Source organism: Arachis hypogaea, chromosome 11 (genome assembly GCF_003086295.3).
Source record: "Arachis hypogaea cultivar Tifrunner chromosome 11, arahy.Tifrunner.gnm2.J5K5, whole genome shotgun sequence".
NCBI classification, from domain to species: domain Eukaryota; kingdom Viridiplantae; phylum Streptophyta; class Magnoliopsida; order Fabales; family Fabaceae; genus Arachis; species Arachis hypogaea.
In genome coordinates this window covers 7,775,601-7,919,779 of record NC_092046.1, presented here as the reverse complement: position 1 = coordinate 7,919,779, position 144,179 = coordinate 7,775,601, and the positions used below count along the sequence as shown (strand labels likewise).

Sequence of the window (144,179 nt, the reverse complement as noted above, 5' to 3'; positions counted from 1 at the left end):
AACAATACTTGTGCTCGAGTTTGATAATAGATTGAAAACATCTCTTGCATGCTCACTTCATCAGTGACATACTTTGTTTGAAAAGAACAAATCCACTAAATATTGATACAGAATGTCGATACAAAATGTTTGATACCGTCTTTGATATATGCGGATCTACTCTTTCATAAATAACACCTCTTAGTTCTTCAAATGGTAATGTAAAAGGAACAATAAACACTACAACAATATAGATTATTTTTTAGGGTTATAATGTGTAAAAGAAAATTAAAATTTGTCAAAAAAATAAATTTTGACACTATTTTAACTATAAAAATATGTTAATAAAAATTTTATCAAAAATAATATTTTTAACATATAAGTGATTGTGAAAAAAATTTAAATCTTATTTTGATAAATATTGGCTGTCAAAAATAATTTGTTAGAAAATTTTGAGAACATATTTTCTGTGATACTTATTAATTGTCAAAAATATTATTTATTTTGACACTTATTGACTATAAAATATTTTCAACAAAAAATTTTAACAAAGAATGAAATGAGATCTTGAAACTAAAGAATAAATTGAGATTTTGAAGATAAAGAATGAGTAGTATAATCCTAAACTAAGAGAAGTGTGATGTCAAAATTAACAGAACCCAAAGAAGAAGAAAAATAGTGGAGTAAATTGAAAACAAATGAGTATCAAAATTGAGGAGTAATTTTCTACGGTCAAATTATTCATAAAAAAAACATAGAAAATTTGACATTTGTGATATTTGTCAAAAATATATATTAATTTTGACATTTAATTATGGTGTTAAAAAATAAAATGTTAAAATAACTCTATTTTCTTGTAGTGAAACTCACATGGACTCTCCCATATAAATCTTACGCCCTCAAATATTTGTAACAAGATTTGACTATGATAGTATAATTTTAATATAACCTTATCCTTCATTTTTTTTTTAAATAATGTCTCAGCATTGGTTCATATTGCTAAAAGTGAAAAGGGAACAAAATGAAAACTGTAAAGAACGAACAAGAAGATGAGTTGAAAAAGATAAAGTTTTCTCAAGTGGTCAATGGGGTATATATATATATATATTAACAAATCTGACCCTCGGATTTAAATTTTTATAAAATCATTTTTTTAATTTACAAAACTGACCCACTGATTTGGATTTTCATATTTTATATCTTCTTATTCTTCAAAATTGATCCACCAATTTGATCCAAGTGAAAAAAATTTGTTATCACACAATTCAGAGGTTCCGATTTGTGAACCCTCGAAAATTTAATTCAGCTACCCTCAAATCGAACTATTAGTTTTCCTCCTTCAAATCGGTGTCTCTAATTTATGGTTTGGAATTTAAAAAAATTCGGTTTCATATTGATTATAAACACACCAGCTCTCCATAACCATGAACAACGCATCCTGGGGATTATATCAAAAACAAATGAGCCATTTATTTTACTGTTTCATCGTAATTATTTTATTTTTAATTTATTTGAATATTTGATATTTAATATTACATAATTAGTTTTTATTGTTTATAATTTGACCACAAATTAAAATTAAAAAAGAAAAATAAAAAAAATTACATCACAATAATTTAAAAAAAAATGATATTACCGTCAGATTTACTGAGGGCATAATTCGACAGTAATAGTTCGTGAAACAAGATATTATGGCACCAACCTTACTATTGAAAAAATCCACCAGTAACCAAATAGTTTTTCGGATAGATAATCCGTTGCAGAATTCGACAGTAATTACCATCGGATGCAAAAATTCGACGTAACTGGTTACCGGCGAGATTTATACCATCAAATTTCTTCCGACGGCAAATCTGTCGGTAATTAACTTACCGTCAGATTTTATTCTTCGTTTTTTGACAGCACTCAACATTTTTTTTAATAGTATAAATTATAAACTTAAACTCTAAAATTGACTAATGTTGATTAACTAAAATCTATAAAATAATAAAATATAGATACTTTGCTGAATTATTGTGTCTACGTGTCAGACACATTATTTTAGACATGATACTCGTCAACACTCGTCTAATACGTATATTTTCTGTATCCAATCATATCTAAATAAAAAATAAAAAAATCATATTATATATTATTTTTTAAAACAAAAAATATTTTAATACTTTATATAATTAAAAATATTAAAAAAATTAAAAAAATTAATTTATATTTTAATATTAATAAAATATTAAAATATTATTATAATTTATTTAAAAAAAATACTTTATATTTTATATATATGTTATATCTCTGTATTTTATAAAAGTTTAAAATAAATATATCCGCATATCTCGTATCGTATAATTTTTTGTATCCGTATTAGTATAGTGTATCGTAGACTAATGTTTAATTTCCTATATTTTCTCTTAATTACATGACAGGGGTTATATGTTGATTAATTCTTTGTTACATTACATTTGCGGGAGTTGGGGTGTCTTTGTCATTCTCAGATCCATGACATAATAATATAATAAAAATGCAAATTTTTTAATAATAATGATAAATTAAACTATACTAAGAAACATGTTTAGCATATGCTTAATACTTTGATAAAGTTTGTTGAGCATTTTAATTAATTTATGAAATAGAGAGTCTAAAATAGAGGATCTGGTTTTAATTTCTTATCAACTTGTTAAGCCTAAGCATATTATTAAATTAAATATATTTCTTAACATAATAATATAATATTATATATCATTATTACTTATTCATTTCTTGCGTTTGCGTGGCGTTGGTTTGTCTTGTCGTTCAAAGTTTTAATAAATGATACTTTGGTCATATATGGTGGTTGGTTTGTAATTTTGTATTCAAGAATGTCCAAATAAAGTCAATGAGAAATGGCCACTACGATTGCAATGACAATTATCCAAAAAGATTGAAGAGTTTAAGGGTGAACATTTCTTGTATTTTATATGGGGCGTACTACGGTACAGATGTTAGATACAGATATTCTTTTTAGTGTTTTTGTTTAAAGACACGTGTCTCTGCTCTTTTCTATAGCGATCAGAGCTTGTGATCATGGCTTATGAAAAAGCTGGCTTGGCTAAAAGCTTGAAATATACACCGTAACGTGATTTACATTTTTTTTGGGACCGTGTAATTAACCGTTTACTGCCCAGTTACTTTGTTTGGATTATTGGACTTATTTTTGTTTTGTTAGGCAAGTGTGACTCAATGTTATTACATTTTTTAATAGATAAAAAAAATTATTAATATTATTATATGCTGAATCATTGATTAATTATATTAGTATATTAGACATAAAATAGGTATTATTATTAGTATATTAGATATAAAAAAAATTATATGTAAATAACTCATTATGTATAATGTATATTGTAATATAGTAGTAGTAAGTAGTTTAAATAATAATAATAATAATAATAATAATAATAATAATAATAATAATAATAATAATATGTAATAAATTTATAATAAATATGGACTAAAATCAAAATAATAAGTTAGTCTTTTTTATTAATTATAATAATAAATATATACATATTTTAATGATTCTGTCACTAATTTTGAAAAAATATTCTTACTTTTGATTGAGTAATAAATTGTATATAAAACATTTTTAAAATAAAAACGTTTTGACAATTTGTGCTCTTTTTTAAAATTATTAAATCACATAAGTAATTATCAAAAAGATAACTTATGAACTTATTTGACCGTTTGAATGAAATAAGTAATTATAATGATAATTGTGATTTAAAATTTTTTACTAATCATCAATAATTATCATATAACATTTTTTTAAATGAGGATTATTTCGTTAGTAGAAATCTATGCGCAGTTAAATTAATATTTTTTATTGCTCACAAACTCATAAATTTGATAACTTTTTTAACTTATTTATGTCATTGTCATATTTGATTTATTTCAACTCTTTCTATCTTTATCTCTTATTTAGTTGTGTCATATTTGATTTATTTCATTTGCCTTGTTTTAATATTGTAAAAACTTATTAAAATCATCTTTATCGATTCACCTCTTCATAAATATTTTGTACTTATTGAGTAATAGACTTTAGATTTATTTCAATTTTTTTTCACTTTTATACTTAGCATTTATATGAGTAATAAAAGATTTCAAATAAAAAGATTAATTATTTAATTTTATTTAAGTTTTTTTTTTAATTACTTTGAACTTTTTATCAATTATAGAAAATATAATTCACAGTGTATTATATTAGGGCAATTTATATAAATAAATTGTTTGTCCTTTAAACTTACGTAACTGCATTTTTTTAAATATGAAAACACAAATACATTGTTTCATATATCTATAGAAACCGCTACTGGCAGTAGCGGTTTACATAAACACATAATCCGCTATAGCTAGTCGCGGATTATATGCAAATGGGGGAACACAGAAACTGTTAGAGGCTGTCGCAGATTCTGTTTATTGATGTTTGGCCATAAACAGCTACTGATTATGTGTATTGGAAGACGTACATAAACCACTGGAGGCAGCAACGGTTTAATATAATTTTGGATAATATTACGATATAATATAATGATACAAGAAGCATGTAGGATAAAAACAAATGTAATGATTTTAAATAAGATAAAAAATTAAAAAAATAATTAAAAATGATGAATTATGATTTTAAACAAAACAAAAAATAATTAAAATTGTAAGTCATAATTTAAATTTTTTAATTTAAAAAAATTATAATTTATAAAATCGTAAATTATAAATTCTTTTGTCATATAAATTGGTACTCACAATTTATATTGTATCACTTGTGGAATACACCAATTTAAATTTATATTAATGTATTACACAATTTTATCTATGATATAAAAAATAATTAGCATCCTAAACATGTTATATTGTTTGAATATTGTAAACAAAATAATAAACAAATGTTATAAATAAAATATTTTTAACTCAAAATTAATCAATTGTCCTAATCTGAAGTTTGATATATTCATATTTTAATTTATTTTTATATAATTCGTTGCAAGCCGGTACGAAATGAGTTTTTAAACATAATTTGTTGAATCTTATATCATATTATTTAAATTAACAAATCACAACTAATCTTTTAAAGCTAAAAATAATTTAGTAGGGTCAGAATTATTAACGACATCCAATCACAAATAAGTATAGAAGGGAAAGAGTAGTTTGTGACAGGCTCCTGCTACTTACGTGAAAGCTATCATCTAACTAACTTGAGAATGAGTTACATTAATTCACTTAACCTTGTATTGAACTAATAGGAGGAGAGAGTTTAAGTTTGTGGTTCTTAGTGACAAACTACCATTTCAAATCTTTTCTTTTAAAAAATTTTCAAAGAACTTATACGATTATCGTGTAAAAGTAGAATCCTAAACAAAATATATCGTTTTTATTGACTAGACGATTTCATCTATTTTAATAGACACATTAATAAGGAGGTTAGTTCATTAATTTTTACTTAATTTAAAAAATTTCATGTTAGATTAGAAATGAAAGAATTATTATTTATTATTAGATTTTGAATAGTAATATTATTTGTTCGAAATAAACTTTAAATGGTAATAATATTCTTAATTAATATTAATGAATATAATTTAAAGTAAAATGATAGGAATAATAATTATTAGAATTAGATAAAGATAGATTAAGATATGTGTGAACACTGGATTATAATTTATTTAGGCATTCATTCTCCACGTAAACCGTTATAGCCTCCAGCGGTTTACAACGTCTCAATACATATAAAAATGGATAAGTTTTAATCATGCATAATAGCACCTAAAATTTAACTCTAAACATAATTTACAAAAAAATAAATACGTTAATATTTTTTTAAAAAACAAAATATATCATTCAGTGAGACATCTAAAAAATTTTATTAATAAAGACAAAATATACATAACATAATGATTAATTTTATAATTATATTTATTATTATAAAATATAAATAAATTAGAATAATAAAATAATTATTTAAACAATAATCTATTAATAATTCAACAACATAAAATTAAAATTAAAATTAAAATTAAATTCACTAATCAAATACAATTTTAAAATCAAGTCATGAAATAAAATAAAAAATTGCTCGTAAAAATAGTAGTGAAACTATATATACACAACATATTACTACTACTGCTTTGGCTATAATTTGTCTTTGATTTTCATGAATAAGGGAAAAAATGTAATAAGATATAAGAGTTTAATATTTTTTCACGTATACGAATTAACTCTCATTTCATTAAGAAGATCTTCAATAAAATTATATAAAAAGATAAATTGAAATTGGTAGAGTGAAATTAACTGTATGTGAATTTTTATTTTATTATATTTAAGCAGAAGATATTATTCTTAGAAATAAAAACAACAATCACGTATTTATACAGTTAGTGGAGCAAAACAACGTTTAAGAAAAAAACGGATGATAACATTAAATATTTAAATTACTTAAACAATTTTTAAATTAGGAGAAAGAGAGTTAGAGAACAAAGAGAGAAAAGAGTGAATAGAAACAAAGCTTTGAAAATTTAAAATTATTCAAATTGATTAGGTTACTATTATTAATTTTTATATTATTTATTTAATTATTTTTATTAAATAATTAATATAATATTTTATAATATAATAAAATTATTTAATCCCTTTTCTTTTTATTTGTCTATAAATGTTGTGAATAAAAAAAATTAATAAAATGAATAGGGTCAAATTTATTTACTTTGTAGAGGTAAAAAAATATTTTTACTATATATTATATATAAAATTTTTAAAATTCAGTGACATTAGCCAATATAAATCTGTCCCTATATATATCATCATGCTTACTAAAATATTTTTATAATTAATTAGTAAATGATAAAAATATCTTTTTATTAGATGTGTAATTTAAATATAGATTATCAAACTTAAATAGAATTTGTGTTCTTTTTATAAATATATACAATGAAGGATGATTCACAAAAGTACTGCAACAAAAAAAGACAACGTGACTATGATAGTAGTTGAACTCAAGAAGCATGATTTTGTAAAGAAAAAGTATATGGTATCAATATATTATCTGTTAATTTATTGTCAATAATAATTAATTATTATATTTTAAATACATGTATAAGGGACTATGGTCACGGTTTTTCAAAAAAGAGTGACCTAAAAAGGTTTATGGTCACAGTTTTGGTAATATATAATGTATCTCTTCAAGTACTTTATATTGTTTTATGATGTGTCATATACTATAATGTGGATGTGTGTTGTATAATGTGTACTAGCTATTATATGTGTGATGTATATATGTTTTTATGATTTTTTTTTCCTAAGTTAAAGAAGAATAAATGTAAGTGTTTATGTCTAATGTGACTTTATTTTGCATGTTAATGAAACAGGTGCTGAGCTTTCAAATGGTAAAGTGGCTGAAATAAAAGTTTTCGAGCGTTGAGAAGAAAGAATAGCAATACCAGAAACAATCTATCCTAGCAGAGTCTAAGTTGTATTGCTCTCACGCCTGTGGAACAACTCTGTTAATAGTGTCTATTTAGTGTTACTGTATATATCACTGTGTATAAAACTAAGATTGAGACAAGTGTATTCACTCAACTATATTGATATGTTAGCTGGTTACTTTAATTACAACTTATCTTAATTATTGATTATCTTTTTTATTTTTAGATTTATTTTGTAATTATCATCATTTTGGGATGTGATTATGCTTAAAAAAAATTTAAATCTCATAAAACAAAATTGGCTATGGTCACGGTTTTAAGGTGGGGTGACCATAGAGACTATGGTCACGGTGAAAACCGTGGCCATAGATAGGGCTATGGTCACGGTTTTAAGGAGGGGTGACCATAGAGGCTATGGTCACGGTTTTGAGGTGGGGTGACCATAGATAAGGCTATGGTCACGGTTTTAAAGAAGGGTGACCATAGAGGCTATGGTCACGGTCAAAACCGTGACCATAGATATGGCTATGGTCACGGTTTTTATACGTGACCATAGATTGCCTTATAGTCACAGTTAAAAACCGTGGCCTAAAGTGTCAGAATTTGAAATTGTAACCGTGACCATAGAAACCGTAATTATAGGTAAAAAAAACCGTGATCATAGGTTCAAAACCGTAACCATAGATCTATGGTCACCCTTTTCACTAGTTATGGTCACGGTTTTTTACCGTGACTATACGCCTTTTTTTTTTATAGTGACATTAATAAAAAAAGTAACTGGTATTTAAAAAATATTTGAGGCGATGGCATCCCATTACCTCAAAGTTGATTTTAAAAAAACAAATTTGCATCTCATCATCATGCATCTATCAATATATTCTGATTATAAACTCAACTTGTGGTCAACTCAATCCCAATTCCCACCACCTTCGTACTAGAATTCTTTTTAAAATATTTAAAAAAAATGAAATGCTAGGAGGTCAGTAAATTTTATAATTTATAGTCATTAATTAGTCATTATTAGTATTTTTAATAATGTAAAATTATATCTAATAATATAAAATTATTAACTTTTTTTTTATGGTTAAGTGCTAGCTCCATAGACTTTCTCTTTAGAAAAAAAGACAAATAAGTATTTGTCCTTTTGGTCTATGAACATTTAAGTTCTTGAAAATTTAAAAATACATTTAAGTTCTTAATTTTCTCTGGACACATCGATCCCTCTGTTCTTTTAGATCAGTCAGATCCAACGGAAAAATCAAATATAGCTTCCGTTGTCCTGATTTGGCTAATACAGATATACATGTGAGAGAATTTTTAAAATGAGACAAATTAGACTCAGGAATCGATATGTCCAGGTTTTGAGAAGGTTAATAACTTAAATGTATTTTCAAATCTTCAGGAACTTAAATATCTGCGGACTAAAAAGTCAATGATCTATTTGTTTATTCACATAGCTAAAAAGTTTGATGTCAATATTGCGAACTCCTGTGTTTGATCCTTTGTTAAAAATGGTGAATTTGAAAAAAAAAAGCTGACAATATTTTAAAAAATAAAATCTTTTTATGCCATAAATTTAAATATATTGCCATTGCTTATAATAAATTTAAAATAAAAAAAGAATAAAGCTCTACATTCAAGCAAAATATTTAACTAAGTCTAATTAAGTTGTTATAACAACTTTTTAAATCACGCACCTCCTTCTCCTTCTCTGTTTCCTTCTCCTTTTTCTTCTCTATTTTTTCTCCTTTTCCTTCTCCTTGTCTTTCTTCTTCTTCTTCCAAATTCGCACAGCAGTTCTTCTTCTCCTTCTCCTTCTCCTCCTCCTCCTCCAATATTGCGTCTTCTTCTTTTTATTCTTTAAGTAATTTTTTAACTCTTTGTTCAAATATGAATCAAATTCGATTTATTTGTGAATTGAGTTAGGTTCACTTGATACTACTTTTAAGTATTTATCAAATTTGTTATTCCTCAAAAAATTTGGTTCATCTCTTAGTCTAATTGACTTCATTTGTATGCAGAAATGAATTAAAATGTGATTTTCTTGCTGATTGAATGTTTATCACTTTTTGTTCAAATCTGAACCAATTCGGTTCTTTTGTGAATTGAGTTAGGTTCACTTGATACTATTTTTAAGTATTCACCAAATCTGTTATTCCTTAAGAAATTTGGTTCATCTTTTAGTTTAATTGAGTTCATTTGCATGTAGAAATGAGTTGAAAATATTCTTTTCTTGCTGATTGAATATTTATCACTTTTTGTTCAAATCTAAACCGAATTCGGTTCATTTGTGAATTGAGTTAGGTTCACTTGATACTACTTTTAAGTATTCACCAAATCTGTTATTCCTTAAGAAATTCGGTTCATCTCTTAGTTTAATTGAGTTCATTTGTATGCAGAAATGAATTGAAATGTGCTTTTCTTGCTGATTGAATATTTATCACTTTTTGTTCAAATTTGAACCGAATTTGGTTCATTTGTGAATTGAGTTAGGTTCACTTGATACTACTGTTAAGTATTCACCAAATCTGAATCAAATTCGGTTCATTTCGATCCAAATAAACCTGAATTAAAAGGAGGAAAAGAAAAAACGTAGTAACAACAACAATAATAAAAGAATGACGATTGAGAGAAAACACGCAAAGAAAAAGAAGGAACGCAAAAAAGAAAAAGGAGGAAGACGAAAAAGAAGAAGGAAGAATGCGAAGACGAGAAAGAAAGAAAGCGAAGAAGAGAGAGGAAAAAGCGAAGACAAAGACAAAGAAACGTTATTGAAACGCGCGTGTGTGCACGTTGGTATAATGAAAATGGTTTTTATTGAGTATAGAGTTACTTGATTGGACTTGGATAACAAAATACTTAGATATGTAATTAGACTAAAAAAAAAAAATTGCATATGACAACGTTATCATGCAGGTCAAAACTTGAATTAATATTAGGTGCCATAAAAAAAAAACACGGGAGACGTATTAAGTTTTGCTAGATTAAAACATCTCTTTTAATTAGAACTAATTAATACAAAAGGTAAAACAACATCACTTTAATAGCATCTAATTTTATACGATAACTAATTTTTTTTTATCAGTTGTGATACAAACTTGACTTAAATAGGGAGAAAAATTTTTGAGATAATTTACGTACAGTCGATATTTTTTTTGGTATCTTCATAAAAAATATCAATCATTCAAAAGACAACTTTAAAAAAACTTGCAACTATATAAAAAAGCCAACAAATTCAGTTACATCTAATAACATATCTAAGATACTTATTCTATATAAACATTAATAATTTCTTACAATTCAGCCACTTACATAACTATTCAAAATTCTATAAAATTCAATAATTATTTCTATTTGGTGCCATCTATTTCTATTTGTCTTTATATTTAAAGCTTTTGTCCACCTCTAAACAACTTTAATATTAGAGAATAGAATAGATGTTTCATATTCTTTGTCTTCTTTTTTAAAAATCTTTACTCCCAACTTATTTCATCTTTTTCACTAATCTAGTTTACTATTCTTTTATAGTCCAAAATCATTTTTATATATTCCTCTTTTACATCAAGCTCCTCAATTAAGAATTGAACAATTTTTTGAATGTCTTTAAATACAAATTCTCCTCTTATTTTTTCAGATGTAATATTGTCTATAAAACATTTAAATTCATCTGCAAAATTTGTTATATATCCTTCTATTATATACATATTTTTCTCTATTTTATATGTCACACACCGTCATTACACCCACTTTTTTCCTTCTCTAACATCAATATTAACAATCTTACGTAATCTATCCTTTTTTCTTCTCACATTTCATTGTGAAACTAGATTTCTAATTAGTTCCCAAGCACAATTTTAAAGTAGTAACTTATTTTCAAAAATCATTTCATTTCTACCCCTCCAAACAGTCTATATAATACTAAAGAAATAAATTATATATTCAGCCCTTTTTTATCTATTTTGGACATACATTGATCTATCCATCCCTCAAACCAAGTTCTAATGTCCTAAGATCCCACCGGACACATATTTTTTCAACATAAAGTCATCCACCACAGCTTAGATATATACTTACAATGTAGAAAAATATGGCTCACTGTCTCTGGTTCATCACCACAAAGTACACAAATATCTTGACTTTGATTTATGATCCTCCTCCTCATGAGCACATCTTTAGTGTTCAGCGCTTCCAAGATCACAAACCATGTTAGCATTTCTTCTCTTAGTAGAACAACACCTTACCAAACATAATCAAAAATATGTTTCATCTTCCGCTCTTTGTATGTCTTTCTCATGACACTGGTCATAAAACTCTCTGTTGTGTATTTCTTATCTTCTTCAAATGTCCACACCAAGCTATCCCTATAACCTGCACAAAGAGACACTTTTCAACAAATATTGTAATTCTGTTAGTTGTATTTTTTCTCTCTCAAAAAATTTTCTTTGTCATTGGAGGTTTCAAACTCAAAATGTTTCCATCCACACACCATAATCATAGATGTAATAATTTTTTCAAATTTGACACACTGAACCGTCTAAGAAATCTTGCCTGTAATACTATATCTCCCATCCATACATCCATCTAGAATTTGATCCTCTAAAAAACCTATACTTATTTCATGAAAAACGTCACTTTTATATGCAATGTTAATAATATTCTTCCATGGTCCTGTCGCACCTTTATAATCATGCTCAGGCACATGCGAATTCATCTCAACATCATAACACGAACCTACCACCTTCTTTCACAAGGGCTCATTCTCGTAAGAAAATCTCTATCACTATTTAAACAACATAGCTGCATTTTGCATTACTAAATCCCCAATGCCCAAGCCACCGTGATCTCTTGGTTGTTGTATTGTACTCGATTTCATTGTCGGTACCACTTTTTTAACATCCTTGCTCCTCCCAAAGAATCTAGATTGCATTGATATTATCTTCTCCACTCCACTTTCTTTGGACTTAATTATAACTACCCCTCACTTTCTTATCACCCTTTTTCACTTGCTTTACACGATAACTAATCCAAGCCATCATATTTTTGGATAGTGTTGTATTTTAGGTTGGCTCGTTACTTCAAAATTAGTCTTGGCCACCCTTCAACCCCAAAGCCATGTGACAGAGCTATCGAATATCCGTACCAGATATTTTAGAGCATAACGGTTACAAGGCTCCCACAAATCTAAGGGAGAGTGGATTGTCCACTATCAGGACTGACCCACAAGACGACATCTGATATATAAGGGAAGTGACCAACCTCTCCAAAAGTAACATCTTTATCCTAACACTTTTTATACTATTAAACACCTACTAACTTGAGCGTCAGAATGGCCTCACAGTCCTCGGATTTTCCTACGCACTCGACCCGAGCAGGTAACGACTTAACATGATGTTGTTCATTGATTTTAAACCATTCTCCCACTTTTATATTTCAAATATATAGAGCTTGACTTGATACTAATCACCTATGAGAAGCTTTAGTCTTTTAAGAACAAATTTAAATTCCAAGATAGATGAGATGGAGGTGAGAGTAAATCGGTAGAGGTAAGGATGTTAAAAATCAAATAAAAGCAAAAAAAAAAAATTGATAAATTGAACTAAAAAAAGAACAAAAATCAAATAAATCGAGAACAAAGGAAATGAAAATTTGAGATTTTGTTACTTTATTTTATCTGTTCAGTGTGATTTTCGATTCTAAAATTAAAAACATCAACTAAACTAAATCGATAATATAAGTAAAACCAAAAGATATCCTTATATCTAAACTAACTCTACCCCTGCTAGCATGAATTGAGCCCCACTTTGGTACTTAAAATTGGCAAGTTACACTGCTTTAGTCCCTGACCTTTTAATTGCTACAATTTGGTCCTCAAGGTTAAAAAAAGTGCACCAATATAATTCCTCATATATTTTAAGTTGTCGGAGCTCAACGCCGTTATTGAAATGGCTTAAGCTTTGCCACGCTTGATATATTAAAATGACGTTGTACGCGTTTTGGTGCTAAAAAAAGACACTAAATAACATCGTTTGAGGATTTAAACAATTAGTATTGTTCAAAAGGGAGGATGTAACATTTTAGTATTGTTTAAATTCTCAAACAATATTGTTTAGTATCTTCTTTAGCGCCAAAACGTGTACAACATTATTTTAATATGTTTAATGTGACAAGGCTTGAACCACGTCACTAACAACATTAAACTCCCACAACAGAAAATACACAAAAAAAAAATTATATTAGTGCACTTTTTTTAATCTAAACTACTAAATTATAATAATTAAAAAATTAAATACTAAATCAATACAACTCGTCAATTTTAAACATTAAAATAGAACTGACTTAACTCCGCCAATAATAACACACCCACCCAGCCTTTCACATTCTCACTCCCCCAACCCGCCCTTCACATTCTCACTCCCGCAGCAAAGTACACACTACATAGCCTTGTGCAATGATCATGGATTGCGATGCATTGGTATACGTTTGTCTTTTTTTTTTTTAAAATAATCATAACATGCTAAATTACATTTGTTATTTAGAATAATTTTAAGTTATAAATTATTAAATTTTACAAAAATGTTTTTTTTTATTTAGAATATTTTTCATTACTAAAGTTCAATATGCGGAACATTGAATTGTAGAGTTGTAGGCATTTTCATCTTATTTTTTATTTATTTTTTTTAAACTCAGGTTAAGCAGAAAAATTTGATTTTAAGTTAAAAAAAAGTGGATACTACAATGAAGATAGCAAAAATATTTTTTCATAAAGATGCTTTGGTTAAAAGTGTGGTTTATTTATTTAGCCACATTTTAAACAAAAACAACACTTTTATAAATATCAAAATCTAACTATACAATCTATCATCCAAGGATTAAAAAGAAATATATTCACATGAGGACAATTATAAAATCTTCATTGTAGTATCCATAAAAAAAAACTTTGTTCTACTCGAATTTCAGTTTATAAAATTTCAATGTAAGTTAGGTGAGGTGCATTTTTGGTACCACATTTTTAGGCGAGATGGGCATGCCCGTTTGCCGCCACCAGATGATTGTAATGTCTTTAAGAACGTATAGGGTTTTTACCTTTTACCAATCTTTTTTTGGATTTACCAAATTTATTATGGGCTTATGTTTGTTGAAGCCCATTAGAAAGGAGGTTCTCCAGTTTTTTTCTCGGTTTTTGCTTTATGGAGCTTTTCTTTGTCTGGGAAAAGAGGTATAAATTCGGAGACCTTTCAAAAAAAAAAAAAAACAGAGTAACCCTTATATTATTAAAAGAAACCAGTTAACCGGGGAAAAAAAAAAAAATCAATATATTTATATGAAATTATAAACAAAAACCTATTTTTTAATAAGAAAAATAAGTATATAACCATATGTTTAATTTTTCTTCTGTTCTGTTTGTATCTATTAGGGTATATTGTTACTGCAACAGTTACATTAATATCCCCACTTATATATCACTATATAGTCTTAAATGGATTTGAATTTGTCAAGTAATTAACTCACTTATACTATTAAATAAGTAGTGAAGATTTAAAATTTTTTTTATACATGTAACAATCCATTAATCACTAACGAACTCTTACTACAATATCTAAACTACTATAATCACTATTTTTGGATATTGTCTAAAGTACCCCTTATCATATTGATTTATTTTTATCATTCTTTTTGTCACTATTCAATTTTAAATATCTTGATCCTCATGAACTCATCTATGAATCCATAACTTAAACCAATTAGTTCAACAGAAAAGTGATTGTACTCATCCCAATGGATCACTACTTTTACCTATCATAATGACCCGAAAGAACGCCACCACTAACACTACTATATTATCATGACCTCATCACCATAATTGCTTGAATGCTTGCTACCAATTTGACTATTCATGGTGGAACCATTTTCCCCTGATTTTAGGTTTCTTGATGTACGGTTTTTGAAATTCACATGTCGGTCTTAAATTAAATCCTTGTGGTGATAGTTATACCAACTCATTTAAAATTTTATGTACCGTACAAATAAGAATATTTGTTAAGAACGTTTTCTAAAAGAATATGGTAAATTGTATTTACTCGAGGGCTTTTTAGAAATTATATTGTGCTTACTAACTAATTTGTAACTTTTTAAGTCTTGTTGGATATAGGTTTGCTAATAGTGAGTTTTTTATTTTTAATATTGGGGCTAGGTTGGTATAATTCACTGAAATGTCTAAAAATATGTGTTTAATGTCGTTGTGGGGATTACTAACTGCTACAGAAAAATATCACTGTCGTTTTCTCAACCACGCCACTTTCGTCTTCAACAAAACATCGGCGACGTTTTGCACAAAACGTCAGTGACGTTTTGTGTGTGCATGGTTAACACGTGGATGAAAAGTTCTCCTTCATTCTATTGTGAAGATTTTTAACTTTAGTAACTCCTTCTCTTTCCCATTTCTTCGTCTTCTCTTCTCAGTTCCATTCAAAACGGCTCGCCTCCATCCTTATCAATCTTACCCCACCAAAAATAAAGAAACTCACAAAGCAAAACGGCAGCACTCATACTGAGGATCAGTCACCACAACTAAACCAAAGTCATTCAGGTAAATGATTTAGTAATTGAAATTTTTTTTTTGAACTGAAAGTATGAACAAAAATTGTTAAAAAATAGACTAAGATTTTGTAATTTTTTAGGTTATTTTACTATTAATTAATAGTAAGTTAATTAATTGTTAGTAGTAGTAGTATGGCATTAGTATAGGACTATAGGTGTTAGTTAGTGTTAGGATAATTAATTATGGAAAAGTATAGATAATCAACAATATTTTTGAATAATGTGTGAACAATGTGAATTAATAGGGTTAAAAGAGTATATTAATTTTAAATTTAATTTATAGCATTAAATTAGGGTGTAGTGCATTCTTATTTGATTGGTGGTTATTCATATTATTTAAGATCATCATTGTTTACATAGCACTCCTCATTAATTATTATTAGTGACTTAGTTACTGTTAACGTTAGGTTAGGTTAGTGTTATTTAAAATTTGAAATAGCTGTTTTGAAAAACAGAATTACTTATGTATTAATAATTGATTATTATTGATATATGTTTGGTCTTTTTTTTTCTAAGAAATTTTTTTACTTTATAATTGATTTATAACTTTATTAATTTAAAAAACAGAATTAAAAAAAAATAGTTAATAATTTTCAGAAATTTTTTTAACTTACCTAAAATATTAGTTTCAGTAATTATTAATTTATATTTTAGTTTTGCTTAAAATATTTAATTAAATATGAATTATTATAAAAAATATTTAAAGTATAATTATTTAAAAAATTATTTTAATTTTTTAAATTTACATAAAACATTAGTTTCAATTATTATTAATTCATGCTTTTAGTGATGTTTGTTTAGTTTTGGTTGAAATATCTTTTAGTTAAATTTGAACTATTATTAGAAAATAGAATTAATTATATAGTTACGTTACTTTTATTACTATTAATTTTTAGAATAGATTTAATCTTGGTTTTATTTTGGAATGTGTTTTTAATATAAAAAATAGAATTATTAAAGATATATTAATAATAAATTTTCATTCATTTCAAATTTTTTTAAAAAAAATATTTTAATTATTCAAATATGTTCTTTCTAATGCAGAGTTTGAAAAAGAGGAAGATAGAAAAACGTGACATCATACATGCTGAAGATCATATTATAAAATATCTTTGACATCCTGTATATGTAAGTAATTTTTATGTTTATTGTAGTAGTTAATAATTAGTAGTTTATTTAGTAATAATCAATTATTAGAATATTTTGTGATTTAGTAAGTGTTGAATATAATAATAGTCATGAACTGGTTATAGTAATTTACTATTAATGATTAATTTTTGTTTTCAGGGTTCAAGAAATTTGCACATGAGACACTTACACGAAATAGACTCATATAATAATAGAGTGGAAGAACAATTGAGGGCGAGCGGGTTCTATTATGTTTCTCAAATTGGGAGGATCGTGTCTCATAGGCCGACTGTAGATGCACTGATTGAAAGGTGGCGTCTGAAAACGCACACGTTTCATTTTTCATATGGTGAGTGCACGATCATTTTGGAGGACGTCGCAATGATTCTTGGACTCAAACTGATGGTTTGTCGGTGATTGGATCAACCGATCATAGTACAAGTGGGTTAGAAAACGAGTGCTTGGCCCAATTTGGTGTTGTTCCTGGGCCGAACCACCACAAAGGAAGCGGAATCAAGCTGGCATGGTTCCGCACCTTAAAGCGGCGCCAACATTTGACTGATCAAGTAAGTAAGGAAATTTATGTGAAATGTCACATAATGTGTCTATTTGGTACGACGTTATTTAGTGACAAGCCTGGAATTTCTGTGCACTAGAAGTATTTGCCGTTGTTTTGTGACTTTTCTCAAATTCATAAGTTTAGTTGGGGTTATGCTTGCCTTGAAGTTACACTTGAATTTTAAAGTGATCTTTGAGATTAATAGTTACTCAATTTTATCATTGAACTTGCATTCCGGAACTCATACTAGTCCTAAGGCACTTTCTGTTTATCGGAATACTGAAAACGACGTCGTTTTATATTTATTAAAAAAAAAAAGAAAAACACGCTCTCCTTCTCCTTCCCCAACACGAGGTCCTTTCCTTTCTCCGTTTCCTTCACCTTTTCCCAATTTAAGGCCCTTCCACTTCCCATTCTCCTTTTCCTCTTCCTTCCCCTTTCCTTTCCTCATTCTGAGGCCCTTCTCCTTTCCTTTCCCCTCCCCCCTTTCCAACTGCAGCTTCTGCCATCGTCTCTCGTCGGCTTCCGTCACAGCTTCATGCTGCTCACCCCTTTCTCAACTTAGTCTCTCTTCTTTATCTTTTTTCTTTTATGGGTTCTTTTTTTTTTTCAATTTTTTTACTGCAACGAAATTTGTTCTGGATGCTTGGATGCATTGATTCTGACATTTGTGTTTAATCCTATTTTTGCCGTCTCTTTCTTATTTGATTGAAATCTTTGTTTTATTAGTTTACTGCATAAAGTCCACATATTTTGAAAGCATATATACGGTCTCTATGCATTTGTTGTTCTGCACTAGGTGTATGAAGAAAAATAAAATGAGATAATGAAGGAATTAATTTTGGGACCAGAGAAGTAGAAGGAGACAGAGAAGAGACAAGAGAAGAAGGAGAGATAGAGAGATAAAGAGGAGACAAGAGTGTAAGAGACTAGGTTGAAGAAGAAGGCGTGCGGTGTTAGGTACCAGACAAATGACACAGCAAAATATAGAGATGAAAAATTAGAAATTTGTATAAAATATGGAAACAATTGAATAACTTTCTTTAAGAATTACAACTTCTCTCTATCACAAGGAGACTACAAAACACTCTCTCTTGACAAAAGGAGAACACACTTCTCTCTATATATATAGAAGAAAACTACTCAAAGAAATATTATGTTATTCTCTTTGGATGACTTGATTGAAATGAATTAAAGAAAAACTCAATTTATAGGTGAGTCTCTTCAATATGAACCATCCGTCAATTAGAGGTATATAATTCTTCTCTTTTTCAACCACTAAAATTCTAAGGTTATAAACTAAGATTGTTTATTACCTCTCATTTTATTTAGTTATTATTTATTTATATATTTTCTAAAATTAGCTTTACTAATTTTACAATCTCCCACTTAAAGCTAATTTTTGATAAATTTTCAAAATTTATGTTGTTCATGTATTCCATAGGCCGTATGAGGATCTACACCATTTAAACTTTTCTGTGTTGATTGGTTTTGTCATGGCATCTGCTAGGTTATCTTTAGTGTGAATCTTTTGCATATCAACACTTCCTTCTTCTACTACTTCCCGAACAAAGTGATATTGTACTCCAATGTGTTTTGTTCTTGAATGAAAGGCAGGATTCCTTGCAATGTGCAAGGCACTCTGACTGTCACAATACACAGAAATCTTCTGTTGTTTGTGCCCGAGTTCTTCTATCAACCTTTGGATCCAAATAGCTTCCTTGCATGCTTGTGTAGCTGCCATATATTCAGCTTCTGTAGTAGATAAAGCTACAACAGTCTGTAATTTAGATAGCCTGTAGTAGATTTTCGTTTATCAAGATCACCTGCAAAGTCTAAGTCGACATATCCATTGACAATGAATTCTGATCCTCCAAAACATAATGCAACATTTGAGGTTCCTTTGATGTATCTCAAGATCCTCTTAACAACATTCCAATGCTCTTTACCCGGATCTGCCATAAATCGACTTACCACCGCAACTGCTTGAGCAATATCTGGCCTTGTACAGATCATGGCATACATAAGGCTTCCCACCACTGATGCATACGGTACTCGAGACATTTCTATCCTCTCTGCTTCACTACTAGGGCACATACTTGAGGATAATTTGAAATTCATAGGAAGTGGGGTTGAAATTGGCTTACATTCTTGCATATTGAAGCGTTGCAAGATTTTCTTCAAATAATTCTTTTGCGATAGCCAAATCTTCCTATCTTTTTTGTCTCGGTGAATTTGTATCCCTAAAATCTTGCTTGCTGGTCCCAAGTCTTTCATATCAAACTCCCTAGCCAACTGTGCCTTCAATTCTTGGATTTGATCTTTGTTGGGACCTACCACTAACATGTCATCCACATACAACAGCAGAATGATGAAATCATTATCACCAGACCTCTTGTAATAAGTACAATGATCTGAACTAAGTCTGTTGTATCCAAGGCTAATAATGAAAGAATCAAATCTCTTGTACAAACACCTTGGCGCCTGCTTTAGACCGTACAGAGATTTAGTTAACCTGCAAACCAAGTTTTCTTTTCCTTTTTCTTCAAAACCTTCTGGTTGGAGCATATATATCTCTTCTTCAAGTTCTCCATGAAGAAAAGCAGTCTTTACATCTAATTGCTCTAGATGTAAATCAAATGCAGCACACATAGCCAAAACTACTCTAATAGTAGTTAGTCTCACCACTGGAGAAAATATTTCATTGAAGTCAATACCTTCTTTCTGAGCATATCCCTTGACAACCAATCTTGCACGATATCGTTCCACCTGATCATTACTATCCCGTTTGATCTTGTAAACCCATTTGTTACCAATGGCTTTCCGACCTGCTGGAAGTTCAACAAGTTTCCAGGTATGGTTCCTATGTAATGCCTCAATTTCTGATTGCATTGCTGTCATCCACATAGAAGCGTCTGGATTGCGCATAGCCTCCTTAAAAGTTGTTGGCTCTCCATCTTCTGTCAAAAGACAATATGCATCATGGTTTGTCAAAACATAATTTGAGTGCCATGATGGTGTTCTTCTTTGTCGAGTGGATCGACGAACTTCTATGTCATTAGCCTCTGCTTCTTGTTCTTCGTGCTGTGGTTCTGCTTCAGAAAGATCACCTTCTCTGCATTTTTCATCTATTTGAACAGTGATTATCTCTTTAATAGTGCTGTCATTTTCTTGTTCTTTTTGCAATTCATCTTCTGCAAATATCACATCTCTACTGACAACTACCTTGCGGGCAGTGGGATCCCACAGGCGATACCCCTTAACACCGTCAGCATAACCCAAGAATATACATTTTCTAGACTTTGGGTCTAGCTTTGTTCTTTCTTGGGAATTGTACATCACGTACACAGGACAACCAAATATATGTAAAGAAGAATAATTAGGTGGCTTACCTTGCCACATCTCCATTGGTGTCTTTAACCCAATTGCAGTTGATGGTGACCGATTTATCACATAACAGGCGGTTTTAACAGCTTCTGCCCAAAAAGACTTGGCTAAACCTGCAGTTTGCAACATAGCTCGTGCTCTTTCTAGGAGAGTCCTATTCATTCGCTCTGCTACACCATTTTGCTGAGGCGTATATGCAACAGTGAATTGTCGTTGAATACCTGCTTGCTTGCAAAATGTTAGAAAATCACCATCAACATATTCTCCTCCATTATCTGTCATTAAACACTTGATCTTCTTTCCAGATTCAAGTTCTAACTTTGCTTTGAACTCTTTGAACATCGCAAACACGTCTGACTTTTTCTTGATTGGGTACACCCATAGCCTCCTAGAGTAATCATCAATAAATGATACAAGATATTTTGCTCCTCCTAGGGACATCTCCGGCGATTCCCACACATCAGAATGAATCAACTCCAATATGTGCTTGCTCCGAGCAGTTGATCTACCAAACGTCAATCTATGTTGTTTGCTTGTAACGCAGTGCTTACAAAATGGTAACTTTACCGATTTGAGCCTGGGAATGAGATTACGTTCTACAAGAATCTTCAAGCCTCGTTCTGACATGTGGCCTAGTTTGCAATGCCATATCATCGTCATTTCTTCTTGGCTTGTTGAAGCAACTGATGCCTCTGCCTCTTACAAAGTATCTCCCATAAGCATGTATAGATTTGCTGCAATCTTTTCTGCTTTTATTACCACAAGAGCTCCTTTAACAACTTTTAAAATCCCACCTTCAATATGGGTCTTACAACCAAGTTCATCCAATTGCCTAATCGACAACAAATTCTTCTTCAAGCCTTTCACGTGTCTTACCCCTTGAAGTGAACGAATAGAACCATCAAACATTTTTATTTTGACAGTAGCCATTCCAACAATTTCTAAGGCATGATCGTTTCCCATAAACACAGATCCTTCCAAGACAGGTTCATATGTACAAAACCAATCACGATGAGGAGTCATGTGCCATGTTGCTCCTGAATCAACAATCCAAACATCAGTGAGCTGTTTACTGCCTTTAGAACCAATTGTTGCTTCGCCATATAGGATTTCTCCATCATCAGAGGTACTTGCAACACATCCTTGAGAACTTGATCCTTCTGGAACCTTCTCTATACTCTTCTTATTCCAACAATCTTTCTTGAAGTGCCCTCTCTTACCACAATTGTAGCATTTGACCTGCTTCTTACTTTGTGACTTTGGTCTACTTTGACTCTTACTGAAACCACGCTCCATTGATCTCCCTCTTGTCATCAACAAAGCCTTTGCTTGTTTTGAGCTTTCTAATCTATCTTTCTTATTCTTGCGCCTAGATTCTTCTTCAAGAACCGCAGCAGCCATGTCATCAAAAGAAAGATAATCAGTCAAAACATTATTAGTTAAGTTAATGATAAGCTGATCATATGAATCTGGTAGACTTTGAAGTAAGAGCTCTGCACGTTCGTTTTCTGCTATGGTATATTCCAACGATGAGAGTTGGAAAAATAGTGTATTTAGATTGTTGATGTGATCCGTTGCCGATGTGGATTCACTCATTCGAAGAGTATAAAGTCTTCTCTTTAAGAATATCTTGTTGTGAAGTGACTTGACTTCATATAATTTGGTGAGAGCATCCCAAATTTCCTTTGCTGTCTTTTTTTCTGCTACACTTGATAAAACTGAATCAGCTAGTGCCAAGTGTAAGTTTGCAACAGCATTGTTGTCCATCTCCTTCCATTTTTCATCTGTAATTCCAGTGGGTCTACCTTCAATTGCTGTCACGCAATTGTCTTTTCTCATAATGGCTTTTATCTTCAATTTTCATATGAAAAAATTACTCCCACTGAATTTCGGAATTTCATACTTTGCTGCCATTTTTTTTAGACGGTAACTCGCAGCAAAAAAAAAAAATATTAATCAGCAACCTTTGGCTCTGATACCACTGTTAGGTACCAGACAAATGACACAGCAAAATATAGAGATGAAAAATTAGAAATTTGTATAAAATATGGAAACAATTGAATAACTTTCTTTGAGAATTACAACTTCTCTCTATCACAAGGAGACTACAAAACACTCTCTCTTGACAAAAGGAGAACACACTTCTCTCTATATATATAGAAGAAAACTACTCAAAGAAATATTATGTTATTCTCTTTGGATGACTTGATTGAAATGAATTAAAGAAAAACTCAATTTATAGGTGAGTCTCTTCAATATGAACCATCCGTCAATTAGAGGTATATAATTCTTCTCTTTTTCAACCACTAAAATTCTAAGGTTATAAACTAAAATTGTTTATTACCTCTCATTTTATTTAGTTACTATTTATTTATATATTTTCTAAAATTAGCTTTGCTAATTTTACATGCGGCACAGCGCGGTGCCGTGATGGAAGCCAGTGAGAAGTGGCAACAGAAAGAAATGAAAAGGGAAGGAAAGGGGAAGGAGCTCGGGTTGGGAAAGAGAAAGGGAAGGCTTAAGATTTTTTTTTTTAATGAGTATAAAACGACTTCGTTTTAGAGTTCTGATGAACGAAAAGTGTATTAGGGACTAGTATGAGTTTTGACAAAATTAAGTAACTATTAATTTTAAGGACTACTTTAAGACTCAAATGCAACTTCAAAAATTACTTTAATAACATATATTTTATAAAAAAATAATATTTAAATTATTAAATTATTTAACCGTTTATAATATTATTTTTCCGTAAAGATATTATTTCAAAAGTATTTATTTTATTATTATCATGCACCACTCAACAGGTTTGCGAGATGAGAAAGTCCAATAATAATAAATGGGATTTGAAAATATATATATATATATATATATATATATATATATATATATATATATATATATATATATATATATATATATATAGGGGACAATTCATGCAATATCCGGTAATGGAATAAATATACAATCCAATTGCAGGTCAAGCTGACTATATCTATCTCTATATCTACATGTTAGATTAGAAAGCGATGTACAACGAAATAATATTTCTACATACGCGCTTTCCTATTGTGCTTTCCGCCCCCTGAAGAACTCTCAATTTAAACCATAAAATAAATAATAACAATTAGAAAGAATAGAAAGCAATCTAAAGACTGAAACCATAAAGAAACCCTTGGGAATTGTTCACCTACTAGACAATGCTTACTCTGTCTATTTTTGCAAAAGAATTGAAATATCAATATATTACATGACTAAATTTATTATTTTTAATTAATATTTGATTATTATTATTATTATTATTATTATTATTATTATTATTATTATTATTATTATAATTTTTTAATTTTAATTTTAATACTATAAAATAAAATATTAATTAAATATTGATTAATATTAATAAAAATAATATAAATATTTTTTTTTATATTTTTTGATATATTCCTTGTAGGATGACTCACTCCCCAAATGGTTGGATAATTCATGTTTTGTTTTGGACATTAGTTTTAAGATTTGATTGGATGAATTTTTATAAAAATATTTTAAATAATTTTTAAAAAAATTTAAAAAATAAAATAATTTTATATTTAAATATTTTACATAAAAATATATTTTTTAACAATTATTTTTATATACAATAATATAAAAATATTTATTTATTTATTATATTAAAATAAAAATATTTTAAAAAATATATCAATTATAACTTATAAAAAAAGATCTTTTTAATTTTTTAATACTTTTATTTTTATTATTAATTTTTTTAAATATATTAAAAAATAAAAAATATTAATAAAAATAATTTTTTTCAAAAATTTAATAATATCCAAACAAACTCTTAGTCCATTAAATTATGATAATATAAAAAGGAATGTCAATAATATTGTTGTTGTCGCACATATTTGCTTGTGGAGTGCAATAGTATAAAAGATCAAAATTTTAAGCATGCAATTTTATAGGTGGATGTGTAAGCCTCCACCTTTCATTGCAGTGATTGAACCTTTTATGAACAGTTGTAAATTGGTAATATATAATTGCAATTTAAAAGAAAAGAAAAATAATAACTTCATATCAATAAGGGAAAAACTGAAAAAGACGTTAGATTTTTTTTTGAAGAAAAAATATATTTAAATTAAGGATTTAAGTAATATATATCTTAAAAATATATGATAAAATTACTATTAATTAAAAATTTTAAATGTATTTATTTAATAAATAAAAAAATAAATTAATTAAAAACTTAAACTTTTGTATTTTTAATAATTTTTTATTTATAATCTTGACATATTCTTTTACGACAGAAGTTAGATAAACTCTTAAATTAAAATTTTGAAGAATAATAATTCATATTGAAACATATATTAAATTATAAAAAATAAATCTAAATTAAAATTAATTTTCAGAAGACTTATTTATTTATGGAAAATGTCATAATTTTCCTATAGACTCCTAAGTTCAATCTTTTCTGAATTATTGGAAGACAAAGTTAGAAAAACAAGGATGAAATGCCTTTTTGCTGTCCTAACAATTTAACATACTTTTCTTTCTCCGTCACTCTCTTTCTCTTTCATTTCCTTTGTTTTCTTTTGCTCAGTCATTTCTAACCTTCCGGGACTTGTTTATTTGGACAGTGTGAAACCCGTGACGCGGTGCTTAATGCGTGGTACTCCAAGGACAGAAAAGTCATTTCACTCAAACTCAATGCCCTCAAAGCAAGGAACTTGTACTTTCAAATAGAAACGCCCACACCTGATTCCACACACTCACACCTCGCTGAACCTGACTTGAGCTGATACAGAAATTTTTGTCTTCAACAGCTTTCGGATTTTCATTTTCAAACCCACCCCATCACTTTTCTCTCTCTTCTCTCTCTAGATAGTAGATACTCAATAATACTAGCGATTGATTCTTATTCTTCTAGTATCTCGAGATTTTCAGTTATTTTCAGTAATCATCCCTGAAAGGTGATTGTTTCTTTTTTTTTTTTGAATGAATTTTGTTTGGGAGGGTTTAAGGTGAAAGTTGAAAACTTTTGTTTGGTTTTGGGATTCTGGGTTTTGGAAGTATTTTAAGGGTTTTATTTTATGTGTTTTTGTTTGAACTTGTCGGAACAAGCTACTACTACTACTACTTAATTACTTTGTCATTGTTCTCTGCGTTCTTCTTTGTCGGTTGTCGTTTCAATTTAAAGCTCTGTTTTCCGTGTTTCGATGATTTTTATGTCGTTTTCAGGTCGTTTTGACCGCCGTGGAGGACTTCGAATTTGAAGTGCTCTTTACGCTGCCGTGTGTTGGTGAGTATCGAGAAAATCCATTCAAGATTTTAAATTCTTAATTGTTTGGTTTTACTATTAGTTTGGAAGATTGTGCTTAGAAGTTTGAACCGGAATGTCCTTGGAATCAAATTAGAGAGTAAATTTTGAGCTGTTGGTGTTTGTGATAGTGAAGGCACTATAGTTAACTCTGCAATTTTTGGATGTGTTTGGGCTCTGAACTTTTTGAAGAATGGGTTTTTGTATAGATATAAATAACTTGCATTATTAGAGTGCAATATAATTTGTTATTTGTTGTTGGGGTTTATTATCTGATGGTGTTATTTTTCGTGGGGGAATGGTTCATTGGTTCTGTGTCTTTCATAATGTCAATGTGAATGGTTATTTGGTATCTTGGGCAATGATCTTTGTGTAGGTTTGTAAATAAATTTCTGTCACATGGCATTGTTTTGAGTTTCATATTTTATATATGCTACCAGTTCATGATGATCTATATTTCATTTTGTCTTCTTTCTTGTAACATGTGTTTTGTTCAACAGGTTTTACAGTCATAATATTTAGATATAACGGACAATGGTAGCTAAAATCCGGCAAAGTGCTACCGACTCACCCAACCCAACAAAGCCAGAGGTTGGAGAGATTGACACCAGTCCACCTTTTCAATCTGTTAAAGATGCTGTCTCTTTATTTGGTGAAGGTGCTTTCTCTGGTGAAAAACCTTTCATTAAGAAGGCAAAACCCTATTCTGCTGAGGTAATTGTCAATTTTTGTAACTTTATGCCTTGTAAGGGTACAAACTTCAAACCCCTTGTGGTAGGCAGAACTAAATCTGAAAGTTGCATATCTCCTAAGTGTATCCTGTAAAGTTAATGAAGTAGTAAGTAGTAACTGCAGTATAAATCTGTTATGGTTTTTAACATAGGTACTCGATTTAATTCTTAAGCCAAAAATGGAAATAAATAGTATTAGTAATTCTTTACTAATACATATTTAGAACAGATTTGCCCAAAAAAACAGCCATATTTAGAACAGAAAAATAAATTTTATCCCGAGAACTCTGGGTTATATGAACTTTAGTCCCAAAACTAGAATATAATTGTTAACCTCGTGGGTCTGGCATGGTGGCTCATCACTTGGTCCCTTAATCAAGAGATTGGGAGTTCAAATCCCACCTTGGGTATGGAAAGCATCCTGTGGTCAGCCTTTGCCGTTGGGAAGGGATTAGTCACTACGTTCAGTGTTAGATACCCTCGGGAAACCAAAAAAGAAAGAAGAAAATATTTGCCATATTTGGAACAGAAAAATGCATTTTATCACATGTTGTTCACGTCTACTTTTTAGGAGATTCCTCCTTCCTCCCCAAATCCACCCGCTTTGAAATCTCAAATTTGAATATCAAACTGCCACCATTTTCAAAGAAGTTAAGAGGCTAGGACAAGAGACAAAATGACTGGTTGCGTGACCAAATTCACATACCAAATCCACCTAGAAGTTTGAGTGTTGAATAGATCTAAATGTGGGTAGAGGAGGTGCCAAGAAAGGAGAGAGACATGAAGACACCAGAGGAGAACAGCATGTTCTTGCAACTAACTGAGGATACAACTACTTGGCCAAGACAATCTCCTCCACTGATCAACCCTTGGAGAACAAGGAAGTTAGATAACCGGTGATGATGGTATATTCTCACACTTCAAGCCCTTTTCAACTATGATAGTGGCCTATGTGGGTTCATCTCATGCCTAATCCTTAAAAACATTGCAAATGTTGTTGGAAGTGGTGGTGATACCTATGTTGCACTGTGTTCAGTGCAGTGCAATGTTGGCTGTGCATCTGTGAAGAGGCTGATGAAGGAGTCAGAACAGCTTGGAGGAATTGAGTCCAATTGCAATCTCTTATGCATTTCTTGATTGTGGAGCCTAGAGGAGGAAGGCGTGGAATCAGAAGTCCCAGAATCATTCACATTTAAGAAAGTTCAGGAATTAGGTTACATTTTCTTTTAGTTCAGGAAACAGTGCACGAGCTTCTTTGACTCCACGGCAGTGCCATCTTTTTTGTGCTTATGTTGAAATCATGAACATAATCAATCATATCAAACTCACCTTTCTAAGAATGGTTTATATGCACACGACCTTGGACTTCTTTTAACATGTTGAATTCTTTCCTCCTTTTGTTTATACATGAGCTTATTTTCAGGTTTTATATATCTCTGGATATTAGTTAATCAAATTCAATTCCGGAAGGAATCTTTGTTTAACTGAGCACCACAAATCTCAAGTTTTCTAATTACTTAGGCTGTTCTAACCACAAACTAGGTTATCTGGTTATGATTTATTTCCCTTCCTTTCAAGTTTAGTTGAATTTATTCTGTTCCTCTATTTTTTGCTATTTACAAACCTTGTTCTTTCATCAGAGTGTTTTGGCAAAGGAGACACAACTTCATATAGCCCAGAAAGAGTTGAACAAACTAAAAGAACAAGTAAATAATGCTGAAACTACTAAGGCTCAAGCTCTTGTTGAGCTTGAAAGGGCTAAAAGGACAGTCGTGGAACTGACGCAAAAGCTAAAAGTTGTTGATGAATCCAGGGAACTAGCGATCACAGCAACAGACACTGCAAAGGATCATGCGAAACAGCTTAAAGAAGTAAAGTATGGCAACTCTGATGGAACAAATGGTGCTTGGAAAGAAGAGCTTGAAGCTGCAGTTAAGAGGCATGCATCCATCATTACGGAACTCAATGCTGCAAAGCTAGAACTCAGCAAGATTCGTCAAGAATATGATTCTTCCTCGGATGCAAGAGAGTCTGCTTTCAAGCAAGTGGCAGAAGCAGAAAATGCGATGAAGGAAAACTCAGAAAGAGCATCTGAGCTGTCTAAAGAAATTATTGCTGTAAAGGAATCAATTGAACAAACCAAGCATGCATCTGTTGAAGCACATCAGCAGCAAGCAATGGTGCTAGCTGAGAAAGATGTTCTAAGACGATCATATAAAGCCACCCTTGAACAATCCGAAAAGAAAATGCTTGATTTAAAGAAGGAGTTCAATCCTGAGCTTGCCAAAAATCTTGAAACACAGCTGGCTGAGACATTGAGTGAAATTGGTGCTCTGCAAAAGGAAATGGAAAATAAAAGGACGTCGGATTTGGACTCCGTGAAAAGTGTCACTCTGGAACTTGATGATGCCAAGGAGTCACTGCATAAGGTAGCAGATGAGGAAAGCTCTCTTAGGAGCTTGGTGGAAGCTCTTAAGGTGGAACTTGAGAATGTAAAGAAGGAACATTTGGAATTGAAGGAGAAAGAGTCTGAAACTGAATCTGTTGTCGGTAATCTGCATGTCAAGCTTCGTAAAAGTAAGTCTGAGCTTGAAGCCTGCTTGGCAGAAGAATCTAAAGTTACAGGTGCATCTGAGGAAATGATCTCAACGCTGAACCAGCTGCAATCTGAAGCTGAAAATGCACGGCGGGAAGCAGAAGACATGAAGAACAAAGCCACAGAATTGATGAAGGAGGCTGAAGTTACCAAGCTTGCATTAGAAGATGCAGAGGAAAAGCTCAAAGTTGCACTGGAAGATGCAGAAGCAGCAAAAGCAGCAGAGGCTAGTGCCCTTGACCAGATTACGGTGTTAACTGAAAGGACAAGTGCTGCGCGCGCCTCAACATCCGAATCTGGTGCTAAAATTACAATCTCAAGAGAGGAATTCGAGTCGCTAAGTCGTAAAGTTGAGGAGTCTGATAAATTAGCAGACATGAAAGTAGCTGCTGCCAAGGCACAGGTTGAGGCTGTGAAGGCAAGTGAAAATGAAGCTATCAAAAGATTAGAGACAGCTCAAAAGGAGATCGAGGATATGAAGACGGCAACACAGGAGGCCTTGAAAAAGGCCGAGATGGCTGAAGCGGCAAAGAAGGCAGTGGAGAGCGAGCTTCGGAGGTGGCGTGAGCGGGAGCAGAAGAAGGCAGCAGAAGCCGCTTCTCGAATATTGGCCGAAACTCAGGTGTCATCAGAATCATCTCCTCAGCACTACAGGATTCAAAAGCAGAACCCTCCTCCTCACAAAATGGAGGCAAATAAGCTCGAGAAAGAGAAGGTCTCAGTTTCAAAGAAAGTCCTTGTGCCTACCATTAGCGGTATCTTCCACAGGAAGAAAAACCAGGTTGAAGGTGGATCTCCGTCTTTTTTGCCTGGTGAGAATCTTGCATGAAATTTGAGATTTGTTGTGTAGTTTGTGCAGCTCTTGAATGGGAGAGAAACAAAAAGTGATCTGTGTGTAGTAGATGAGAAATGAATGGATTATGGGAAGTGTTAATAGTGTAAATTGAACCAAGTAGATTATGTAATCTATTGTATTATGTTGCTTATGTTGAGCTTTCATGTTTGGTGGTAGCAACCCTTCCACGGGAAGCAATATCATTTAAATATGCATGCATACTTTGGAAACTTGTAAAGCACAGTGTGACTTAACACCACATTTAACATTTGGCTTAGTATATAATCTTTGTTACATAAATGCATAAATGCTTGGAAAATATCTATTACAGCCACATTTCCCGTTTGACAGAGATGGTAGAACCATAATGTATGTTTGTGGTTTGTAGATGTCAAATGGTGAGTGTATCTGTATATCGTTAGCATTGCTTCTGTTGTAACATTGTATTATGTTGAAAAATGGAAATAGTGAATCTTTTCATTCTTCTTTTATTTTTATTTATTAGAGTATTAATTTAACACATTGTGCAAAGTCATTTCATACAGTCATTTGCTTATGCATTGATTAAAACTGGCGCAGCATGTCAGAATACTATTCTTAATCGTGTAAAAAAGAATCTTGAGTGTTTAAAATAACTAATAAACAAGTTATAATAAGAAAATGCTTATAAAAGTCTTTCTAAGATTATTAAGCAATGCTGTTTTTTAAAGTGGAAACACAATATTATAGATTCTGATAGATTAACGAAATAATTCATTTCCAAATATTAACCTCAAATTAGAGGCAATTTCTTTAAGTGCATTAAAAAGTATATTTTCCAAGATTTGAGACACAATTCGTCAATTCCAATAAAAATAATTAAAAACATGAGAAAACAATTATCTAAATTCCTAATCCGTCTTGTTGAAGAAAATCTAACAATGAATCTCATTAGTTGTGCAGTGTCTATATGCATGTGAGAGATATTCTTAATCATTCTACCTGATACCTGATATATTTTTGTTTTCCATTAGTAGCAATGAATATAAATAAATAAATACAAACATTAATATCGTATTTATCAAGTAATTTTACCTGTAGCATACTGACACTGTTACAATAAAAGATCATGTTTATTACACATTATAAACAAAAACAAGAAGAGAATTACACAAGTAGCAAAATTTTCCTGGCTTCTTTAACACAAGACCTCTTCGACACAAGACCAACTTAGTTACTGTTTGAACAACGGACTTTAACAAAGACAGTTGATATTAGTAGGGGTGGCAACGGGGAGGGTACCCGCCCTGCCGTACAACAACCCGCCCTGCTTCTATCCGTGGGTAGTAAAACGTTGAACCTTAACCCGCCCCGCCCCTACCTGCCCCTATAATTATTAAAATTCAATAAATAAAATTAAATTTCAAAATTTATATAACCATCATCACATACATAACATAAATTAAAGTAAAAATTTAAATATGATATAACATTATTAATTATTTACTAATTATTTTACATATATTATACATATTATATATTAAAATTATATATATTATATATATAGCGGGACGGGTATTACCTAAACCCGACCCCGCCCCGCCCCTCCCAAGAACCCACCCTGGTACGGAGCGGGTAGGGGCGGGGTGGTACCCGCGGATTTGGGTGGTATTGTCATCCCTAGATATTAGAAGCATAGTTGTTAGAATCGAACCGGTAATTAAATCGGTAAGATTATTAGGTTATTGATTTATTAGTTCAACCGGTAAATTATTGGTTAAATTGATAGAACCGGTTCTATGTAAATAAAAAATTTAAAATAATCAAAAGTCTAAAATTAAAATTTAAAATATATATTTTCACTAATATTTTAAAAACAATCAAGTTTCAACAAATTGTAATCAACAAATTATAATCTAATTATCATTAAATAAGTATATAAAATACTAGTATTTTTTCATAATAAAAATTTTTTAATTTTATTTTTATACTAAAATAACTAATTTTTATTTCAGTAACTAACTAATTAATTTATATTTATTATATTCTTATATACTATATGTATTTATTAAAAAATAATATTTAATAAATATTATATAATCATAAAAAGAATAATAATAATAATATTATAATTAGTAAAAATATTTAATATTTTTCATACATATTTAATAATATTTATATTAATAATTATAAATAATAAAAAATATAATTAATTTAAATATAAATAAATATAAAATTAAAATAATATTAATAAAATTATTGTATATTTTTACTATATAATTAATAATTAGTATATAAAATAATAAAGAATAACATAACTTAGTAGCACGTATAAATCTTTTGCTCAATGAATAAAGCAGTTGAGCATCTCTTGGCAAAATCCCGTCTAAGTTTGTTTTTTGTAGGTTCCTTTCATTTTGTCTTTACTTTTTTTGTGTTTATGTAATATTTTTTTCTGTAAGTTAGTTTATGTAATCTTTTTGCAAATTTAATTTCATTTTTTTTCCTTGTCAAATTATGTTATTGTCAAACCTAAGTTCTTTGAAATTCTTTGAAAACTTAACATTTGTATTAAATACTTTGGTATTTTGGAAAGTGTTAGATTTATATATTCATATTATTTACGAGTTACATTTGCAGATTATTTGTTTGATGTTTATAATTATGCCAAATATTATGCTCTTTCATTATTTTCGTCTTTGTTGTCAAATAAGATATTTTAATACACTTTAAAATTGGTACTCACAAAGAGAATTGATTCTGCTTCCAGATAATAGATTTTGAACTAAAAATTTATGTTGATATTGTCAAACTACCATAGTTTTTCCTTTAATCATATCAAATAATTGTTTTTGACGTCAAAATATAAAATCCTGCATAACGCATACTACATTACCACTACAATATTAGTAACAAATAAAACATTTGTTAAATACTTATAAAAAATTACTATTAGCCACTTAAAAAAAAAACACATATGAATATGTAAGATATTCTACAATATGTTCTTTATTATTAATAGTATCACAAACTATTTTCTACACTTCTTTCTTATGAAAGAAATAAATGTTTTGTTTCCTATACGTAACCACATTACACAATACAACTACTTCTCTTCTTCTCGTATATATTATTAAAATTATTCAACTACTTCTTTTAATATAAGTTGAAAATGCACCGTATTTTGGAGGCATTAACTTTCAACAAATTCGTAAAAAAATACAAACAATTCTAAATAAATTTTTGACGTGGTAAACTACACCCCCTACACCCGATGGAGCTACAATAATTCGCCCATCAAGTTAGATGGGAGAGAATACAGATGATAACGGGACAGTATAAAGCAGGATAAGAACGAAAGATGTCTCCTTTGCTTCTCACAAAACATTATTAATTTATTATAAATATTATTACAACATACAAATAGAGTATTTATCTAAGATTACGAATTCAAAAATATAAAATAATACACCATATAATTATGGAGAGAAAGAATTAGAGAGTAGAATGACGCATTGTTAATGTTATGGAGAGAAAGAAAAATGCTTTTAAAATTAGGGTTAGATTTTTCGATGTGTGTTTATAAAATGACTAAAAAATCTATATAAGAAATAAATTACTAAGAATATTTAAATAAATTTAATAATTCGGGGATTAGTGAGGATGGGTGAAGATTTTTTCTCAAGTCCCTGCTGCGCCTGTTTCGGAAAAATTTTGTTTCCCATTTCCATTCTTGCGTCATATTTACAGACTATTTGTTTTATGTTTAAGATTCTGCCAAATGAAAACTACTCAAATAAATGTCAAAAACATTCTTTTATGAAGATGTTTTGTATAAAAGTGTAGTTTATTTATTTGGCCATATTTTAAATAAAAATAACACTTTTATAAATATTAACATTTAACCCTACAATTTATTATTTAAAGATAAAAAAAAAAAAATTTCACATGAAGACAATTATAAAATTTTTAATAGAATATTCACCCTGTCAAATATTATGTTCTTTCATATTGTTTTTGTTGAGCAATAAGATATTTTAATACATTTTAAAATTGGTACTCGAAAAGAGAATTAATTCTGTTCCTAGATAATAGATTTTAAAGTAAAGATTATGTTGATATTGTCAACCTACCATAATTTTTTTTCCATCATATCAAATAATTGTTTTTGACGTCAAAATATAAAATTCTGCATAACACATACTACATTACGACTACAATATTAGTAACAAAATATTTATTAATTACTTATAAAAAATTACTAGTAGCTACTTAAAAAAAAAAACTCACATATGAATATGTAAGATATTCTACAATGTATTCTTTATTACTAATAGTATCATAAACTATTTTTTACACTTATTTTTTATGAAAGAAATAAATATTTGTTTCCTATGAGAAACCACACTGCACAATACAACTACTTCTCTTCTTCTGTATATATTATTAAAATTATTCAACTACTTCTTTTAATACAAGTTAGAAATGCACCGTACTTTGGAGGCATTAACCTCCAACAAATTCGTAAAAATATTACAAACAATTCTAAATAAATTCTTGACGTAGGTAGGCTACATCACTTATACCACTTTTTATTTTTATTATTGAGATTGTGGTGGTGTTTTTGAATAATGTGGAGAGTTGGTGTGTTTTTTTTGTATAGATGATCACAAATTTGAGGGTTAGATTTGTGTTTTAACGTTAAAAATTTTTTGAAACATGTAAATCGGACCCTCCGATTTGGAGAATTTTGATTTTTTTTATTTTTTTTACTCAAAACTTGCCCTCGGTTTTCTATCCCTACCCAAAACTAAGGTTCAGTTTTTTACTCTACCCAAAATCTGATCCTCAGTTTTCTACCCCTACCCAAATCTGAGCCTCCGATTTGTAGTTTCTAATTTAAAAAAAAAACAATTATCTCCATATCCATAAAAAATACATCACCTCTCCATAACTATGCATAACACACCTCTCCAATCCATTACTAAAAAAATTAGCCCACTTATACCCGAGGGAGCTACCCAACAATTTGCCTCATCAAATTATTGATGGGTAAAAATAGAGAAAGCAACGAGGCAAGACAGGAACGGAGATGTCTCTCTACTTTTTGTTTTCGTCTTTAGATTTATTCTCTATCTCTATTTTCGATTTCTGTCGTAGAAAAATATTGCTTTCCATCAACATTTTTTGTAGAGTCCCGTTTCCTGCGGGAAAATGATTCCCTGTGAGGATCCTATTTTCCATCTTCTTATATTGATAATTTATATGAAAATTCTAATAAAAAATAAAAAAAATCACAAAATATTATTACAAACATTATTTTTTTTTTAAACAAAGCAAGCTCAACACATTAGAGTGGAGCAAAACAAACAAACATAAAATAACTGCATACAACAATCAATCCTCTGGCATCTTCGGTATTGTCATCAACCACCAAAATGATCCCGTTCATTTCACTCTTTGTAACTCAACAACGTCCTTGTTAGAATGCTCTCGACACCTGCACTTTTATTATTGAAGACTCTAGCATTACGTTCCAACCAGATGTTCCAAATCACTGCAAAGAACGCTGTCATCCATGACTTCTACTCCTGTTTTTTGGCGTGCATGCCAATCCAGCTCACAAACAGTTCTTTCATGGTTCTCGGAAATACCCACGCTCTACCAAAAGACCTCGGCCAAGTGCACCACACCTGCCATGTTATCTCACACCGAAAAAATAAATGCTCAACCGATTATATCTCCTTGTTACACAGTACACAAAGATTATCACTATGAATAGCTACACCTAGTCTAGTCAACCTCTCCTTGGTATTAACTCTACCAACTAGCACAAACCATCCAAAGAACTCAATTCTTGGAGGTACCAAACCTCTCCAAAGTGAACTTGTGAAGCTATAGCTCGTGATCTCGTCTGACAGCATTTCCGATTGTATGACCTGCATAAAGGAGTTTGTAGAAAAAACTCCTTTATTATCAAATTTCCACACAACATTGTCCTCGCTCCCAGACGACAACTTCACTGGCCTTAACCTCACATGAAGCTGATGGACAAGCTCCAGCTCCCATTGGAACAACTCCCTCTTCCATTGAAAATTCCAAATCCACTCTAGGCCATCCAAAAACCGCAATCCCCAATGACAACTCCTTGTTGGCTAGAAGTAGATAAGAGTCTTGGAAAACTCACTTTCAGCGGACCACCTTGAACCCAGTTATCCTCCCAAAACCGGGTTTTCCTTCCATTGCCTACTTTCATCGCCAGGCCACTAACCATTTTTTCTCGAACCCGTTGGTCTGTTATATTCAACTGAAAAATGTCTTTCCAGGGCCCTCCTTTTACTGGTAAAGGCTGATTTGCTAACATTATATTAGGGTTCAACTTGTTGCAGGAACAAACAATCTTCTTCCACAGCGGGCAATCCTCCTTTGAAAACCGCCACCACCACTTTTAAACAAGAGCGTTGTGTTTTTAATCACTGCATCCCCAACCCCCAAGCCCCCAGCCAATTTTGGAGCCTGGACCAACTCCCACTTGACCAAAGGTATACCAAAATTACCGTCCTCCTTGCACCACATAAAGTTCCTTTGTAATGCAATCAGCTTGTCAGCCACCGTCTTCGGCATCTTGTACAGACTTAGGTAATATATGGGTAGGCTATTCAGTACCGATTTGATGAGGACAAGCTTACCTGCTTTATTTAGGACCTTCGCTTTCCATAAGCTGAGCTTCTGTTCCAACTTATCTATGATTGGTTTCCAGGTCTTCATTAGGCGCGGATTTGCTCCTAAAGAAATTCCGAGGTATCTAACAGGTAAGACAGCTTGCTGGCACCCCAGTAGGCCACACGCATGATCAATCCATCCTTGCTTACAGTTCACCGATATCAGATTCGATTTATCAAAATTGATGCTCAGCCCAGACATCAGTTCAAAACACCGCAACAGCCTCTTATAATTTATGATCGTCTCAGTCTCCGGTGGGCAAAACAGAATAATATCATCTGCAAATTGTAGGTGCGATAATGCAATATGATCTCCCCCGACCAGCAGCGGAGCAATGCGCCCATTCCTTATGGCTTCGCCCAACATCCTATGCAAAACATCGACCACTAGCACAAACAAGTGGAGAAAGGGGGTCTCCTTGTCTCAGTCCCCTCTCCATCTTGAACGGCTTGGACGGTGACCCGTTTACCAGGACTGACATAGTAGCCGTACTAACACACTCCTTCACCCAATTCCTCCACCTTTGGCCAAACTCCATATTCTGTAGCACAATATCTACAAAGCTCCATCTTACTCTATCATAAGCTTTTTGAAAATCCAGTTTGATAATAGCCACCGTCTTTTTCCGCATTTTCAACCAATGAACCGTCTCACAGGCTATGAGCGCTCCATCATGGATTTTTCTACTCTTAACAAATGCAGTCTGAGTCTCACCTACCAATCCCGGCATAACGGATCTCATCCTTCTCACCAACACCTTCGAAATCACTTTATACACACACCCCACCATACTAATCGGCCGAAAGTCCTTCACCTCCTTTGCACCTTCAAACTTTGGGGCTAGCGTTACCCACGTGACATTCACATCCGTTGGTAACTTAGCACTTTGAAAGAACCCCAGCACCGCTGCAATGAATTCCTGACCGATGTCCTCCCAGCATTTCTTTATGAAGTTCATATTGTACCCATCACTCCCTGGGGCCTTAGAAGATTTGCAGTCCCACACTACCTCCTTGATTTCCTCCTCAGACAGCAAAACTTCCAAAGCTTCAGCCTCCTCTCTAGGGATCTGTTTCAGTAAACCATCCCTGACACCAATCCTCGGAGCATATTCCTGTCGATAGAGATCCTTGTAGAACCCCCTGATTGCAAATTTTATTCTTGCCTGGTTCCGCACAAGTCGTCCATGAATCATCAGGCATCGATCCTATTATTCCTTCTTCTGGACGAGGCAATGTTATGAAAGCATCTGGTATTCTTATCCATGTTGGCAGCATGCTGGGACCGAGACATCTGTTTCCAGTGGATTTCCTTCTTGATGTACCATTTTTTGCAAAAGCTCACCAGCGCCTTCCTTCTAGCCTCCGTTGTACCATCATAGATCCCATCGCTGACTAGGTTGTCCAGCTTTGTGATCTCCTCCTCAAACCGCAGCAGTCTCTTATCCATGTCACTAAAGTTATCCTTGTGCCATTGTCGCAGTGGTACTGTTAAAGCCTTCAGTTTACATGTGAATTGAGCATCTCCCAAGCTTCTCCATTCATCTTTCACCATCCTCAGAAATCCCTCATGCGTAAACCAGGAGTCCAAACTTCTGAACGGTCTAGGTCCCCCTCCTATCCTTGTACCTTCCACAATCAACGGGCAGTGATCAGACAAACTCCGCGGGCCACCTTTTAGTCGCATATCCGGAAACTTCTCGGTCCATTCAATATTGACCAAGACCCTATCAATCCGACTGCACGATCGACTCCTGAACCATGTGTACTTCCTATTAGCAAGAGGTAAATCGATCAACTGCATGTCATTCACCCACCTCTTAAACTCTTCCGCTGATGGCGGCAAGCTAGTCATCCCTTTGCGATCCTCAACTAGCAAAATTTCATTAAAGTCCCTAAAAAGCAGAACGGAACCTAACATAACCCTACAACATAACTCAGTTCTTTCCACACCTCCCGCTTCTCCTCCTTCCCATGTTCCCCGTATACCAAACAAAAATCACAAAGAAAGTTGGTCTTTGTTAACACTCCTTTAACGCACAACCACCGCTCACCTTTATAATAATTTCGTATTTTAAACATTACATCATCCCAAAGCAGTAATAGACCCCTAGCCATCCCTACAGACTCCACAAACTCCCAACCAACAGTACTATGTCCCCAAATTCTTGCAACATCATATTTAGTAAGCATCTCTCTTTTTGTTTCAAGCAAGCCTAACATGTTCAAGTTATACTTTTTCTTCAAAGATTTTATCATGCTTAATTTTTCGTCTCCCCTCAACCCCCGAATATTCCAACAACTCACCATCATTTAAACAAATTTTTACTCACCTTATTTTTATTCTTCGGCCGACTCCTTCTCGCCTTTTCTCTTTGCTTCGCCAACTTTCTCTTCGCTGCTATTTCTTCATTCTGTGCTTGCAAAATTCCCATAATATCTTCTTCTACATCATATAAAACAGCGCCCGATTCCTCCGCGAGAGTCCAGGTTGCTTTATTTTCCTGCATCTGCTCTTCCTGCGTAGCCATGTATTCATCTCCCCCTGAATGATCCCTCCCTGTCTTATTACAAACATTATTATAATATACAAATAAAGTATTATCCAAGATTACAAGTCCAAAAATATTAAATAACACATTATAGTTACAGAGAGAAAGGATTGAAGAGTAGGACAGCGCAGTGTTAGTGTTATGGAGAGAAAGAAAGACATTTTTTAAATTAAGGTTAAGTTTTTGATAGAGAGAGATCCCTGACCTTTTGTCCCGCAGACATTTTCGTTCCTAACCATTTAAAAATACTTTTAAGTCCCTGTGCAAATGCTTCCGTCAAACCGAACAAAAAAGTCCCTGTGCACATGTGGCATACGAGGGAGAAGGACTTTTTTGTCGAGTTTCAAACTACCATTCCACTCAAGCTGTAATTCACCCTAAAATGAAATTCACCACAATTTTCCTGGACTGCTTGAAAAGCTCGGGCAGGATTGCTCCCGTCAGCTTTGGTGTTGAGATCCAACCAAATCAAGCTGAGGCAGTCGCCTAGCTCTGGCGGAATGCTGCCGAAGAATAAGTTGTTGCTAAGCTTCAAGATCGGCAAATTCGAAAGCTTTTCAATTCAGAGGAATCTCTTTTGTGAGCCTGTTGTTCGAAAGGGAAATCTAATTCAACTCGTGCAGTTGCTTAAACAGGCAGGGATGCTTCCTGTTAGCTCATTAAAGTTCAAGATCAAATTCTGCAGCGTCTTTATGTTATCTAGCTCCCGTGTAATCTCACCGGTGAGTTGGTTCAGCCATATGATCAAGTTTCGAAAGTTGGAGATATTTTCATTCAGGTAGTTGAAGCTCAAATCCAATCCCACTAGGTTGAAATAGTTATTGAGAGTAGACGGAATAGAACCCGTGAAGTGACTATTCCGTAGGAACAGTTCCTTCAAAGGATTCCTAGAATCTCTTCGAGATTGTACCATAGAAGTTGTTCGAACTCAGATCCAACAATTTCAAACTCACCATCTTCGTCAATGACTCCGGAGCAACCCTTCGAACTGGTTGAATCCAACAGAAAGCTCCCTCAGCCCCTCCATTTTCACAAAAATCTCAATCCATAACTCATCGGAAAATCATCTGGTATATCGAACGAGACGAGAAACTAGCATGACGTGAACTCATCGGGAACGGTACCCGTGAGGTTGTTGGACAAGAAATTGAGTTAGATAAGTGTAGAGCAGAGAGCGTCCGTGGCGACCGGAATCTGACCGGTGAAGTGGTTGCCAGAAAGGTAAAGGAACTAGAGCGAACGAGTGGGGAGTGAGAGAAGGGACCGGAGAACTGGTTGCCACACAAAACGACGTAATTTTTGAGGGAGAAGGATTTTTTGTCCAATTTTTAAAATTATAATTCCACTCATATGTCAGTGTGTCACTTTTAAGGAGATGAAAAACTTAAAAATATTTTCAAATGGTTAGGAATGAAAATATCTGCAAAAAAAATGAGAAACTTATTTATTTTTTTTCATATATATATATATATATATATTTATTGTGAAATGACTAAAAAAATCTATATTAAAAATAAATTATTTAAAATATGTAAATAGATTTAATAATTTAAAAATTAACAGGAATGTGGTAGAATTTTCGTGCAAGACTCCGCATTTATTTTGGGAGAATTTTATCTCGCATTTTTATGCCTACGTAAAAAAATTTATCATCTTTGGATCTCATTCAAATGGTCTCTGCGAGAATTTTCGTGCTTAGAAAAAGTTTGCCATGCTCAGATGAGAAAATGTAAAATAAAAAAAAATATATATATTTATGTAATTTCATGTTTGCACCACATATGCGTAAAATACATTATCCATAATCACATAAAAATTAAAAAGCCATGACTGGTTACTTTACTATTTTAGCATATTGTTGTAGACTTGTGGAACTAATTGAGACATGACACGTCATTTCACCCACATCGAAATGGTTGACCTTTTTGATTCCCACACAAAGAACATTCTACACCCTCTCTCTTTTATATATATATATATATATCCTTGCTCGATTCACCGCATCACATTCATTCTCTCTCCTTTGTCACTTCCACACTCCCCAGCTCCCACACATCAAAGACACGCCGCTCTCATCGTTAACCTCAAAATCCTCGAACTTCAAACGCTCTGAAGTGACCTAAAAAAAAAAAAAAGAAAAAAGAAAAAGAAGATTTGAAAAAAATGTTGTTAGGTAGAACAAGCAGCAGCATTGGCATCAACAGCAGCGACCGAAAGGACACAGAATATAACGCCTTTCTCGCACCCTTCACATACCCAGCATCTAACGATACCTACCTAACCGACTCTTCTTCTAGAACCTTCCAGAACAACAGCAACCACGACGACGATCTTCTTGAGTTCGGGTTTACCAGGCCCGATTTCCCGCCGGGTCAACTCGCTGGCACCGTCGAGTTCTACCGTCGCCACGTGTTCCTCTGCTACAAGAGTCCCGCTGCGTGGCCGCCGCGGATTGAGGCCTGGGAATTTGACCGATTGCCGCGGTTGCTCCACGCCGCCGTCGTCTCCGGTAAAGGTCGCATGAAGAAGGAGGTACACGCTTCTAATGTGACCGTTTCAGGGATTTAATTTATTTGCTTTTTTTTTAGTACATAAAATAGAAAGGGTAAAGTGAGAAACACCATTAACTGATTAAGATCTGTTTGGTTTCTTTCATGTTTAATCACGTTTTTTTTTTCTGTTTTTAAAATCCTGTAAAATAGAAAACTGAAAAGAGTGATGACATTTCAGTTTTAATAAACAACCATTTTATTTCTAAAAGATTCTTTGACAAAATATCAAAGGAAAAAAAAATTGACTTTTAAAGATCTAATTTCGACAAAATGATTTTGATTCTATAATTTTTTTTGAACGTTAAAATATTATTTAGAAGATACATTAAAAAACTAAGAAATATTCTTTTTTTTTTTAATTTTTTTCCTGAATATTTCGCCATTCTGGTTAAAAAAAAAATGGAACAACAAAAACTTTACTTAGCTTAAAAAGTCAGCGAATTTGGATAACGCTTTCAAGTTCGAGTTATGTGTTACTACTTACTAGTCACTCGATTACTCGAACTACATAAGTCAGATTTCCAGTATCATGATACTCTTATATCAATAACTTCTATAACTAAACAACCTAAGAGGAATTAATCTCTCGTTTGCAGTATTGAAATCCAATTTATCATCTTTGATTTTTAAATTTTTATTGTAGTCCGACCCCAACCCTAATGCCTTTAACTCTTGTTTTTCACTTAGATTAATTTGGATGCCTATGGACACCTCAAAAAATTATATCTCTGTTTCTTAGATGGTTGTATACAAATTAAATTCTACTTAGTTCTTTATAAGACCACGAGTATTCTTATTGTTTGGGTTCATTTGCACTGCTCAGAAGATTAGTCTCTCGAAACTGGACTAAAGCCTCAAAGTGGTTCTGATATTGGGATTGTGCACCGAATTGGTCTTTGAGGTTCCAATTGCACTATTAACATTTTTGAGATTGATTTCTGGGCACCATAATGGCCCTCGACTAGTTGACTCCTTTTCGGTAGTAACTTAGCAAACGGAGTGATGTGTTGACACCACCAATACCATGCTGGACACAAGTGAAACAATGTCGTTTGGTTTTCGTGCCCAATAAAACAATGTCTCATATCGTTTTGTTATATTTTGTGCAACTCGTTTTGATATCCAACATAACAAAACAATGTCTCATATGCTCTCATTGGGCATCAAAACCAAATGAAATCGTTTTACTTGTGTCCAGCGTGGCATTGATGGTGCCAGCACATCACTCCATTTGTTGAGTTGCTGTCTAAAAGGGATCAATGGACTATTATGGTGCAGGGAGATCAATTTCAGGGACGTTAATAGTGCAACTGGAATCTCAAGGACTAATTTGGTGCACGGTCCTAACCTCCGGGACCACTTTAGGGCTTTAGTTCATGAAACTGCAACTCTGCATACACAAATTATTCATATACATGTGCGAATTTCTGATTGATGGTACTGACAATTATCTTTGATAATCAAGTTTGGTTCAATCTTGTTTCAATGAAATAACATTAGGATTGTTCAATCTTTACTAGACCCTCTTAACAATTTGCGAGGGACATGATGGGACCGAAACATCCAATGGTGATATGCTAATTTTTCCAGACATGGTCAGATACAGGTTGGCATGACTTCTATTTTGTAATTTTTTCAAAAATTTTTCTCATTAGCAACAGCAATTATTGGTGAAATTTCAGGCGATTAACACATTTTGATGTGGAAACATTCGTCGAAGAAGTTCTTGTCAACGATGGAGAATGGCGTCCTGGCAACCCCGAAGCCTTGTTGGCTTCATATGTGTTCGTGTGTTCACATGGATCCCGGGACCGGAGATGCGGAGCTTGTGGACCTGTCTTAGTTAGTAGGTTCAGGGAAGAGATAGAGTTACTTGGTCTTCAAGGTAAAGTGTTTGTTAGCCCATGCTCTCACATTGGGAGGCACAAGTGTGGAGGAAATGTCATTATATTCGGGTCAAGCATCAATGGAGAAGCCACTGGCCATTGGTATGGTTGAACTTTCTATCTCTTCTTTGAAGCTGGAAAAGAACATTTTAACAGTTCAATATTTTGAGCTGACAAGTATTCATTTTCAACTCAATTATGTAGGTATGGATATGTTACTCCGAAAGATGTACCTTTGTTGATTCAACAACATATAATTAAAGGAGAAATTTTGGACTCGTTATGGAGGTAGTTATCTTCTGTGCAGTTTCTTCTTTAGTATTTTATCCATGACATTGTTTCTGTTTTTTGTTTTGTGAAAGAAAAGGCTTTACACACTGTCATCACTGGTTTAACATTTGGTCTCTCATTTTGTCCTGAAATTTGTAGTATAGCATATTGAGCTTTAGTTATTATACTTATTAGGTTATGTGGTTTTTACTCCATAAAACTCTAAGTAGCATGTTCCATTTATGGTTTTACCTACTCCCTTTATTCTCTTTTACTGTCATCTGGTTCAATACATCTTGAATTCTTGATATAAAATGTATCTAGATATATTGATCCAAGGATATATCAAAAAGTGATATTAGCATATACAAGGGAACAACAGAGTGAGTATTTAAACTTCTTACAAGTTAAAAGCACAAATGGTGCTCTTCTGGGCAGTGATTTAGCTCTTAAAGTTTAAGCTGTTGGTATGTTACTGGAGATTTGCATCCGTGATGAATAACGAAACGAGCCATATTCCCTTAAGCTCTATGATGTCTATGATTTGTATTTCTTGTGGTATATTCCCTCTCTGCTGAGACCTGATTTTGGCATTCTGAAAAGTTGGTAAAATATAATGACATGTAATGAGAGTTAAAGTATGCTGATTTGATTTGCTAATTTTAATGCATCATTTTTCAATATTGCCATCAAGGGGCCAAATTGGTTTGACAGAAGAAGAACAAAAAAAGAGCCAAGAACAAAGGATTCGTCAGAACAGTGTAACAAATTTTAAAGAAAACACAGAAGAGTTCATGGATACAAACAATCATACAACAGGCACTGTTGCGTTTCAATTCCAAGAGAGCATTGCAACCTGTTGCCAAGATAATGGATATTCCTCTTGCCATCAGGACGATCATATGTCGTTAGAAAAGACGAAGATCGCTGGAGCCATTGAGACGGAGGCAAAGCTCTTAACTGATGATGATGAGTTCAGAGAGAATGTACCGTCTCGGGTAAGTAATGGCAAAGCAGCATCACGCAAATTTTGTTCCATTCCAACATGGCTTGACTACTGGGAGCAAGAAGATACTTATGCTGCTCTTTCTGTCGTATGCGCTGCCGTGTCGGTTGTTATTGCCTATCGCTGCTACAAGAACAGCTGAGCTTAGTGGAATCAATAATTTGTTGGCCACTGTATTTAGCTTAGGCTCACATGTTAAATCACATTTCATATCTGTTAATTAGCTTCCTTTTATCTGAAGCTAGTACAGTCAGCAGAGGAGGTTATGTGGATACTATGTTGTATATGATTCTTGAATTTACAATAGTCTGAAGTAGGTAGAATTTTCATTTTTTATAATGCACATATGCACAAATAGTTTGCTTGTGTGGAAATTGATTTGTTACATTTTGCAAATCCAATGAAATGCTTACAATTTTATATTTTATTAATATATGTCCTGCATCTCCTTCAGAATTTCTATTGAGTTTCAAACTAGTTTTGACGCGTTATTATGAATTCTTGAAACCCTTTGTAGTGGTTTTATCTAAGTCTCCTTCATTGAGGGTTATTTTCATCGTATCATGGTTGCTGTTATAATGTTCTTTTGTCAGGTATGAATCCTGCTTGGCCAGTTTTGTGAAATTGCAATTTGCCGTCAGCAATCAACTGGATTTGTTCCCGGAATCCGTTGGTTCAATGCCGACCAATCGTTCTTTTTTTCTTTTACCCCACAAATCAATTGTTTGTGTAAGAAAATAAAGTTTTATTTTCGCTTTCAACCAATTGATTTGATTTCTGCACAAAAAAAATGCAGGCATGGTATAAAATAGATTGGTTTTGTGAAACATAAAGAACGATTTAAAGTAGTTTATAATAAATTATATATTTCTTAACACTTGTTCATCCGTTGGCCTAATAATATGGTCCATCCCATAGTCTCCGTAACAAACAAATAAACCAAATTGGCCGCCCCTAAGTCAGCCCAACAGTGGCGAACCCAAACCAAGTTGGAAAACAAGTTAGATGTTCATCTCACTATTTCGATTATCACCTCTCATGTGACAACCAATTCAAACATGGGGGTAGAATACAGGTTTATAAAAATTAAATATACAGTGAAAGAAGTAAGAGAACTCACAATTTTTCTTATGTAATAATTTGTAATAAGTGAATAATTATTAAACTAGTTTGTTAATTCAATAATTTAGAGCATTTATTAATATTTGTGAAATTTGGAATGATTGAATTTTATATTTGTTTTGAAAAAATTTGATATTTTTGCGGATAAGATAGGGCAGGGTTTAGAACTTTAGGGTACGGGTAGGGTTAGGATAGAAAGATTCTCAACCCTCGAATTAAGTAGAGTAGAGTTTTAATAAAATTTTCAACCCGCGGATAGGATTAGGGTAGGATCCAAATCCTATCCTACCCTATCCATTGTCAGTCCTAAACACATATTGTTACGTTGGGTAACCGGAGATTAATGGGCTGGACTCGTGGGACAGGCCCAATCGTTGGAAGGAGGGAGCTTGGTGAACATATTCGCGTCTGGGGCCACCGTCCGACTTGCATGTGTGCGAGAGGATGGGGGTGGTACCTGCAAAGACACTCCGATGCCTAAGTCAGCAAGGGTCTAAGCAAGTTTTAGAGAGTATTGGGACTTAGAGATACCTGAGGGGTGTCAGTGTATTTATAGTGGTGAACCAATAATCACCATTTGAGTAGTTTCACCTTTTAAGGAGGATAACCGTCCCTTTATCTTAGGGAAGTTGGGATATGGCTCCTGGAAGTAGGTTGAGAGATTTTAGGGGCAGTTACTTATTTGAATATGTGTTATCTGCCAGCTAATCTTCTTTCCCGACTTCCTTAGAGCAAGCCGTGGTCAGTTCCGACTTCTTAAGAGAAGGTCGGTGTCGAATGAGGGCCAATCTTTGGATTGGACCTTTCATTTGGACCTGAGTCTTTAGTGTTGGGTCAGGGTATGAACAGTGCCCCTACTCGAGTACAATCTCTTTTCTTTAAGATCTGGACTTGAATATTTGGACTCGGGCTTATGACCGACGTGATGAGGAACCGACGTGTTTTTTCGAAACCGACGTGATTCAAAATTTCTCAACATTCGCGTCTAATCAAACGTCGCGTCCGTTAGGAGTTTGCGTATTTACACACGGGGAGCAATTACATTGGTAACGGCGCATCTCTTTAATGACTGCTTTGACTTTTACCATTATGCCCCTGACGTATTTATAAATACTTTCCCTCTCTTTGTTTGTTTCGTTTCTGAAAACTTTTGCACTTACACTCTCTATTCGAAAGAGACTTCTTCTGTTCGAAGGAAAACTTCTTCTTTCTTCGAGTCACTGCTGCCTCTACCATTCTTCAAGCAAAGGTTAGTTCTTTTCTCTTCTCTTTTTCTTACAAGTGCTTTTGCATGTTTTTTGAGAGAAGTGTTGACTGCAGGCTTAGTGACTCTGTTTTGTTGAGGATCTGATCTTAGGCCCCTTAGAGACCCTTGTTTTTTTTTATCCTTTTTCCTTTTTCCTTTGTAGGTTTTGCCATCATTTTTATTAGGAAAAGATGTCTTCCCTAGAGTCCCTTGCACAGTGGGTGGATGTCACTGTTCTTGGGGAGAGACCTTTAGTGGATACCGACTACATTACCGATCTCCGTACTCACCATAGAATCTGTGTTCTTGATGAGGATGAGCCAAAGTATGAATTGGTTGTCCCGGGTCCAAAAGACCGAGTCTGTTTTGGGAGGGCTTCTGATGAGGACCCTCATTTCTTCTTTATGTACGAAAGCCTTTTTACTCACCTGAGAGTTTTTCTATCTTTTTCTGATTTTGAGATTTCTGTTCTATATCACTGTCGTGTCGCTCCTACCCAACTTCACCCCAACTCTTGGGGTTTCTTGAAGATTTATCAGCTTGTCAGTCAAGCCCTGGATTTTCCAACCTTTTTGAAAATTTTCTTTTATCTCTTTCATATGACCAAGCCCTTTAGTGGGCAAAACAATAAACAACAGTGGGTGTCTTTTCGGGCTATTCAAGGTCGGAGAGTTTTCAACCTTTTCGATGAGTCCTTCCATAATTTAAAAAATTTCTTCTTTAAAGTTCAAGCTGTAGAGGGTCACCACCCCTTTTTCCTGGATGAAAATTCTGCTCCTCGCTTCCCTTTATACTGGTTGGAGGCTTCTCCTGTGGAGAAGTATGGTTTGGACGATTTAGATGAGGTCGAAGAGGCTGTCGTGAGGTTCCTCCGAGAAGTTTGGGGGATGGCCCCTTATTTGGATACAAAGAAATTTCTCCAAGGGTCTCCGAATTTTGTTCGGACCCAAATAGGTAGATATGATTGTTTTTTTATTTTCTCCGACTTGTTTTAATCATTTCTGACTTTGGAATTCCGATTTTCTTGTAAATAGATTCTTTGCCTTCTTCTTTTTCAGAAATGGTGAAGAAAGCTTCTGCCTCTTCTTATCAGAAAGTCCAAGATGCCAGGAAGAGATCTCAGGCGCGGGTGGATGCGGCAAGGGCTGCTGGCACTCTTCCTCCTCCTCCTCCCCCTCCTCCTCCTCCTCCTCACAACTTGGGGACTTCCTCCCGCCTTATCATGGTATCTTCTTCCTCTACTTCCTCTCTTCCTTCTCCTCCCCCTCCGCCCCGATCTTCCCTTGAGCCCGAGAAGAAGAAGCAAAAAACTTCTGGCTCTTCTTCCGGGGTTACATTCGATGGTCCTCAATTTTTCCGGAAACATATTTTTCCCCATACATCAATTAGTATGGATGATGCTATGGTTTGGAACCATCTGAATGTTATAGTTCAGGGGAGCGTCCGGGCGGCTGAGGTGTGTACAAAACTCCTGGATATTTTGGAACAGACTCCCCTTAGCTCTTTGGGTTCTACCCAAAAGGTTGAGGAGCTCGAGGGGAGAATTTTCTTATATCAGGAAGAGGAGAAGAGGTTAAAGGAGGAGGTTACCAAGTTGAAGGAGGAGAAGGATCAGCTTCAGGAGAGGGAGAAGAAGTTGATAGGCCAGAATGCCATGGCGGAGGGCCTCAAGGAGAAGGCGGAACAGAATTACATTAAGCTCTTTGGGGAGAATCTGGATCTGAAGAAGGAGCTCTCTGGTGTCGGGACGCTTTCCAGGATTTGGAGGATTCGATCGCTGAGGGTGCAGAGGAGGCATAGAGGATCTTTAAGGAACAAGTCGGAGTTATCGCTCCCGACTTGGACCTCTCTCTGTTGGATCCTGGCAAGATCGTAGTGGATGGTGCCATTGTCTCTCCTCCCCGACCTGTGACTGACTTCGAGTTGAAGATGAAGGGACAAAAGATGGTGGAGTCTCCTCCTCAGGGAGACGTACCGAGTTCCTCTGGAGTTCCTTCTCAAAATCCTGATCAGCCTGCTCCGTCCCCTCCTGGTGCTGCTCTGACTTCTCTACCTGTGGATCCTTCTTCTGGCGATGGTGGTGACCTTCCCTCTGAACTCCCTGCAAACTGAGATTCGGATATTGGGGCCCGGCCTGTGGGCCCCTTGTTTTTTGAACAATTTATTATTTTGTTTTGTTGTGGTGGTTTGACATTTTCTGGCCTTTTATGGCCGTTAACAAAATATTTTATTTAAAAATACCCTTTTTTGGATAAGGGTTTAGGATACCTTTGTTGCGTGCATGGTTTAGGTTTTGAAGAAATCTTTTTCGATCCTTTTTGAAAACCTTTTGACTTGGCTGGCTATCCTTTGTCTAAGTTATTTTCTTAAAGACTTGGGACAGCCTCTGTCTTTGATTTTTTGACGAATTTTCTTATCTCTTTTTGTTATTCCTCGTGCTCAATTTCTCTTTTATTAAGTTTCCATAACTTAGGTTATTTTTGCGATGCATTTCATTTCTTCTCGGTTTTTTCGACTTGTAAGTCAATTAACTTCCGAGTTCTTTTATGATCTGCTTTTATAACCTCTTTACACCGACTTGTACCTCGTCGTTTTATCCTGACGACCATCTAGGTTGGTTCATAAGATTTTCACGTTTTGTCGAGTTTAAGTCGACGCGTTTCATAGAAAGAGTGAAAATAACGTAAAAAGGAATTTATATAGAGATATGGAAAAGATCTTTATTTATTTGAGAGGGTACTTTTTTGCTACTAAAGGTTTTGGCAATTTGTTCCCCCTTAGCCCCCACTTTGATGCCTCGTTAAAAACTCCCCTTCAGGAAAACCCTTTCTTTTGGAAAAAAACCATGAAGTTGGGAAAAGAGTACATCAGGGAGTGGAGTTCGCTTTTAACTATAGTACCTTTTCATATTACAAGCATGCCACGACCTAGGTAGCTCGGTGCCGTTTAAGTCGGTCACCTTGTAGTAGCTTTTTCCTAAGACCTCACTAATTTTGTATGGTCATTTTCAATTGGCAGCAAGCTTTCCATCCCTAGATTTGTTGACTTCAATGTCGTTTCTAATCAAAACTAAGTCGTCTGGGGTGAAACTTTTTTGAATGGCCTTTTTATTATATCTATTTGTCATCCTTTGTTTCAGCGCTGCTTCTCTTATCTAGGCTTGTTCTCTAACTTCAGGGAGTAGCTCAAGTTCTTCTTTGTGCCCCTGTATGTTTCCAACCTCGTCGTAGAAGCTCACCCTTGGACTTTGCTCGTTGATTTCAACTGGTATCATGGCTTCTATGCCATAGGCAAGTCGGAAGAGTGTTTTCCCTGTGGCAGACTGAGGTGTAGTCCGATAAGCCCATAGTACTTGAGGAAGCTCTTCAGTCCAAGCTCCCTTTGCATCTTGCAACCTTTTCTTCAACCCTGCCAGTATAACTTTGTTGGCCGCCTCGACTTGTCCATTTGCTTGCGGATGTTCTACTGAGGTGAACTGATGTTTGATCCTCATGCTGGCTATTAGGTTTCTGAAGGTTGAGTCGGTGAACTGAGTGCCATTATCAGTGGTAATGGAGTGAGGTACCCCATACCTTGTGATAATGTTCTTGTAGAGGAACTTCCGACTTCTCTGGGCGGTGATAGTGGCCAAAGGTTCTACCTCGATCCACTTTGTGAAGTATTCTATCCATACTATTAAGTATTTTACTTGTCCAGGCGCATGGGGGAATGGTCCTAACAAGTCCAATCCCATTTTGCGAAAGGCCATGGAGGAGTTATACTAATGAGCTCCTCGGGAGGAGCGACGTGGAAGTTTGCATGCATTTAGCATAGCTGGCATTTCTTCACAAATTCTGTGGCATCCCTTTGCAAGGTTGGCCAGTAGAACCCAGCTCGGATGACTTTCCTAGCCAGGGACCTTGGTCCGAGGTGATTTCCGCATATACCATTGTGGACTTCTTCTAGGACCTCCGTCGTCCTTGAGGTCGGAACGCACTTCAATAATGGTGTTGATATCCCCCTTTTGTAGAGGATATTTTTCACCAAAGTATAGTTTTGTGCTTCCCTCCAAATTTTCTTGGATTCTTTTTCCTCTTTGGGTAGGATGTCGAATTTTAAGTATTCGATTAAAGGATTCATCCATCCGAGGTCTAATCCAGAGACTTCGAGGACATCTTGCTTGGCCTCTGTTTTTGCTACAGAGGGTTCTTAGAGAGTTTCTTGGATCAGACTTCTATTATTCTCCCTGGCTTGGTACTTGGTAACTTGGAGAGGGCATCTGCTCTGCTATTGAGATCCCGAGTTATGTGTTTGACCTCGGTTTCTGTGAAGCGCCTAAGATACTCCAAGGTTTTGTCCAAGTATCTTTTCATATTGGGGTCTTTGGTCTGATACTCTCCATTTATCTAGGAGGTCACCACCTGAGAGTCGCTGAATATTACTACTTTTGTTGCACCGATTTCTTGTGCCAGCTTTAATCCTGCAATCAAGGCTACATATTCTGCCTGATTGTTGGAAGCTGAGAATTCAAATTTGAGTGAGACTTCTATCTGCACTCCCCCTTGTTGACCAATATTATTCCCTCAACGCTTCCTATTTTGTTTGAGGATCCATCTACATATAACTCCCATGTAGTGGATTCTTCCTCTCGGTCTCCTGCATATTATGCTTCGAAGTCGGTGAGGCATTGGGCTTTTATTGCCGTCCGAGTTTCATACTTCAAGTCAAACTCGAACAGCTCTATCACCCATTGAACCATTCTACCCGCAATATCCGTCTTCTAGAGGATTTGCTTCATAGGTTGGTTCGTTCGGACTCTTATTGTGTGAGTTTGAAAATAAGGCCGTAACCTTCAAGAGGCTACTATCAAGGCATACGAGAACTTCTCGAGTTTTTGATACCTTAATTCAGGGCCTTGTAGAACTTTGCTGGTGAAGTAGACAGGATGCTGCCCGACCTCGTCTTCCCGTATTAGGGCCGACGCTACAGCTTTGTCTGCTACGGACAAATACAGGACGAGTTCTTCCCCAACTTTAGGTCGGGTCAGAATGGGAGGTTGGCTTAAAAACCTTTTGAACTCCTGGAAAGCTTATTTGCAGTCAGGAGTCCATTCGAACTGGCATCCTTTTCTTAGTAGAGAGAAAAGTGGTAGGAATCTTAATGCTGGTCCCACCAAGAACCTGGAGAGGGCGGCAAGTCGGCCGTTCAGCTGCTGAACCTCTTTTAAGCAAGTCGGGCTTTTCATTTTTAGGACTGCTTTACACTTGTCTGGATTAGCGTCAATTCCTCTTTGTGTAAGCATGAATCCTATCAATTTTCCAGCCTCTACTGCGAAGGTGCACTTTGCGGGATTCAATCTCTTCCCATGCAACCTTATGGTGTTGAAAACTTGCAGGAGGTTTGTCAAGAGGTCGGTCTCATCCTTGGTTTTCACTAGCATGTTGTCTATATAGACTTCCATAAATCCCCAAGGTGAGGTGCAACACCTTATTCATCAGCCTTTGATATGTGGCTCCAGCATTTTTCATCCCAAAAGGCATGACCACATAGCAATAGTTTGCTTTAGGCGTGATGAACGATGTTTTCTCTTGATCCTGCTTGTACATCGGGATTTGAATGTATCCCGAGTATGCATCCATGAACGAAAAGTATTGATACCCTCAACTAGAGTCTACTAGGGTATCAATGCTTGGGAGTGGATATGGGTCTTTGGGACACGCCTTGTTCAGGTCGGTGTAATCGACGCACATACTCCACTTGCCGTTTTATGTTTTGACTAGCACCACATTTGCTAGCCACGCCGGATATTTGACCTCTTTGATGAACCCAGCTTCTAGGAGGGCTTGTACTTGCTCTTCCACTACTTGAGCTTTTTCAGGTCCGAGCTTCCTTCTTCTTTGCTGAACAGGTCACGAACCGGGGTACATCGATAGCTTGTGCGATATGAGCTCGGGGTCTATCCCCGGCATGTCGGAAGCTTTCCAGGCGAAGATGTCGGAATTTTCTCGTAGGAGCCTTATGAGATTTTTCTTCAAATCTTCTTTCAGGTTGGCTCCTATGTTGGTGTTTTTTCCTTCCTCTTCTCCAACCTGTACTTCCTCAGTTTTTTCCCCTGATTGTGGTCGCAATTCTTCCTTGGCTCTGACTCCTCCGAGCTCAATTGAGTGCACCTCCTTTCCTTTTCCTTTCAGATTCAGGCTTTCATTGTAGCATTTCCTTGCCAATTTCTGGTCTCCCCTAGTGGTTGCTATTCCCTCTGGTGTTGGGAATTTCATGCAAAGGTGAGGGGTAGACACCACCGCTTCGAGTCGATTAGAGTGGTTCTACCGATTAGGGCATTGTAAGCTGAACCCACATCAACGACTATGAAGTTGATACTCAGAGTCTTGGACTTTTCTCCTTTTCCGAAAGTTGTGTGAAGGGGTACATATCCCAGTGGTTTTATTGGTGTGTCCCCTAGGCCATATAGGGTATCAGGGTAAGCTCTTAATTCCGTTTCATCCAATCCCAGCTTATCGAATGCCGGCTTGAAAAGGATGTCGGCCGAGCTTCCCTGATCTACCAAGGTTCTGTGAAGATGGGCATTGGCAAGGATCATGGTTATCACAACTGGATCATCATATCCAGGAATGATTCCTTGCCCATCTTCTTTGGTGAATGAGATAGTAGGGAGGTCAGAAGCCTGGCCCCCGACCTGGTAGACTTCCTTCAAATGCCTCTTGCGAGCTGACTTTGTGAGGCCACCTCCACCGAATCCCCCTGAGATTATATGTATATGTCTTTCTAGAGTTTGTGGGGGTGGATCTCTTCGGTCCTCGTCGTTTCGCTTCCTTTTCCCATGATGGTCCGACCTTTCCATAAGATATCTGTCAAGCCGACCTTCTCTGGCCAACTTTTCTATCACATTTTTGAGGTCGTAACAATCATTCGTTGAGTGACTGTATATCTTATGGTTCTAGCAGTAGTCGCCACGACTCCCCCCCCTTTTTTTGTTTTTGATGGGCCTAGGGGTGGTAGCCTTTCCGTATGGCAAATTTTCCTGTATACATCAACTAGGGAAGCTCTTAGAGGAGTATAGGAGTGATATCTCCTAGGCCTTTCAAGGTCGACTTCCTCTTTTTTCTTGGGCTCTATTTCTTTCTCCTTTAATGAATGAGAGTGCTCAGGTCGCCAGTTCTGTTCTCGCAGTCTGGCATTTTTCTCCATGTTGATGTACTTCTCAGCTCTTTCCTACACATCACTCAAGGAGGTCGAATGCCTTTTTGATATGGACTGGGAGAAGAGACCTTCCCTAAGTCCACTTACTAGGCCCATAATTACTGCCTCTGTGGGAAGGTCTTGAATCTCCAAGCACGCCTTGTTGAACCTTTCCATGTAGTCCCTCAAAGGTTCTCTGACCTCCTGTTTTACTCCTAGGAGGTTTGGTGCGTGCTTTACTTTGTCCTTCTGGATGGAGAATCGCATCAAGAACTTTCGCGAGAGGTCGTCGAAGCTAGTGACCGACCTTGGGGGAAGATTGTCGAACCACTTCATCGCTGCTTTCGTCAAGGTGGTCGGGAAAGCCTTGTAGCGAGTAGCATCAGAAGCGTCAGCTAGGTACATCCGACTTTTAAAGTTGCCTAGATGATGCTTCGAGTTCGTGGTTCCGTCATAGAGGTTCATATCAGGGCTTTTAAAGTTTCTTGGAACTTTTGCCCTCATTATGTCCTCGCTGCATGGGGTTGTCCTTCTTTTCCTGACTCGTGCCCTTCAGATGAAGAAGATTTCGGTCAGAGGAAAAAGATCTCAGAGGGATGAATCATCTCTGCTTTTGTGTTCACTCATCACAGAAGGTAGCTAGGGTGGCTACGTGAAGGAGGAAGCAAAAGTAGAGCAGGAGGAGCTGTCATACATCAAGAAGCATCAAGGGCTAGGAGTCCATCTTGGAGTGCAAGTCAAGATGGATGGCTCGGATTGATAAAGCTTGGTGTAAAGGGAAGACTCAGAGGTAATTGCATTTTGATTTTAGCATTTGGTTACCTCTCCTCTCTCTCTCTCTGGCCGAACCGGTTTTGCATGAAGAATAAGAAGTTTAGCTTGGTTCAGTTGGTTTCAACCGTGGAGGCTTCCCCCTCTATATAAGGGAGAATAGCCAGGGCTTGAAGCAAGGAGTGAGAGTGCAAGGCACAGGATTCTCATAGTTACCTAAGCTAACAGAAGTTCTTTTCCTTCAATGTTTTCTGTTTTGTAATTTTCTGTTTAATTTTGTCTGTCTTGAGTCTCATGGAAAAAGGCAAATAGTGAGGTTTGTAAGAAAAAGCCATAGAGTGAAAAAAGGCAGAGAGTGCAAAATTAAAAGAAAAAAGCAATATATGTCCTTAGAGGTCCTTTGTACATCTGTGTTGTGTTTTATGATTCTGTGGGAATCCCCTTGCAAGTTGGGTTAGCACTTAGCAGTTGAAAGCTTGGCAGTAACCAAGTCAAGTTCAGGATTAGGGTTTAGATTCTGAACTTGTCCCAGATAGGAAGGATAGTTCCTAGGGAGAATTGGTGTTTGTAATCAAGGATGATTATAGTGAAATTCCATCATTGTTGTGATGGAGATTGGATGTAGGCTGCATTGCACTTAGCAGCTGAACCAAGATATATCTTGGTGTAATTCTCTCTCTTCTACTCCATTTCTGTTTCTGCTGCACAGGAGATAAAAATAAAAAATATCTCGTGCCGGGTTACGAGATAAAAAGAAAAAGTCTCGTGGCTGGGTACGAGACAAAAATAAAAAAGTCTCCAGAAGTTGTTTCAAAGACCAGCAAGTGTTATTAAGTGAAAAAAGGGGCTAAGATTCAACCCCCCTTCTCTTAGCCACTGAAAACCATCACAATTAAACAAATATTAACATTAATTGATAAAGTAATTTATTAAAGATTAAATATTAAATATTAACAAAAAGAAACTCACTTTTTATTATTTGATTTTTCATAATAAATTTTTAATTCTATATACTGATTCCTTTTTATATTAGGTTATTTTCTGAATTATTTTTCTTTTATTTGGTTATATTTTAATTTTTTGCTATGAATTAAATGTGTTTATTTTTTGTATGATTGTACTTGAAGTAATTTGTAGGAAGAAAAACAGAAATTTTGAGCAAATGTAAGATTAAAATTTTGTTATATTAATTTTATTGTTGTTACTGATCTGATGCTAATTGCTCGCGTTAAGTCTCAAAATAGTCCCTAAACTTGCACTCGAGCCTCAAAATAATCTCTGAAGTTAATAATTACTCAAATTCGTCCCCAAACTTGTACTCCAGGACTCATAGTAGTCCCTAAAATATTTTCCGTTCATTGGAATCTTAAAACGACGTCGTTTTGAACAAAAAAAATTTTAAAAAAAAAAGAAAAAAGAAAGCAACGTCGTTTTGAAAAAAAAACAAAAAAAAAAGAAGCGTACACGTCATTTTATATTAGAAAAAAAAGAATTCCCTTCTTCTTCTTCTTCAACTATGTTCTTCTTCTTCTTCAACTCTGTTTTTCTTCTTCTTTTTCAAAAGGTCACAAAAATAAAAACCAACACCACAAAATATCACAAAAAAAAATCAGCATTAATCAGAAAAGTTTAATTAACTTAAATAGCATGTATCAATCAACTTAAACATCAACAAGCACAAAAAATAGCAACAATAAAAAAACCAATAATAATTACAGAATAGAAAACAACTAAAATTAACCATTGTTGTTATATTAAAATAGGATCAACAGTAGGGCTGTCAAACGGGCTAGCCCAGCCCATTTAGGCCCGGCCCGTTAAGCCCGCGAGTTAAACGGGCTAGCCGTTTAAGCCCGCTTTATTCGCGGGCCAGAATTTTCTAGCACAGACCGTTTATGGTCAGCCCGATGGGTTAAACGGGCCAGCCCGTTTATCATTTTATTTTATTTTTTGAAAAATATTTTGACAAAAAATACCACTTTTAGGTAAAAAATCATTAAAAATATATTTTTTAGTTAATGGGTCGAATTTTCGGGTCGGATCGGGAGAAATATTAGCTAAAAGTGCTACTTTTTTAAAAAAAAATGTTAAAAAAAAAATTAAACGGGCCACCCGTTTAGCCCGCGGGCTAGCCCGTTTAATCCGTCATTTTTTCGGGTTAATCGGGCTCAGCCCGTTTAGCCCGAAATTTAAACGGGCTTAATTTTAGAGGCAAAGCCCGTCCATTTAAACGGGTAAACGGGCTGGCCCGATGGGTTTAGTCCATTTTGACGGCCCTAATCAACAGCAACAATCACCCAGAACATTAAAGAATAATGATTGAATAACTAAAAAAATTAAAGAAAAAGAAATTACCATGACTGAGAGAAAGAACCGTGCCAGAGGAGAGAAGAGGAAGACCGAGCGGAGATGGAGGCTGTCGAGCAGCGGCGGCAGTGAAACGAAAGCCGGTGAAAGGCAGCGACAGCGAAGGTTGAGGAGAGCTCTTATGAGTGTGAAAGTATGGTTGGAAAAAGGGAAGGCATCAGATTAGAAAGGAGAAAGGGAAGGGAAAGAATCTTAGGTTGGGGGAGCAGAAGAGGAAGGAGAAGGAGAAGGACGTTGGGGAAGCAAAAGAAAAAGGAAAAGGGGAAGGGTTGGAGGAGGGAAAAGGGACGGATTAGAGATGGAGAAGGGAAAGAGAAAGGTTGGGAGAGGGAAAGGGGTTGGGGATGGGGATAGGGAAGGGAACAGATTGGGAATTGGGAATTGGGAGAGGGGTGGGGCTGGGGCTGGGGCTGGGGCTGGGTACGCTACGCGTTCTTTCTTTTTTTGGATTGGGGGTTTTATGCTACGTTTCTTTTTTTTAAATTTTTTTGTTTAAAACGACGTCGTTTTAAGATTTTGATGAACGGAAAATGTTTGAAGGACTATTATGAGTCCCGAAGTACAAGTTTGGGGACTATTATGAGTCCCGGAGTACAAGTTTGGTGACGAATTTGAGTAATTATTAATTTCAGGGGATTACTTTAAGACTCGAGTGCAAGTTCAAGGACTACTTTGAGACTTAACTCCTAATTGTTCATATTTTTGTGCCAGCTCAATAGAGTTTCAACTGCTTGAGGCAAAAGCAAGAGCAATATTATCATCATCTTGTGTAATATGGTGTTAATCTTATACTTGAATATAATGGATTCATATGGGTTGGAGAACATATTGAAGACATAGATGATTTTATGTATAATCGGATCGGATGATTATTTTTCTAAAAATTGAACCAAATTGTAAACCGAACAACACTGTAAATAACAATATTATATTTAAGAAACTATAACCTCTGGTACAAATCAAGATTGTTAGAATATAATTAGGATCAATTAGTATTATTTAGTATATCTGGATATTTATTATAAGAGATTACGTCTTTATTATTACAATTCTCTTAGCTAGTACCTATAAATACACTTTTATATTGTATCATTCCAGACAACTTGAATACACTCAATAATACACAAATCCTTTCTCCCGTTAAGTCTCTTGTTTCTAACATGGTATCAGAGCCATTGTATCGTATTTTTTACATTTTTTTCTATGCCATTCTTCTTCCCTTTTGTCACTCTTTTGATATTTTTCATCTCACCGCTATTTTCTCTGTCTTGTGTTTTTTTCGAGTCGAATGATTAAACACCATTGTCATCCGCTGCTTACCCATTCTCATGAAGAAATATTATAGTTTTCGCTTTCTTTTGCTAGTTCCGTCTGCGTTCTCTCGTGGCAATTTCGTTTGTGTTCTCTCGTGGCAGTTAGTTTCGTGTGCGCTTCCTTTATGCGCTTCCTTCAAACAAGCCGCAGTTTTGCCACTTACTTCAGACAATCGGCAGTTTAATCTGCGCTTCCTTACGCCAGTTTTTATGCAGTTTTTTTCTCTTTATTTCGTTGTTTTAAATAAGTTTCAAACTCAAGTTGTCATTTGAGTTTGAGGGGATGTTAGAGTATAATTAGGATCAATTAGTATTATTTAGTATATCTGGTTATTTATGATAAGAGATTACGTCTTTATTATTACGATTCTCTTAGTACCTATAAATACCCTTTTATATTGTATCATTCTAGACAACTTGAATAGACAATTTGAATACACTCAATAATACACAAATTTTTTTTAGTTTAGTCTCTTGTTTTTAATAAAGATGTTGAGAATGTTAACGCTATGAGACTGCATTGAGAAGTGAGATTAGGTTAAAACATAATTAATTTGATAAAATTGAATAAAAAAATTTATGAATTATTTATTAATTAAAAAATTGACTAATTAATAATAAAGATATAATTCAAACTCAAAATTAATTTAGAATAATTTTCATATCTCAAGTTTTAATGACAAAAAAATTTATTTTATTCAATATTTTAATAAATACATTTGTCTATGAATCATGATATGTTATATTATTGTTATCCCCATAAATGATGTGATCCAATTTTTTAAAATTTTACTAAAGGTTAGGAAATGAGTTTACTATGATATAAGTGTATGATATTATAATTTAAAAATAAATTAACCATATTTAAAGTAGCCTATTATAATTTAATAGTCGAATTAGAGTTGTATTGTATTATTTAGCCTTTATATAAAAGTTCATGTTATATTTTGTTTTTATATATATATATATTCAATTGAGAATTAAACATGGTCTAATCAAGCTCAAAGTATGTAAAAAGAAAATAATTCACACGAAAAACTGAATAATTTTTTTAATGCAAATAATTAAAAAAAAAATAAAAACTCTCTCACTAATATATTTATTAACACCACCACCCTCTTCATTTCTCCAGAGAAAAAAAAAACTTTCATTTCATTAAGGACACTGGATAGCAAGACCCGGTAAAGAGGAGTCTCTTAGCATATCTTAATGTCTTATAAGTTTGTTGAAATGAAAATTCATAACTTTTGTTCAATCATATATTTTGTAAACTGTTGTTTGCAAAAATCCATATATAGGTGGTTTTCAACGGGATACAGTCTCTGCTTGTTTGCATGAGTGGGTGGTTAAGAATTGAGGCCACAACATATTATGAGCATACCAATGGTGTGCTGGTGGCATTGCATTGCATGCCATATGTGGTTCCTTGGCGAAGTTGCTATCAGATTTTGGGTGATAATTTTTGAAAAAAAAATTATTATTTGTGTATATTTATATATTAATTTATATATTTTTTAACTAAATAATTAATCACTTGATAATCAAATATATTATATTAGGATAATCAAACTTATAATAAATGACTAATCAAACTTATTTATATAGTATTATGCTTTGATTTTGATCTAACTTCGACAATCTCAATTCGAAAAATAAATACAACTTCTTTTAGGAGAATTCGATTTAAGACTTATTTACTAAGAGTCAAATTTAACTTTGTTGACAGTAAAAAATAAATAAAATTATATAATTGAGTAGAACTTTTTATAAACAAGATTCCAATAAGGTTTGAACACAAAAATGAATCAATACATAAATGAACTTGAAATTAAAGTGAATAAATAATCTGGATATTTAAAAATAATTAAGAACAATGAAGAACAAAAAACTTTTAGAAAATTAAGGATTAACAAATAAAATTGGGAAGAATCCCACTAGGGAGCCAATGGAGTAAATATACAATGTATACAATAGATTGATTTTTTGGCCTAATATTAATAAAAAAAATTAAAATTATCCACATTTACCCATTCCAAAAGTGATGTTCATTTTTGAGATAACCACCACCACATATTCAGTAATCCTAATTTTCTCTCAATCACCCTTTCTTCCGTTACTGTGACGTTTCAAACCAAACCCTTCACATACAATGTTGAACATCCCACCGTCTCCCCCAATGGAACTCTAATCAGCGCTGAGCATCCTTCACTGCTAGCTTCCGTCGCGTGTCTCTCGCCCACCAGACTCCAGCAGCTCGTCCTCAGTCACAGGTGTACAGGACGACGGCGGTTCAACCGAAGCTGCGCCATCCAAGTTAAAATTCTTGTATAAGATCACACACAATAAGCCATGACAATTTTATAAAAACATCTGTGTATAAGAAGTAACCATCCGCTATTGTACACGTTCGAACATTTAGGGTAAATTACTACTAATTTATCAAACACAATACACCCATACTATCCAGAATAACTATCCGGGTACCAGGGATAATAAACATCTGATATCCTACTGAATCGAACATCCAATTTAAAATACTTGAAATTGATCACACGACGACCGGAACACACAACGGGTAGGTGGTGCTGGACGAGGGCCTGTGCAGACGACGACGCCGGTGGGAGGAGAGTCCGACGGCGTGCGATGACAGGTGGGAATGTAGTTTCCGATGAGAAACGGAGATGATGGAGATGATACCGTATTGAGCAAGTGACGTCTTTGTTGTGATCCTATAAATGACCCTAATCCTATTTTGTTTCAAAATTTAAATTAGAATAATTTTAAATTAATTAATTGTCCATAATTTAATTTTAATTTGAAATTAACGCCATTGTATGCATTGTACGGCACATGTATTGGCTCTCTATACTTCTTCTTATATAAATCACTACACGTATTAAATTTGTACTTAATTGAATCTAACTAAGTGGAAGTGGAAAAGAGCACATGAGAGAGAGCGAGAGAGAGCAAGGTGGGTGGGAAAACATAGGGTGGATAGAGCTAGGCAACCATTTCACATAAAAGATCCGCGGCAAATGATGTGTTGAAAAAATAATTGTTTCATCTATTTAAGTGGACAGGCCGGATAAACGACATATACCTGTCACGCAAGGAGAGGTATGGAAAAGTCCATTTATTTGGTTTTGTTAGGTACACGACAAAAGGAGGGGTTTTGAAAGCAATAAAAGAGATGAACCGGATGTGATTGTGGGAAAAAGAGATCTTTGTGGGAGAGGTTAAGTACAAAAGACACAGTGACATAAGGGCAAAGAAGGATACCGAGGGTAAAGATAGCAACAATCCATTGGAAAAGGAGTATATTGACGGTGGAAAAAGTCACGTAACCGAGGTGAAAATCTGGTAGAGGACAGAATCGGTAACAGAAGGGGGAGTTGTTGTTACACAAGGATACAACAAAACTGGTGAAGTAAGGGGGGAACCTTCGAAGGTGGGTTGGGACATGGCGGCGAAAATGTTGACACAGGTGCCACAAAGGGACGATCATGAAAAGGGTAGAAGCGTCATTATTATTCATGAGTTGGATGAATGGCAGCAGGGAAATTCAAACCAGGAAACGGCAAATCCTATGATTAGGAAGGAAGTTATGGGGAGCGCGAATTCCACAGGATCTTCTTCAGGCAGTGATGGCACCACGTCTGAGAAGACGGTATCTTGGGATTATGGGAGAGAAAGATCTGGTGGGGCTACTTTAGTGAAAGGGAGCTCTATTTTGGGCTCTTTAAATTATAAGAAGCCCAATAGTAGTGCTAAACATGACGAAGAGGAGAGGTATGGTATGGGCCAAAACCAGATAGACCCAATTGGTATAGAAGGGCTTGGATTACTGGCGGGTCAGATAATCACTCAGGAACAATTTAGCGGTGCCCTACACGGATAAGAGAGGTCAGCAGGTTCCTCCTGGGGAGGGCCATGGCGTCGTTTGCGTCATAGGGATTTTGAGGTGGCGTGCGACGGAGAATACATTGTCATGCGTTTTTCTAAGTCTACTCTAGCGGAGATCATAGGCGCCGGTGCAAGGGGCTGCGCGAGCTTGGGAGAGCGGAAGGGGGAAGGTTCTGGCCTTCGCGCAAGGGTTGTAGAGGCTTCGAGGCCCAATAATAACGAGGAGATTGGTGGGAGAATGGGAGGACAGGAAGTGGGGAGGCCGGTTGCTGGTGGTGGCGGCTATGAAGATCGTCGGGCTGAGGGCGAGGAAGTTGAGAGTATTAGAGCGCAAGGAATGTGTCGCGCCTCTACTAAGTTGAACGGCACAAGGAAGGAGTTGATCCAAGGTGCTGGGTATAAGGTGAATACGGTGGCGGTGAACTGCTTAGCCAACGAAGCAACTGGTGTTGGGATGAGGGCAATTTTTGTTGAGGAACTGACAAAGAGGACATTTGAGGCTGGTGCAGAAGATGACGCTCTGCAAGGGAGGCAATAAAAACAGCACCTAGGAATGTGAGTGGCATGAGGACCTCTGAAATAAGCCTGGTGAGGAATGATGAAGAGGAGGGATCAAATTCAGGGGGTGAAAATAATTTGATAGAGGAAAATTGTGTCCAAGAGGAAGAGGCTGTAAGGGATCTGGAGGAGTCTGGATGTTCGGAGAATGACGTTGACAGTGAGCCGTACCAGGTAGAGGAAGGAGGAAGCTGGGATGCAGACTTAAATGAAAACAGAGTAGCTTGGAATTTGGCAGCAGAATCAGGAATTGTTCCTTATGATGAAGAAGAAGATATTATGGCTGCTCTTCAAGCTCAGAATGAAGTGATTGCGCAGAAGAAAAAGCTAGCAAAACAAAAGGCGAAAGTAAGAAGGAGTCGTCCAAGAAATCAAAGTAAGGTGTGTAAAACAGTGCTTAAATGATCTTTAGTTTTTGGAATGTGAGGGATTTAGGGGGTATCGAAAAAATAGGTATGGTGAAAAACTTTAAGAAAAAGAATAGTTTGAACATGTTAGGTTTAATAGAGACAAAAAAGGAGGTAGTTACGAAGTTTGACGTAATACAAATTTGGAAAAATGATGCGGTGAGCTGGGAGTTTGTGAGATCTGACGATGCTGTTGGAGGTTTATTGTTAATGTCGGACATACTAATGTTTAAGTTGAGTAATTCTTATAAAGGGGAGAGATGGTTGTATGTGGAAGGGGTGTTGATGAACAATAACTTTAATTGTGCATTCTGCTTGGTGTATGATGCGCATACCAGAGAGGACAAGCTGGCAGTGTAGGAAGAGTTGAGTTTTATCTCTGGATTATGTCAAATCCCTATTTGCTACATGGGTGACTTTAATGAGATTGTGCAAGTGGAAGAAAGAAAATGAGCTAGTACGTTAACAGCATCAGCAGAAGAATTTAAAACCTGGATACAAAAGATGGAGTTGGTGGATTTAGAGTTGAAGGATCGGAAGTTTACTTGGTTTAGGGGTCAATCGTGCAGTCACATTGATCAGGTGTTGGTTAGCGTAGAATGGGTTGAAGTCTTGAAGAGTTTCTTGAGACGAGGCTGAAGAGTGGGCAACGAGGTTTATCTGATCATTATTCGTTGATTATGGAGGATAGTAGATTGTGAGAGGATCCGAGGCCGTTCCAGAGTTTAGACTCTTGGTTCACACATGAGGGTTTTCTCATAATGGTGAAAGAGGAGTGGAGGGGGGTAGGAGAGGGTCAGTTACTGAAAAGCTTAAGGCTTTGATAGTTCCCTTGAGTAAATGGCATAAGGAGAAGTTTGGTGATATTGATTTGAGGATTAACAAGTTAGAGGATGAGATCAGGAAGGTAGATGATATGGCTAGTGAGGGAGTTTATGATGGAGCACTGGAAGCAAGGAGGAGGGCCCTAGTTAGCTTTTGTAAGAAATGGTATGTTAGGAAAGAAATTCATTGGAAGCAGATGTCAAGGTCTCGTCATGCAAAGCATATGGATAAAAACACTAGATATTTTCATAACTTAGCCTCTGCAAGAAGACGGAGCAATTGGATTGATGCCTTAGTGATAAATAGAAGATTAGTGAGGAATCATGCCAGGATCAAACTCGCGATAAAAGGTTTTTACAGGAACTTGTATCATCAGGAAGCGTCACCTTTGATAGGTTTCCGTGATGGACTAGTTAATCAGATACAGGTTGAGGAGTCTGAAGAAATAGAGAGGATCCCTTCAGTAGAAGAAATCAAAGATGCAGTTTGGGATTGCGAGTCGTCTAAGACTCCGGGTTGTGACGGCTACAACATGAACTTCATAAAGAAGTATTGGGGAGAAATTGTGGCTGAATTCACAAAAGCTATTATGGATTTCTTTCGGTTGACGGAGCTACTAAGAGATTCTAATGTTACGTGGGTGGCCCTGGCTCTGAAGTTTGTTGGAGCTAGGGAGATCAAAGATCTTTGGCCAACTAGCATGGTAGGATGTGTTTACAAGGTCATATCGAAGGTGTTAGTTCGGAGAATACGGAAGGTAATTCTAGGATTAGTAGCGAAAACTCAGAGCGCTTTTGTGCAGGGGAGGAAGATACATAACGGGACTTTGATTGCGTGTGAACTGTGCAGTGGCTGAAGACGAGCAAGAAGAGTTCGGCGATTATTAAGCTAGATTTTCAAAAAGCTTATGATAGAGTCAAGTGGACCTTTGTGGATGTTGTTCTTCAGAAGATGGGTTTTGGGCAACGATGGAGAGGATGGATCAAGGAATGTGTTTGCACAGCGTCGATGTCGGTTCTGATAAATGGTTTGCCTACTAAACCGTTTAAGATGAAATGGGGCTTAAGACAAGGTGATCCTCTTTCTTTGTTTCTTTTTGTTCTAGTTGTTTATGTCCTTCATAGGATGATAGGAGAAGCAGTAAGACATGGAAGGATTGCTCTTCTGTTGGTAGGTAAGAATAGTATTTAGTTATCACACTTGTAATTTGCAGACGACACCATACTCTTCTGCCCACAGGAAGAGGAAACTGTCAGAAACTACAAGCGGCTTTTACGGTGTTTTGAGCTGATGTCGGGTTTGAGTATTAATTTCGATAAATCTAGCCTGATTTCGGTTAATTGCGAGCAAGGGTGGTCTTAGAGGATATGTGTAGAGTGTTGGGGTGTAAAGAAGTTTCGTTGCCAGTCAAATATCTTGGTATTCCTTTGGGGGCGAATCCGAGATTAGTTAAGACGTGGAAACCAGTTATTGACAAAGTGGAAGATAAACTCAATTTGTAGAAAGTAAAACGCTTAATAAAGCTGGTAAGCTTATCCTTATCAAATCTGTGTTGAATAGTCTGCCAGTGTACTACCTTAGCTTGTATAAGATGCCCAGAGCAGTAGCAGAGAAGTTGATCTCTCTGCAGAGGAGGTTCCTCTGGAGTAGAGAGGATGGCAAGTAGGGGATAGCTTTGGTGAGGTGGGAAATGGTGCAAGCTCCAAAACGACTAGGGGGATTGGGGTTGGGTGATGCAGTAATTCGGAATACAGCATTGTTATTTAAGTGGTGGTGGCGTTTCTCGAAGGAAGATTGCTCATTATGGAAGAAGATTGTGTGCTCGTGCAATGACTTGAATCCAAATATCATTCTCTCTTGTTAGCCTATACCTAAAGGAGGCGGTCCATAGAGGGATATCTGTCAATTGCAGATAAAAGATCAGCGGGTGAGAGATAAGATGGTTAGAGGGTTGGCTTTGGAAGTAGGAGATGGAAGAACAATTCGATTTTGGGAGGATAGTTGGTTGCCCTGTGGTATGCTGAAGGACAATTTTCCACGCCTTTTTTTGCTTTCAAACTAGAGCGAATCTGTAATAAGAGATTGTGGGTTTTGGGATGAGATAGAATGGATATGGAATTTTCAATGGAGAAGGATTTTATTCCAATGGGAGCTAGATTTAGTGAACTAACTCCATGAGGTGCTACAATCTGTCAAATTAGCATCAAAGAGAGAGGATATGATAGTGTGGAAATTTGATAGGTCAGGCGTTTATTCGACTAACTTATTTGTGCAGGTCTTGCAGGCTGAAACTGTTCCAAAGGACATTACAGGCTATAGCTATACTAGTTCTATTTGGAGGAGGTTGGTACCACCAAGAGTTGAGTTGTTCACCTGGTTTGTGTTAGTTGGCAGGGTCAATACTAAGGAGAGATTGAGCGAATTGAACATAATTGATCAGAATGATAATCTTTGTGTTTTATGTAAAAAATCTACTGAGAATGATTACCAATTGTTCCTTGGTTGTGAGTTTACTTGGCAGGTGTGGTGTGCTTGGTTGGTTGCCTATAACAAACCATGGTCTTTTCCAGGGTCAATTAAGCAGCACTTTGAGAGTTGGACAGGGACTCCTGTTAGGAAGGAGGACCGGCATAGGTGGTTGATTGGCTTCTGTGCTATTATTTGGAATACTTTGATGGAAATGAATGATAGAATTTTCAGGAATCAAGAAGCAGGTGTTGCGGAAGTTATTGACAAATCGGTTAGGAGCTACAAAGAGTGAACTGAGTTTGATCATCTTAGTTGTTGATGGCAATGCGGGAGATGACTATAGGGGGTTTTTATGTCACTAGGTTCTGTTTGTTGTTTAGTTGCTCCACCTTGTTGTGTTGAGCCTTTTGCTTTAAAAAAAAAAGTTTCAGCAATTTAGTAGTATAAATTGGCAAAACGAACTAAATTCACCATGTCGAAATAAAACCCATCAAAAGAACGGGTCGGGTTAAAATTTAAAATTAAAAAAAAAAACTAAATTTATATGATCAAATTCGTGAATTTTGGCAGGATGGGCTAGTTTCCAACCCAAAAGTTTTTTTTTTTTAAAATAAAAGAGTATTTAGTATTATACAAATTAATAATTATATAATTTTTAAATATATTTTTTAAATTTTTTATTTTTTATTAACTTTATTTATTTTATTTTATACTTTTATATATGTGTTGAAATTATGTGACTTGTTTTTAAAATAAAAATTATTATAAACAATTTTGTTAAAATTGAAATTTAGAAGATAATGAAAAAAAAATATATTGTAATTTGTTTATTTTTTATTTTTACTTATTTTTAATTATCATTTTTTGGATTAATTTTATTAATTAAAAAAAATAAGTGGACTAACCCGTTAACCATCCAAAAAGCGAGAGGAACTAGCATTTTTGGCTAGGGGTGAGCATGGGTAGCGGGTACCTAATTACCTATCCGAACTCGAACCGAACTAATTAAATTGGTTCTGGAACCAACGGATAATCGGGTCTGATCCGAACCAAATCAATGGCTCTCTCTAGTAATTGGTTCGGGTATCTGTTTTGGGGGCGTGAAATTCGAACTAACCCGTGGACCTGACCATATATTAATTACATAAAAAAATAAAAATTTAAAAAATATATATGCCTTTTAATGATTTTGAGTTTCTCTTTATTGCACTTTTGTATTTAGTTTTTAATGTGTTTTGTGTTTAATATGTTTAGATTATAATGTGTTTAGTATTTAACATGTTTGGATTTTAATGTGTTTAGCTTTTAATGTATTTTATGTTTAATATGTTTGGATTTTAATGTGTTTAGTTTTTAATATATTTGGTGTTTAACATATTTGGATTACTTCTATTGATTTTACATGTTTATTATACTTACAAAATTTTTAAGATAAAAATATCATTTTTTTTTATGAATTTCTGTTTCATCGGGTACCCAATTACCCGAACCGAACCAATCTGTTTTTAATCGGTTTAGTTTAATTCGGATATATACACAAAAAAACGTAAATCCGAATCAAACCAAACCAATTACAATCTAATTGGTTCGATTCTAATTTCACTCTAAACCCGAACCAACCCTACCCGTACTCACCCCTATTTTTGGCTAATTTGGCAGGATGGGCTGACCTGCTCTGTTTTAAGCCTGGGCATGGCGGGAAAGGTTACATCACTTTGCCAACCTAAAAAATCATTTAGTCTTTAACCAAAATTCCAAACATCAACCAAATTTTCAAAATTGCAAAATACCATACTACAAAAAAATTGGGGCATATGGAAGAAAGTGTGTGCTCAATTATTGTTTAGGATCTCACTTAGATTTAAACAAGAATTTGTGAAGTTTGATTCTTTTGTGATACAGCAAGATAATGAAATAGGACTATGTTTCATTGTTATGTGAGTTTTTTAATGATTCGAGTGAAGGATTTGTTTTCCAAGTTCGAAAAATATGCAACCAGCTTTGGAGGATATGCTCTTAATCCTCATTCTATTGGCATGGCGAAACTTGTAGTTTAATTCTTGTGGTTTTAGCTCCTATATTGGTGGCACCTCCTTTTTTTTACAGTAAATTTAAACCACAACATTGATGTTGCAAGTGACATAGGAACATTCCAGTTAAACCCATCCGTCGAATTCGGAATCTTGGTGCCATGACTCAACAAGGTTTTCAGATTTAATTAGACTCTAGATTTGGCATGATGATTTGTTTTCAGATTCGTACACCAAATAAGTTCCAAATATAATGTTTTCAAAAGAAAGGCATGCTCTCTGTAAAATTATAGCATCTGATGTGGTTTAAGTATAAAGCGTTAGAGTGAGATCACATCTTGTACTATGGAAACTACAAGAAATTTGGAGATTACAAGGTAAGCTTAGTCATCGTCATGTGTGATGTGTCTCCATTTTTCTAGACATACCGATTCCTCATGTTCATTTAGATCTATCAGACTCAACAGAAAAATCAAATGTGACGCTCGTTGTATTGTCCTGCTTAATACAGATGCACACATGAAAATGTTTTTAAAATTAGACAAATTAGGTTCAAAGATCAATGTGTCTAAATTTTGAAAAAGTTAGGAACTTAAATGTATTTTTAAATCCTCATAGACCTAAATGTCCGTGAACCAAAAAGTTAGGAATCGATTTATCATTTTCTCTTAAAAAAATAATACCAATTGGCAATTTTTCTTCATTGAGCAAGTACAGCTAAACTATAATTTTAGTATATACTTCATTGTTGGTTTATTATCTAAAGTTGTGTTTGTTGAACCAAATACAACTGAGTTTCTCATTTGCTTGATAAATCTAAAGTGAACAAGAGGAGATTGAGAATATTAAAATAAAACTAAGTGGTTAATTACAGTTAAAACAAATATATAAGAACAAGGCAAAAAATAATAAAATCTGGTGTATGTTTTCAAATAATAGTGTACACTGAGGATCATAAGAACTGATCTCGGGAGGAAAAAAAAAGTGTGATTTTCTTTTTCTACATGATCCCATACCATATACTCATCATCCCAAATTGGGTTACAGAAATTAGATAAAAAAAATTTTATCTCAAGAACTTTGCATCAAGCTAACTTGATGCAAATATTCAAGTATTACATCTAGTATAACCCCTTAAAAGGGATCATAAAGTAATAATAATAGCATATGAAGAAACTGACTCACAAGGCTGAAGGAGAGACCAGAACCGGGCTAACCATGTCTTTAGTGTCCATTAACCGCAACACCATTCATTGAACCATTCTGAATTTCCAACTTGTGGAGCTCGGATTCGATGGTCTTGGCAATCTTGGCGTCGTCGGGGTCTGGCTCGGGTAAGTCAACATAGAAGGATCCCTGTCTGATTGGTGATATGGTTTGCATGACGACGGCTTGCTGCTTGATGAAGTTGTAGAGATGTTGGTGGAAGTTGCTGTCGAAGGAGAAGCAATTTTCAGTGTCTCCTGCTACGCGGTGTTTCGAGGATCCGGAACCTTCTTTTCTGCAGAAGTGTGGGAGAGACTGATAGTCCATTACCTGCTCACAAGTTTCGAAAGAACTTTTAAGGTGATCAAATGTTCTCCGGTTATTTCGTTAGAAAAACGTATTTTTCTATTGAAAAAGATCAGTTTTCACACAGTTGAATCAAGTTTTTAATAATCACGATTTCATTAATATCAGATTAATGACAGGAATTTAGGACGGAAAAACATGCAAGATTTATGATATATCACATCATATATAATACAGAGGTAGGACAAAATGTTGATCTAATCAATTCCATTTTCATTTAATGCATGTCTAGCAAGAGTAAATTCACAATTTAAAATTAAATGTTAGCATCTTCATTAGATTGGGGATTTGGAGATTTCATAACAGTGAATAGGAAACTTGACAAACTATGTTTCTTATTTTCAAGATCTTTTTGAAGTACAAAGTGAAAAACAAGAAAACACACCGAAAACGAAAACAATAAATGAAAATACAAACCACATGGACCTAAAATCCATGAGGATGATAATGTGTAGTGAGTTAAGTTGCACCTAGCTGTGTATCCAAATACAACTGCTCCATTTATGAGTAATGCTACACATCCAAGTCTTTTTATGAACCAAGTCTAACCAAGTTAAACAATAAGACTTGAAATAATGCTAGTCATAACTGATTTTTGTTATGTTAGACCAATTTGGTCGGACTTGGTTAACAAAAATACTTAGATGTGTAGTAGTATTCTTACAGATTATATGTTTGAAGAAGTAAATGTGATTTTTACCTTGAGTAATTCCTCCTTCCCACATCCTTGCAGCACCTGAACTTTCTTCCTCGTTCTTTCTTGCAAAAGGGGCTTTACAACCTGCCAATTGTAATTGAAAGGAAAAAAAATCACTTGCTAGTCTTTGGATGTTGAATGATGTATTGAACTAAAGCAAAGAAGTTTAGTAGTACACAAACCTTCCAACACGCCGAGAATACATACGGCACGTTAACAATATAATATGTGTCTGTCTTTTCCGGGTAGTTCAAGTCGTCAATTGTAGATATAGCAGTCAAAAGCTGCAGGTGATATGAACCAAAAAATTCCATAAAAGGGGCCTTCATAGAATTAAAAGAATGAAGAGAAACAAAGAAATTGTTTCTCTAAATTATGTGCATACCCTCAGTTGGTTCAGCGCTGAAATTTTCAAACCAGTCATATCCAAGACTTTCACACAAGTGCCAATGTAACGTCCTTGCTTCTTCGAAGCTGTTGGCTAAAATAATGATTTCAAATAAGCAAAGCCGGGCATAGAAAATTTATGAAAAAATGAAACTGGTAGAAGGCACTCACCAAGACCACCCGATCCCTATATTCGTTCATTTGGATGTGCGATTGCACATAGTATTTGTCCTGAACAACAAGAATCAGCTATTTAATATTAAAGAGAATTTGTACATTGAAGTATTTCATGCAAAAGACATTTAATTTTAACTTGTTAGTGTCAATGCAGAAACTTTTTAATGAAATGAGGTTCCTAAGAAATTAAATATCCCAGGAAAAGAAATAGTCTAGTTTCGAGATAGGGATGGTACGCAGAAATGAGACAAAAATTGAAGAAAAAATAGTTGCTATGATATTGTTTGGAAAGTCCGTCTTTACGGTATTCTAGAGCCCTTTACATTGTTGCTATGATATCATTTAGTAAGTAATCTTCAACAAATTAGTTCAGTTCAAATCATAATGTTATGAGATCCTTACGGATGCTTTGTCAAATGTGCTGAGCCCAACACCAACAGCGATGACAGGAAGGCCCTGGCATAGATAAGACAAAAGAGAAATAGAATTAGCAATCATAGATAGTACTAAAAGCATATTGTATTATTAAAGATGCCAGTTTACAAACTATAATTACACCAAAAATACAGGGTGAGGACAAAGAAGGGAAGATGAACATAAAGCTTAAATTTATAAACTGACATCTAAATTTCTTTGAAGATCTGTCTAAATTACAATAGTACCTCCTTTGAGTAACCAGACATTCCAATGAGTTGAGAATCTCGCACGGCTTTGTACACATCTACGGGGATTGGCTTCTGCAAATAAATAAAACAAGCGAGATAAAGAGAGAGAGAAATCAACAATGCATCACAATTATAGGCATGATGATCAAATGAACATCTAATTTGAACTCAAACCCTCTTCCGTAGATAATCGAGGTTAGTAACCATCGCAACCAACATTTGACCATTTCAAAATTTAAATATATTTTCAGCTCTAGATTCATCAGAAACATGAGAAGGTATAATATACAAGATTTCAGCATAGAAGTTTCAGGAATTAGTATTCTATCAACAGAAAAGAGAAAACATGTGAATACATACATAGTGAAGGAACTTACTGATAAAACATTGTCAATCTCATTTTCAACTCTCCATTGTAAACAATCGATTATCTGTAAAACTTTAAGTCGTCAGCAAAGTATACACATCGAAAGAACACAACTCGAGTAATTCTAAGAACAATCAAACAACCGAACCAACTAAAGGCCTTAAGCATAAAAAGATCTAGCTAACCATTTTATGGGCTTTGGCAACATTCCAGTCCCTTGCTTTGAGAAATCTGGCTAGTGTTTCAGTTGGATATCCCTGATGCATGTTCTGAAATATGAAGTAAAATATTTTAGGGGGGAAAAAAAGAGGGATTTATTAAAATAAGAGTAAAAAACAAGAAAAGGCACTTATTGGTTTAATATCACTAAAATTCAGGATGATGATTCTTGAAGAGTGTTGAACAAACATTGAAAAGAACAATTATTCATTAAAAAGTACATTACTTGAATTCAAATCTTGAATTCTTAATCCCTTCAAATGTATATTATAACCACCAATAAAAACACTCTTTAGCAAATGCGAGGCAACAAAAGTGATCCAGGTCAATTTAACCAAAAAAAAAAACTGATGCTTATCAAATCATTTGATTCTCTTAATTTGGAATTTCAAACAAACAAACAAAAAGAAAAGCTTTTTTCTTTCTTCTCCTTTACCAAATCAAGTTGCAGATCATGAATCATAAGTTAAATTGTTTCTTTTTCCTTTAAATCTTTTCTCAATATCCAAGATCAAACATATAAGAATCTAAGCATATTAACTAAGAAAAAAAAAAAAAAAAAGCAAACCTGGAATGTGATCTTCTGCTGCTCATTCACTGGAACGAGACAAAAAAAAAAAAAAAAAGAAGAAGGAATCTTTATCAATTAGAGATCATGGAAGTAAAACAAGAATGCAAGATGAGACTGATTTATTTATTTATTTTGAAGGTTGTGAAGAACACACCATTTTCCATCATGGATTGCAACTGCTTGATTGCATCCTGGTTGCAAATACCCATCTTCAACTGAAACAAGGACAAATCTGCAACTGGGTTCTTGAAAAAGTGTGACCTTTAACACTAGCACAGGAAGATTCTACCCATTAAAGAAAGAGAAACTAAAATTGATTGATTCAGGTTCCCCAATGGGTTAGAGAAGAAGGTGAGGGTTGCTAATGCTTCTCCACCATGAAAAGATTCAAACTTTGTTTTGTTCAAGTCATGTGAAAGCATGGAAGGGAGGGTGGTGGTGTTGTTTTTGGCCTATGTTTGCTGCTTCCTATGTACTTGTAGGAAGGAACTGAGTGGTCAAAACACAAAGAAAAAGGTAGCAAAACTGTTAAAAAAAAAAGCAAATCAATAAATAAATAAACAATATTGTGATTCACGATACTAACACGAACATGGGACATACCATCGGAACACGTTGACATGCGAATTTTAAAATATTATAAGACATGGAAATACACATACATATAAAATATAAATTATTTTTTAGATAAATCATACTGATATTTTAATATTTTATTGATATTAAAATATAAATTAATTTTTTTAATTATTTTTAATATTTTATTTTAATTATATAAAGTATTTAAAATATTTTTTGTTTTAATAAATAATAATATATACTATATCTAATTTATTTTAAGAATAAAATTGGACACGCTGATACATAATAGTATTTAAATGTGTCTAAATATATTCAATTTAATTCTTTTAGTTTAATAATTCAATAATATATTTCTAATATACATTTTCAAATATTGATGATAATTGATAATTAAAACCAATAAATCTTCATCCTCCTCTAATATTTATCTTTAAAAAGATTCTAACATTTAATTTACATCAATTTTAATTTCAATATTTTCAATAAATTTAAAAAAAATAAATCAGTGGGTGTTATTTGCTTTTTTTTTCTTCTTAGTTTTTGAAGGACATTAATTTTGCCGGTAAAAATGTAAAATTATGGGAAAAAAAAAATATCACAATTATCTAATACTTTAAATTCTGAAAAATTTTAAGCGTGAGCTTTTATATGTTTCCTTAAAGGGGTATATGTTAGGTTTAATCGTGCAAAGAGGGCTATGTTAAATGCCCTTTGCTCTAGAATTTGGATAATAATTCTTTAAATGTCAATAAATTAAAAGATAATTTTTAATAAACTTTATATAATTTTTTATTTTATTTTTTATTTAAATTTAAATGAGTTATTTTTTAATAATATTTTAATATAAAATAAAATAAGCTATTGGATGGTAACATTGTGAAGTGTAGTTGATTTTTCATATTTTGGTAATTTAGGCATAATTTGTTGGTTAGCCAGCAAAATATCGCCAAAGTACCTAATACTTAATTGGCTTGCAAATTAAATATAGGAATAATGTACAAATGATAAATCTTTTAAATTTGACATAAGTTGAGAAAAAATACTTAAATAAAAAGTCAATTTTATTGAAGTTTCTAATTGATTATTCTTATCATATTTTATTAATTTAAACTAAAACATTGTTAGTCAAATTAAATTTTATTAAGAAGCCTAATTAGTAATTACACATTCATGATCATATTAATGAGAGTGGTTGACTCATTTTTATTATTAAATATTCATAGAGATTATTGTTAAAATCGGATCGAATATGACAAAAATCTCAATTCGGTATGCACTAAAATTATCGGATCGGATTCAATATTTGTAATTTTTAAGCTTAGATCTGATCTGTACATTTGCTGATCGGATCGGATATCGAATCTATCCGCAAAATATAAAAATATTTTTAAAAACTTATTTTTATTAAAAGATCAATAAATTTTTTTTTATATTCTTTTAAACATGTTTACTCTTGAAATAATATTAAACATATTTTTTTAAATAATAAAAATAAAATAATACAACATATATGATAACTATTAGTTAAAATCAAATATAAAAAATATTTATGTATTTATTTTTGTGGATCTTTGGATATGCAGATACATACAAAAAATCCGCAATCCGATCCTATTAGCCTTGCGGATTGAATCTATATTTGTAATTTTTGGATTAGATTCGGATAAACACAATAGATATGTGCTTTTATCAAAGGCCGGAAGATCCATGATGGGGCCCTGATAGCGTGTGAAACTGTCTAGTGGTTCAAACTAAGGAAAAAGGAAGCGGCAATTGTTAAGTTAGACTTTCAGAAAGCATGTGATAGGGTCAAGTGGAGCTTTGTGGATCTTGTTCTTCAAAAGATGGGGTTTGGACGAAGGTGGAGGGGCTGGGTTATGGAATGTATCAGCACGTGTTCTATGTCAGTGTTGGTAAACGGATCGCCTTTTAAGCCGTTCAAGATGGAAAGGGGATTGAGACAAGGTGATCCTTTGTCTCCCTTTTTATTTGTTCTTGCTGTTGATGTCCTGCACAGGATGATTGGAGAGGCTGTTAGGAATAGTCGTATATCTCCGTTGTTGGTTGGGAGAGATCATATCGAGTTGTTGCATCTTCAGTTCGCAGATGATACGGTTTTGTTCTGCCCACCTGAGGAAGAAACCATTAAAAATTACAAGAGGCTATTACGGTGCTTTGAGTTGATGTCGGGTTTAAGTATTAATTTTGATAAATTTAGCTTGATTCCTATTAACTGTAATGAGCTGTGGGTACGACGTATGTGCAGGGTGTTGGGATGTAAGGAAGCAACTCTTCCAGTAAAATACCTGGGAATTTCGCTTGGAGCAAATCTCAAGTTGGTTAAGACTTGGAAGCCAATTATAGACAAAGTGGAGAAAAATCTTAGCCTCTGAAAAGCCAAGGTCCTCAACAAAGCCGGTAAGTTGGTGCTTATCAAATCTGTGCTGAATAGCCTCCCGGTGTATTATCTGAGCTTATATAAGATGCCTAAGGCTGTAGCAGAGAAGTTGATCTCCTTGTAGAGAAGATTCCTATGGAGTAAGGAGGATGGGAGGAATGGTATGGCTATGGTCAAGTGGGAGGTGGTACAGGCTCCTAAAAGGTTAGGAGGCCTAGGAATCGGAGATGCTTTGATCCGGAATACAGCTCTTCTGTTTAAGTGATGGTGGCGCTTTTCTAAGGAGGAATGTCCGTTATGGAAGAAAATGGTTTGTTCCTGTAATAATTTGAATCCAACTGTGTCTTTGTCCACCAAAGAATTACCCGTGCGGGGGTCCGTGGAGGGATATTTGTCAGTTACAGTTCACGACTCAAGAACTGAGGCAGAAGATGATTAATGGGTTGTCTATGGAGGTCGGAGACGGAAGAGATACTCGCTTCTGGGAGGATGTCTGGCTACTTGGAGGGTTGTTGAAAGATCGTTTTCCTAGACTTTACTCTGTTTCAAACCAAGTAGGATCAGTGATAGGGGATTGTGGGTTTTGGGATGGATTAGAGTGGATATGGAACTTCCAATGGTGACGACAATTGTTCCAATGGGAGTTGGATCTAGTGAACCAGCTACTTGATGCGTTAAGGCTGGTTAGATTTGCATATGACAGACAGGACAAAGTTGTGTGGAAATATGATAAATAAGGTATTTTTTCAACTAACTCATTTGTGCAGGTAATGCAGGCGGACATGGTCCCGGAGGAGATCACAAGCTATAGCTTTACGAGTACTATCTGGAAAGGACTTGTTCCACCAAGAGTGGAGGTGTTTGTTTGGTTTGCATTGACTGGCAGAATCAGTACGAAGGAGAGACTGAGTCGACTTGGGGTCATTAACCAACAAGATACTTTATGTGTATTATGCAATAACTGTGTTGAGTCTGGTGACCACTTGCTTCTAGGCTGTAATTTTTCTTGACAGGTTTGGTGTGTATGGCTATTATATGCTGGTAGATTATGGTCTTGTGCGGGTTCGTTGAAGGAGCATTTCTTAAGTTGGACTGAGGTTTCAGCTAGAAAGGCGGAACGTAAGGCATGGATGGTCAGCTTTTGCGCGATTATCTGGAATTTGTGGTTGGAAAGAAATAGAAGACTATTTCAGAATAAGGGAAAAGGAGTGGAGGAGATTATCAACATGTACTCTCTGAACTACAACGAGTGGCTAGGTGCGAATCCATTTGGTTGTTGATGGCAATGTCGGAAATAACATGGGGATATAAGTTACTGCTTTTTTTATGTTTGTCTTTTATTTTTCCATTTTGACTATACTCCACTTCATGTGTTGAGCTTTACTTTCAAAAAAAAAGATATGCGGATCAGATCCAATCCATGAACATCCTTAACTATTCTTTTATGGTTGAATGGTTAATGTCACATTCATTTTTTAATATTCATGGATTTCTAAAATTATTATTTAAGTTACCATCCTATATAATTTGTTTTACAAGAATGTTATTTGTACATTAAAATTAGTCATTAAAATCAGTTATTAATGTATTTATGTATAAATACATATATAATTTAATTTATTTTTAATGTATATTTATATTTTAATATGTATTTTATACTAATAATTAACTTTAATGACTGATTTTAATACACATATAATATAGCCTTATATTTTATTTATCCTATTTTAGTAATTACTTATCTCTTCTAATTCTCTTCTTGCTCATTGCTAACAGCACTATTTTGTCAAGTGTTATTCTCGCAAGTTGCAATTTTTGAACAGAAGATTCAGTGTCATTCAAAATTTATCAAGTGTTACTTAACAATTTTTTTTATTTAATAGTATTCAATATCAATTATTTGATCATACTTAAAGATAGATATGTGAATTTTATTAAAAATATATTTTTTTATGAGATAATTCTTAACATATATTTTCTATTTAATAGTATTTAAAAAAATTATTAGTATAACTTTTCAAATATAGGTAGGGCAATAAAAAAATGTTTATTCCGTATATTAACTAAAAGTATTTTAACAACTTTAACATAAGATTAATTGTACAACCAATGCAAGTTGGCACAGATGAATGAGGATCTGTGTCTCTTAACCATCTCTCCCGAATTTGATACTCACTGGAGGATGAATTGTAATAGTTTTTTCGTTACCTACATTATAAACTTATTTGGGTGATCTTCTAATAAATTTTTTTTTAATTATTTTTTTAAAATATTTAAAAAAATAAAAATAATTTTATATTTAAATATTTTATACAAAAAATTTTTATTTATTAATTATATTTGAATGTAATAATATAAAAATATTATTTATTTATTTATTATATAAAAAGAATATTTTTTTAAAAATATATAAATTATAATTTGTTAAAAATAATATTTTTTATTTTTTATATATTTTTATTTTTATTATTAAAAATTTATTAAACATATTAAAAAATTAAAAAAATATTTTTTTATTAATTTAATAACACTCAAATAAACAGTGTATAATTATAGTTATATACCATCGTATGGATATGTGTTGTTTTCTTCCTCCTCATGCATGTCAAATCCACCGTTCATCTTTATGAGGACTTTTTTATTTTTGTGGGTAGTATGCATCTTTAATAATTTAGGTACCTTTATCATTTTCTAATATTAAAATCAAAATATTTAATGATACAACACATATGTGGGGAATGAAAATTCTAGTGGACTTGGAACCGCTCCACATGGTTGGATGTTAATATTTAAAATCTCTCTGAATAAATTACGCATTGAATGAAATTGCATATATATATAAATCATTGTTTTTTTTTTTCTTTTCAAAAGAAATAAAATAATAAGGTTCATGACATGATAAGCATGTATACAAATGTTGACACATTGAAGGGAAAGATAAGTGATAGAGATTACTACTATTATTAGTATAAGAAAAAAAAAGATATTTTAAGCAGATAACTAATTAAATATCGCTACATGAAAATTATAATTACATTTTTCCCATTTGACTATAAATTTTTGGGTAAAAAATATATTACATAAAAAATAAGATGTAACAAAATAAGTAAATCCACTAGGCACTAGCAATAGTATAATGCTAAGAAACTTAGATGATATACGTAAAGTTTTAAGTATAATTCCAATTACATGTGAAAAAAAAGCAACTAAATTATTTTTTATGAAAAAGCAACTAATTATACTACATGTGAAATAATTATTGATTTTTTTCTTTGGCGATAAAATTGGATGAAGTTTACACCTCAAAATCTATTTTGGAGTTCAAATTTGAATTGAATAAAGTGAGAACATTCTATAAAAAAAAAGTGATGAATCAGAAGAAAAGATACTAAAGAAATGTATAAAAAATATGCAAATGAAATAATAATAATAATAATAATAATAATAATAATAATAATAATAATAATAATAATAATAAAGTATTACATAAACATCAGTATAAAATATGTAGTTCCATAATAACACCAAATAAAAAGTTAAAAAAATGAAAATACATAAGTACGTAATAGTTAATTTAATATTACAAATAATTTTGCAAAACAAAATCCAAAAAAGGATGTATAGATAAAAAATAAGGTGTATCTAAATAGAAGACACTTATTCTTTTCTTAGTATATACTCAAATTGATCTTAAACGAATTTTTAATTAGGCACTTTTATTGTTAACAAATTTTATTATTTTAAAAATTTTTATAAATTATTTTTGTAAGATATTTTGGTCCTTTTATTATCTACAATAAAGTGTTTAATCTGCATCTTAAATGAATAAGTTTTTTAAAAAAATTATTAAAAGATAATTTAATCCTCAACAAATATTATTATAAAGCAAATTAATACTTCGAAACTAATTTATCTTAAAAAAATTTTAAATACTAAAAATTTGTTGAGCATCAAAATGTCTAATTTAAATTTTTTTTTAAAATTAATTTAAGTATTTATTTTTTATTTAGTTATTGAAAATCTAAATATCTAATATTCGTTTTTAATATGAAAATTCTAATACTAGACTAACTCTTTCATTTTGACAAAAAAAAAAAATGAAAGAAAAAGTTAAGCATATAATATAAAAAAAAATTTTAAGTATATCAAAAACACCGCTGTTCTAGTTATTTTAACCGTTAATTTAATTAATATATATTATATATTTTTTTTATAATTTAAACCAACGGTTAAAACAACTAAAACATTAGAGTCTCCACGTTTAAAACTTTTTCTATAATATAATAAGTAGCTTTCTTTCATCATCAAAGGTAGCTGTTGCTATTACTGTTAGGCAACATGCTAACTAAGCAAATCACCTTCGGCCCAATACATGAGACAGTAAGACACGTGGCTATTATCGCCAATCTTGTTGACTTCTTGTGGCCAAGAATCTTCCACCATTTATTATGGTCACAAATCACTATTCTCATAAAGCAACAGAAATATCAAATTTCATTAATAGCCCCAACATCGGATCATTTGTTACATTATTTATTTTTTCGGTTAATTTTTTTTATAAAAAAAATATTAGTATTTTTGTTAGAAATAAAATTATTTAGTATAATTATAGGTGAGTAAATTTTATAAATAAAAAATTAACACGTAAGAAATATGTGCAACAATCAACACATAGGAGGTGTGTTGCAATACATGGAGACGTGTTGAATACGTAACAACATCCCAATCAACACGCAGAGAACGTGTTAAAAAAATTAAAAAACAAAAATTAAAAACAATAATTTTGATTAAAAAATTAAAATAAAATAAAATAATATTTGAAATAAAAATAAGACGTATTAAATATTAAAGATGAAATTAAAATTCAGTACAAATATTAAAAACAAGAATAATAGTACTTTATTTTTATTTTTCAGAAGGATTGTTTTTATGTATTATAATATATCTGTAAAATTTAAAAATTTTAGAATATTAATTTATATATAAGGTTGTTGAGGATGAAGATCGAGACCTGGATGTGAGTTTTGAGGGTATAAGTTGTGCCAACGCATCGTCAGGTGATCCGCAGGTGGGGCCACCTGTAAGAACATTCCGATGTCAAAATCAGTGTCCGTATGATGAGGTGACTAAATTAGGTTATGGTGACGTACCTGAGGAGAGGGGTAGGTCCATCTCCTTTATCTGCATTTGTTGGGTGGACCCTCCTACTTGGGCCCAGCCTTAGAAGTTTCCACCAGCTATCCAGATCTCCTTCGAAGAAATTGTGTCACGTGATGGGCGTGTCGTCGTACGACTGGGTCGTGAGTCCACTTGATGGATCTCCAATTCCCATCAGGTTGGGCGTAGAGCTCATAATTGGCTCAATAGCTTAGCCCGTGTTCTTATGAGATGTAGTTTTTGCCCAACACAGCTTCGTCAGCGAGGGATTACGCTTTTTAGTGCTTTCTTCACGCATGGGGGTTGCCTCTACCCGTTGCTCGAGGGCATCACTTCGATTTCTATGTCTAGAGCATTAAATGCGCTTTAAGTGTGATTTGAAAGCCAGTAAAAAAGTTTTTTCCTGACCTTTCGCGCTTCTTCTTCTACTGTTATCACATTTTCTTTCCTTTTTTTACATTATTGCTTTTATCTCCCCTTCATTTTCCATAACCACCATTGTTATTTCCTCCTTTTTCTCTTCTGTGACTGCTGCGTCCATCTCTGGATCATTCGCGAATTTCACGCTATTGTTGTGAAGAAGTTGCCATTACCTGCTTTTTGCATCCGTCTTCATTATAGATACTGGTAAGTGATCACCCTTTCGTGCTTATTTTACTCAGTTTTTGTCATCACTGCTCTATCTCTTTTTACTGCTATTGCCTCTTATTCTGGCGTTTGTTAGGTAGTTCTTAGGGGGTGCCATAGGTGTCCTTTTGGTGGTTTAGACTAGGGTGATTTAGTGTAAAATGACTTAGTTTAAGGCTAGAATATTCCTTTATCCTTGCAGTTAATGTAAGTGGTACCCGCCTGTAGGTATGGTGATGCGACCTCCCGCGAACCATTACGTGTAGTGTGCATCTGACGTGATGGGTACCTCCTCTAGGGTGACTACAAAGGACTTGCAAGAGCTCCGTGACTTGGGAGCGATATGCGGAGATGGTCCCGAGGAGACTAACTATGAGCTCCTAGTCCTGGATCACTGGAAACATGTCTGTCATCTCAATCTCGATGCCCCCCGTGTCCCAGACTAGATGTGGGTATACAAGCCCCATGTTTACCGTCTTCGGTGTTTGGTTTCCCTTTTATTCCTTTATCCTGGCTCTTTTAAATCGGTGTGACGTTGCCCCCCTCGCAACTTCACCCAAATAGCTGGGCTGCCATCCGGTGCTTCGAGATGGTTGCGAGTACCTAGAGCTCCTGGCTACCGTCGAAGTCTTCCTCTTCTTCTTCCAACTCGCGAATCATTACCGAGAGGGAAAACATAAAAAGGGATGCCTCTTTTTTCAGGCTGTGCAAAACCGGAAGATCTTTGGCCTCTTCAAATATTTCTTTCACGGGTTTAAAGAAATTTTTTTCAAAGTAAGGCCAACTCGAGGTTGCCACCCTTTTTGGTTTACCCTTGAGGGGGAAAGGTGTATTCCAACCTACTAGAGATTTGGCGCCAACTCTCACCTTTTGATGGGTGATCAGGACGCTGGCCGAGATTGTGTAAGTAAGCGAAGGGCATTCTATATGTTAATACTCTTTTATTTTTTCGACTCTTCATGTCGCGATTTTGTAGATGACTTCATAACTTGGTCTTTGATTTTACTTTGCAGTTGAGATGGTCGCCGAGACTCATTTTTTTCCCTATGGGGTTGACAACACCTCTGACACCCCCAACCCTCAGGCAGAGATCCCTCAATCAGAGGAATCAGAGGTCTAATCCATGCCCCAACCAGAGCCCCAACCTAGTCATGATGCGACCAGCATGGGTGACCAGGGTAAGGGAGCTACAATTGAGCACTCTTCGGGAGCTCGAGCCAAGGAAGAAGACGTACTTGTGATTCCTAATCCTAAGAAAAGGAAAACTAGCTCCAGTCCATGATAAGTTATTTCCGTTATGGAAAAGTACTTCAATGCCGGCAGTTTCATCGATTCTCACCATCTGCGAACACCGATAATTTCTTCGGTGAGGAGGACCTGACTACCCAGGCTAAGTGGATATATCAGAGCCTCCTTCGAGCTGCCGCTATAGCGAGGAAGGTGGAGCCAGTTTTAGCCCAGTGCCAGGTTTTGGAGGGGAAATATAAGGTGGCTCAACATGAGATTTCGAAGTTGAAAGCTGAGGAAGAGACTACGGGGACCAAACTGAGTGAAGCCGAGAAGAAGCTAAAGGAGACCGGTGAAGAGATCTAGCATCTTGTTGATTGGGATCTCTCTCTTAGTAAGCAAATCAACAATGCTCAAGGTTGTGCCATCACTGCAAAAAGCAAGGTAAGCTTGAGAATGATTTGGCTGAGGCCAGAAAATTGGTAGATTCGGCTCGCCTTGAGGCTATCAACATGTGAAAGAAGAACAAGGAGATCATCAAGAATGCTCGGGATGCCATTTTTGCTACCGAGGAGGTGATGAAGGCCCAGGTTTGTCTGTTGGCTCCCAACTTCGATACTTCAGCTATCGGGGCTTTCAAAATGATCCAGAATGGAAATATCGTGGACATGCTGAGGCCTTAACTACTGTTGCTCTTGTCTTTTAAACTTAGTTTCTTTCTGATGTACTTGAACTTTACTTTTTGTTGCTTGTAATTGAGCTTGTTGAACGCAGTTTATTGTGGTAGGTCGACGAGTTGCCTTTTCGTGTATTTTGAACATATAATTTTGTGAATCTACAAACTTGCATTTTTAAGTGAATTTGGCCATTTACTCGTTAATGCTTATGTTATTCAGGTCTGATTGTAGTATGATAGATATCGTTTCTCCCGCATAAGAAGCTCTCGAGTTGATCAGCTCCTGAGAAGTCATAGTAATAACTTTGAAAATGCTTTAAAAAAAATCTCAAAAGGAAGATTTTCACTAACTTGGACCTCGTCAAAATCCCTTGCTGTCGTACCAAGCTGACAGGAAAGGGAAAGAGTACCCTTTATTTTTATAAACTATGCTTTGAGAATACAAGAAAGTGCACGATAAAAGTGAAACTTAAAACAAAAGCATAACTGAATAAAATAAGGAGAGAAAATAATAACCAAAATATTCTAGGGAGGTCTTTAAGACATGGAGAGTGTAGGCCCTCATGAGTAGAACATCCTCAGGTTTGCCGCATTTCATGTTTTTGGGAGCTCCTTCCCATCTAATCGCTCCAGCATGTACGCGTAGTTCCCTATCACCTCTTTTACTCTGTAGGGCCTTTCCCAATTGGGGGACAATTTCTCCTCCCTGGGTGTCGGTGGCTCGATGTCGTTGCGCCACAGGACTAGGTCTCCTTCTCCGAATCTTTTGCTACGCACCTTTTGATTGTACCGCAACACCAACCTCTGTTTCAGTGCCGCTTCCAACAAGTGGGCCATCACTCTAGTCTCATCTACTAGGTCCTTCTCACTTGCCTCGTCGCCGTTACCTAATAGGAGCCTTGGGCTGAGTTCCCCTATCTCGACGGGAATAACAGCATCTACTCCATAGGTGAGCCGAAAAGGCATTTCATTAGTAGCATATTGCAGTGTCTTGTAAGACCATAGAACCGAGGCTAGTTCGTTTACCCACAAGCCTTTCCTTTGCTCCAAGCGCTTCTTCAACCCTTTTAGGATGACCTTGTTCGCCATCTCCTCGGGTGTTTTACAGAGGAGAATGTTTGATTTATGCCGAGCCCTACCAGGAACTCTCCAAACTTCTTATTGGAGAACTGCGTCCCATTGTCTGATATCACGATCTCAGGAATTCTGAACCTGACGATCACCTGCCTCTACAAGAATTTTCGGTAATTTGAGGATGATATACTCGCCAGTGGCTTTGCTTCTACCCAGTTGGTATAGTATTCAATAGCCACGATTAGGTACTTGACCTATCCTGGGGCCGTCGAAAATGGGCCCAACAGGTCGACTCCCCATTAGGAGAAAAGTCTGGAGGCCATGATGGAGCTCAGCTCCTTTGCCGGTGCCTTATGAAAGTTTGCATTCTCTTGGTACCTGAGGCACTTCTTCACATATTTGCTAGCGTCGTCATCATTGTAGGCCAATAATAACCAGCCCTAACGAGCTTTTGTACCGGGGACTTCCCCCCGATGTGGTGCCCATAACATCCATCGTGTACTTCTTTTAAGACGTACTCCGTCTGCTCGAACTGCAAACATTTCAGCAAAGGTTGATTTAGCCCTCTCTTGTATAGTTGGCCCTGCACCACCATATGCTTGGCGGCTTATCTTCTCACTAGCTTAGTTTATTCTGAGCCCTCTGGTAGGTCTCCTTCTTTAGGAACCGTTGGATCGGGTCTACCCAGAAAAGTGGTTCCCAGTGACCCTGGGTCAAACATAAGGCTACTGATGGCTCTTTCACCAAGCCTTGGATGAGAGATTGGTTTTCCACTTTGGGCTTGGTGCTAGCCAACTTCGATAGGAGGTCTGCTTTAGCGTTCCTCTCTCTAGGAACATGTTGAATGATCACCTCCTCGAAACCTCTGCACAACTGTTTAGTTTTCTGTAGGTACTTCTGCAGTAGCGGGTCTCGAGCTTGGTACATTCCGTTAACTTGGCCGTTACACTTGGGAGTCACTGTTGATTTCAAGTCTTGCTATTCCAACCTCTTTTGCTAGTATTAAGTCTCCAATCATGGCTTCGTATTCTACTTGATTGTTCGGGACCAAAAACTCAAACTTGATAGACTGCTCGTAAGTCGCCCCCTTTAAGTTCTCTAATATTATTCCTATTCCACCAAACGCTTTGTTGGATGCTCCGTTAACATGGAGCTTCCACTGCATGTTCGATGCATCGGATGGATCGTCGACTACCTCCACCAAGAAGTTGACCATTGCTTGGGATTTGATGGTGTGGCGAGGCTTGTACTGGATGTCATCCTGGGATAGCTCTATTGCCCAGGCCATCATCCGTCCTGCTAGGTCAGATTTATGTAATATCTGCTTGATCGCTTAGTCAGTTCTTACTGTAATCGGGTGTCCTTGAAAATACTGCCTTAGCTTCCAAGAAGAAACTAGAAAAGCGAAAGCCACCTTTTCTAACCTTGTGTTTCTTAGCTCTACCCCTTAGAGCACCTTACTTATGAAGTATACGGGTTGCTGTTGCTTGCCTTCCTTTCGTATTAGGGGTGGCTGCCAGAGCTTCTTCTATTACCGCGAGGTAGAAGTATAAAGGCTCCTCTTCTCTTGGCTTTCCAAGCACAGGTGGCTCCGGTAAAATCCTTTTAAAGTGGTTAAAGGCTTCATTGTAAGATGCGCCCCACTCGAAGGCGATTTCCTTTTTCATTAGGTTAAAGAAAGGCAACACCTTGGCTACTAAAACACTGAGAAAATGGGACAGATTCATTAATCTCCCAGCTAGCCTTTGCATATCTTTCATGCACTTGAGGCTTGCCATGCGAATCACGGCTTCGCATTTTATCTGGATTGGCCACTACCCCCCTTTGAGTAATCATGAACCCCAGGAACTTCCTTACTTCCATGGCAAAGACACATTTCTGGGGGGTTTAGCCTCATATTGTGTTTTCGGAGGAAGCCAAAGATGACATGTAGATCGGCTACCAGACTGTCCGATTCTGCCATTTTAACTAGCATGTCATCAACATAGATTTCTACTAACTTGCCTATGTGGTCCTTGAATAGGGATGGCAACGGGTCCCATGGGGGCGGGGACATGCCCCCCGCCCCCAATTACTGTCCCCGTCCCCGCCCCGTCCCCATGACGGGTAACGGGGACCCCGTATCCGCCGGAGACTTGGGTCTCTGCGGATATCCGAGGATTTTTGTAAAAATAAGTAAAAATTGAAAAAAATAAAAAAAATAGAGAAAATCAAAGATAATATTCAATTGTCATTACAAACATAATATCCATAGTCTTTAAAGACTTAAATAGCAATAACAACAAACATAAACATCCAAACATATCCATAAACAACCAAATATTACATAAACAACCAACCATATTCATAAACAACAAAATAAAGTTCATGACATCATAAAAACATAATTCCACCATCTCAATCTTCCTTTCATCCCATAATGGTAGTGATGGTAGATTCCGACTTACTTGAATCCTACATTGACAAGAAAACAATTTAAAGTTAAAATCATATAATAACTCAATAAGTCAATAATATAAAAACATAGTGTATTATATGTAATTTAATAGTTTACTTACGTCAACATCTCCTTCAATGTTGTGAATATAAATCAAAATCTCATTAACCTAACTCAAAAATATAAATTATAAATTATAAATTAAAATTCAGCTCTCCAAACTATTCAAATAACACTTAGATAGGAATATGATATTAGTTAAAACTGTTTGGTCTAGTGAAACAGATCAAAAAATAAAGGAACTAGAAGCAGGATAGTAGAATATATATATAACGAATGAGTATATACAATTTCTTGTATGTAATATTCTTACACTAGTGTATTAAAACATAATTAGACTCATACATCAGGGAGGAAAAAACTAATAAACACAACTACTCTTATATAGTGCTCCAAGTTTATAATAACTGAGCTACTACTGCTGTTAGAACAAAAAAACATAAAACAGTTTCTAACGAATTTTTTGGGTTGCTTCTTGATTAGCTTCAGTTTGTTTTCCTTTTCTATCTTCAATATAGACCTTCTCCACCAAGCTCAGTTGGGGTGTGCCTGTGTGTTGATGAGAGGAAGGGATGGATTTTTTTCCTATAAGTCCAATATCCAATACTCTAATCTCTTTTAAATTGTATTATGTGCCTCGCTTTTATATATTTATTTGGCCTAATTCATTCAGACTTAACTGCCAAGACAGTAATCACCACTCAATATCATATCTAATGTAATCAAATATTCAAATAGGAATAACTCTTCACTAGAATAAAAATGTAAATATTGTTTATCAAATTGTTTTGCAATGACCTTTAAAAAGAATGAAACCATTTGGACTTAGCATAATAAACTTTTATGCAGAAACAAAAATGGCAGTATGGCACCGATAAACTATGAGGCATAGTTTTGAAAATTAGGACGACCTAGAAAATTAGTCCAATTCAGAATATTAACTCAGAAATACCAATTACACAATCAGAAATTCATAATCGGAATCAGATTAACCTAACTTTAGATTAACTCAATATTAACTCAAATATTAATCAGAATAAAAAATCAAATTCATATCAACCTAACTCAGAAATATAAATTACACAACCAGAATCCAGAAATTCATAGTCAAAAATTCAGCAACCTAATTAGAAATTCAGCAACTCAAAACTCAAAAATCCAGAAATTCAAAACACAAAAATTTAGATCAATAGGAATCTCATTAATTCAGAACACCCAAATTCGTTACCCTAATTCAGAAATCTAAATTCAGAGAAGGGGATGGAAGACCAGCGAAGACCAGGACTGACTTACCTGAACCTGATGGAGAAAAGGGGAAGGAAGACCAGCATCCAGCGAAGACCGGCGACGCGAACAGGAGAAGATGACGACCACGACCAGGAAAAGACGACGACGTTGCTGAGTCTGGGGTGGGAGGCAGCGCTGAGAGACCAGAGGGTGGAAGGCGGCGGCGACGGTCGGCGGTCGGCGGTCAGCGGGAAGGAGGCATGAGGGGCTAAGGGTTTGAGGAGGAGTGGAGTGTGGAGACGAGACTCTCAGGTCTCAGCTCAGTTCTCACTCTCTGTCTCTCTCTGAAGCAGGACGGCTAGGGTTAGGTCCAAATGAGAGTGGCTCACATATAATATATATATATATATCAGGGAATTTTTGTCTTTTCACACAAACGGGGATTTAACGGGTCTCCACGGGGCGGGGACCTCTACCCCCGCCCCCGCCCCATTTATTATACGGGGCCCCGTCCCCCGTCCCCGCGGGTAAAAATGACCCCCCATACCTGCTCCCCGACGGGTAAATCCCGCGGGTACCCGCCCTGCTGGGGATTTTTGCCATGCCTATCCTTGAAAACCTTATTCATCAACCTTTGATAGGTTACCCTTACATTTTTTAGGCAGAATGGCATGACTTTGTAACAATATGTTCCCCTAGTGTTATGAACGCCGTCTTCTCCTCATCAAGTCGGTGCATCGGAATCTGATTGTATCCCGAGTACGCATCCATAAAACTCAAGAACTTGTATCCCGCCACTGCGTCCACCAAGGCATCTATGTTAGGAAGGGAAAATGAGTCCTTTGGACAGGCCTTTTTAAGGTCTGAGTAGTCCACACACATTCTCCATTTCCCATTTGCCTTCTTCACAAGAACCACATTTAAAAGCCACATAAAGCAGTCTAACTCTCTAATGAAACCGACTTCCAACAAGCTGGCCGTTTTGCTCATTTCGAGGACATCTTCCTCTTCCTTTATGTAACAAGCTGGCGTTATCGCAAGCGACGACCATTTTTAGGTCCTTTAAGATCGTCCATACCAACCCATCGTCTGCAGATGGAATCCTTGAGCCATGATGGACTTCCTACTTGCTCCTAAACCAATGCAGATCGGCAAGATGATGGAGCCGTTTGGTCTTATGTAGTTATCACCTAATCACACGACTCCGTGGCGGTGGTCCTTGAGACGCTCTCCTTTAATCACAGGGCATTGAACACATTTCAAAACATGATGTTTGAGTATGTCCATGTGTCAACTAAAATTCTCTTGACAAAACCCGTCCCAATCCTCGTTGTAACCACCATTGGTGGGTCCTCCGGGAGGTTGTCACACCACCAGTCTCCGGGGCCAACTAATATTTCGAAAAATTCTCTAGGGGGAGGCCTCTCCCTGGCTGCAATGGCAAGTACGCTAGCATCTTTTTCCGCTGCAGACTTCGACTTTGGTGGAGCGTCCCTACCGACCACCACATTCACTACTAATGTTGGGGCTGTGTCCGGGTTGTCTGGAGTGTCTTGCTTTGGCTTGACAACCCGACTCTGATCCTCTTCGGAGCGGTCCCTTTCTTTTCTTCTTGGTTCTCGGATGAACCGCAAAAATTTACTCAGTTTCCTTTCCCGGATATATTGCTCGAACGCATCCTTCAGGTCGAAGCAATCTTGTGTCTTGTGTCTGAAACCCTTGTGGTAGTCGCAATAGAGATTCTTATTTTCTCCCATACAGTCTTTTAATTGCCTCAGCTTGGGCAAAATACCTCTATCCGCAATCTGCTGGAAGACTTCCACTATCAGGGCGGTCAGGGGGTATAATTTGTGAACTTTCCTATCCGAAAAAAGGGTTTAAATGGCCTCCCTAACGTCATCTCCTTTGCATTGGGACGTCCCTTGACTTCTCCAAGTTGCCGGCCTGACAGGAGGGGAGTTGGGTTGGGTGGCTAGCTGCCGTTTGTTGGCGGCTATCACCTTGTTAACCTTCTCGTCATTTATGTACTCTCTTGCCATGCATTGTATCTCTTGCATTGTCTAAACAGGCTTAGTGGTTAAGTATTTCCGAAGATTCTCGTTTACTAGGCCGTTGGTAGGCACAAGCTGGCCATGGAATCAGTGAGGCCATCGATTTCTAAGAATTCATCGTTGAAACGGTCCAGGTACTTTCTCGTAGGCTCGCCAACCCGCTGTGTTATTCCAAGAGAGTGATCGAGTGCTTTGCCTTGGCGATCCGAGTGGTGAATTGGGTTAGAAACTTCTGAGAGATGTCTGAAAAAGTGGTTATAGAACCTTGTAGGAGAGAAATAAACCAACGGATTGCCAGCCCCGTCAAGGTTATAGGAAACGCGCGGCACCTGACCGTGTCTCCCACGGCTTCTAGGTTCATTCTGGCCTCGAAGGCCATGATGTGTTCTTGTGGCTCTTTGGTACCATCATACCTTATGTTTGTCAGCTTATCGAAATTCTTAAGTAATCGGACCCTGAGGATAGAGGAATGGAAAGGCGTGGCGCTGATCACCACAGGATCTCAGCGTTTCCTTTTTCGCTCTTCCCTATATTCCCAGCTTCTCAACTTGTCTCGGGTGTGACAAAACTGGGTGCGACCATCAGTCTGGTCGTGCCATCGTCTTTCTCCCCGTCGTTCCATTATTCTTCCAATCTCCTCAACGGGGACCGAGTGCAAGAATGGCTCAGGCGGGGCTCTGCACGTGAGCGGGTGTTTTGGCTATTCTTAGGATTGTAGCGGTCTCTTGCCGCCAGCACTCTCTCTCGATTTTGGACCTTGTGTCTGAGTTCTTGCATGATTCGAGAGTTGTCCTGTACCCCCAAAAGGATACCTTTTCGGGGATTAATCATGGGAGTAGTCCTGCCCGGAGGGGGTTGGCCGACGCCTACAAGAGGTCCTCGTTCTCAGCCTACTCATGAGACGACCTCTTGGCACTCGATATTCTCACCTTCTCCTGGCTCGTCTTTTGGATGAAGGAAAGCCTCCATCCTCAGCTCTCGTCAGGTTCCATAGACAGCGCCATTGTTTGTGAGTTCATTGGGTCGATGGGTAAAAGATTGTCGAGGATAAAGATCAAGACTTGGATGTAAGTTCTGAGGGTAGAAGCTGCACCAATGTGTCGTTGGGTGATCGGCGAATGGAGCCAGCTGCAACGACATTCCGATGCCAAAGTTAGTGCCCGTACGATGAGGCGGCTAAATAAGGTTACGTGGCGTACCTGAGGAGAGAAGTAGGTCTCTTTCTCCTTTATCCTCATTCGTCGAATGGGCCCTCCTGCTTAAATCCAGTCCTAAAAGTTTTTACCAGTTGTCTAAATCTCCTTCAAGGAGATTGTATCACATGATGAGCGTATCATTGTACTGCTGGGTCGTTGGTCCGCTTAATGGACCATCGATTCTCGATTCTCATTGAGTTGAGTCAAAATAGAAATAGTTTTTTATAATAATTTGAATCAAATATGATTAATAAATAAATATTATTAGCTAGTATTCAAAGTTAAAACAGTTTTAATGGCCATATTATTTAAGGGTATAAATGCCTTAAAAAAGCGAATATTCTTTAAGAGAAAATAAATAAGAAAATTTCAAAAGTACATATCTCCTTTACATTCCATGAATTTGACACTTGTGCGTAATATAGTTGGCCAATCAAAAGAGAGGATATATAAAATAGAAAGTTTCACATTTAACGTGATGTTAGTATGTTACTGCTGCTGCATTTCTATACCACAAATGAGAGACTTAATAACACGATAGCACTAATAATATTCCCTAGACCTGATTGTTGTTTTTGCGTTTTGTTTTTAATTAGGTGAATTCTAGTGTCACGATGCTTGTCATGACAAGTGGCAAAATGTGCTTAACATTAATAAGTTTTAGTTCGACTAATTAAACGTCACTAAGTTGTCTTAGTATTATGTGGGGATGTAGATGGGTCGGATTCAACATGTATTGGTATAAGTTGAATGAATCCAAAACCATACAGACAAATGTATGTTTATACTGATCTAATGATGTTTGTGTATACTAATGGAGGCGAGAGGAGTTTCATCCATAAACGTGTTTGGCCAAGTTTCCTTGGGAGAGAGTAACACTATCACTAAGGTTCATCTTTTTGAAATTCTTGAATCCAAAAGTACCTTTCACACATAAAGGCTGCCCACCTGTAAAGAAATTCTTGAATCCTGCAACGTCTCATTATGCCCTTGCCTGATAGTATTTAGATGAGAAGAATATTAGAAGATTATTAGAACTTGTTGTTTTTTGTCATCAATTAATTATCAGTATTTAAGAGTATAGAATAAAGTATGTTATTAGATTATTAGATTAAAAGAATTAGACTAAATGAACTAAGTTAATGATTAAGTAATTGCCAAAAATAATAAATTCTGATAATCTCTTAATATTTTTCTTCTTTAGGTAATCCAAGCTAATTACGCAGATCTAATAAGATGAAAAATGATTGATGAAGCGTTAGGTGAGGTCTTGAAAAATCACAATAGAACCTATAATCAAAGAATTGAAGAAAACTAAAGAAAGGCAACACCTTCTAAAAAGGTAGGAAAAATTCTACATAAAATAGGTTCAGTTGCACGATTAAAAAGCATAATGGAACGAAATTTGGTGATGTGACTTTATGAAATCAGCAAACTGCGTCACCATGAACTCGTTACTTTATTATTGGATTGTAGTTCCACTATCATATGGCCAATATTCAGTGCAAATGGCTGGAGGGAGGCCAATCTTCAGCCAAGATATAGCTCGTCCAATTTTCTGTAATTGGATAATATTTCTGTTTTCTTTACTAGTATAGGGTGACTATCTGCAAACAACACTCTACCACTCAAGTCAATATAGCTATTTTGTTTGTTGTTATTGACTCTTATGTTACCCTGCTATAATTTGATTTGATTAGTATATAATAGGTTGGTTGAATGGATAACTCATCCCATTAAATAAATGTCGAAAATTCGAATTTTTTGTGAATGCAGCAATCCATTAGTTAATGACAGACCGTTAAATAGAGTTTAGATTCGTGACGGATTAATCGGCTTAGAAGATACCTAGACCAACCAAAAAAAAGTATATAATATTTGTTTCATAATCAATTTTAGCATTTTATTACTATCCGATATTTTTGCGTAATTCCTTAAGTGTTAGTCCGAACTATGAAGTGCGAATCAATTTCAAATGAGGAAGTATAGGGAGCCAATAGAATAGTTGTACAATGTGTACAATAGAGGTTTAGGGATGTCTGATTCAATATTAGAGATATAACCATTAGTGTTACTTTTTCCCATCAGCTTAAGATTTTGGGATAAGTGGTTTCATGACATGGTATAAAATCAACTTAAGCTTTTGGGATGAGTGGTTTCATGACATGAGATGTTTATTATCCCTAATACCCGGATGGTTATTCTAGATAGTATGGGTGATGTTCATTTTTTAACCTATAGGCCAAATAAATAGTCCATTGTACACATTATACAAATATTTTATTGACTCTCTAACAAAAATCATTTCAAATAGGATATAGTTATTACGCCAAGAGATTTTGTACCTCCTATGATAAATTTATCATTACACAATGTTTGTTTAATTTCTTTCTAGAACCCCCTTTTCACCCCTAATGTTTCTCCTAGGATAAATAATTCAAAAAATAGGTGTTCTTTTGTCTCTTATGTTAAGTTGCAATTCACATTCTTTAAAACCATACACATTTGGAAGGAACTGTTGGTATTATATGAAAAGTAGCAAACCAATGAATGACACACTATGAATGGAATGTCGTAATGCCGAAAGAAGTGAATTTTATAAATGTATAGTTTCTTAACCAAACAAAATTTTATTCATTTTCTTGACATGTTCAAGTGTTCTTTTATTCCATACCATCATATTGGCTTAAAGGGTATGTTAATGTGAGGTTCACACCAACAACATGCCATGAAAAGTATGTGGCATACCAACCAAAATTTTGCTACCATATAATAACCTGTGAAATAGGCAAGCTCTTGGTCTGATGCAGTTGACTCATCAAAAATCAAAAAAGAAATTTTATCATTATTATTTTTTTTAATTTCTATTTTTTGGGGTACTAGCTAGCTATTAGAGACTTAGCTTCAAAACTAGCTTTTAATGACTTCCCAGGTAATGGAAACTAGAAGAGAGGATGCTGAAATTGAAGACATTTCAATAATGTCACCTCCCTTAGTGGGTTCTATGAGAATTGAAGGGTGCAACAATAATGACTATTCTCACAACAATAATGAGTTTTTGTCTCATTCATACTTTCACAACAACTGCTCTGAGATTGATATTCAAATTGATGATTCCAGTTTCAATCAAATTGGCCCTCTCCCCATATATCTCAAGGTACTTGAGATTAATTAATGTCTTCATCATTTTATTTTATATATAGCTTGTATATATATAGTTTCAAGAATTTGAGATTTCAGCCAACTAACTATATCTCGAATGACATAGTTTCTCCGTACTTATTTAGAAATTACAAGTTATGGGGTTAACAGCGTTTATTCGTTAAACTATAGAGGCATTATCAAATTCACATTTCTTCTTTATTTCAAATCTGAAATTACACCAATTTGAAGTCGATTGGAATTTATTTCTATGTAAGGATAGTTAACGTAATACTTAAAAAAAAAAGACTTAAATCTTATAAGGTTTTAAATTCGATTTCTATTTACATATTATTTTAGTAGAATGATTACTGTCGAATCTATTTAAACTTTAGAGCATAAATTTTTTTTACTTAAAAATCTAATTATATATTGTCATATTAACAAAATAAATAACCATATCTTATATCGTTATTTAGTTGGTCATTTAACTTAATCAATCTGATTAAATAAAATACAAATTAAACGGCTTAGCATTTTTGTTCTCTTCGTTTGTAATCACAACTATATTAATTGCTTGCTACATTTTCTGAATTCACATAAATTTGCAGTTTGAAGATGTAGAGTTTAAAGTGAGAAACAATACACGAGCAGCTTCGAAAAACCCTGTGAAGAGAATAGTATCAAAGGTAACTAGAGAAAATAAGAATAATAATGGGGAAGGTGATGATAAATACAAGAAGATTTTGAAGGGTATAACAGGAAGCATTGGACCTGGTGAAATTCTAGCACTAATGGGTCCTTCTGGGAGTGGCAAAACAACCTTGTTGAGAGTCATAGGAGCAAGATTACTTGACAATGTAAAAGGAAAAATCACCTACAACGATGTTCGTTATACGCCAGCTGTCAAGAGGAGGTTAAGTGGTTATAACTTATAACAACCTTCCTACACATATATAAAAAGATTTTAATATTAGATCGTACATTTAAAGATTGTTCAGAGAAAGAAAGAATATTTTTGTCATATTTATACTATTTTGTTTATATTTTTATCCATTTACTTAAAAAACACAATTGTATCACTTGTTTACCTAATTACTTTTTTCTTTTTTAACGTTTTTTTTCCGAAGTTTTTTCTTTTTCAAAAGTTTTACTTTTTTTCAAATTATTGTATATTCTTGCAAAAGTGACCACATTTTTTCAAGGATATGAAAAACAAAAAGGGCATACATATAACAAGATTATTGTTCATATATATTTTAAAACTTAAATATGTACTAATAGTGTTATTGTTGTGCCTTTTTCTCCGTTGACTTATAGGATTGGATTTGTGACACAAGAGGATATTCTTTTTCCACAATTAACTGTTGAAGAAACATTAGTTTTCTCCGCATTATTAAGGCTACCAACTAATATGAGCAAGCAGCAAAAATATGCAAAAGTGGACACCACTATCAAGCAGCTAGGCCTTGAAAGGTTTGTTTTTTTTTATCATATCTTTGCACACATATGAAATTGTGTGGAACACAAAAAATGTCTGTGTTTGCTGGTAAAATTACTCGTGAAAAAATAAAAGTTCAAACAAAATTAGAAAATATGTAGGTTTTGAAATGTATATTAATTCATAGAAATATCAAATATAATCTTAAGAATTTAGATTTTCAATAATATAAAAAAATTTTACGAGTAAGATGTTTTTCCAAAATAAAAATTATCTACTTTCACAAAATGATCCATTATTTATCTAGATTTATCAAACGAATCGAAATTTTGAATATATTCTACAAATTTTTGTTCTTTTATAGTTAATCAATCATGTTATGTGTATATCTAAAATTATCTATTGAATTAGTCATTTATATAGTATACATATTAAAATATCAAATACACAGTAAAAATAAATTAAATAATACATGTATTCATACATAAATACGTACGAACTGATTTGATAACTAATATTTAGTGTGCAGATAACATTTTTTTTCATCAATTATATGCGAAATAATCTTTAGTGAAAACTTTAACCAAAGCTTAACAATTTGTTCCTAATAATTCATCACTTGTGCAAGTATAGATGTCGCAACACAAAAATAGGAGGGGGATATCTGAAAGGCATATCAGGAGGGGAAAGGAAGAGAACAAGCATAGGTTATGAAATTCTTGTTGATCCTTCATTGCTACTGCTTGATGAACCAACTTCAGGCCTTGATTCCACCTCAGCAAACAAACTTCTTGTCACTCTTCAGGGGCTTGCCAAGGTATTTAATTAACGTTGTTGAATCTATGGGATTAATTAAAATGGGGAATATATATTAGAGTTTAATTTTGGTAATTTGCGTAAAATATTGGTTTGATTATTTTGTTAGTAAAATCATTAGGTTTTTATATTTTTTTTCTTTCAATTGGTCCATATATTACTTTTAATTTTGTAATTAGGTTCTTCCTAGTAAATTATTAGAATTAACTCAATATTTCTCCACAAAATTGAAGGTATCCATAATTAAAAATCTAATTAGACTTTGACCACATATTTTTCGTTGAAATATTCGGTTAATTTAATATTTGAAAAAAATGATAAATAAGTCTTTCACCTTTTAATCCGTAGACATTTAAGTCCTCGAGAATTTGAAAATATATTTAAGTTACTGACTTATTCAAAACTTGGACATATCGATCCCTCATATTTACTTAGGTCTCTCAACCCAACGAAAAAATCATACGTCACTCCTGTTGTACCAACCTAGTTGATACGGGTGTACACGTGAGATAGTTTTTAAAATGGAACAAATTAGACCTAGGGATCTATGTGTCCAAATTTTGAAGAGGTCATGAACTTAAATGTATTTTAAAATTTGCAGGGTCTTAAATGTTCACGAATTAAAAAGTCAATGATCGATTTATCATTTTTTCTTAATATTTTTGACATGAAAAAGACCTAATTACAAAAACAAAAGCATTGTAGGGACTCAATTAAAAAGAAAAAAAAGTATAAGGACCTAATTGAAAATTTAGTGAAACTATAGAGACTAATAAAGTAATTAAACCTAAAATATTTTATATAGTCATCTAATCATATAAATTTTTCTATGACTATTTGCACGATCAATGTAAAAAGTAGTTATTCTATTTCGCTTACGTAATTCGATATGGAAAAGTATAAGCAACCAACAACATTTTTGAACAATATGTGAACAATATGAATTAATAAGGTTAAAAGAGTAAATTAATCTTAAATTTAATTAGTAGCATTAAATTAAAATCTAGTGTATTTTTATTTGATTGGTGATTGTTCATATTGTTTAAAATGGTCATTATTTAGCTAGCACTTCCCATTGGATATACGGCAAAACTTTTTTACAATATCGGCGTCAAAATTAAATTCTATATACTATATGATAAAACAATAAAAAGAATGTATGTAATTTTGTGTATAGGCAGGAAGGACCATAATTACAACAATACATCAGCCATCAAGCAGAATCTTTCACATGTTTGACAAACTTCTTCTGATATCAGAAGGCTATCCGGTTTACTATGGTAAGGCCAGAGAATCAATGGACTACTTCTCTTCCTTGAGGTTCATGCCGGAGATACCGATGAATCCGGCCGAGTTCTTGCTCGACTTGGCTACCGGACAAGTCAACGATATAAGTTTTCCAGCCGAAGTTTTGCAAGATCAACTAACTAATGACCCTTCTAGAGCGGTTATTAATGTAAGAATTATTCACTACAACCACATTTGTTATTTATTTATTTAGTTGTTAACTTTTTGTTAATGATGTTAGTATCTAAAAATAAAGTATAAAGCTTTGTTGGAGCCAAAGGAAAAGGAAAACCATGGAGCAGCAACAACAGCAGAGCATCTTCAACAAGCAATTCAAGTTAAGAAGGAGTGGACATTGAGTTGGTTGGACCAATTTGTGATTCTTTCTAGGAGAACATTCAGAGCAAGATGCAAGGACTATTTTGATAAGTTAAGGCTAGTTCAAGCACTTGGCATTGCACTCTTGTTGGGATTACTTTGGTGGAAATCCTCAACCAACACTGAGGCTCAACTCAGAGATCAGGTCAGTAACTTCCATTCTATTCTTTTGACTTTTTACTTTATTAGACAAGTAAATTCTGACATCAAACTCTCGTATTGGAAACTAACAAATTTAATTTAATTAGTTTCTATGTTATTTAAAAAAAATAAAAATTTTAAAAATATTTATGATTTTCAAATTAATTTCTTACATATAATGGAAGAACTTTTTTGTGAACTATTTTATCTAACAGAATGAAAAGCTTGAGACTAGATTTGTAATTAAAATTTATCAGGGACTAAAATATCCTACAAAAAAATTCATAGGAAATTATTTGAGGGTATTACTCCACATCATATTATACACTTAAATTGACAAGATAAAATTATAAAGTTATAAAAGACTAATGTTTTCGCCATGAATGGAGTGAAATTATGTTATTTTGCTGATAAAATTATCTATTTCTTGAATATGTTTTTCACTTTTCAGAATGAATCAAACTTTTTGAATTAGGTACTTGATATATATGTTATGTAATATGGACACACCAAGTAAGCGAGATTTGAATATTGATGATATTGCACGTGTGCAGGTTGGTTTAATGTTCTATATATGTATATTCTGGACATCTACATGCATTTTTGGAGCAGTGTACGTGTTTCCATTCGAAAAGATATACTTGATAAAAGAAAGGAAAGCAGACATGTATAGATTAAGCGTATACTACGCATGCAGCACGCTGTGTGACATGGTGGCGCATGTTTTCTATCCCACTTTCTTCATGATCATTGTCTATTTCATGGCCGGCTTCAAGAGGACCGTGGCCTGCTTCTTCTTGACTCTCTTCTCCGTTCTGTTAATCGCCGTCACCAGTCAGGGCGCTGGAGAATTGTTTGGAGCTGCAGTTATGAGTATTAAAAGAGCAGGCATGGCTGCTTCTTTGGTGCTTATGTTGTTCCTTCTTACTGGTGGCTACTATGTCCAGGTATGGTGCCAACTGTTACAAAAATATTACGTCCGTATCAAAAATCAATCGTCAAATTAGTCGCTATATATTTGTGTATAATTAAGTATATATATTATTTAACTCCCTTTCAACATGTATGTATTTTGTGTTACTGATTATTAGATTAGATGGCTGCAAATGTTACTGTTTTTTAATCCATAAGCTGTTATAAAGTGCAAATAATGGAGAAATTATTTCACTATCAAGTAGCAGTTGGATAAGTTATACATTTTTTTATACTTTTATATAAAATACTACTCTGTAGACACCAAAAAGAAATGTTACTTTTAGGGATGGCAACGGGTCCCCATGGGGGCGGGGACATGCCCCCCGCCCCCCGCCCCCGCCTCCATTATTCGTCCCCGTCCCCGCCCCATCCCCGTGACGGGTAACGGGGGCCCCATATCCGCCGGGGACCCGGGTCTCCGCGGATATCCGCGGATTTTTATAAAAAAATAATAAAAATTGAAAAAAATTAGAAAAAAATTTAAAAAATAGTGTATTGTATATAATTTAGTATTTTACTTACATCAATATCTACTTCAATATTATGAATTACATGTATAGCACTCAAATGCTTAACCAAAAATTCAAAATCAGTAAAATAATAAAAATTTTAGAATAATTATAACAAATGTTTATCCAAATCACAGTAATTATAATAGAAAAAGCAAACAAAGATAATGAAAATGATAACAAATGCTTAATTATAATCATATAAATTATATTTAACTTAATTCAATAATTATAACAAATGCTTAACAAAATCATAGTACACACAAATGGGGTATTCTAGTCTTTTTACATAAACGGAGTTTAAACGGGTCTCCACGGGGCGGGGACCTCTATCCCCGCCCCCGCCCCGTTTAATATACGGGGCCCCGTCCCCCGTCCCCGCGGGTACAAAATCGTCCCCATATCCGCCCCGTGACGGGTAAATCCCCGCGGATATCCGCCCCGCTGGGGATTTTTGCCATCCCTAGTTACTTTATGAATAAGCAGAACATAACTCACTTTAAGTGTTCTATAAATACAAGTAGATTAATAGGTACAAATATAGAGCAAAATATGTACTGATTTTGCAAAATGACAACTAGACAAAGTTATTTGTCTTTTTATTTATGTTATTGTTCGTGTGTAAAATAGTAATCAATGTAAGACTAGCTAACATTATAATTTTTTTAATCTTATAATCAATGATTTTAATGAAAGAGACTAATCATTTTCCCAGATAATCAATTTCTTGCCTATTAAGGTAATTTTAGCTGTAAAAATAATATAAAGATTTAACATAACTAAACAATATACAAGTCACTTTTTTGTGAATGAACTATATAACTATGACTTGCTCATAACTTATATATATATTCAAGGTTTTCAACTTTTCTTTGTTGCAGCACATACCAAAGTTCATGCAGTGGTTGAAGTATTTATCCTACTTATTCTACGGATTCAGGCTTCTTCTAAAAGTGCAGTATTCCGGAGACCAATTATATGACTGTGAAAGTGAGGGAGGGTGCAGACCCTTGCAAAGTTCACCAACATTTAGCACTGTTAACTTGAAAGGTGGCTTGAAAGAAGTTTGGGTTGTGCTAGCCATGGCTATGTGCTTCAGGTTCTTGGCTTACATTTGCCTCCGCAGAAGAATTGATGCCTACAAATAATTTAATCCAATTTATTTCTTATGATGAATATATGCTGATCTAGATTTATATATATATATCTATCATGGTAAATTTATTGGATTATTTGAGAAGAAGAAACTCATTTGAAGCATGTAATTGTCACTCAATAACTGTTATATATATTGCTGATGAGCCAGGCAATGATGCAAAAGAAATTACTTATTCATTCTTTATTATCAACCAATTAAACTTTATATACAAATTATACGTAGTAAAAATCCTATGTTGTAGTAAAAATGCACTATATATATACAAATTAAACTTTATTAAATGATGCTTAATGAGAACAAAATGAAATCCTATTTATTAAAATAAGAGTTTAATTTTAATGCACTAATATTTTATACAATCGTTTAATTAATATTTATGTAGTCAATAAAAAAAATAATTATTTTTTATGATACATAATTAAATACGCATATAAAATTATTTTACATTTTATACTGATAAAATATTAAAATTAAATTCTTAAAATAAATGATCAAATAAAGTTTGAGTGAAATACCAAAATAGCAGGCATATGACATGAGGGAAAATAGAAGAGTACCTGAATAACACCTCTTTCAAGGGCATGTCCCAAATGGTATGCAAAATTTTGGGCCGAAGATGATGTTTCAAAAATGTTTTGAACCTCTTTCACAAAAAGTAGCACATCCCCACTTTGCCCAACTTCCTTAATTATACGCTTAATGATATTCTCGAAATCTCCTTGACTTTGTATAACATACAAAAGATTAGCAACGTCCAATTTGATTACCTGATCATAAAAAATATGCCAAGTTGAATTCTCTTTTTCTTAAGTCACTGAAAGCACTAATTAAGGGTAAATAATTATTTTGACATTTAAAAGATTTTGATTATGACAAAATGGACCTAACATTTGTTTTTTATATAATGAACTTCTAATATCAGTTTTCGTTTGACAAAATAGACTAATCGTTACCCTCATTTTAGAGTTTAGATTATTTTGTCAAATACAACTGATATTTAGGAGTTTATTTTGTCAAAAATAAATGTTAAAATTTATTTTGTCAAAAACAAAATTTATTGGGTGTAAAAAACATGAGTATGACCTTCTTTCCTCTGAGATTTTGAGGAACAGAGCCACTCAAAATCCTGTGAGCAAGGCCCTCTATGATTGCTGTTTTGCCAACTCCAGGTTCTCCAACAAGACAAGGGTTGTTCTTCGTTAATCTACAAATTATCTTAATCACACGTTCCAATTGCTCTTTCCTTCCCACAAAAGAATGAAGTTTCCCCTATAACAAATTAAATTAAACTACCTTTTCACTTAATATATACAACTACTCTTTTTTTTCCTTTTTCTTTTAATTAATAGTAATCTTAATATATGTACCTGCATGTTAGCTAAACCTATTTCTATTAGCAATTTCAACCCCGAAGAGATCTTAATGCGATTTCTATCCCAACAACATCACTAATTGTAATTTGTCTTCTCTTGTATACTTAGACAAATCACCTTATTATCATGTCGTTATGGGGAATTAACACATTTTCTATTATATATTAAAGTTTTTGAATCCATTTTCGTATTATGTCTTTCTACTGGTTAATTTAGGGGTGATCATAGATCGGATCCGATCCGCATATCCGCGGTATTTATCCGAATCCGATTTGAAAATTGCGGATATGAATCCAATTTGCAAGACTTTCGGATCGGATCGGATCGGATCAGCACACTAATAGGATCGGATTGCGGATTTTGTGTTGGTATCCGCATATCCGCGTATCCGCAAAAATAAAAAAATAAATAAATAAATATTTTTTTATATTTTATTTCAACTAATAATTATCATATATGTTGTATTATTTTAATTTATTATTTAAAAAAAGCATGTTTAATATTATTTTAAGAGCAAATATATTTAAAAGAATAGAAAATGAATTTTATTGATATTTTTTAATAAAAATAAGCTTTTAAAAATATTTTTGTGTTTTGCGGATATATCATCCGATTCGATCCAATCCGCAAATGTGTGGATCGGATCGGATCGGATCGGATCCAACCTTAAAAATTACGGATATTGGATCCAATCCTATCCGATGATTTTAGTGCGGATCGGATCGAAATTTTGGCCATGATCCGATCCGATCCGCGTGCAGCCTAGGTTAATTTCTAGACTATACCTAGTTTTCTTAATAAAAAAAAAAGCTATTTCATATCACCAATCTTAGCCCAGATTAGTTTTTTTCTTTTTTTGGAAAAACATACTGTCGATTAATGGATTCCTAATGAAATCCCAAAATGCAAGCCACTACTTGGCAATGTTATCCTCAATTCCTCATGACTGAAGTAGTTGACCAGGTTTCTCTCCCATTCCACTCCACCAAATGAAAGAAAAGGTGGTCACGCACGTGCACCTTTTTTCCACCAAGGAAGGAACAAAGAAATAGCATAGCATACTAGTGTTTTCTAAGCTTTTTCATAATTACTTAATTGCATAATTGGTCTCATTCATTAGTCGAGCAAAGATCAAATTCAGTTATGTCCATTTGTACGAAGGCCAAAATAATTTCTGTCAAAAATAAAGATATTTTGGATTTTTTATTTTATTTTAGAATAACATGATCTTTATTTAAAATTTTATTAAATAATAATGATAATTATTTTTGTGAAAATTTTATTTATAATTTATAAGATTTTAAATTTTATAATTTTTTTAATAATAATTACTATTACCATTATTATTATTATTATTATTATTATTATTATTATTATTATTATTATTATTATTATTATTATTATTATCTACTATACATTATTATCATCACCAATATTATTACTATCAATATTAATATTTTTTTCTCTCATTTTGTGTTTGATGCTATTTTTTCTTTAAAAAAAATCATACTAAAATTATTTTTAGCAAAGATTTTTCTCCACTTAATTACGAGTGGAAATTTTTTTTAAAAGTAAATTTATTAATAATCCTCATAAATTATAAATAAAATCTCTTATAAAATTAATTTGGTTACTTTAATAAATTTTTTTATAAGAAGAGTCACATTATCTGAGTCACATTATCTTCTGTTCTTGTATGGATACCTGAAGGGGGAGCTCGACTCCTGGGAATCGACGCCGAGTTGTTATTTTCGGTGCCGATCTTTAAGCCTTGGGGAAGTCCGAGCTTCACTCCGAGGGGATGTCCAATTGTGCAGAGCGTGAACAAGAAACAAGGAGGGAGTGTACTTGCAAAGGCACTCCGAAGCTTAAGTCAGTATTGAGAATTCAATGTGTTCTTAAGGAGAAGATGTTATACCTTTATATGCGGAGTGAGACAGGTCGGTTATGTATCTGCTTCATTGTCTGAATTGAAGAATAATAATAAGGCTTAATGGGAGATGATGTTTGATTCTGACGTTTTGATTCTAGTATGTAGGCCGTTGAACTCGGTTTGTAACGCGTAACGCCGAACTTTGCATTATATGGCCGAGTTATGAGTCATGATGCCGAGTTATATTTGTAACAGTCAGATCATAGCCCCAAGTTTAGCCTAAAAATGTGTTTAATGAAGCAGGTTGAGCTTAATGAGACATAGATCGGTTATTTAGTGACCGAGTAACTCGGCCAATTAGGTGAGACCCTGTAGCCCCCCAGTTCAAATTGCTTTATTAAACAGTTAATGATGGTAGATAATGATGTTTAGTGGCCTAGAGACAGAATTAAATGCACGTCCGTGGTTCCAATGTAGTCCACTTTTTTTTATGTAACTGATTTGATTTGAGGGCAGTGGAATCGAAATAGGTGGTAAAGTGTGTTTAATTAAAACACTCTTGAAATCTTGAAGGTTTTCACTTTGGCTCCATTTCTTTTTGTTTATCAGAGACGTTTTGAATCAAAATGAGTAAGAGAGGTATGTTCTTACTTCTTTGTTCTTCCTTCTGCATTTGTCTGTTTTTCTTCTCCTCCTCCTTCATCATTTGTTGGTTACTGATGGGTTTCGAAAAGGAGAAAAAAGAGAAGGTTGACTGGTCCTATGATTGGGTTAATGAGGACGTGAAGAGTCGTGCATCTCTATTTTTGGATGAGGAAGCTGTGAAAGAGATTGATAGTAGTAAGATTGTTAGGGTAGGTGCTGGGGTTCGGGTGGAGCTACTTTCCTGTTCATCAGGTGACAGGGTTTTTCATAGAGGGGAGGGTTTTGAGTTTTTCTATATGTATAATAGTGTTTTAGAGGAATTGAGGGTGAAGCTGCCGTTTACGGATTTTGAGTGTCAGGTTTTGAAGCAGCTTAATTGTGCACCTTCCCTACTTCACCCTAATGGGTGGGCATTCCTTTGTAGTTATGAAATTCTGATGGAGTTTCTGGAGGAGGAACCAACAGTAGAGTTATTCTTTTCATTATTTCAAGCAAAAGGGGTTTGGAAGGGGGGTTCGGTGAACTTGAATAGTTCACCCCGTTTTGCTGTTTTCAAACTTTAAAATCCTCTTTCAAAAATTTCAAGAAAATGTATGTAAATGTTAGAAATGTTGAGGGAGAGTTCCCTTTTTATATGGATGAGCATTTTGGGGAGAAATTTCCTGTTTGGTGGTGTTCGGAGCCTCAGAGTATTCTGGGGCCGGAGGTTATAAATGCAAGGAATAAATGTGTAATTGAATATTTGACTGAGGTTGTTGATCGTAAGGAGTTGATTTCTGTATATGAAGTGCTGCAGTGGGAGGATAATAAAGCGGTTGTTATAGATTATTTAGGTAATGGTTGTAATTTGGTTATTGTATCACTGTTGAGATTTGTGACAAATGTTAGTTTTGCTTGTGTTGCAGGTGGTAAATATCCGGGCGTGTCTGCTGCGAGTCTGAGGGCTCGGGTGAGAAGTAAAGGTCTTGATAAAGAGGGATCTTCGTCACACGCAGATAAGGTCAGTGTTGGCGAGGTTGATCAGCCAAAGCCGAGGAGGAAAAAGGTGATTTTAAAAAGGAAAAAAGCTGACGTAGTGGACTTGTCCGAAGATTCTGATGATGGGCTAGAGATTCCAATAGAGGAAGTTCAGAAATTTTATGATAACCAGAAGAAGTTGCATGATGTTGTTGAGCAGTGTGAGGGTTCGTCTCTTTGGGGGAAGGATTATACCTTCATGATTATTGCTGATGAGGTCTGTCAGACCCCCTCCGATGTTATCTTAGCTGACGAGGTGGGGGATGTGGCGATTGACCAGTATATGCAGGTAATTGTGTTTTTATTGTGTTGTTTTGGTTGATATATTTGCTGGTGATCCTGTTGATAGTTGTTTTTGTTTTGTGTGCATAAGGTTGTTGGTCTGCGACTGGCCAGTTTGGGTCGTAGCCGAGAAAAGAAGCATATGAAAGCTGCGAATGAAAAGTCTGATCCAAAGTTGAAGGAGGAGTTAGATTTGGGGACTACTAGGGTTGCCGAGGTTGAAGCCAAGCTGGCTGAGGTACAAAAGGGGTTGACATTGACAAAGAAAAATTATTCGAAGGAAGTAGAAGACATTAAGAAAAAGGAAGCTGATCTTTCCAGTATGAGTGCTCGTGTGATTGAGTTATCAAGTAAGTTGAAGGAGATGGAAAAGAGCAGACAAGGTGAGATTTTGGATTCTTTTATTGAAGGTTTTGAAAGGGCTTCTATTCAAGCAAAGTTTCTTGCTCCTAGAGTGGATTTCTCTCAGATAGATCCAGGGAAGATAGTGCAGGATGGGGTTATGGTGGAGGATAATGGTGCTGCCGAGTAGGGGGATGAAAATATTGAAGAGGTTTATGTCTGATGTTGTGGTGTTTGTTTGGACAGTTATTTTGTTGGTAAACTATTTTGCTCCTGTGGTGAGCTTATGTTTGTAATGTTTATTTTGCTACTGTTTTTGGAGAAAAGCAACTTATGATGCTTTTGATTACATGCTGTTGTGCATGCGTTGATTGATAATTATATTGTTTTGTTTGTTAATTTGATATGTTGTTTGATTTGTGATTATGGCCTGGAGCCTAATTGTTTTGATATGGTAAAATATACCCTATTGTTAGGTAAACTTGTTTGAATGGGGAAGTGCCATTAGTTTGATGGATATTGGTTGATGTTAATGGAAGGCCGAGAAGGCCGAGTTTAGTGAGATGCCGAGTAATCGGAATAGAAATAGGGTTTATTTGATATATAATGTTTGGTATAATTGGAGTGGGTTTGATAAATTTTGAATAGTCGTTTTTCAAGTATTGATCGGTAATATGATTGACTGATTAATTCTGAATAGTCGGAATCGCGGTGAGGTCAGATATTTGTTTGACTGATAGATTCCAAATGATCGGTTTCAGATTAAGATCGACTATATGTTTGATTGATAGATTCCAAATGATCGAATTACGATTAGGTTCGGCTATTTGTTTGATTGATAGATTCCAAATGTTTGGATTCCGATTAAGATCGGCTATTTGTTTGACTGAAAGTTACTGAATGGTCGGATTCAGAGTTTAGATCGGTGGTTTGTTTGACTGATAATATCCGAATGATCGGTTTCGGATTATAGATCGGCGGTATAAATAGGTTACAAATAAATGAGAGAGGAGAAGTATTTACTTGATGAAATAAGAAATTTATTCATTTGAGAACCTTTGATTTCAAAGGCCCAGGTAGGCTAGCCTTGTTAAAACCTCTCCAAGCAAAACTCATTATGGGAAAAATCTTGGTAGTATAGGAAAAAGAGTACTAGCCTGTCCCTGGTTTTAACTGTAATATAACTTTAAAGAAGATACATTCCAAGTGTTAGGCAGATCTTTACCATCTAATATTTGTATTTGGTAAGCTCTGTTTCCGACGACTTGAATGATTCGGTAGGGGCCTCCCAGTTAGCTACTAGTTTGCCATGGCTTGATGTTTTTCTAGTCTGTTGGGTTCTTCTTAGCACCAAGTCGTTTAATTGAAAAGACCTTGGGTGAAGTCTTTGGTTATATCTTTGAGCTATCTGCTATTGCATAGCTAATTGTTTGATTGCTGTGGACGATCTTACTTCTTCCAGGAGGTTGAGTTCGGATTGCCGAGCTGTTTCTTTTGTAATATGGTCGGCCATTTCAGTCCGTAGTGAGGATTGGGAGATCTCCATGGGTATCATTGCATCTGAACCGTAGACTAATCGGAAGGGTATTTTTTTTGTGGTTGAGTGGATGGTGGTGTTGTATCCCTATATGATCTCTGGGATAAGCTCGGTCCATAGGCCTTTTGCATCGTCCAGTTTCTTTCTGAGAGCATGTAGTAATACTTTATTTGCAGCTTCTGCTAACCTGTTTGTCTGCGGGTGCTCTACTGATGAAAAATATTGTTTGATTTTCAAGTCCTGCAAAAAGGATGTGAACTTATGGTCGGCAAACTGGCAACCATTATCTGTGATAATGTGCCGAGTTATGCCGAATCGACAAATAATATATTTCTATACAAAAGAAAGCATTTGTTGTGATGTAATCTTGGTTAGAGGCTGGGCCTCTATCCGTTTTGAAAAATAATCAATTCCTACAACCAAGAATTTTACTTGCCCTGCTGCTGTAGGGAAAGGGCCAATGATATCTATACCACATTGGTTAAAGAGCCAGCTTACCTCAGAACAGTGTAGGAGTTCGGTTGGGAGATGTGTGATCGGACTATTTTCTGGAAGTTGTTACAACTTTTGACTTTTGTTTTACAATCTTGTTGTAGCGTCGGCAATATAATCCAGCTCTGACGATCTTTGAAGACAGGCTTCGGGCTCCGAGGTGTGTATCACAGATACCCTCATGTGCCTCGGCAAGTGCAAGCTCGGCTTCCGTTTTGCAAAGACATTTTAGTAAAGGACGAGAGAATCCTCGTTTATATAGGCAGTTGTTATAAATTGTAAAGAAGGAGGCCTGTCGGCGAAAGTGTCGAATGTTTTTGACATTGCCTGGCAGGATCCCTGTCCGAAGATAGTTTATGTATGGAGCTCTCCAATCTGCATCCTATGTTACGCTCAGAACATCTGTTAATTCTATGCTAGGTTTAATCAAGGTAGATCGGTGAAGGGAGGAATTATTTATTTGTGTGCTGGCGAGCTTAGAGAGTATGTCAGCTCGGCTATTGTTTTCCCGATGTATATGTTCAATCTGACATTTATGAAATTTTGAAAGTAAAGTTTGAACAATTGCTAGATATTTGGATAATAAAGGATCTTTTACCTGATACAGGTCGCTTACCTGCTGAACAATTAGCAGAGAATCACAGTATACTTTAAGCTCGGCTATATTGAGATCGGAAGCTAGTCTGAGGCCAGCAATAAGGGCTTCATACTCACTCTGGTTGTTGCTTCCCTTGAAGGAAAAGTGAAGCGATTGCTCAATGACGTTACCATTTCCATCGTCGAGTATGATCCCGGCGCCACACCCTTGCGGGTTAGAAGAGCCGTCTACATACAGAAACCATTCTTATGAACTTTCTTCGATGTCTGGTACTCTGAATTTGGCAATAAAATTGGCCAAGAATTGGGATTTGATAGATGATCATCCTTGGTATCTGATGTTGAACTCGAAAAGCTCGACCGACCATTTTACTAGTCGTCCAGCCAGTTCTGGTTTCTGAAGGACTTGTCGCAAAGGATGATCTGTCCGAACATGGATTACATGACTCTGGAAGTATGGCCGAAGTCTTCTGGCCGAGAAGACAAGAGCTAGCGCCAGCTTTTCAATGCTCGGATAACGAAGTTTGGCATTCTATAGCGTTTTGCTAATGAAATAGATCGGCAACTGCTGCTTTTGCCTTTCTGCAATAAGCACGGAGCTAACAGCCCAGTTAGTGACAGATAAATATAAGAATAATAGTTTTCCTTGAAGGGGGTTTGTAAAATTGGTGAGTTTGAAACAGTTTCTTTAATGGTTGTGAACGCTTGTTCACATTCATCAGTCCATTGGAAAGCTTTTTTCTTTTTAAAGTTTGGAAAAAACATAAAGACTTAGAAGCTAGGCAGGGTAAGAATCTAGAGAGTGCAGCAAGTCTCCCTGTCAACCGCTGGACTTCTTTGATAGTTTGTGGGCTTGTCATGTCCAAAACAGCTCGGCACTTTTCTGGATTTGCTTCAATACCTCGGCTAGTGAGCATGAAGTCGAGGTCATCAAGGTGGTTGTTGTCGATCTTCGTTTTGGCGACCATATCGTCAACGTAGACCTCAATGTTCCTGCCGATCTGTTTTGCGAATACTTTGTCCATTAGGTGTTGATATGTTGCACCTGCATTCTTAAGGCCAAACGGCATGACTTTATAACAATAGTTTCCATATTTAGTAATAAAGGCTATCTTATTTTGATCGGATGGATGCATTTGGATCTAGTTATAGCCAAAGTATGCATCCATAAAGCTAAGTTTTTCATAACCAGATGCATTATCAATTAGGCAATGAATAGATGGCAAAGGATATGAATCTTTGGGGCATGCTTTGTTGAGATCAGTGAAATCAACACACATGCGCCATTTACCGTTATGTTTTTTTACCATAACGACATTCGCCAGCCATATTGTGAATCTGATTTCCCGGATGAAGCCGGTGTTGATGAGTTTCTTGGTTTCTTCCAGGGAGGCTTGTTTGCGGTCGTGGCCGAGGTTCCGCTTTTTCTGTGCTATAGGTCGGACGGACGGATCTAATGCCAGCTTGTGGGATATGATGGATGGATCAATGCCTGGCATATCAGCAGGAGTCCAAGCAAATAGGTCAGTATTTTGTTGTAAAAATGCTTGGCATGAGGCTTTCTCTTCTGAACTTAATGTGGAACCAACATAAGTGAATTTGTCTGAGCTATCTGTGAAATAGATTTTATGCAAGTCTTATGTCGGGGTTGGTCTTTCAAGGGTTCCTGCCCTCGGATCAAGGTCGGCCAGAGCTGGTAGGTCATCCTGGCTGCCGATGTTGTGCACAGGAGCTTGTATGTTTTGGTTAGGTCTTTTAAAACCGTTGTTGTAGCATTCTCTGGCTTCTCAGGCGTCAATGTGTATAGTTGCAATTGTGTTATCCTGCAAAGGGAACTTAACACAGAGATGAATTGTAGAGACTATGGCGCCGAACCTATTTAAGAAAGGTCGTCCAAGTATCAAATTGTAAGGACTAAAACAGTCAACAACTAAGTATTGAATATCTGAAGTTTTTGATAAGGAAAACTCACCGAGTGTGGTTTGTAACCACACAGAGCCCATAACCGGGACTCTCTCACCTGAGAAACCAACCAGGTCTCCAGTGGAAGGTTGGAGGATGTAGCTGCTCAGTTTCATCTTCTGGAATGTGGAGTAAAAAAGAACATCAGCACTGCTCCCAGGGTCCAGTAAAACCTTTTTGACTAGGAGTTCTCCGAGCTGCAGGGAAATCACGACCGGATGTCTGGAATGTTATCTGAGGAAAGTGTGGAGGTGTCTGCTGTTGAGTTTGATCGGCTTCTATGGAAAGTATAACTCGATAAGACCGCTTTCTTGCTGAGCTTGTTGCTCCTCCACCTACAAAACCTCCAAAAATACAGTTAATAATACGTCTTGGTTGGTCTGTACGATTGGTGTTCGGTCGATCTTTATCTCGGCCGTGCTGTGTTACCAAGCTCTGGTCACCAGAGGGGGGTGCTCATCGTTGTATGTGGCCGCCGATATACTTGTTGAGGTGACCTTTCCGAGCTAACCGCTCCAGAAGATCTTTGGCGATGACACACTCGTCAGTACTGTGTCCGTGTTTTTGATGAAAAGAGCAGTATTTTGATCTGTCTGCGCCTTTTGAATCTGGATAGCTGTCGGCTTTTCTTGGCGACTTGATCAACTTTGAATTTAAGATCTCCTTGATGATGTCGTCGTGCTTGGTGTTGAACTGAGTGTAAGAATCATATCGGGGAGTTAGTTTGAAGTTTTTCTTGTTGTCTCGTGTTTTATCGTCATCTCTGTATTGTAGTTTCTCTGTTTTTCGAGCTTGTCGGAGTTCTTCGATGTCAATCTGACCTTTTGCCTTTCCACGGAACTCGGCCAAAGTTTTAGGTTTGGCTACGGCAATGGTCTCTTGGAATTTTTCTGGTCAGAGTCCGCTTTTTATTGCGTGCAGTTTCACCTCGGGATGGAGATTGGGTATACTCATAGCTATCTTTGTGAAGCGCGTCATGTAGTCTCTAAGGCTTTCGTGCTGGCTCTGTTTGATTGTGTTTAGATAATTGGAGTCGTGTAGATAGATGGCCGATCCAGCAAAGGGCTCCTCAAAGGGTTTTGATAGGTCTTGAAATCGAGAAATAGAATCTGCAGGCAAAGAACAAAATCAATCAAGTGCAGGACCATCTAATTAAGATGGAAAACAACGACATAAACTTTTTGAGGTATTTCTTTGGATCACCTACCCATCATAGGGGGGTTAGTGTGGTCGGCAGAGTGAACCTCCTAGGTAACACGAAATTCATCACCTCGGCCGTGAACGGTTCAGGGGAGCTTTCTAGGTTGTCGTCCTCGTCATCTGGCCAAGCTTCTTCACTATGCTCGAGCTGCTCTTCTTCGTGCCGAGCAGTTTTAGAGACATGCGTTGACCTTGACTGATGCTCGACTTCTTCTGCTCGTTCTTGTCGATCATTGTTGTTTTCGATTCGGGTATTATTCAAATTAGCAATCTGGTTTGCCATTTTCTGGTTCTCTTCGGCCATGCGCTGGTTCGTTTGCCGTAACTCGGTCACCATCTGAAGAAGCTCAGATGGTGTGGGTGGAAGTTGTTCATCCATGGCTTCAGGCGAGAACGTCGAGGCCGATGATATAAAGAAAGAATTATATTCTCGGCCTCACGGTGGGCGCCAATTGTTCTTGTATGGATACCTGATGGGGAGCTCGGCTCCTGGGAATCGACGCCGAGTTTTTATCTTTGGTGCCGATCTTTGAGCCTTGGGGAAGTCCGAGCTTTACTCTGAGGGGATGTCCAATTGCGCAGAGCGTGAGCAAGAAACAATGGGGAGTGTACCTGCAAAGGCACTCCAAAGTTTAAGTCAGTATTGAGAATTCAATGTGTTCTTAAGGAGAAGATGTTATACCTTTATATGCGGAGTGAGACAGGTCAGTTATGTATCTGTCTGATTTGAAGAATAATAATAAGGCTTAATGGGTGATGATGTTTGGTTCTGACGTTTTGATTCTAGCATGTAGACTGTTGAACTCGATTTGTAACGTGTAACACCGAATTTTGTATTATATGACCAAGTTATAAGTCATAATGCCGAGTTATGACATGATATTTGTAACAGTCAGATCATCTTCAAATAAAAAAAAAGTTGAAATTTGAAGTGTCTTTTTTTTAGAAATTATTTTGTCTTTCATAAAAATAGATAATAACCGATGTTTACTCTTCCTTAATCAATATAATATTAGTTATAAATAATATAATATTTCTCGTTCAACGTGTGAATAAATTATTGAGCATAGAGATTAGGCACCGACCAATAGAAGGAAAACTCCCTTCTTTTATTCTGCAATTTTCTTGTTGCCTGTTTTTGTTTTGAATAACAATAACCCCGCCATGTTCATAACAGGTCCACACGTTACACGTAAAAGAAAGGCAGAAAGCTAAGCAACCATTAATTAACTAAAATAAAATAATAAACCTATTCACCACCTTGAAAAAAAAAAAAAAGAAAGACAACTTTGTTCAGAGCTTTTAACTTTTAAGATTCTAACGTCAAAATTTTTTTTTAATAAAATATACATTTTATTTTTAGTAATTTTAAAATTATTCAAAATTTTAGAGTAAAATTAAATCAAATTAATCACATATATTAAATATATAATAAAATATAAAATATAAATTAAAAATAAATAAATAATTAATAAATAGTTAAATTTATCTTAAAAAAATTATTTATTTGTTATTTAAATTAATCTCTGAAAACTTTTTTAATTAAATTTATCCATTTTAAATTAATCATGTTGATCTTTTTATCATTTTTTTGGTTAATGTCGTCAAAAGTTATTGACGTGTTAGATTGGTTATTAATATAATAATATGATAGATTTATAAAATTAGATTAAATTAAAACCTAATTAAAAGAGAATATATATTGAGATATTGGAATAAAATTAACTTACTTTGGAAAAAAGAAAAAAGAGATATTGAAATATCTCAATTAGAATTGTTTGATATAATTTTATAAACTTATCAAATTAGTCATCAATTAAAACTAATATGTATGTGTTGTAGTATTATTTAATGTCTAAATTCGACCTAATTAGTAATAAAAAGAACAAAAACACCAACATAACTAATTTAATTTTTAAAAAATAAATTTAATTAAAAAAGTTTCGAAGACTAATTAAAAAATGGTAATCTTCCAACACTATTCCGATACTTTACTTATAAAACAACACATTTATTATTTTTTTTTAAAACGGAAGAGGGTTTTGTACGTTTAAAGTTTTAAACTCAACAAACAAATTTATAATAATTAAATCACTAGAGATTGAGAGTGGAGATGGAAAGAAAAAAGAATATGGAACAACCGAACAACCACCAAACCGAAACCATTGATTCTTCATCATCTGGGTTGTCATTGACAGTTGAAAGTTGATTTAGAGGTAAAAGTTAACACCCCTCCTGTTTTCTGACAAAGAAAAGAAATAAAAGAAAAAGAAAAGAAAGCACACTTTACATTTCACTTGTCTCTCTCTGCTGAAGCATCAGCATGGAACTCGTTCCATACTCCGAACCAAACACTTCCACTCCACCCTGGCAAGAAATGTTCCGATCCGCCTCCACCAGAAAACCCACTTCCACCCCTCAACCCCACGCGCCGCCGCAGCACCCTCCCCAAAACCCCTGCCAACCACTACCAGACTCCAAACCAACTTTTTCCGGGGATCCCCAGGTCCGCCTCGCACTCTACATAGCCATGGCGCACGCTTTTCTTGCCTTCGCTATCTTCATCCTCTACGCCGTCTCGAAGCTTCTAGAAGCATACCTAAGACCCCTCCAATGGGCCGTACTATGCTCAATTCCACTAAGAGGAATTCAAGAAACCCTCGTTTCCTTCTGGTCCGAGCCGTTAAAACTCGGACTAACGGAAACCGTTCTCGCCGTTCCAGTTTCCGTTTTCAGAGTCTTCGTCGGTACACTTGTCGAGGTTCGAGAAGCTTCCTTCAGGTTCGTTTCTAGAAAGCCAAAATCCGTTAATGTTACCGCCAAGAAGCGTAGCGGTTTCTCCAATATGCTTCGTTTGCTTGTTTCTTTTGGGATTTTTATAATTGCTTATGAGAGGCTTGGTGGATTTGGGGCATTGTCGTTGTTAGGTTTAGGGTTTGTGTTCAGTTCAAAGAACGTGGATTCGACTATGTCGACTCTGAGTTCTTTTAGGAGTAGCAGCTTTAGGAGGAGTGCGATTAGTGCTTTTTTCACCAGAGGGATACTGAAGAAGTTGAAGACTACTGTTGCTGTTGGGTTAATTGTTGGTATGAGTGTTGGGTTCTTGGTTGGTGTCATATTTTTCTCTTATAAGATCGGCGTTGAAGGGAAAGACGCGGTCATTTCGCTGAAAATGCATGTGGAGGAGAGCAATTATGCTGAGAGGATTGGTGTTAAGAAGTGGATGGATGAGAATGATGTTGCTGGGATGATGGATAGTTACACGACAAAGTTTTATGAGACGGTTTCAGATCAGATTGATGGTCTGGCTGTGCAGTATAATATGACTGAGTTGGTTACCGGGATTAAGCATTTCGTGGTGACTAGCTCTGGGAACTCATCTGCACAGACAAAGGCCTTGATGAAGCCCTCGCCGTACACGGAGAAGTTCTTGAGTTTGAAAAACCGGGTTAGGAACCGGGAGTGGAGCCAGATTTATGCCGAATTGGATAGCCTTTTCCGTGAACTTGTGATCACCCGCGAGGATTTAGTTGTTAAGGCCAAAGGGTTTGCCTTTAAAGGGATTGATGTGTCGCAGCGTATTTTTGCAAGTAGCAGAACTGTGTTTGGTAGTGGTGCGAAGTTCATGTTCTCCATTGCGAATTCCATAATCTCTGGAGCTGCAGAGGTTTTCAATTTTGTGTCTCAGTCAATGGTGTTTATTTGGGTTTTGTACTATCTCATCACGTCAGAGTCCGGTGGAGTAACAGAACAAGTGATGTGTATGCTTCCGATTTCAAGCTCCACCAGGGTCAGATGTGTGGAGGTTTTGGATAAAGCCATTTCAGGAGTCCTTTTGGCCACAGCCGAGATAGCATTTTTCCAAGGATGTGTTACATGGTTGTTGTTTCGGCTATACAAGATTCATTTCTTGTACATGTCGACTGTGATTGCCTTCATTAGTCCTTTGTTGCCCATATTTCCATCGTGGCTTGCAACTATACCAGCAGCTATGCAACTGGTGCTGGAAGGCAGATACATTGTGGCCATTGTTTTGTCTTGTATTCACCTTTTCCTAATGGATTATGGTTCATCCGAAATTCTGGAAGATGTGCCTGGAAATAGTGCATATCTCACTGGACTTAGCATCATTGGGGGAGTGACATTGTTCCCATCACCACTAGAGGTAAATATTTAAACACCATGATTTCATTTTCCGATAATTATGTAACCAGTTCGAGCTTCTTAGGCTGTCACGCTAAAGGTTTCAATCAGCTGATATTGTTTCAGAATTTAACAATTATCAAGTATTAGTAATTTAGGCATTTTACAGTAACTTACTTCACTTGGAAGATTTTTGTTTTAGGCTTGAAGACTAGTCTAACTGCATAACTTGATATTGTCATGTTTATTTTTCTGAGCTTTGGAATTGGCTACTGTGATATGGACTTCTGTAGGCTATGCCTTTTGTTAGCAACTTTAAGATATAATGTGCCAAGCATTTAGGGTCCAATGAACATTTCATGTGACCATGATTGAGAAAAATGTGGTTGCTTTTATAATTTTGGCATAATAAACACGTTTGATTTTTCGCTTTTTAAACCTTATTTAGGAATTTAGGAGGATATGTAGGAAGACGATTAGGAGGGTATATCATTACTCTTTTTTTCTTTCAATTTTGTTTTTTGGGGAGGGAATGGGATGTATCGATTTACTAATAATTCCCGGTAAAAATTCTGAATTCCCAAGAGATTCTAACTCCTGAGAGTTCTGACGGCATCATTCTGATCATGTTTGGTTTAATCTGTATATCAACTTGTATAGATAGACTTTTCTTGTATTCCATGACATTGTTAAATTGATCGAAGGAGTGTGTTATTCTGCAGGGAGCTATTATGGGGCCATTGATAACTACAGTCATGATTGCTCTGAAGGATTTGTATGCTGAATTTGTTCTTGAAGAACCTAAAGACAGAGCCAAGCAGAAAGAAAGCTAAGCCTCTCCTCTTGTCTATGATTGTGTATTCTTTGCAAGTAAAGTTTGGAGCAGCTGTGTTAATATTTGCGGTTCTGTTAGGGTTTGTTCCCGTGTTTCGATTTCGGAGAGGTAAGAGTTTAAATTCAAGCTTGTCACTTCCTTTTTTTACCCTCCAAAAGCAGATCTCGCAAACATGCCCTTAGTGGAGTTCACTTTTTGGTTTGTGATTTTGCTCATAGTGTATCTTTAGAAATGATCAATTGATCACAAATTAGAAGAGAAAAAGAATTAGGGCTTTCTTTTACAGTTTCATTTATCCATTTTAGTGGTCATCAAAGGTATTTTCAGTTTGGTGGCAGTGTTTGATATTTGTACATTTAGATCTGTATTTTATTGCCTACCGAAAAAAAAAAAGAAAAAGGGGGGGGGGGGGGATTTATCTGTATTTTATTCATGTAACAATTTTGCATACTCATTGTATCCGGAGAAAATAGAATCAGAGAGATACTCATGTAAGCTTGTTTTAGAAATATTATATTAGTTATCTTCATTTGCCTTTTTTTTCCTTCTGCTAGTGAGATGAGATTAATAGCAAATATTGCTTTTTTATTAAGTGGTTTAGCTAATAACTGCTATTTTGCTTTGCAGTTAGATGATAAAAGAGGTTAAACTGTGCTTTTTATTCTTTGTTAAAAGTTTTAAAATATTCTGAACGATTGGAGGATAAAATTAAATGAAATGATAGGAGGTAATCCTGAAAACTTTGACACTCATTATAGATAAAGAACATTTTATTCTAAAAATGTAGTGGCAGCTGAGACTCATGAGCCAAAATAGGAGATTGTGGTATGGAAAACTTCAAATTGGAGTTGTATAAATGACATGTTATGGTATCTAAGCAAATGGGACTAAAATAAAAGAGTTGGTAAAGTAAAAAAAATGAAAATCTACTCGCCTTTAAAACTAAGTAGTTACATGATAGAAGTTGCAAATTTAGTGGTAATTAGTTTCTCACTTTGTGGCTTTACCTTTTTTTAGACTTTGGAATATCTTTTTCTAAGTCAATGTATCATATCCCATTTATTATTAGAGCAGGTCTAAATCCAATATAATTGGGGTTCATATCACATTTGATAGCAAGTGAGGTGTGATTCAGTGTGTATCAAGTTTTTTTAAAATAAAAAAATTAATAAAATAATAAAATAATATTTTAATCATTCTTAAATCAAGATAATAAAATTTATAAATAATAAATGTTATAAATTTAAAAATGATTAAAATATTATTTTATTACTTTACCATCATTTTCACTCTAAACAATTTTTTTCTTTTCGAGATATAGCACTTTCTATTCGGTATAAGTGTAAAATTTCCAATATGTAATATTTTTCTTTCCCAATGACACAAGAACTCAATTACACAATGACACAAGTAGAACAATTCTGAAATCCAAGCGCAATATAAAAGGCATTTAAGATGACTGCATTGGTGAAGCACCCTCTTTCCTCTAGGGTGTTACTGACTAACAACTCTGAAATCCAAGTGCAATATAGAAGGCATTTATGGGCTGCATTGAGCCATTGACCAAGCACAGAGAGTTTTACTAACTTCTACTGTGAGCACATAGATTAAGCATATCATAAAAAAAATATTTTATAAAATTATCATAAAAATTAATTATTTTACGTTTTTAATATATTAAATACATTAAAATTATTAAAAAAATTTATTATTATATTTTTAAAATATACTCTTAAAACAAATTAATTAGATCCTTCTTTTTTATAAGTCTTGATTTTTTTTTTTATTTTTTTAATATTTTTGGCACGGAGGTCGCAACTCATAACTAATACATTTATTTTTTCTTTTTTGACTAGTACATGTCTTCTTTAGGATGTACTTGGTTAGTAGGGGTGTGCATGGCCCGGCCCGCCCCGAAGACCCGGCCCGGTCCCGAACACTTTAGGGACTAATTTGGTGTGATTTCATCGGGTCTAGGGCTGGGTATGGGTCTCAAAAATAGACCCGGTCATAATTTCGGGTCGGGTCCGGGCCATAGCTCGGGTCACCCGAAATCGACCCGGTGGCCCGGTCATCATATATAATTAATATTTTGTGTTATTAGTGATGGATGATGGCTATTATTATGTGAAATTTAAGTGTTGTAAACCTTAATATTTTGTGTTATTAGTCATTATATATAAGACTATAAGTTAATATTTTATGTTTAAAATGCATAAGACTTTAGACTAATGCATAATCTTGTGTTATTTGTATTGATTTAAATATTTGGTGTTATTAGACAATATTAGTATTGATTATGGTTATGCTTTAATTTTAGGGAAGAGTTGGTTCTTAGTATATATTTCTAAGTGAATTTTACCATGTCAAATAATGATTGGAGTCTTGGAAATTTGGATATTTTTACATGCTAACTTACAAGAAGGTATCAAGGTAATATAATGTTAACGGCCCGGTTTTCACCCGGTTTTTACCCGGTATAATCGTGGCCCGAAAGTGTATAGGTTTCATCGGGTCTAGGGTCGGGTTCGAGTCTTAAAAATAGGCCCGGTATATATTTCGGGTCGGGTCTGGGTCACACCAAACCCGATTTCACCCGGCCCATTTAGTTAGAAATGTTGATTTAAAAAATAAAATAATGACTATTTATTAGCATGTGGCATACTACTAGTTACACTGCAGCTTTTAGTGTTCTAAAAATAAAATAATATATAAAAATGTATGAGACTATTAGCCGGGTATCACACAAAAATAAAAAGTTAAGTGAATGATAAACACAGATACGTAAGATGGAAATATGTGAACTTAACCATCTAAGCTAACCTTATTTTATGTGAAGAAGTATTATTAATTTTTTTACAAAACCTTTGGGAGGCCATGGCCCCCCATTGCCCTAACAAAACTCCGCCATTGCCTTGGACAGACCACAAGGTTGTTGCCTTGACTGTAATTATCGCCAAGGACTTACAGATTTACAGGAATCGAAATAATGCCTTTAGGTCTCTCCAAAATTACCTGTGTTAGGAACCACCGGCAAGCAACAATTTTAAAGTTAATTGTGATGCAAACTTAAATCTGGATTCAAATTTAGCGGGATTCATGTGTATTATTAGAGATTCTAAGGGAGGTTGGATCTCAGGTTGCTCTTGAAGCATTCTTCTTTGGTCTATCATCAGATGTGAATTATTTGCTGCTTGGAGGGAATTGGTTTTAGCTTGGGATTGCGGTTTGAGGGATATTATATGTAAAACAGATTGCCTTGATATTCTGCCCATCATGCATGATCCTATGAGTGGGTATTCATCTGAAGTAACAGATTTAGTTCACAAGATTCAGGAGCTTTTATCTCGTCCTTGGCTTGTTCATGTTGAGTGGGTGTCTCGGAAAGCAAATAGAGCTGTAGATTGGATGGTTAGATATGGTGCCAAGAGTAACTCTAATCATGTTATTTGGTCTGGGTCTTGTGTTAATTTTTAGCAAATCATCCGTTCGGATATCAGATAGTGTTTGCTTTGTTTCTATGCATGTTTAGACACAAAAAAAAGAGAATCTTGCACTACTTTTCTGATGGATCTGGAGAGATAGGAACAATGATATTTTCAATCCAAATGAAAGTTGGAACATGGAAAAAGTCATCACGCTTGCTGAATATGGTATTGTTAAGTGCACTAATAAGGTTTCCTCCCATCCTTCTTTGATTGATTCCTGGTGTCCTCATCCCTTAAATGTTGTGAAACTTAATTGCGATGCAAGCCTATTTGAACAACAACATCTTGTTGGTTTTGGGTGCGTCCTTAGAAATGATTCTGGCAAGTGGCTGATAGGCTGTTCGGCAAGCATTTCAATAGGTCCGATAACTTGGTGTAAGCTTTATGCCACTTGGAGGGATCTTTGCTTGGCCTGGGATTGTGGGAATATTGAGATTTTTTGTAAAACAGATTTCTTGGAGGCTTATCTTTTAATCACCAAAAATTTTGCGGGAATGTGAAGGGATTATAATGATCTTCTTCTGAAGATTGCTGAGATGATTTAACGGAATTAGGTGGTTCATGTTCATTTGATCCAGAGAACGGCAAACACAACTGCTGATCTTTTAGCAAGGACGGCGGCACGTCATAATCTTCCTTATATAGAATACCTTGTCCCTTGTTTTATTGTTCAGGAGATCATTAGGAAGGAGATGTCCTCTCCAACTTAATTGCTTTCTGTGTTTTCTTTCTCTGTCACAAAAAAAAAAGGCCAAATTATAACTCCGTTGTTTAAAGAAACATCAGCACCTGCTGAATGTAGCTAGAGATCTTTTTTTCAGTCCAAGGCACCAATTGATTTTTAAGAAGAATGCATTCTAACTGCCACCAATATCAGTGAAGTCAATTTTTGTTGGCTATCCTTCTGGGTACAAAGGTTATAGGTTGCATGATCTAGAAAAGAAAAGGTTCTTCATCTCAAGAGACGTCACCTTTGTTGAAACAGAATTTTCCTTTGCCCAATTAGCTTCCAACACCTTCTCATTCATTGACAACTTTCTGGATGTTATTTTGTCTAACGTGATCCAAAACATATTTCCTTCAATACCAACACCTCACCCTATCTCGATGCACGACAACCAAGCTAGCTCACTAGAATTATCTTCCCACCAAAATCCCACACTTAACCCACCACCAAGAGAATCGTCCAAACCTAGCTACTAGGACCCCTCACCCTAATACCTCAAATATTACCAATGTCACAACACTAGCCTCTGTCCTTCAACTTCCAGCAATCAATTTAAACATTTGTCCTAACTTCATCTCAGTTTTGTGGCAGACGTAATTGACATCCCTAAACCTGCCTTTTATCACCAAGCAGTGAAATTTCCAGAGTGGGAGAAAGCCATGAATGAAGAACTTCAGGCCATAGAAGATACTAGAACTTGGTCATTAATTCAACTGCCATAAGGGAAATACACAATTAAGTGCCACTAGGTTTATAAAGTGAAGTGAAAAGTTGTGGGTCTGTGGAAAGATACAAAGCCCGTTTAGTCACTAAGGGCTATAATCAACAAGCTAGCATTGATTACAAAGACACTTTTTCCCTAGGTGCAAAGCTAATAATAGTTAGAGTTCTTATCTCCCTGGCAGCCACCAATGGTTGGTCTCTTCTTTAAATGGACGTTAATAATGCGTTCCTTAATGGGGATTTATTTGAGAAAGTGTACATGGACCTACCCCTTGGGTACAAAACCAAAGATTCAAATCTTGTTTGCAAATTAAACAACTCAATCTATGGTTTAAAGCAAGCCTTGCAACAATGGTTTTGTAAGTTCTATTCGGCCTTACTTTGTAACAATTTCAAACAATCCAAGCGAGATTACTTTGTTCACTTATGGTGCTGATGACAAAGTAGTCTACTTACTGGTTTATGTGGATGAAATAATTTTGGCTAGTCCATCTAAAGAGATGTTATGCAAGGTGCAACAGATTCTTGAATCCCTCTTTAAGCTCAAGGTACTTGGTAACCTTAAGTACTTTTTAGGCCTCGAATTGGCAAGATCACCTGAAGGGATTGTTTTAAGCCAGCGTAAATACACCCTAAACATTTTAGAGGACACTAATTTTAATGATGCAAAGGCTACCTTACTTCCCACAGAGACTAATTTGAGGCTGAGTGCTTCTGATGGGGAACTTCTGGATGACCCAGTGATCTATAGGAGCATCATTGGGAGGTTTATGTACCTCACTATCTCGCGTCCTGACATTACCTATGTAGTTTTCACATTGAGCCAGTTCTGGTCACAATCACATTCCACACATCTCCATGCTCTCCATTATTTGTTGCGATACTTGAAGGGAACAACAGGGCAAGGCCTGCTATTTTTTGCAAAATTGGATATGAGACTAATGGCCTATGTGGATGCGGATTGGGCTGGCTGCCTAGATACTAGGGGAAGCGTGATAGGTTTTTGTGTTTTCATTGGCGATTCTGTGTCTTGGAGATCGAAGAAGCAATAAACAATTTCAAGAGCCTCATCTGAATCGAAATTTCAAGCCATTGCATCAGTGGCAGCTGAACTCACTTGGCTCTAAGGACAATTGTTAGATTTTTGGGGTGAAGTCCTCCTTTCTATGCTGTTATGTCGCTCACAGTCCGTTATCCACATTGCTACGAACCCCACATTCTAGAAGATGACTAAACATATTGAGATCAACTGTCATTTTGTTCGAGAACGAGTCATAACAGGTTTCATCAAGTTTATTCACGTCTGAACACAATACCAATTAGCTGATGTATTTACCAAACATGTATCTCTAGCTCAATTCACCAATTTGATTTTCAAGTTCGGCATGTTAAATATATACATGCCAACTTGAGTAAGGATATTACGACACATGCTTAATTTAATTAGTTAGTTAGATGCTAATGTAATCAAGTTAGCTACTTTTATTTTTCTGTCCTCACTACTTGCGTATATATATATATATATTCCTCTGCATTGAGAAATCAGTAATGAGAATCATTCTCTTTCTCACATTTCTTCATTTCGTTCCCCAAGGCATAAGACATTCTATTAATTATATATATATATATATATATATATATATATATATATATATATATATATATATATATCTTATTGTTTCGATGACTATGCCAAATGAACAATCTTGATGTTAGATATTATATTATATTATGGGTGAGTTCTGTGCTGATATAATAATTGAAAAAAAAGGGTGAGATACAAATGTTTTGTTGTATTTTACATATTTTTGTACTCGAACTTTTTCTTCCTGTTTATGTCAAAATTTAGAACAAATATTTAAAAAAAAAAACAATAAATAGACATACAGCTCGAGACTGTCCACACAAGAAATGCTGGGATGCAGTCGAATTCGATTCTCAGACTTGAGATAACCATGAACTAGTAGCAGAGTTTTTAGCTACCTTGCATATCATTAACAGGTATGATCTATTTGTGAAGCATGACAAGTTTTGATGATCGTAGAGTTCGAGCCAAATAATTAGTTAAAGACTTTTAGTTGTCAAGATGAAGCGATACTTAGCTAACTTAGAGGAGTGGCTAGATTCTTGAAGGATAAGAATCAGAATGACGCAGTGGAAGCAGGGTTGATGATACCTAAGGAATTGGAACTGTCGAGAGCTATGCGGAATTACCGTTTGAAATCCAGTGACATGACTTCGAGGAAGAATAATAGAGCAAATTCAACCTTTAGTTGTTAATTGATTGAGAGATAAGTAGAGGTGAGACCAAATTCCTATACGAGAGGGTTTCCGAGGCCATTCTTGAAGATGTACCAAAATTTCCACCTTAGCGAGAGAACGTGAGTTTGCGATAGAATTAATGCCGAAAGCTGGATTAGTGTTGATTGCATCACAAGTGAAGACATCATTATAATCAGTAGAACTCAGGACCGAGTGAAGGGAGTACTGGAAGAGAGAATCGTCCAACTAAGTGTTTCCTTGCGAAAGTATGCCAACTAATTTTCACGACTTAATCTAATATTTCTTCTACAGCTTACCATTGAAAACTCTATCTTAAATTTTTTCCTGTAAAAGCCCAATTCATCGTTCTTCTGATTCTATTTCTTACTCGTATAAAACTTGTCTCTTTTGAAATAAGCCTGAACTCATCCTAAGATGATCACATAATCTTTGAATCCTAGAGACCTGCGGTACGTGGAGTTGTTCTCTTGTGGAAATTCACATTCTTTTAAAGCCAACTAGAACCTATTTAGTTCGACATGTCTTATTCTTTCTATTCAAGATTTGATTCGAACTTCTTCCCTGAGATGCAACTAGGTTTCTCTTCTTGTGTATTCCATTAGTTCTGTACAACTCCGGCTAATTGTATACTAGACTTTATTTTGGTTTCTTGTGAACACAGTTTGTGTTACTCGTTCGTCTCTTTAAACATAACATTTCTTTGAAAAATCAACTCGTATTGGAGTTGCGTTATGCATAACTCTTGGATGCAACTATTAGAGTGACAATCCTTTAAAGTAAGACTTTTGAACATAAAAACGAACCAGTGACATTCCTAGGGAATTTAGAGCCTTAATCCTCACCGATCGTATCGTTCGTGACTAAATAGATGTAATGAGGTGCACCGTGTGAATGAAATACCAGGATCCGATGAAAGTCTTCGAGCCATAGAAAGAAGATTGATCTTTATGCCGATGCTTATAACACTTAAGCCTGATGAACCCTTTGGGGAATGACTACGATGTATTATTGGAAGACTTAAGATGCGAGCAGATGCAACGTCGTGAGGTTATGGTAAACACCCTAAGCAAGAAGTTTCTAAGAGATTCTTGGACGATAATTCCAAAGGAGAAAATGTTAGATGAGTCAAAGTTCTAAGTTGGAAGAGTGAGAGTGCGGTTGGAAGTGTCGGTCTAAATCTATTGCTAGGTTACAACGTGGCATCGATGAGGAACGGGATGCGTAACGAGACAATAAGGAGCCGCCAAAGATGTCGAAGTCTGGTAAACAAAAGGGAATTAAGAAGAGATTTATATGTCCAATGCCGAAATAGAGATCGTAGAGTCAAGGACTGAGGGAGCGCAATAATGACGATAAAGAGCTACTAAAAGTATTGAAGCCGGTTGAATCAGGAAAATACCAAGAGAGAGTTATGTGTCGAGATCGAAAGTTGAGATGAGAAACTATTTTCCGAAACTTACAAAAGAGGATTTTCAAATTTACCCTGAAACTTCCAAGATGTACCATGAATCAAAGAAGATACTTTTGGGTAGCCAGAAATAAAGAATAAAGCATAAATCGAAATGCTGCAACCATTGAAGGTTCTACACCGGAAGTAAGGAAGAGTAATTATCGATTTCAAAGTAGATCATCGAGGACTAGGATAGGAGATGGAGCTTCATAGAACGCTAAATGCCCCTGTATTACTAGGGCATCAAATATCTTAGTTTCTGAATTTAATAGCCGAGACAACGGAGAAGAGCTACGCAAATTCGAGTTAACATTCTCACTATAAAAAGCCGACAGAAGAGATATACGAACCAAGGAAGTCCTGAACTCGAGAAGGTTACTTTAACAAGATGGAATCAATGAGTGAGTAAGATTAAGGGATTAAGACCGAAGTGTCTTAGGACTTGGATTAATGGCAAGGACGGGTTTTTTCGGATTCTGAAGAGAATTGGACCAGTGGCGTATAGGATCGCCTTACCACCATATCTTTCGAACCTGCATGACGTGTTTCACGTATCCCAGCTTTGTAAATATACTTTTGATCCTAGTCATGCCCTAGAATCAGAATCAGTTCAAGTGAGAGAAGATCTGATGCTTCCAGTAACTCCAATTAGGATTGATGATACCAGCATCAAGCGTTTACGCGGGAAAGAGGTTTCTTTGGTGAAAGTAGCTTGGAGTCGAGCTGGTATTGAAGAGCATACCTGGGAGCTTGAGTCAGAGATGCGGAAGGACTACCCACACCTCTTTTCAGGTAACTCACTCTGAATTTTGAGGACAAAATTCCTAATTAGGTGGGTAGGATGTAAACCCCACTAAAATCGGTAAATAATTAGTCAATAAAGGAAATTTTAATTAGAAAAATTAAAAATGCAAAACTAATATCAAAATAGGATAGAGCTTCTCAAAACGAGAATTTTGATACCAATTTCGAAAAATTTGGCCCAAAATTGGGACGGATGGGCCAAACCGGTTGAACCGGAGCCCGAATCGGGCCCGTGGGTCCAACCAAACCCATAATTAAAAGGGGACAGAATCACCTTCTTCCCCATTTTTGGATCAAACACGCCAAACAGGTTGGGGGAGGAAGAGAGCTCCCTAACCCTCATCAAACCTTCCAACCATCATAACTTCCTTGTTTGAGCTCCGATCGCCGCATCGTTCGCGGCCACGCGTCCAGCGCGTTAAGCTCTACAATTTTGTTGGATCAATTTCACCGGTAAGCTCCAATTCCATCTCAGAATTACTACCCCCTTTTCTAATCTTGAAATTGAAATCCTATAGTGAGATTTTGCCAATTTGGTGTTCTAGGTTCGATTTAGCTTGCGGAGCTTATTGGGCTTGAGTTATTATGCGTGTGGATACGGTAAGAGTAACCTAAACCCTAATCAATTTTGATTTCATTATGTAAAATCTGAATTTGGAATATATATGTGAACTAGGTATGAATTAAGATTATATGTAAGCTTTGGAATTAAAAAGTAAGCATGTGGAGGCTTGGTGGTGATTGAAACTAAGCTTGTGGCTAATTTCTCTAAGCTTGAGGGGCTGTGTTATGCCTTGGGGGGCTGCCTTGGATTAAATAAAGTGATCGGCCAAGGTATGGATTAGGCTTCGCGCGTTTAACATATAAGGTTTTGTGAAAACTTGGGCTAGAGAACCATAGGTTAAGTTGAAATGGTTAAATGCATTAAATGATTAGGTTTGTAATAATGTTGGATAGATTTATGATTTATCTTGTATTGGAATTTATGAGCATGAGTTGTTGAAGTTATTGAATAGGTGTTCTTGGAATTGAGTTTGTGTTGATATTTACGAGCATGAGTTGTTGGTATTGAATAAGTGTTCTTGGAATGATTAGTGATGGAGTTGATGGAGTCGTTGACATATGTTAATGAAATTTTGTGGTTATGGCTTGTTGATTTGTTGAAGGTGATTTATGGGTGGTTATTAATGAATTTTAAAGATGGAAGATTATGGTTGAAAGGGGTGGATTTTTGACTAATATGTGAGTTTTATGAATTGATGTGGATATTAAAGTGTTAGAAGATAGTATCAATGAAATGGAGTTTGATATGTAGTAAATGTACAGGTTATATAGGTAAGGAATGTGGTTTTGGTAAGAAAATGAGGTTTGGTGAAATGTGGTAAAAAGTGGTTTTTGATAAACTTTGAAAGTCCATAACTTGCTCCTGAAATTTTGAATACAAATGAGATTTGTTTTGAATTAAAGAGTGTTTAATAAGCTTGATATTGATATAAAGTTTGTGGAAAATGGAATTCTGTAGAGAAAGTTATGGATGACAGAAGTTTGGTGTGAAAAATGTGTATGCAGGATGGTTACAACTGGTTTGGCAGCTTTCTGGGCAATCTGTAAATTTTTTAGAAAACGCAAATCCACGCGTACGCGTGGCCCACGCACACGCTTGGCGTGACATTTTAAAATACACATGCACGAGTAGTCCATGCGTACGCGTGATGGGCCAACATGCATTACCACGCGTATACGTGACCCACGCGTACGCGTGACATGCTGTTCTCACCTACGCGTACGCATGGTAAGGGAATGCGCGCGCGTGCTACTTTTTCACACTCCCACGCGCACGCGTGGCCCACGCGCACGCGTGGCCCTGACTTGCTGCAAAATTAGGTTTTTGGTGTTTTAAACCAGATTTTCACTTCTAAACCTCCATTTTCCTTCCTTTTAGACTTATGGTATAGTATTAAATCCAGTAGCTAGTTGAATCTAGGAAAATAAGATAACTTGGGAATGAAGTAAGAGGTAAAATGATGAATTAGTTGAAGAAGATGAGAATGTTAAATGAAGTTTAATGCTATGGCTTGATAAATGATTACATAATCATTATGAAAATGAAATGCCTTATGAATGATGATATCTAAGATACAAGTTTCCCTGGGTAAGAACCGTGACTTGCCACCACGTGTTCCAGGTTGAATCTCGATACTCTGTTGACCCTACGTCGTAAGGGTGACCGGACACGTATAAATTCCTGGGTATGGATAGCCCCCAGTGAGTGATTTGAATGATGAATGAATGTGAAATCTGTGCATAGACTCATGGGGATGCGCGACGGGGGACAGTCTAAGGTTTTTGGACTTGTCGGGTAGGCTAGATAACTGACAGATGAGCATCATCAGCCATAGGATAGGCATGCATAATGTGAATTTGTTTGTTTTGATTGCTATGCATTACTTGAGATTGCCTAACTGAATATATATCGTATTATCTGTTATACTTGCTACTCGCACTATCTGCTTCTACTTGTGCGTGAACTTGTTTGGTTGCTTGTCTCTGCTGATTCATGGATGATGGAGGATTGGAGGAAGGATGGAATGGTTTGGTGTTTATGATATGTTTGAAAGTGAATAAGTTTAGGAGGGCTTAGATTACTACCCCTTTTCATGGTTTCTGTTTAGAAATTAAGCTTTATAATTGTACGATGGAGTTCTAGGATTACCTCTGGCATTTTCAGGACCTTATTTATTATACGCGTGGCACCTTTACCATGCTGAGAACCTCCGGTTCTCACCCCATACTGTGTTGTTGTTTTCAGATGCAGGTCGAGAGGCTCCTCGCTAGGCGTCCGGATTTTCCTGAAGCGGAGTAGTCCCTGGATTGTATTTTGGGTTTTTAGTTTGTTTATATGTATATATGTACTTAGCTTGCTCTCCAAGAAACTTGTTATTTTGTTCTTCATAGAGGTTGTAGGAGAGTTAGGGTCTTATTCTGTATTTTAGGTAGTTAGGATACCTATGTATATATATATGTAAATATTCTTCGACCAGCTTTGGCTTCACAGGCTGAGTCAGGAGCTAGTTCATTGTATTTTTTACTCTCTTTTCCTTCTTTCATTCATTTATATCTTGAACCTTTAGGTTTCTTAGCACGCAAGTAATTCTTTTTCTTGAGCGTTGTGCTTTTTATTTTGTGATTTTTGTTTAACCGTTTTTCAAGGCTCCTAGTATATATTATCTCTTTTCACTATTATATGTAACTATTTTCTAATTAGAGGTCTGTAACACCACACTACCTCTTTTCTACGACTTAAGCGTAAAACTCTATGTAGTAGGGTGTTACACAAAGCCCTCGCCTCTCGCAGCTCTCATCGTGGAAGGACTGCTCATATCCTCGCGTCGCCTGAAGGTTATTTCGGAGCTACTGGTTGCATTGTCATCTCTGCCCTTATCGTTAAGCACGTACCTCTCTTCATCGTTGTCATCGGTTCGAAGCTGCTGCTCGCCCGTCTTCTCTTCTTTGATAAGCACTCGTCCCTACTTCTTCAATTACATTTTTTTCTGGTTAATTTGTATAATTGTTGTTGTATATATTCTAGCTTCTGATATAATTTGTATCCCCATGGTGCATTGTTTACTGCATTGTTTATGCTGTTGTTATTTTTGTATGACACAGTTAATGATAAAATAACTTACCTACCTATCATTCTACTTGCATCTGATGTTGTTGGAGAGAAGATGTTTTTTTTTTGCATCTTGATATTAGGAATTTAAGATGGATAGGATAGGTCGTTACACAAAAAAAAATCAAAATTAGAAATATGTTGAGTTAAGAAATTAATTAATAAAATTGATGATGACAAACATTTGATTAGTGGACTAATCACACAATTAGTTTTGATTATTTTTGATAAGTGATGCAGGCCAAAAATAAGTGTTGCAGCAGCCCAACATCAAACAAAATATATCTGCAAATGGGCTAAATGGTAAGTAAAAATAAAAACAAGCCCAAGTCATTCATCTCAAGCTAAATTCTTCAAAGAAGCAAAGGCAAGGCAACAACGGGCTGAACTTGAGTAGAACCCGATCCAAGCCCGAATTGAATTTCAATTCCCTCTCATCACTTGCTTTCACCAAATCAACGTTTCTTTCTTCTCTGTCTCAGTCAAATTAAAAAATCAGAAAAGTGAGAAAGAGAGAAAGAGCTTCTTCCCTAAGCTAGTCACCAAAGAAGCAAGAGAGAGAAGGATTAAGCTTGAAACACAGAAGTCTAATCAGAAAATCCAAACCAAATCAAGCTTAGGTTAAAGGTAACTTATTTCCTCTTGCATGCATAAGATCTTCTTCTCTTCTTCCCAACTCTCTGCTCTGTCCAAAATGGGATACAAAGGAAAGTTGTTTTCTGTTCTTCTCTGCTGTATATCCACGGTCTTAAACGTGACTTGGGGACCAAGTTGGGTTTCAAGGGCTCAGATCAAGTTGACCATTGGAAGACTCTTGTGGTTGCTGGTTTATGGATTTCGGTCAAGATGAAAAAGTCAGAAGCAAAGTTTCTACTCTAAGGTTTAATGAGAAAAAGTGAATCTGTGGGTTGGTGAAGCTCAAGGCTCAAGGTGTTGACCTTGGAAGAAAAACCAAGCAACATGCAAGGAGATAAAAGAAGACTTTCTGCTCATTCAGAAGCAAGGAGGGAAAACCAGAGTTTGAGAGTTGTGTTCTGAAAAGAGGTTCCTCTACTTGGATAATGCTTTCTTTCAAAGAAGCATTCGGCCAATACTGAAGAACTCAAGCTGAGGTTTGCAAATCTGGTTTTGCACATAGCGAAGAGGCTGTTGATGAAGTCAATCTCCTTCATGTTTTACAGATTGTAATGTACTTTTCTATGTTTATCTTTCTGTAATTTCTTGAGTGAAAAGGCATTGTGAGAAAGCTCAAGTAAAAGCTATGAGTGGAAAAAAGCTGAGTGATACACTTGAGAGAAAAGTCTAGAGTTATTTTCAGATTTCTTTAGGTATGTCTATGTCTTGTATCTTGTACCTGTGAGGTATCCCTTTCTTAGTTGGGTTAGCACTAAGAGTGAATAGTTAGGTATTAGCATAGCCAATGTCAAGTTAGGTTAGAACTTGAGTGTGAAAGGATTGGGTCAATCCTGTGAAATTGGTGTATGTAATACTGTTAACTATAGTGAAAATTCTTCCACTGTTGTGGAGGAGACTGGATGTAGGTTGCATAGCACAAGGCAACCGAACCAGGATACATACTGGTGTTAGCTTTTCTCTTCTCTGCTGTGTTCTGTTTTCTGATATTCATGAGACAAAAATAAATTGTCTCATAAATTTTTGCTGCTGAGTACAAACAGAATCAGGATTGAAAGTTTGTTTTAAAGGGTCATAACAACAACTGAAAAGGAAGGCATATATTCAACCCCCCTTCTCTAAGCCTACCACAACCTTCAATTGGTATCAGGAGCTAAGGTCTGAAGAATCAAGCTTAACCGCTTGGAGCAAAGATCCAATGGTGAACAACTTGGGCACAACCATAGTTGCCTACACCCTCACTGAAGGCCAGTCAAACAACCGGCCACCTTTCTTCAACGGGAAGAACTATGCCTACTGGAAAGAAAGGATAAGGATCTTCATCCAATCTATTGACTACAATATATGGAAAATTGTTGTGAGCGGTCCCAAGATCCCAACAAAAACAAGTGCTGATAGAGTGGTGACTCCAAAAGAAGAAGTTGAATGGAATGAAGATGATAAGAAGAAGATGGAGCTGAATGCTAAAGCAATCAACCTTCTTCACTGTGCTATCAGCCTTGAAGAGTACCGGAAGGTGTCTAGATGCAAGACAACCAAAGAAATCTGGGAAAAACTCCAGGTTACACACGAAGGCACTAAACAAGTCAAAGAAATGAGGATTGATATGCTGCGAAAAGAGTACGAGATGTTAATATGAAGGATGGAGAAAGCATTGATGAAGCGTTTGAGAGATTCTCAATCATAATCAACAACCTTGATACTATGGGTACAAACTATACAGAACAAACCTTGGTGAGAAAACTTCTTAGAAGTCTCACAAAAGAATGGGAAACCACTGCCACTGTCCTAACCGAGAGCAACAACCTAAGTCCCATAACCTATGATGAGCTGAGAGGAAAACTCCTTGCCTATGAAACCACACACACAAACCTGAACTCAAAGAAAAAGGGAATAGCCCTCAAGTCAAAAATAGAACCAAAAGAGAGTGAGTCTAGTGATGGTATTTCAGATGATGAGCTTTTATTTTTTGCTAGGAGATTTAGAAGGATGATAAAGAACAAAGAAAAATACAAGGGTTCAAGCTCAAAAGAGCACAAGATCGACTTGAGCAAGGTGAAGTGTCATCATTGCAAGGAGGCTGGACATTTTAAGCTAAACTATCCAAAGCTCAAAAAGGAGGACAAAAGAAAGAAGGAAAGGAAGAGAATGCTCATGGCAGCTTGGGAGGATCTCGAGAATGACTCCAATGAGGAAGAAGAGTCTGAAGGTGAAAACAAAGACTGTTTCATGGCTGAAAACAAAAATTTTGATGAGGTAAATTACTTTGACTTGTCTATAGATGATCTACATGCTATTATTGATGATCTCACCTTGAACACCTCAAAACTGCTTGACAAATACAATGAGTGCAGATCTGAAAGAGATGTGTTAAGAGCTAAAAATAATTTTTTAAAAGAAAAAGTGAAGGAAACAGAATGTGCTTTGGACATTATTGAAGAAAATAGATTTCTAAAATCTGAACTTGAAAAGTTAAAAGGAAAGCACATTGTGGATCCTTCTCATGAGTTAGTTGCTGAAAATGAAAGATTAAATGACATGATTAAAAGACTGAATGGTGACTTGGCAAAATTTGCTCAAAGTTCTAGTAACTTGGACAAATTTCTTGCAAGACAAAGACCATTGTTTGAAAAATTTGGTTTAGGCTACATAGCCAAGGAAGATGCAGTTTCCAATATTTCCTCTATAAAGTTTGTGGCTTCTTCATCAAATACCAAAACCATACCAAACAAATCTGGTATTGGATATGCTCCAGCATTTGAAGAAAAATTTGATGAAGTATACACAAGTAAAAATGAAACTTCACCAAGAACCGAACCGAGTTGAAACAGGCCAGGCTTGGGATACATTTTGAAAAATGAGGGAGCTTTCAAGAAACCACTTTTTTACAACAAAACCTCATTTTCGAAAAATCCAAAGGTTTTTAAAAATTCTGGTGAAAATATTTTTGCAAAGAGGAATAATTATAACAAAAATCAGTTTATCAAAAGAAATGCATCTCCTCCAAAAACCAAAAAATTTCAACCTTTTAATCACTTCAAGTAATATAACTCACCTCAATTTTAGCGACACACATCAGAACATTATTGTGTTAATTGCAAGAAATTTGGTTACTCATATGCACAATGTTTCATTGAAAAGAGAGTTGTAGGAAACAAAGTTTACAATGTCGTTTGTGATTTCAATGCACTTGGGCAACCAAGATGGATTAACTTCAAAGGATCCAAATTAATTTGGATACCTAAGGCTACTTGAAACTCTTCATGCAGATTTGCCTAGCATCCAAGAACAAAAAGTACATGTGATACATGGATAGTGGATGTTCAAGGCATATGACTGGAAGGTCAACTTACTTCATCAAACTAAATAAGTATGATGGAGGTTTTGTGACCTTTGGAGATGATGGTAAAGGTAAAATCATTGCTGTTGGAAAAGTAGGTAATGAGCAATCTACTTTCATTGATGATGTACTTTTGGTATGTGGTTTGAAATACAATCTTTTGAGTATAAGTCAGCTGTGTGATTTAGGATATTTAGTAATTTTCAAAAGACTTGAATGCTGTGTTGTTAATGAAAAGACAAATGAAGTGATGTTTGTTGCCAAGCGTTTTAATATGTATGGACTTACTCTTGATGAACTAAAGGATCAAAATATAACTTGTCTTCACTCTAAAGAATCTGAAAAGTGGTTATGGTACAAGAGATTAGGCCATGCAAGTATGTTTCAAATAAACAAACTTGTAAAGAAAGAATTAGTAAGAGGCCTTCCTTTGATAAAGTTTGACAAAGACATCACTTGTGATGCTTGCCAAATGGGAAAACAAACAAAAAGTTTTTTTAAACCAAAGGAAGACATCTCCACTAAAAGACCACTTGAGTTGCTACACATTGATTTATTTGGTCCAACAAGAACTCAAAGCCTAGGTGGTAAACATTATGGTTTAGTAATTGTGGATGACTATACTAGGTTTGGTTGGGTTTTATTTCTTGCACACAAAAATGAAGCCTTTTCGGCCTTTGAACCTTTTTTCAAGAAAATTCAAAATAAAAAGGATTTAAAAATCTCTTCTATAAGAAGTGATCATGGAACTGAATTTGAAAATAATTTATTTGAATCTTTTTGTGATGAATTTGGAATATCTCACAACTTCTCTTGTCCAAGAACACCACAACAAAATGGTGTTGTGGAAAGAAGAAATAGAAGCATACAAGAGATAACAAGAGCTATGCTTTGTGAGAGTAATGTCTCAAAATTCCTTTAGGCTGAAGCGGTTAACACGTCTTACCACATTTTGAATAGAACAATCATAAGGAAATTTTTGAAGAAAACCCCTTATGAACTTTGGAAAGGTTACCCACCTAACTTAGACTACTTGCACATCTTTGGATGCAAATGTTTTGTTTTAAATAACAAGGATAATTTGGGTAAATTTGATCCAAAGGCGTATGAGTGTTTGTTTGCAGGATATTCCACAACTAGTAAAGCATATAGGGTTTATCATCAAGATGCTAGGATTATTGAGGAGTCCATACATGTTACATTTTGTGATACTAATTTGGTGCAAAGCATTTTGGAAGATTGTGATGCAGGAAATCAAGCTCAAGAGGAAGATGAAACTACTCAAAATAAAAAAAAAAGGAAATTCTGGTCAAACTGAACCAGGAACTGCAACTGCTGAAAATTCAAGAGACAATTCCATTTTGTCTCATAAATCTGAAGGAAATCCTGAAGCCAGCAGCACCCAGAATCCCTTGGTATCTGATCTGCCTCCAAATCCACCAGACCTCGTGAATGGATATTCTTGAAGAATTATCCTGAGGAATTTGTCATTGGGGACGTTTCTCATGGAGTGCAAACACGGTCTTCCACTAGAAAGGCAAATGAAGGATCAAATATTGCCCTTCTTTCACAAATGGAGCCTCAAAATGTCAAGGAAGCCCTTAGTGACCCTTCTTGGGTTAAAGCTATGGAGGATGAGCTTCTTGAGTTTGAGAAGAACCAAGTGTGGACTTTGATTCCAAGGCCAAGTGGAAAGAAAGTGATCGGAACCAAGTGGATATTTCGGAACAAGTTAGGAGAAGATGGCAGCATTGCAAGAAATAAAGCAAGGCTAGTGGCACAAGGATATGACCAAGAAGAAGGAATAGACTTTGATGAATCCTTTGCCCCTGTTGCCCGAATGGAAGCCATAAGACTTCTCTTAGCCTATGCTGCATTTTGTGGTTTTAAATTATATCAAATGGATGTGAAATGTGCATTTTTGAATGGTGTGATAGATAGAGAAGTGTATGTGGAGAAGCCTCCTGGTTTTGAAAATAAAGAGCATTCTAATCATGTTTTCAAATTATCTAAAGCTCTCTATGGTTTAAGACAAGCTCCTAGAGCTTGGTATGAGAGACTTAGCTCTTTTCTTTTGAAAAATGGTTTTCAAAGAGGCACCACTGACACAACTCTATTTATCAAGAATTCTAATGATTCTTTTATTCTAGTCCAAATATATGTTGATGACATTATTTTTGGATCAGCTAATGAATCCCTCTGTTCTGATTTTAGAAAACTCATGACAAGTGAATTTGACATGAGTATGATGGGTGAACTTAATTTTTTCCTTGGGCTGTAGATTAAATAAAGTGAAAAAGGTATTTTCATTCATCAAGAAAAGTATGCCAAGGAATTAGTTAAGAAATTTGGTATGGAAATGCCAAACCTATGGGAACTCCCATGCATCCTAATTCAAAACTAGATAAGGGAGAAACTGAGAAAGATGTTGATGAGACTAGGTATAGAGGAATGATTGGTTCTCTTATGTACTTAACTTCCTCTAGACCCGATATTGTGCAAAGTGTTGGATTGTGCTCTAGGTTCCAATCCAAACCAAAAAAGTCACATCTTTCAGCAGTTAAAAGGATCATTAGATATGTTCATGGCACATCTAATTTTGGTCTTTGGTATTGTAAGATTGATGATTTTTCTGCAGTTGGTTATTGTGATGCAGATTTTGCTGGTGATAGAGTTGATAGAAGGAGCACTTCAGGCTTATGTTGCTTCCTTGGGAAGTCCTTAAATGTTTGGTCAAGTAAGAAACAACCAACAGTGGCTCTATCCACTGTTGAGGCTGAGTATATAGCTGCTTCTTCATGTTGTTCTCAGCTTTTATGGTTAAAAACACAGCTTGCTGATTACAAATTAAATGTTGAAAATATTCCCTTGATGTGTAATAATATGAGTGCCATTAATATTTCTAAAAATCCAGTTTTGCACTCTAGGACTAAACATATTGAAGTGAAGTTTCACTCAATAAGAGCGCATGTCCAAAATGGGGATATTACATTCAATTTGTTAAATCAGAGGAGCAATTGGCAGATATTTTCATAAAACCACTTGCTGAGGACATATTCTGCATGCTTAGGACTAGTCTAGGAATTTTGAGTTATGATTCTGTGTTTGAAAATTGCTGATGTATTTGCTGGAGCTTTTTGTCTCATAAACAGGTATGAGACAATTCTGGGCAGAAGAAGAGCGTTCCCCATAATCAGCATGATCTGGGCTTATTTCAAGTGAAAAATGATTTGGGCCAACCTCAAAAATCAGATCTAGATTGGTCCAATGTGTTTCCTTAAATCCAACCATCTCTAGGTCCATATATGAATGTTACAATTTTTGTTTGGTTGTTATTTTTTTTATGGGCTGTGTGTTTAAATTTTTTTAAAAAGGATTTTCATTTAATGTTTTTGATCCAAAAAGATTTTCAGTTTGATTTTTTCTCAAAATTTAAAATTAATTTCCCATTTTATTTTAAAATCAAATAAAATCTTTCTTTAATGAGGTAATGTCTTTTCAAGTCAAATCAGTGGTGATGCAGTTGTATGGTTTGAGAAACTTTCTTTTGGGTACGGTTACCAACAATCCCTCTCTTCCCTCCATAACTTCTCCTCAAACCCTTCAGTTTCTTCCCACTCTCTTTACTGCTTCTCTTCCCTCAAAAGCCTAAATATTACTAAATGAGGAAGAAAACCATTGCTAAAAAGCCTCCTCGTGAGAAAATCCTCAAGCGTTCCTCCAAGCCATCAACTCGCTCCCAAGACCAAACCTTCACACCCTCTCCTTCTCCTCCTACCTCTCCTCCTCGGTGTGACCCCATGGCTCGTACCAAAAATACTCCCAGATTCCCTGTCTCTACCAAGCCGACGCCACCACCGAAGACGATGCCCTCCAAACCAGGCTCCTTAAACCTGGTTCTTCAAAGCCAAGCTCCTCCAAAGGCAAACGTCCGGCGGCTGAGGAACCAGTTCCCGAACCAACACAACCCAAATCTAGGTTGGTTCCTGTGCGCTCTCAACGAGGTAACACTCGAGTCCCTCTCAAAAATGTTAAAGAACCAGACATTGGACCTTTTGATCACAAAGCCCATTTTTTGACCTCTCATTCAAACTATAATCCCTATAGATTCAAATCTGCCATGAATAATGACTTTTATGATGGAGTTATCAAGTATCGTACCCTGTGTCCTTCTTTTCTTGCTGATTTGCCATCTTTGAAAAGAAAAGGTTTTTCATTTGTTGATAACTTGATTTTTCTGGACTGGAATAATCTTTTTGACATCAAAAAGCCAGTTTATCCCTTGTTGGTCAAAGAACTTTATGCAAACATGACTTATCATGAAGGCACTGCTCACTCATATGTAAAGGGCTGAGACATAGTTTTAAATAATGAAACTATCAGTGATGCTTTGAAGTATACTAATGTTGGGCCTTGTGCTTACACTTCAGTTAAGTGGGATGAAGGTGTTGAAATTTCTTATCATGATGTATTGGCTCACATTTGTGAACATGTTTCTTTAATTGATGGTATTATACCCACTCACAAAGTCCTAGGGTATGAGTGTGCTCAGTTGCACCGAATGGTCAACCACATTATTCTTCCTCAAAGTGGCTCATATCAAAGGGTTTCCTACACTGATACTCTTGTTTTATATGCCCTTCTCACCAAAACTGAAATTTCTTTTGCGTACTTGATGGTTAGATATATGTTTGACTTTGTTAGGAGTGAAAAAGACAAAGCACTTCCTTATGGCATGTTTCTAACTTGCATATTTGAGTATTTTGGTGTTGACTTGACCAATGAGGAATATCAAAATAGAAATTCATACCTAAAAGGGGGTGGTTCAGTGAAACGACAAAAAGGACCCACTAGATCTGAAAGGGTTGTCCTAGATGATGAAGATGATGACTTTGTCCCTGAGGATTCTCCTGCTCCTTCCACTGAGGGTACATCCGTATCTACTGGGAAGAAATCCGCTCTGCTGAATGTGGTCAAAGATGTTGTTCAGGAGTTTGTCTCCCAATCAAACCACTTAATTGCCATGAGCAAGGAACAAAGGAAGCTAGCCAGCAAGCATGAGAATTTCCTAAAGAAATCAAGGGATATAGTGGTTGTGTTCATGTCCTTCATCGATAACCTTCAAGAGGATGAAGACCCTGCCACTGATATTGAAGAGGAAGCTAATTTGGAGGGGAATGGTTCTGATGCCTAGAAATTGTCTCATGAAAACTGTTGCCGCTCTCTTTTTGTCTCATGAATTCTGTTTTTTGCTACTGTTAAACTATTTTATTTTGGATGACTGTAATAACTCTAAAAACACTGCTGTACTTTTGATAAGTTAGTTAGTACTTTGAACTATGCTCTAACTCTTTTCTGCAGGATTCAAGAAACTGTTTTTGTCGATCTTGTTTGTTATCCGCCCTTGATGACAAAAGGGAGAGTAATAGCAATAGATATTGTTATTCTGCTGCATTAAATCTTGCTTACACATGTTGAATCTTTTTGCTGCTTGCTGCTAATATTAGCTTAATGTTGGGCTGATTATATAGTATTGTTTGCTTGATATACCTTAGACAAGATAATTGTGTACAGCTCTCTATTGTGTTCTCTTTAAGTACAATGTAAAATAGGAATAAAGAGGAAAGCATAAATCCAGGGGGAGCTAATCTTGAAAAGGAAAGGGGGAGCAACACTAAAGCAAGTAACATCAAAGGGAAGTTTTCTAACTTTACTAAAAATTTAATTCCTTTTGATCATTGCTTGATTATGTTTGTCATCAAGGGGGATATAGTTGAGTTAAAAAATTAATTAATAAAATTGATGATGACAAACATTTGATTAGTGGGCTAATCACATAATTAGTTTTGATTATTTTTTATAAGTGATGCAGGCCAAAAACAAGTGTTGCAGCAGCCCAACATCAAACAAAATATATCTGCAAATGGGCTAAATGGTAAGTAAAAATAAAAACAAGCCCAAGTCATTCATCTCAAGCTAAATTCTTCAAAGAAGCAAAGGCAAGGCAACAACGGGCTGAACTTGAGTAGAACTCGATCCAAGCCCGAATTGAATTTCAATTCCCTCTCACTTGCTTTCACCAAATCAACGTTCCTTTCTTCTCTATCTCAGTCAAATCAGAAAATCAAAAAAGTGAGAAAGAGAGAAAGAGCTTCTTCCCTAAGCTAGTCACCAAAGAAGCAAGAGAGAAAAGGATTAAGCTTGAAACACAGAAGTCTAATCAGAAAATCCAAACCAAATCAAGCTTAGGTTAAAGGTAACCCATTTCCTCTTGCATGCATAAGATCTTCTTCTCTTCTTCCCAACTCTCTGCTCTGTCAGAAATGGGATACAAAGGAAAGTTGTTTTCTGTTCTTCTCTGCTGTATATCCACGGTCTTAAACGTGACTTGGGGACCAAGTTGGGTTTCAAGGGCTCAGATCAAGTTGACCATTGGAAGACTCTTGTGGTTGCTGATTTATGGCTTTCGGTCAAGATGAAAAAGTCAGAAGCAAAGTTTCTACTCTAAGGTTTAATGAGAAAAAGTGAATCTGTGGGTTGGTGAAGCTCAAGGCTCAAGGTGTTGACCTTGGAAGAAAAACCAAGCAACATGCAAGGAGATAAAAGAAGACTTTCTGCTCATTCAGAAGCAAGGAGAGAAAACCAGAGTTTGAGAGTTGTGTTCTGAAAAGAGGTTCCTCTACTTGGATAATGCTTTCTTTCAAAGAAGCATTCGTCCAATACTGAAGAACTCAAGCTGAGGTTTGCAAATCTGGTTTTGCACATAGCGAAGAGGCTGTTGATGAAGTCAATCTCCTTCATGTTTTACAGATTGTAATGTACTTTTCTATGTTTATCTTTCTGTAATTTCTTGAGTGAAAAGGCATTGTGAGAAAGCTCAAGTAAAAGCTATGAGTGGAAAAAGGCTGAGTGATACACTTAAGAGAAAAGCCTAGAGTTATTTTCAGATTTCTTTAGGTATGTCTATGTCTTGTATCTTGTACCTGTGAGGTATCCCTTTCTTAGTTGGGTTAGCACTAAGAGTGAATAGTTAGGTATTAGCATAGCCAATGTCAAGTTAGGTTAGAACTTGAGTGTGAAAGGATTGGGTCAATCCTGTGAAATTGGTGTATGTAATACTGTTAACTATAGTGAAAATTCTTCCACTATTGTGGAGGAGACTGGATGTAGTTTGCATAGCACAAGGCAACCAAACCAAGATACATGCTGGTGTTAGCTTTTCTCTTCTCTGTTGTGTTCTATTTTCTGATATTCATGAGACAAAAATAAATTGTCTCATAAATTTCTGCTGCTGAGTACCAACAGAATCAGAATTGAAAGTTTGTTTTAAAGGGTCATAACAACAACTGAAAAAGAAGGCATAGATTCAACCCCCTTCTCTAAGCCTACCACAACCTTCAAAATAGCATTTCAGCAACCTCAAATGGGAACGCTTGCGGCTTCATCTTCCCATCACGATGACTCTCTAATTCCCCGCCCAGTGGTGATAGTGTCGTCACAACTTCATACTCATTCCGTCCATCCTGCAGTGAACCAAGGCCTACTTCACAAACCAGCACAAATAGTGCCCAGAACTCAGAGCCAAGCGACGAAGCCTTGGACGCTAATCCAAATGAGGTAGATTCTTTTGATCAACACGTTAACGGCCTCTTTGTTGTATCTGGGGCACAAAAGGCGCAAGAATACAGAATTTGGAATGTTAATATCATCGGTAACATATCATGAATTTTTCTTGTTCAAAATGATTTAGACTCTATTTTTTATTTTTCTCGCATCTTGTCCACAACGGTTACATATATAAAGTTATTCTATTCTTTATAGATTCCGAT

General features: G+C 35.4%; 7 protein-coding genes across 7 annotated transcripts; 5 read left to right on the top strand and 2 right to left on the bottom strand.

Annotated features, from left to right (window-relative positions):
• Nucleotides 1-25,644: 25,644 nt before the first annotated feature.
• LOC112720120 (WEB family protein At5g55860) lies at nt 25,645-30,863 on the top strand. Its single transcript, XM_025770944.3, has 4 exons — nt 25,645-26,054; nt 26,323-26,383; nt 26,902-27,115; nt 28,773-30,863. Exons 3-4 carry the CDS (start codon nt 26,936-26,938, stop codon nt 30,555-30,557), a joined length of 1,965 nt encoding a protein of 654 aa, XP_025626729.1. The 5' UTR covers nt 25,645-26,054; nt 26,323-26,383; nt 26,902-26,935; the 3' UTR covers nt 30,558-30,863.
• A 10,911-nt stretch (nt 30,864-41,774) lies between these two features.
• Nucleotides 41,775-45,961, top strand: LOC112720119 (uncharacterized). Its single transcript, XM_025770943.3, has 5 exons — nt 41,775-42,348; nt 43,889-43,974; nt 44,051-44,356; nt 44,459-44,542; nt 45,219-45,961. Exons 1-5 carry the CDS (start codon nt 41,980-41,982, stop codon nt 45,670-45,672), a joined length of 1,299 nt encoding a protein of 432 aa, XP_025626728.1. The 5' UTR covers nt 41,775-41,979; the 3' UTR covers nt 45,673-45,961.
• Nucleotides 45,962-70,623: 24,662 nt separating this feature from the next.
• On the bottom strand, nt 70,624-74,937 carry LOC112720118 (SEC14 cytosolic factor). Its single transcript, XM_025770942.3, has 11 exons — nt 74,527-74,937; nt 74,370-74,398; nt 73,768-73,851; nt 73,593-73,646; nt 73,213-73,287; nt 72,953-73,006; nt 72,545-72,604; nt 72,372-72,467; nt 72,169-72,270; nt 71,990-72,070; nt 70,624-71,253 (listed from the first exon to the last, which is right to left on the bottom strand). The coding sequence occupies exons 1-11, from the start codon at nt 74,579-74,581 to the stop codon at nt 70,942-70,944; spliced, it is 1,002 nt and encodes a 333-aa protein (XP_025626727.1). The 5' UTR covers nt 74,582-74,937; the 3' UTR covers nt 70,624-70,941.
• Nucleotides 74,938-85,633: 10,696 nt separating this feature from the next.
• On the bottom strand, nt 85,634-86,128 carry LOC140176005 (uncharacterized). Its single transcript, XM_072205847.1, has one exon. The coding sequence runs from the start codon at nt 86,126-86,128 to the stop codon at nt 85,634-85,636; it is 495 nt and encodes a 164-aa protein (XP_072061948.1).
• Nucleotides 86,129-96,019: 9,891 nt separating this feature from the next.
• Nucleotides 96,020-102,920, top strand: LOC112720116 (ABC transporter G family member 26-like). The gene is made up of 8 exons (XM_025770941.2): nt 96,020-96,241; nt 96,837-97,141; nt 97,546-97,701; nt 98,300-98,483; nt 99,660-99,938; nt 100,011-100,292; nt 100,843-101,235; nt 102,654-102,920. Exons 1-8 carry the CDS (start codon nt 96,020-96,022, stop codon nt 102,918-102,920), a joined length of 2,088 nt encoding a protein of 695 aa, XP_025626726.2.
• A 13,357-nt stretch (nt 102,921-116,277) lies between these two features.
• Nucleotides 116,278-119,758, top strand: LOC112720115 (uncharacterized). Its single transcript, XM_025770940.3, has 2 exons — nt 116,278-118,416; nt 119,117-119,758. Exons 1-2 carry the CDS (start codon nt 116,575-116,577, stop codon nt 119,225-119,227), a joined length of 1,953 nt encoding a protein of 650 aa, XP_025626725.1. The 5' UTR covers nt 116,278-116,574; the 3' UTR covers nt 119,228-119,758.
• Nucleotides 119,759-124,667: 4,909 nt separating this feature from the next.
• Nucleotides 124,668-125,219, top strand: LOC112720907 (uncharacterized mitochondrial protein AtMg00810-like). Its single transcript, XM_025771998.1, has one exon. It carries the CDS (start codon nt 124,668-124,670, stop codon nt 125,217-125,219), a length of 552 nt encoding a protein of 183 aa, XP_025627783.1.
• The last annotated feature ends 18,960 nt before the right edge of the window (nt 125,220-144,179 follow it).

Excerpts from the sequence above, each read along its gene's own strand:
- LOC112720120 (XM_025770944.3), top strand. The coding sequence starts at position 26,936 with ATGGTAGCTAAAATCCGGCAAAGTGCTACCGACTCACCCAACCCAACA. Across the intron at positions 27,116-28,772 it reads CAAAACCCTATTCTGCTGAG|AGTGTTTTGGCAAAGGAGAC; the intron begins GTAATTGTCAAT and ends TTCTTTCATCAG.
- LOC140176005 (XM_072205847.1), bottom strand. The coding sequence starts at position 86,128 with ATGGCGAACAAGGTCATCCTAAAAGGGTTGAAGAAGCGCTTGGAGCAA.
- LOC112720116 (XM_025770941.2), top strand. The coding sequence starts at position 96,020 with ATGGAAACTAGAAGAGAGGATGCTGAAATTGAAGACATTTCAATAATG. Across the intron at positions 97,142-97,545 it reads ACGCCAGCTGTCAAGAGGAG|GATTGGATTTGTGACACAAG; the intron begins GTTAAGTGGTTA and ends GTTGACTTATAG. Across the intron at positions 98,484-99,659 it reads CTCTTCAGGGGCTTGCCAAG|GCAGGAAGGACCATAATTAC; the intron begins GTATTTAATTAA and ends TTTTGTGTATAG.
- LOC112720115 (XM_025770940.3), top strand. The coding sequence starts at position 116,575 with ATGGAACTCGTTCCATACTCCGAACCAAACACTTCCACTCCACCCTGG. Across the intron at positions 118,417-119,116 it reads TGTTCCCATCACCACTAGAG|GGAGCTATTATGGGGCCATT; the intron begins GTAAATATTTAA and ends GTTATTCTGCAG.
- LOC112720119 (XM_025770943.3), top strand. The coding sequence starts at position 41,980 with ATGTTGTTAGGTAGAACAAGCAGCAGCATTGGCATCAACAGCAGCGAC. Across the intron at positions 43,975-44,050 it reads CCAGACATGGTCAGATACAG|GCGATTAACACATTTTGATG; the intron begins GTTGGCATGACT and ends GTGAAATTTCAG. Across the intron at positions 44,543-45,218 it reads ATTTTGGACTCGTTATGGAG|GGGCCAAATTGGTTTGACAG; the intron begins GTAGTTATCTTC and ends ATTGCCATCAAG.
- LOC112720907 (XM_025771998.1), top strand. The coding sequence starts at position 124,668 with ATGTTATGCAAGGTGCAACAGATTCTTGAATCCCTCTTTAAGCTCAAG.
- LOC112720118 (XM_025770942.3), bottom strand. The coding sequence starts at position 74,581 with ATGGGTATTTGCAACCAGGATGCAATCAAGCAGTTGCAATCCATGATG. Across the intron at positions 73,647-73,767 it reads TTGCCAAAGCCCATAAAATG|ATAATCGATTGTTTACAATG; the intron begins GTTAGCTAGATC and ends AAAGTTTTACAG. Across the intron at positions 73,007-73,212 it reads TGTCTGGTTACTCAAAGGAG|GGCCTTCCTGTCATCGCTGT; the intron begins GTACTATTGTAA and ends TATCTATGCCAG.